Source organism: Leucopleurus acutus, assembly GCF_964270905.1.
Source record: "Leucopleurus acutus genome assembly, chromosome: 14".
Taxonomy (NCBI): Eukaryota; Metazoa; Chordata; class Mammalia; order Artiodactyla; family Delphinidae; genus Leucopleurus; species Leucopleurus acutus.
Window position 1 is genome coordinate 43966997 of NC_139156.1, and position 103752 is coordinate 44070748.

General features: G+C 37.6%; 3 protein-coding genes across 3 annotated transcripts; 2 read left to right on the forward strand and 1 right to left on the reverse strand.

The window, feature by feature from the left end:
- Positions 1–8168: 8168 nt before the first annotated feature.
- On the reverse strand, positions 8169–50103 carry IPMK (inositol polyphosphate multikinase). Its single transcript, XM_082854799.1, has 6 exons — positions 49656–50103; positions 40279–40364; positions 34869–34965; positions 26620–26792; positions 14675–14756; positions 8169–13442 (listed from the first exon to the last, which is right to left on the reverse strand). The coding sequence occupies exons 1-6, from the start codon at positions 49843–49845 to the stop codon at positions 12820–12822; spliced, it is 1251 nt and encodes a 416-aa protein (XP_082710925.1). The 5' UTR covers positions 49846–50103; the 3' UTR covers positions 8169–12819.
- LOC309971824 (small ribosomal subunit protein eS27-like) lies at positions 17575–17992 on the forward strand. The gene has a single exon (XM_082855218.1). The coding sequence runs from the start codon at positions 17737–17739 to the stop codon at positions 17989–17991; it is 255 nt and encodes an 84-aa protein (XP_082711344.1). The 5' UTR covers positions 17575–17736; the 3' UTR covers position 17992.
- A 1311-nt stretch (positions 50104–51414) lies between the features above and the next one.
- On the forward strand, positions 51415–70464 carry CISD1 (CDGSH iron sulfur domain 1). The gene is made up of 3 exons (XM_082854879.1): positions 51415–51532; positions 59237–59442; positions 69216–70464. Exons 1-3 carry the CDS (start codon positions 51508–51510, stop codon positions 69303–69305), a joined length of 321 nt encoding a protein of 106 aa, XP_082711005.1. The 5' UTR covers positions 51415–51507; the 3' UTR covers positions 69306–70464.
- Positions 70465–103752: the final 33288 nt, after the last annotated feature.

Genomic DNA, 103752 nt, shown 5'->3' on the forward strand with positions numbered 1-103752 from the left:
CTAAACCCAAGAGGAAAAGGTGTAATTTTAGTATGTTGCTCAAATTTCAGGGAAGATACTATATCATGGTGGTTATGCGCACAGGCACTAGTGCTAGACTGCCTGAATTCAAACCTCCCCTGTGGCACTCACTGTGTGACCTTAGTCAAGGTCCTTTACATATTTTTGCCTCAGTTTCCTCATCTGTCAAATTGCAATAATAATACTTTTAATACCTTAGGGTTTTTGTAATAATTAAAATGAGTCAACATATGTAAGTGCTTAGAAGAGCTGGCACATAATAACTGCTATGTAAGTCTTAGCTATGACTGCAGGCTACATTAAACTACCTTTAGAATGCAGTCCATACAGGCTCCAACCAACGATGTTCCACTGAGTGTAGCTAGGGCCTTTTCCGGCACTAAGGCTCCATCCTGATGTGTTTCACATCTCCAGCCACCACCCCCCCCACCCCGGCCTCTTCCAGCACAGTCAATCTGAACATCTTCTATGCTAAGCAGGTGCATGTGGCTAAGGAAACAAAGACAATGACAAAGTTGTATGTGCCACTACCCAGTTCATCTTATGTGATCTGTAACATGGAAAAGAATTATACAGTGAAACCAAAACACTGAGGCTCAGGTTGCAGCTTCCCTTTTATATATAACTACAGTTTCTTGAGGGCCTTCAGTACAACAGGCGCTGTGTGCTTCCCACTTTCCGGGCTGTTATGGACTGAATGTTTTTGTCCCCAAAATTCATATTTTGAAGCTCTAATCCTCAATATGATGGTGTTTGGAGATGGGGCCTTTGGGAGGTAATTAGGGTTAGATGAGGTCATAAGGGTAGGTGGGATGGGATTTGTGCCATTTTAAGAAATCTCTCTCTGTCCCTCTCTCTTTCTTTTTCTACCATATCAGGACACAGCAGGAAGGCCATCCTGCTGACACCATGATCTCACAGTTCTAGCCTCCAGAGCTGTCAGAAATAAATTCTTTTTGTTTAAGCCAGTTGGTTTACCATATTTTGTTAAGGCAGCTCGAGCTGACTAAGAAACAGGCATTATTCTTTGTCCTCACAAGGGTGCACAAGACCCAGTCCCTGCCCTCGGGGAACTTGCAGCTTAGTGATTAGATACTAATCTCAAGGTGATTAGCTACTGTGATAAGGAAATACAGCAATGAGGGAAGAAATATATAAACTTCCCCCAGATACACGCCCAAAGCTCTCTGCCAAAAGCAAGGGATTTGTTTGCTTGTTTCTGTCTTGATGATAGCAAGCAATGTAATTTGAAAACATCAAGCACTTTTTCCCACCAAACATCCTGGTAAATTCTCAGGAGCTATGCTCTGCTCTCCCTCATCCTCTCCCTCTCTCTCTCCATGTGTGTGTATGTGTACATTTCCCTTCACTTAGGAATCACCAGTATCCTAAGGTTTCACAACAATCGTGCCGTGCTGAGTGATGGTGGTTTCAGAACCAAGGACAGCACCTGAATCCTACCTTTCTATACTTTTAGTTTTCTATCTACACCTATGGGACTGCTGTGATCAGATTTCCTCTACAGTCACAGGTTAAGCCAGATCTCTCACACACCACTCTAAGAAAATAATACTAATAGTAAAATAATAGTAACAATACCTAACATTTATTGTGTTCTTAATATATGGTATACATGTATTATTTCACCTAACTAATACCTTAAGAACCCTATAAGGTAGGTTATTATCTCCAGCTTATAGATGAGAAATAAATTCAACAAAAGGAGGTCAAGTGGCTTGCCCAAGGCCACACAGATAGTAAGAATCAGAGTCAGAACTGGAATCTATATTAGGTATTCATTATTATTATTCAATTTGATGTCTCTAATTAGATAATTGAAATTATTGTTTCTCTGAATAATTTTTCTGTACTAAAGCACTGTTTTCTAGGAATGCTATCAGAATCACGTGCATTTCACCATATGAATGTTACACTGTAGATCAGCATTTAATTAACCTTGGGACATTGAGCACCAATGAAGTCAGGTAACAGGTGGAATCCCCAGCGACAGAGTCAGATTGTGAGGCTGGGGCAGGAGCCCCTTCAGTTAGCCACTGCCTTCAATCTTATGCTATGAGTGATGTACTTACTGCCACCAAGAGGGAAGAATCCAGATGGGGGATAGTCATGGAAAATTACTATCTTTCACGGATTTTGCTGAACATTTTTGCAATATTTTGAAATTCGATGTTCACCTTTAAAAATAAAGTTTTTCAATTATAAATACATACTCAAGAGAAAAATAAAACCAAAAGGAAAAATTCACTCATTTTCCAATACCCAAAGGTAAGCATTCTTTCTATTTTTTGTGTATTTCTCCAGTCTTTTCTTTATAATTTCAGCAAGTGGGGGAACAAGTGGCCCCCCATCCCTGCTTCAATCAAACTTGTTAAGCATTTATCAGCTAAACATATTGAGGCTCCAATTAAACTCTCACTTGAAGAAAGAATGTCATTAATTTTTTAAATTAAACTTTAAAAAATTTATCTAGTAAGGGTTTTAGATAATCGTAGAAATTTTTAAGGTGACTTTAAATTATAAACCATAAATATTTTTAGCTGATTTAGTGATCCCATATCTGAGGATTTCAAGAACTCGAATAACAACTTGCTATCTACTTACACACCACTAGGTGGTACTTGGTGATTTTTCTTTTCCCTTTAAGATGTGTGTGTGTGTGTGTGTGTGTGTGTGTGTGTGCGTGTGTGTGTGTGTGTGTGTGTGTTTCCTCTGTCTCATTAAGAACAGTGAAAAGAGTCCAATGAGCTTGATTAAAAAGTTCTAAAACTGGATTGTGGTGATGGCTCACAAATTTAAATCACAAATTTACTAAAACGGCTTGAATTGTACCTCAATAAAATGGTAAAAAGGGGAAAAAAGCGAAAATAAACATTTCTATACATGGCATATCTTGAGAGCATTCATATACTTTGTATATTCATAAGAAAGCTCTCTGCTTAGCTACAAGTTAACATTTTTAATTCATTTCTATAATCTGAACCAATGTAATTAAGTATATATTTAAACTCTTTTCCTGTGTTATGTAGTAGTCTCAAATAGAAATGATCCAATATTTAGTTCTGGCTTTCAACATCTTCTTTAACATGCAGAGTACCTGCATGTTGCCCATAATGGACCTTGAAGGCATTATGTTGAGTGAAATAAGTCAGACACAGAAAACAAATACCACCTGATCTTACTTATATGTGGAATTAAAAAAAAAAAAAAAGACCTCATAGACACGGAGAACAGATTGGTGATTGTCAGAGGTGGTGGGTCAGGGGCACAAAATGGCTGAAGGGGGTCAAAAAGTACAAACTTCCAGTCATAAAATAAGTCATTCATGGGGATGTAATGTACAGCATGGCAACTATAGTTGATAATACTGTATGCATTGGATATTTGAAATAAGTATTGCCTGAGAGTAGATCATAAAAAGTTCTCATCATACACAGAAAATAATTGTGTAATTATGTGTGGTGAGGGATACTAACTAAACTTACTGTGATGATCACTTCAAAATATATGCATATACAAATCATTATGCTATATACCTAAAACTAATATAATGTTGTATGTCAATCATATTTCAATTTAAAAAAAAGAGTAAGAGCCCATAAACCCACATTTTGAATTTGGATGATATTTTCAGCATTTGATTTGATTATAGATATTTTTTCCGTTTTGTTCAAGGAAAGAGGCAGAAATAACAATGATTCTGGAAATGACTACAGAACACGTAGTACCTCCTGGTCTAAACTTATTTAGATGTGGGGGAACAAAAACAGTTGCCATGTACCATCAATATCTTCTTCTGTAAATGAAAGAAACTTTACAAAGCCTTTTGGAAGAATTACTATAAATAGTTTGAGAACATTGTGATACTTGAAGTTATTTGTAGATTTGTTGTGTGGAAGCTTCTGATATGTTATCTGCTATTTATGGTGTAATATAAAAATCATATTTCAAAGAGTGATATACTTGAACCCTTTGTAAAAGCAAGGTCTCTACAAAAGCTATAAAAAATAAAAATTAAACAGCTAGGAAAAGCTACATAGCATATATTTGCACAGTTACTGAACACAAGTCTGATTAATCATCCCACTTAAGGTTATACAGAATTATCATAGACCTAGAAACTAGAAATTAGGGATAAACCCACTGACTGCTTTAGATATGTTAAGAATGACACTAATGTGTCATTCTTTTAAAAAGGCATTAATTTGATTTTCTCCAAGAAATATATTCAGAACAAATTTAAAGGGTAAGAACCATAATGGTATCTCCTCCAGGGAAAATGAATAGGAAATGCACAGGAAAGGGAAATAAGGAAGTAAACAGACATTCATTCTAAGAATTTTCACCCTTGCTGTTATATTACATAATAACAGGAAAAAAAAAACAGTAGGGAGAAAATGACAATTAATGAATTGATGTGAAATTCTGACTTAGGGAAACTAAAGTCCAGCTAAACAGACAATAAAACAGCACATTCAAGTTCAAATACTATTTTAGAATTAAACAGCCTCTGTACCTAAAAACTGAACCAAAACTACTAGTTCAATTTTAAAAAATAGTTTTAATATCAACTGGTGAACTGGTGTCTATAATATGTAATAGAAAGTACTTTTTTGCATTATTTTTGCATAGAAACAGAAGAGTTTGCACACAATTGGAAGAAAATCAACTGACATTCAAGCTATTACCAAGGAAACTCATGAATAACACAAGATTGCTGAGGATACCAAACCACTCCCCAAATTATAACAACATAGTAATATAAATTGAGGATGTCATCAGAAAATCTACAAACAACAAATGCTGGAGGGGGTGTGGAGAAAAGGGAACCCTCTTGCACTGTTGGTAGAAATGTAAATTGATACAGCCACTATGGAGAACAGTGTGGAGGTTCCTTAAAAAACTAAAAATAGAATTACCCTATGACCCAGCAATCCCACTACTGGGCATATACCCAGAGAAAACCATAATTCAAAAAGACACATGCACCCCAATGTTCATTGCAGCACTGTTTACAATAGGCAGGTCATGGAAGCAACCTAAATGCCCATCGACAGATGAATGGATAAAGAAGATGTGGTACACATATACAATGGAATAACACTCAGCCATAAAAAGGAACGAAATTGGGTCATTTGTAGAGACGTGGATGGACCTAGAGACTGTCATACAGAGTGAAGTCAGAAAGAGAAAAACAAATATCGTATATTAATGCATATATGTGAAATCTAGAAAAAGGGTACAGATGAACTAGTTTGCATGGCAGAAGTGGAGACAGATGTAGAGAACAAACGTGTGGATACCAAGGGGAGAAAGTGGTGGTGGGGGGTGAATTGGGAGATTGGGATTGACATATATACACTAATATGTATAAAATAGATAACTAATAAGAACCTGATGTATAAAAATAAATAAAATAAAATTCAAATTAAAAAATATATATATATAAATTGAGGATGGCAACACTGTGAAACTGCCCAGTGGGTTCTACCTAGGGGAGGTCATGGGTGGAAGCTTCAATGAAATCAAAAAAAAAGGAACAAGAAAAGAGATTTTAAAATTTGCATATGCTCCTTGCCCTTCTGCCCGATTTCATCACCAGAATTAAATATCCATTGTCTAACTTGATTCAATATTGCTTCCTGATGAAACCATGGACCATGATATGTTAAGACTCAGTTTCCTGGTGCCCTGTGTGAGCTGGCCTGAGATTGGAGTATGCTATTGATTGCATTGTGGCCTCCCAGCATCACGTCCTTCTGTAGTATCCTCCCACACTGACTCAGGATTTGGCAATAGTAGCAACCTTGACTCAAACAAGCTTGAAACCTGTTAGCATGTTTCAGCATCTTCTCTTGGACCCCTACTACCATTAAGAGAAAATACCTAAGCTAGCCTGACTAGACTAGCTCACAACCCATCCTCACTAGCCTCCACTCAGGTGACCTGCCAGTTGATTTTATCGATAGAAACCTAAGTCCAGCCAAGATCCCCAGAAAAACTCAACTGACTCGCAAATCCATACAAATAATAAAGAATGGTTGATTGTTTAAGCCACTTACATTTTGAGGTGTTATGCAGAAATAATTGCTGACAGAGTGGTCAGGCTACCGTAACTTAGACTGTCCTCTCTGCCTCAAGCATAACCTAGATGGATTAGGGTCAACCATACTAGGGAGTGAAAAATGGAAGTTAAGACTGATGAAAACTAAAAGTTATGATATTATGGTTTCTTTACAAATTTAAAAAAACAAGGATATTTGAATTATAAGCTGTAAGTTAAGCCTATACATTTAACTTAAGTTTATATTCTTCAAAATGTATGTGATACTCTTTATTCTTCCATAGACTAACATGTGTCCACATGGTGCTTCCACATTCATCACCTTTTTTGTGCCCATCCCAAAGTAGTTTGTCAAATTATATTAACTTAATAACAATTTAAACTAACTTCTCTTAGAAACACACAGATCTGACTTTAAAATATTTCAGAGTATCTAAACCAATCGTATCATGTCACTTATGCCTAAAGCATCTCTAGAATGTTGTTAGATGGCAAGTACAACATAATTAACAAGCATATGCAGAAATGTTTCCTTCAGTTGGCAAAGTAGTCAACATTCACATACAAGTAATAGAAAATGACAAGTCTATTATTACAGAATTCTTAACACCTGTTACCAAAGGACGGTTTAATGGTCTGTCTCGCATAGCTAATGAACTTTTCTTCCAATTGAGAATGGCCATATTACCTTGAACCATCGCTGGCTGTATTTTCGCACATTGTAAACCCACTTCTTTCTCAGCACTCTCCTGGCTTTCAAACAGCTCTGTTCCTTGGATCAAAGTAATCCAAGTTCCACTACACACTCCACCCCCAAAAAAATCTTTTAGAAAACCTTGCTATTCAAAGTGTGGTCCATGAACCACGAGCATCATAGACCCCTCACAAGCCTGCAGAATCAGAATCTGCATTTTTAACAAGATCCCCAAGTGATTACTTTCACTCTTAATTATACTATTATTTTCACTTATTATTTCATTTCAGGTTTTATTTAGTTCCTATACTTAGCCCTAACTTGTAGACTATGGCAACGGGATTCCCTGTTATTTTCAGCAGTTAGGCAGCCAGTCTTTTTTTTTTTTTTTCTTCCTTAGGCAGCCTGTCTTAAAAAGGAAGAAACTACAGTTGACCCTTGAACAACAAGGGTTTCAACTGGATGAGTCCACTTATATACAGTTATTAGATAAATATACAGTAGGCCCTCTGTATCTGCAGATTTGAAACCCATGGATATGGACTGCTGACTGTACTAGCTATTTTATATGAGGGACTTGAGCACCCATGGATTTTGGTATAGGTGGGGGCCCCTGGAACTAATCCCCTGTGGATACTGAGGGAGTGTACTTCACACAGAACTGCTCCTCCCCACAGTTCACAGCAGCAGCATAAAAGAGTAACGCCATACCACCTCTGAGAGCTCTGACTCACAACTGCTGTGAGTCTGTGAATTGTTCACCCCCTTACATGCTATTCAAAACTGATTCCCCTCTCCATCCCTGCTGGATATTGGTAAGTATACAACATAGCCCCAATAACATTTTTCCCACATTTACATGGTTTTCTTCTACCAGACAGCACATATCTCGAGGACAAGTACTAGATCCCTTATTCAACTTTTTAAAATCTCCAAAGGCCAAATACACTGCTGATAAGGCATAGGTAGGTATTGGACTGTGCTCTTTCTTTTTAATTAATGAATGGGAAAAAAAAAAAAAAACTTGGTCACTAATTAAGTAACTGATTCATGTAAAATACGAACAAAAATATCTTACCTATTCCTGGTGTTTTTAAATTACAGTATGTATTTTCACAGCCAAGTCAACTTGTTTCTCCTATAGTCTACTTCTCCTACTAGATTGATTCCAAAGATTTTAGACTATGATAGAAAAAATAAATATTCAAACAAAATAGTTTACATACTTTTTTCATTTCCAATGCATATGCTTCTTTCCATTAACATCTCGTCTTAATCATCTTTGAATCTCTAATGATCACTATAGTTTTTGGTATATAACATGTACTCAAATATTTGTTGAATGAACAAGTTATTTTCAAACTACTGTGAGTTTGTTAGCATACTACAATTAATGAAAAAAGCTCCAATGCAAAACATTTTAATAGGCTGTCAAATATACAGTAATTAGAATTATCTAAATATCACTTATATAAAAATCGGTATATCACATTAGATGATTCTATAAAATAAAAACACAAATCACACATTGACAACAACCCCTGCAGTCCAAGAACCCCCCCCATCAATAGTACAAATTACAAACACGTTTTTTAAAAAGACATTGTTTAGACATTTAAACCAAAGTAACTTTGACTAAATACATTCATTCATCAAGTACAATAAATTTAGCATAGTCACTAATAACACACAATTTTAGGTGCAATTTCACATGCTTTCATATATCTTCCAGTTCAATTCCCACAGTAAAGTGTCTTTGTGCACACCATATCCATTTATATGCAGGTGCATCATACATCATACTTAAGACTATTTCACTTCATAATTAAACGTATTAATATATATTGTAAGTGAATACCAGGCCAAAATTTAACCTCAGTGATGACAAATTTAACAATTAAAAATGTTCTTTACAGTATATTCTAATTTGTTTAATTGTATGAGTACTATTTCCTCTTACTAAACACTATCAAAATAAGTAATAAGAATTTAAATATTAACTCCAGAAACATGGAGACTCCAACCTTCTTAAAATATTAACGAGCATTTTAAGTAACAATACAATCATTCTGTAAGTCAAAAAAGTAATTTCATATTCATTGCCAAATTTAAAATACAAATGATTTGAAGATTGAGCCCTAAAATATTTGCAGTAAATTGTAAGGTACAATTTTTAAAATGTGCAGTAATTTGCTTGTGAATATGTAATGGAATGTTTTTCACAGTAATGTTATGTTAAAACACTATTCTACATGAACAGTCTAAGTAAACGTACCTTTACCAGCAAAAGTGAAAAATTAAGGCCTTCTAATGCTATCTATAATTATTACCTGAACTCAAATGTCAAATAGAGGTTACAATGCTGCAAAGTATTATTTTTAACCTCTTTAACATATTGTTAGTTGCTTCACCTCAACAATTATTACCTTATCTTTACACAAAGTTGAATGCTAGTTAACTTTATTATCTTTAAATAAGCATTTCTCCATATCTCTATTTTAATTTAGCCCCCAACCCACCCCCATCTAGAGAGAATGCTGGAAACGGTAAGGGCTTTGTCTGATTGCATCACAGCTATATATTCAGGGGTTAAAAATGTCACATTTATATTTCTGAATGAACTAAGATGCCTGGCCTCCATACACAACATGACTTGTTTTCCTAAAGCATTAATAGACAATTGCAACCTCTTTACATGACCAAATTGACTTTTTTTAATTGAAGTCTAGGCTATGAAGACATTACAGGATGTAATGGAAGGATAACCAAGGCTACAAATATATCAAATCAAGGTTAAAGGCACTGGATAAGGAAGATTATTACAAAGCACTGTAAACAATTTTTAAAGCAAATCAAGTTTTAAAGTATCAAATGCCAAACTACTAAGAGCAAATGGTACTAAACTGATGACAATGCTTTAAAATAGTGGACAAAATTTCTGTAATGTCACAAATAAAATTCTTTCATTGTTCTACCATTTTCTTTCATCCTACATAATCTTTAATATTCCAAGTCCTAGAAACAAATATGTTTCCAGTTGCATGAAACAAGAAAATGGCAACTGAGATATCTCTGAAAATTAATTCTATCTTCTCAAGTTACATTATTAATTTGATGTGTATACGGTAGAGAGATATGAAGAACATCATCTTGGAAATCATAAAATAGTAAATTATACTCAATTAAAATCATAAAAAAAGATCTTATTCAGTTGAACACAATCTAAAGCCCCACAACAGCAAATTGTAGTGTAAAGAGGCATAGTAAGTACAATTTCCAGACACATAAAACAAATAACGAATACTGAGTTGAAAATACCACATGCTCCATGTTACAGTCATTTAATACACACATTTTCACAACTGTTTCTTGAAAAACTATTCAGATAAAATATTTAGCATTTATTATCAATTTTAATTTATTTGAATCTATGTAACTTCATCCATATTAAAATATCAATTAATGTAAATACTTTATTATAAAACTATTGTACAATTTAAATTTTTATTAGAGAAATGTATTATTCACTATCCACAATTTCTTAAAGTCCTTTTCATGAGTGCATTCCATAAGAAATACACTAAAATCATTTATATTTCCTAGGGGGAAAAAACTACAGTAATCCTATTAACCCAAACTATATCCTTATTATTATTTCTTGAACATTTAAATGTTTAAATATGCTTGGTGAATAGTGATCATTCATCCCCACAGTGGTAAATTTTAGCATAATGTTAAATGACTGGACTAGACAGTAAAATAGTCACATGTAGATAACACAAATAGATGCTTGTTGTTACATGTAAGCTTACTTATAAAGTAACATAAAATGGGCATTGGATAACAGTGAAAAAAATGTAAACAAACAGAATTAAATGTGAATCTCTTCCCTGAAGAACAAAAGATAAAAGTGTTTCTTGTTTTATTAAAACAAAACATTATCTATTGTATCAAAAAGGTAAGACACTGATTATACAAAACTAAATTTCCAAATATGGATAAAGAAAATATGGAACTGATTCACACTTTATTGAGCTAAAATGCACAAAAAACCTGATAATAATTAAATTTATTAAATTCATTGTACATATAGGTTGATACCACCCCATACAAAAAAAAAAGTCTCTTGTTTTGTTAAGATTCAAAATAGTGTTTAAATTATATGAGCTTAAGATTTATTGAACCACTATCCAAATAACAACAACAACAAAAGTCTACACTGTGGGACAAAAAAGGTAAAACTAAAAAATTTCTCTTAACTATGACTTGAACTTCATCCCCACAAGAAAAGCTACGGCAATACCCATTTAGGCAGCAGAGAAAAATATGAAGTCCTTATGGAAAATACCTACACTGACTCTAAATAAAAAATTTTAAATAATCAAATTTTGCTATAACAAATGCATATGAATTTTAAAGGTATTCAGGCCTAATAAATTTACTAAGCACAGAATCCATAGGGCATCTGTTACTTTTTTTTGTGCTCAGATACTTGCAAAAGTATACTCAGAGAGGGTTGGGAAGGTGAGATAAACATAAAGTTGTGATACTTTCCTTCACACTAAAAAAAGGCCCTTGAATTTAAAAGTTTAATTTGCAATTTTGGGGGGAAAATAGTCTAACAGTTCACAAGTCTAAAACAATTTCCAGGAATATGGCAAAACTGTTAATAACTACTTAGATGTTTTATTAGTGAATCAAAGTGCAAGTAATGAAAACATAAACATTTAACATATTTGCAAATTTAATTTCAAAGTTCTGAATGTTTCCAATAACAAATAACTAGTTATTTTTTAAAAGGGGTGGATGTGAAACAGAGATAATACTTACAAATCTAATTTTTCCAAGAAAAATAGTACTGCCCCCCCTTCCATGAAGTTAAATTATAATTTCTCTCTTGAATATGATATACAACTGTTTTAAGTAAGAATGAAACAGAAGCATGAATTTAGACATGTACCAAACTCTGTATGACGTACTAATATACACACAGTATTTTTGATAACACTCACAATACTGGATGTTGTCCTTCACTGCTTATTAGAATTCTGAGAAACACTTTTTAGCAACATATATTCATACCACTGCTTAACTAAATGGGGACATATAAATACATGAATTGTAAAAGAAAAAAACTCTCAAAAGTTATTTAAAGGAGAAATAAGAAGAGCTTCAATCATCCACCTTTTTGAAGCTGCAGTAAAAGGTATTATATGGTTTATAATACTTGTCACAATGTAGTAAAATTCCAATTTTCCCATAAAGATTTTAAAAGAAAAACATTTTGTTCCTTGCAAATAACTTCTCTCTTCCCTAACCTTGGCAAGACTAATTATTAGTGCCCTTAATGTCAAGACTTTTGTTGTTGTTGTTGTCCATTTCAATGATCTTTTTCAAGAAGTATTTTGAAATATGTATATAAATGGAAATTAAAGTGAAAATCTGCTTTTGGAATACAATGATTCTAAACCATTTTACTTCTAAGAAGCACCTTTTGATATGCTGGTCTGAACTTTTAATATAAAACCGAAACAGTACTTATTTCTGTAGAATTTTCTCCAGTTTTAATAACTTCATACATAGCAATACTAAGGATATCAACCTGTGCTTTCTAGATTTTTGAAAGTGTTCTAATAATGTAATGAGTTTAGATATGGCTCATTGTTAAGGATGGGTGGACAGAGATTTCACAATAATTGGCTACAGAAAGCTAACTAAACTTGTAATGACTGAATGATGGTTTGCATTTTGCTTAAGCCAAATAGATGTTTAAGCCACGTACCACCACATTCCCTGCTTAACATTCCTAAGTTTCTTTATTCTTTATAGTTTTCTAAAGAACAAATAATTAGTTTTCCTGAGTAAGATTATAAAAAAGTTAACCCTTCTACCAAAAGTATAAAGACAAATAAAATGTAGACTCACAATACAAATTTTTTACACAGCATTACAAGTGCAGAGTTATTAACTGCTGCTCTTCATTATGATTGCCCCACCCCTTTAAAAGATTGCAGCAAAGGATTCAATTGTCTAAAATACTCTGCAGTACAGTAATTAAATGCTTTAGCCCATAAACATATCCCTCATCTACTGTGTTGCTAGGGAACACATGAGCAAAGTCTATCATTCGCACTTCTACTTCCGCAATCTCTTGACAACCAGTAGGAAGATGGTAGAAGACTTTTTCCAGTTGGGAAAGTACGTTTCCGTTTAAATGTTCCTGTGACATGCTTTTCCACCCATTGTCTTGCTCTATATTTTCAACTTTCAACGAAGTCTGACTGTGATGCTTTTTTGAATACATTTTTCTGTGGCGAGCATACATTTTGGACAAGCTTTTGCCCACTGAAGCCTCTATTTTTCCATTCGCTGTGGAACTTAACACATGAAAGTTATTATTGTACTCTAGTACATCTGTGTCTGAGAGCTGTCCTTTGGACAAAAATTTTTCTGCTAAAGTTCTGTCATTCAATTTTGCAGTAGTTGGCTGAGATGAACCTTCATAAACAAACAGTAATGAACTTGCATAAAAGTTAAGCTGCTTCTGGCTTTTAAACCACTGCAGAATATTCTCAATCTTCTGAATACTGGCAGCGATAGCATCTTTTCTTAAGCAGAATCCATTATGAAAAAAACGGGAGACTCCTATAAAAAGGAAAATACTAGCATTATATTGAAATTATGAAATAACTATCACTTAGGAAGTAATCTCATCTTAGATACAATTCTTTAATTTTCTCCCATCAGCCCCTGCAATTAAGTGAACAGATACGAATTCTAGTCAAACACAAAGTCTTGGAGCTCAACTTAATTTCTGGTGAAGATGTTCTTGCTAGAAAACATATAAATGACACATATGTAACATGAAATACCTTATTTAGACAAAAAATTTACTACAGGTAGACTGCTACTTTAGTGCTCTCTCTATACATTCTCTTAAGGAACAGGATTCCAAGATTTGCTTCATTTGCTATGAGGAATTTTACAGTAAGATTACATATTTGTTAGAATCACATTCAAGAACTAATCTAGAACCTTGAGTCAAATCATAACCATTTTTAATGATGTCAACAGCCCGTTACCAAAATACCAAACCATAACTGTACTTAATTTATGTTCTCGAAAATATTTATTAAATCAGTCTTTTCACAAAAGTTGAGCTCACTTTGGGGACTAGTACTACTCCAAGTTGAGTATGTTATTCAAAATTGAGACGTTTACATGTTTTAACCTATCAGATTAGGCCTCTTATAAAATTGTTTATGCATATTTTATCATATTGGGGAATTTATGGATACATGTAATTAAATTTTGCTGTTCCCCTACTTCGGGACAGAAACTGCTAAAAAATAGTCATATTAGCCTGAGAAATATTTTAATAAAGAGCCAATCTGGGGATTTCCCTGGCAATCCAGTGGTTAGGGCTCCATGCTTCCACTGCAGGGGACATGGGTTTGATTCCTGGTCAGGGAAATAAGATCCCACAATCTGTACAGCATGGCCAAAAACAACAGCCAATCTGAATATTAGCTTGCTATTGGTTAAGTATACCAAGGCAAATACTAATTGTTAAGGGCACACTATAGATGATTATTTTGTATACATAAAATTCTTCAAACTATTTACATCACTCTTAAGTTCTGCCCCATATTGGATACAGCTAATAATAAACTTTAAAAGAATATTATTTCTGGAAATCTGTGCTATCACTGCTTTTATAATATCTTGGCCATAAATATTTTAGAAGCATATATGTTAAGACTTTATTGTGAACTGAATCATTATACCAAAGGAGAATTAAAACTGAAATCACTTTAGAATTATTTTGATAACTGTGTAGTAATAAAAGCAGTAAAGTATGGTTTTTCAATCCTTACCATCCTTTAGAGTTTCTTTTGTTAAGCTTCTTCCATAGTGCTGGTTTTGTGTCTCATAGCTATCAGAATGAACATGATAAACCTGTCAGAAAAAAGCACTGAATATTAAACACTAATACTCCTTGACCCAGGGCTGGGAGTGAGGAGCAGTGGACGGAATCCCAGCAATGCAAGGATGGTTAAAGATGGGAAGATCTACTCATATAATTCATTCTAATGGAGTTAAGATGAAAAAAAAAAAATCATATTGTCTTATCATGCTGAAAAGGCATTTAGCAAATTTACATCCACTATCAATGAAAACTCTTTAAAAAGACAGATGAGTACTTCCAATATGAAAAGAATTATCCATCTCAATCCACCAAAAGTTAGCCTCAAGTTTAAAGTAGAAATAAGGAAGCATCTGTCCTAAAATACAAGAAACTTCCACAAAAAGTACTTTACCACAATGTGTTTTATCATCATTATTACCTAATATTGTTCTGGAGTTTCTAGCAAATGCAAATAGATAAGAGAAAGAAATAAGAGGCATAATTGAAAAGGCGGCAACAAAAATATTACTCTCTGTAGATAATGGTTATATATTGGAAAGTCAATTTAAAAACTAACAAAAACAATAAAAACTTGAAATGGTGACAGTACAAATTAGTAAACAGAAAATAAGCTTTCATATATACAAACAACTGGCTAGAAAATGTAATGAAAGACCCTACTTACAAATCAAATAAAAAAGAAATAAAACATAGGAATAAACTAAAAAAGCCTAAGATCTATATAAAGACGTCTTTAAAACACCCCTAAGATATACACATAAACACATACCCATGTTCTCAGAAAGGAAGATTCAACATCATAAAAGATATAATTAATCTAGAAGTAAAATCAGATTATAATAAAACACCAACAATTATTTTAATCATATAAGCTAATTTTAAAGTTCATATAGAAAATCAAGAATTGCTAAGGAAAATCCAAATAAGATCAGTAAGGAGGGACTAACCTTGCCATCCTACTAGATATTAAAACATATTTTATTTATACTTTTTCCAACTTTATTGAGGAATAAATTACAAGTATAATTGTATATACTTAAAGTATACAATGTGATTATTTGGTATACATATACATTGTGGAATGATTACTAAGATCAAGAAAATAAACACATGCATCATCTCATACAGTTAACTCATTTTTAGTGTATGTATGCAGTGAGAATGCTTAAAACCTACTCTCAGCCAATTTCAAGTATACAATATCATATTATTAACTATAGTCACCATGCTATACATTAGTTCCTCAGAACTTATTCATCTTATAACTGAAAGTTTGTACCCTCTGACCTACATCTCCCCATTTCCCCCTTCCCTAAATCCCTGGAAACCCCCATTCTACTCTGTTTCTATGAGATCAGCTTTGTCTTTTGGGTTTCTTTTTTTGACTCCACGTATAAGTGCTACCACACAGTATCTGTCTTTCTTTGGCTGGCTTATTGCATTTAGCACAATGCCCTCTGGTTTCATCCATATTTCCTTCTTTCTCATGGCTGAATGATATTCCATTGTTTAAAGAGGCACATCTTCTTTATCCATTTATCTGTAGACAAACACTTAGGTTGTTCCCATATCTTGGCTATCGTGAATATTGCTGCAATGAACATAGGAGTGCAGATATCTCTTTGGGATAGTAATTCCATTAAAATGTACTTTAAAATCAAAAACATGAGAAGCTTGTATGTGATAATGGTATTTTAAACCAGTAGAAAAAGATGGATTATTATTAAATGGTGTTAGTATGATTAACTAGTGATCTGGAAAAAATAGGTTATATTTATAACTTATACCAGGATAAATTCCAAACACATCAAAGATCAAAATGAGCAAAATAAAATGCCTCCCCACCCCAAGATAGAAGAATCCTTGAATAACTGATAACTAGGGAAGGCATTTCCAACTAAAACTCAAAAATTTCTACCACATACAATATGATTTTTAAAATGTTCATAGTGTTTTTGCCATTCAGAAATTGAAAGACAAACAGAGAAAAGGTATTTGAAATTTATATGATGAACAAAGGGCATGTTTACTCTTATGGGAAAATGAACAACATATCTGAGGAGTTCACTGAAATCAAACAGCTCTTAAGCATACCAGGAACATAGCCCACCCCAAAATTGTGGCAACCAAAAATGCCTCCAGAAGCTGCCAAATGACTCCCTGGGGAATAAAACTGCCCCTGGTTCAAAACCACTGCTCTAGATATCAGGCAGACTGCCAATATCTACCACAATCATAAACACATACAAGCTCAGCAATTCCCCTCTAGGAGCTTATCCCATAAATACCCTAGCACACTGGTGGAATGAGGTAGATCTCCGGTTATTCATTTGTAACATTACTTGTAAGAGCAAAAGACTGGAAACAAGTCAAAGGATCCATCAAAGTAAAATGGTTAAACTATAATACTGTGCCACTATGGAAAAATCTTCATGATATGTTAAACAAAAAAAAAAAAAAGGCAAGATACAGAACAGTGTTCAAAGTAGGTAGGTTTTGCAATAAAGGAATACATATATTGCAGCATTTACTTGTATATGTTTAAAATACTTCTGGAAGGATACACTGGAGAAAAAAAATCACTATAATATAGTATCCTGTGTGCAAAGTGACTTCTCACTGTATATATTTCTATACTTTTTGGAGTTTGAGCCATATAACAATGTAGCTCATCAAATTTTAATTAAATATTTTTAAGAAGCATTAAGAATACATTGCTTTAGGGACTTCCCTGCTGGTCCACGTACTCCCATGCAGGCGACCCGAATTTGATCCCTGGTCAGGGAATTAGATCCCACATGCCACAACTAAAGATCCCATGTGTGCCACAACTAAGACCCGGCAAAGCCAAATAAATAAATAAATATTTAAAAAAAGAATACACTGCTTTAGAAACTGATATTTTATAACTTTCAGTCTGATATGGCTAATTACCATCTATCTCAAATGCTTCACTTTATTCAAAAAGTTAAATTAGCTTTCCGACGGTGACGACCTCCCCACGAGAACATGCCTCTCGCAAAGGATCTCCTTCATCCCTCTCCAGAAAAGGAGAAGAGGAAATACAAGAAGAAGTGCCTGATGCAGAGCCCCAATTCCTATTTCATGGATGTGAAATGCCCAGGATGCTATAAAATCACCACCGTCTTTAGCCATGCACAAACAGTAGTTTTGTGTGTTGGCTGCTCTACCATCCTCTGCCAGCCTACAGGAGGAAAAGCAAGGCTTACAGAAGGGTGCTCTTTCAGATGGAAGCAGCACTAAAAGCCCCAGAATCAAGATGAATGGGAAACCATCCCAATAAACACATTTTGGATTAAAAAAAAAGTTAAATTAGAACCGTGTTCTTACACCCACTTACAGCCTATTAAAGAAAGATAATTTATCTTGAACAAAGTGTTACTATGAATAGAAGAAAGCATTTCATAAATACCAAAATTACATTTGACTACAAGAAAAACTATTTTTATAAGAACAGTTAATCATAACCAAAATGTGTTTAAAAAAATATACTCATGTTCTCTATGCACAGAAATATGTGTAAAAGAGGATTTTCAAAGTGACAGAGGTATTAACTAATGCTATGTGGCAATCATATGGCAATATACAAATGTAACAAATCAATATGTTGTACAACTCAAAGACAATGTTATATATCATTTATGTTGCAATAAAAAAGGATGAAATTGAGAAATTAATAATCTGAGGAAATATATTAAATAGACACAAAAAACAAGTGAGAAGAATTTTCAAATACCCGGTCATGTAAACTAAAAACTAGGAAATGTACCAAAAAAGAGGATTCTCAAAATTGTCACCATTCTACTATTCAGGGATGTATTTTCTGAGCTAAGTTAGATTTCACATATGAAAAATCTAAATTTCACAAATAGACTAAAGCTAATCAGTTTCAGTGGGACTCCTTTATTAATATTCTCTCTTCCTTTATTTACTTATTTTTATTTATTCATTTATTTTTTTATTGAAGTATAGTTGATTTACAATGCTGTATTAATTTCAGGCATCTCTATTTACTTCTACTTTACTAGTTAAAGCTAGAATATAAAGAGGTCTGAGAATTTCTTCAGTCTCTACCAGTCCAGTCTTGGTCAATCACAAAGATATCTGTAAATCAAAAGTTACAGGGCTTCCCTGGTGGCGCAGTGGTTGAGAGTCTGCCTGCGATGCGGGTTCGTGCCCCGGTCTGGGAAGATCCCACCTGCCGCGGAGCGGCTGGGCCCGTGAGCCATGACCACTGGGCCTGCGCGTCCGGAGCCTGTGCTCCACAACGGGAGAGGCCACAGCAGTGAGAGGCCCACGTACCTCAAAAAAAAAAAAAAAAAAAGTTACAGTACCACCTTGAAAATATTTTTAACGGAATGGTAAGCTGGAAGACATGAGTAGGACAGAATAACAAGCAAAAAAAGGCTCCAGCACTTCCTGGATCATATGAGTTGCTTATTTTACAGGAACTCATGTCAGGAGCAAACCAATTCAAATATCTTTAGCAAAACACATTTCCTATTAACTCAAATCCTATTAATGGAAAAAAGGAATTTGAAGGGTTACTGTTATCCACTATTATAGAAGAAAAAAAGGTATACAAAAAAAGAGTCCGATTTTTAGACAATGTGATAACTAAAGATAAAAAGAGAAGAATCTTTTCCCCCAGTAATTAGGAATCAGTGATTAAGAAACGTGACTTCTCTCTTAAGTGCAAATATTTGTCAAAAATTTAAGTTATTGCCAAAAATATACTGGAACATCCAAAATTAAATCATCTAAAATCTTGAATCACAAGTTTTAAAGAACTTTCAGGTAAATTTCTACAAACTGTATCTCAATTACCTGTGGTTAATAAATATAATAAACCCCTACAGTTATATAGCATGTGTTTTCCGAGTCAATACAAAACTGGAAAATTAAACAACCATTCAAATAGTTAACCCAAAAGGATGCTATGTCAAAAAGCCAGGAAGTCCCAAAGCAAGCTGCTGATATATTAACTTCTCTCAGTTTGATACTCTAAGCTAAAATACACCCCACCTTCCTACATATAGTATGCTCTAGTCACCTTACATAAACTCCTATTTCACAATATGCTCTGCTTCTTGGTTTTCTACCTATTATTTTCCCCATTGCCAGTTCAAAATACCACCTTTTCCAAAGGCACTCTATACTCCTCTTTTTGTGACTCCCTTGTTCTTATAGTTCCTATTCAGTTTCTATCTCTTTTCTTACACATATCTTAATAAATCTTGTTATTAAATCAAAGTGAGTCTTATCATCTACACCATCTTGGGATCAAGGAAATAACAGTATAATTGCTGACAGTCATTTAAAAATAAGGAATTCCTAAACTGGCATGTTCTTCTACCCACCAAACCTCTTCCTACTACTGGTTAAACATAACAGAAAAGTATGTTAAAACTGATATATTTGATAAATTTCAGTCTATTCAGTTATATTAAGGGTTGTTTTTGGTTTGGTTTTTTTTTTTTTTTAATTTAAAGGCAGGACTGTCTTGAAGGAGAATTTTTTAAATTTGGAACATTCATTCTAAAATTATTCAAGTCTATCTTTATTATTAGTCTACAAACCCACTGTGATTAAAAAGTTTAATGAATTTACCACCTACTAAAGAAATGACTATTTGAAAAAAATCCTAACATAACTCATACTAAATTCAAGGTATGTCTCCCAATTTTAACATTCTAGAATAACATAATTAAATTTATATTCACATTCTCATTTATTATTTCACACTTCAATCATATCCTTTCTCAGATAAGTAAACAATATGTGATTATAAACTGCTAACTACTATATAAAGGAAGCCATGAAAACAAATAGGGGAACCCAAATTGACCTACAGATCCAAAACTATTCCTTACACCAAAATCCCAGCCGACACTTCTTTGCAGAAATGACGAGTTGATTCTAAAATTCGCGTGGAAGTTGAAGGGACCCAGAACAGCCAAAACAATCTTGGAAAAGAAGAACAAAGTTGGAAGTCTAACAATTCCTGGTTTCAAAACTTACTCCAAAGCTACACTAATCAAGACAGTGTAATTCTTGGGAGTTCCTTGGCGGTCCAGTGGTTAGGACTAAGTGCTTTCACTGCTGTGGGCCTGGGTTCAACACCTGGTCAGGGAACTAAGATCCCGCAAGCTGCACGGCACAGCCAATTAAAAAAAAAAAAAGACAGTGTGGTTCTGAGAAAATAACTGCAAATCATATATCTGATAAGGCGTTAATATTCCAAATATATAAAGAAGTCAGACAATTTGATGGGACAATTTTTTGATTCAAAAATGGACAGAGGAACTGAATAGATATTTTGCCAAAGACAACATTCAAATGGCCAGCAGGAACATCAGAAGGTGCTCAACATCACTAATCATCAGGGAAATGCAAATCAAAATCACAAGATACACTTCACACCTGTTAGAATGGTTATCATCAAAAAGACAACAAATAACAAGTGTTGGTGAGAATATAGAGAAAAGGCAACACTTGAGTACTATTGGTAGGAATGTAAACTGGTGCAGCCACTATGGAAAACAGTATGAAAGCTCCTCAAAAACTTAAAAATAGAACTACCATTATGATCCAGCAATTCTACTTCTGGGTATACACCCAAGAAAAAGAAAATAGGATATCATGGTGCTAGATGCACTCCCTGTTCATTGCAGCATTATTCACAATAGCCAAGATATGGAAACAACCTAAGTGTACATCAATGAATGAATGGATAAAGACGTGGTGTGTACACACATACCTCGTTTTACTGCACTTCAGATACTGTGTTTTTCACAAATTGAAGGTTTATGGCAAGCCTCCATTGAACAAGTCTATCAGCACCATTTTTCCAACAGCATTTGCTCAGTTCATGTCTCTGTGTCACATCTGGTAATTCTCGCAATATTTCAAACTTTTTCATTATTATTATATTGTTATGTTATGTGATCAGTGAATTTTGATGTTACCATTATAATTGTTTTGGCACTTTTTTAGCAATAAAGTATTTTTAAATTAAGGTATGCCCATTGTTTGTTTAGACATAATGCTATTGCATACTTAACAGATTACAGTATAGTGTAAACATAACTTTTATATGCATTGGGAAACCAAAAAATTCTTGTGACTTGTTTTATTGTGATATCTGCTTTATTGCAGTGGTCTGGAGCTGAACCCACAATACCTCCAAGGTACGCCTGTAAATAAACAATGTAATACTATTCAGTCATGAAAAAGAAGGCAATCTGCCATTTGCAACAACATAGATGGACCTTAAGGGCATTACGCTAAGTGAAATAAGCCAGATAGAGAAAGACAAATACTGCACAGCATCACTTATACATGGAATCCAAAAAAACAAACCAAACTTATAGAAAGAGAGAGTAGAAAGTGGTTACTAAGGTCTGGGAGGAGGTGGGGGAAATAGGAAGAGGCTGGTATTCATCACTCAGTTATAAGATGAATAAAGTCTGAGGATCTAATGTAAAACATGGTGACTAAATTGATAACACTGTATTGCATAACTGAAATTTGCTAAGAGGGTAGAACTTAAATGTTCTCACACACACAAATAAAAGATAAATATGTGAGGTGATGGATATGTTAATTAATTAGATGAGTGAATCCTTTCACAATGTGTATGCATATCAAGTCACCACAATGTTTACTTTAAATATCTTTATGTCAATTATACCTCAATAAAGCTGGGGAAAAAAAGACAGTGTGGTTCTGGCATAAAGATAGACAATATGGATCAACAAAAGAGAACTGAGAGTCCAGAAATAAACTCTTACATTTATGGTCAGTTTACTTTCAACAAGGGTGTCAAAAGCATCCAGTGGGGGAAAGAATGGTCTTTTCAATAAATGGTGCTAGGACAACTGAATATCCATATGCAAAAGAAGAAGTCTGACCCCTTCCTCAAACCACACCCAAAAAACTAACTTAAAATGTACACACATCTCAATGTAAGAGTTAAAACTATAGAAGAAAAATAGGAGTAAATCTTCATGACTTTAGTTTAGGCAATGGTTTCTTAACTATGACACCAAAAGCACAAGTAACAAAAGACAAAAAAAAAAATTAGACTTCAAAATTTAAAACTTTTGTACTCCAAAGCCATTATAAAGAAAGTGGATAAACAATCCACAGAAAAAACCCAAATTAAAAATGGGCACAGGATTGGAATAGACATTTCTCCAAAGAAGATATACACATGGTCAACAGCACATGAAACGAGTCTCAATACCATGAGCCATTAGGGAAATGCAAATAAAAACCACAACGAGGGCTTCCCTGGTGGCGCAGTGGTTGGGGGTCCGCCTGCCGGTGCGGGGGACGCGGGTTCGTGCCCCGGTCCGGGAGGATCCCACGTGCCGCGGGGCCGCTGGGCCTGCGCGTCCGGAGCCTGTGCTCCGTGGCGGGGGAGGCCACAGCGGTGAGAGGCCGCGTACCGCAGGAAAAAAAAAAACCACAATGAGATACCACTTCACATCCACTAGGATGGCTTATAGTTAAAAAAAGAAAAAGACAGAGAGAGAGACAATAACAAGGTTTGGGTTTTGGGTGAGGATGTGGAGAAACTGGAACTCCTATATATCACTGGTAGAAATGTAAAATGGTGCAGGAACTTTGGAAAAACACTTTGGCAGTTTCTGAAAAAGTTAAACTTAATCATAGCACCCACCAATTTCAAATTCAGGAACTACCCCCCCAAATAAAAACATAACGACTTGTATATGAATGTTCATGATAGCATTATTAATAATAGCCCCAAAGTGGAAACAACCCAAAGTTGACCAACGAACAAATGGATAAACAAAATGTGGTATATCCATACAACAATAAAAAGGAATAAAATACTGATTTATGCTAACATAGACAAACTCTGAAAACATTATTGAAAGAAGCCAGTCACAAAAGACCACCTATTGTATTACATGATTCCATTTATATGAAACGTCCAGAAGAGGCAAAGCTATAGAGTCAGAAAGTAGATTAGAATTGTCTATGGCTAGGGGGGTTGGAAGTTGGAAGGAAATGAGGAGTGACTGCTAATAGGTATGGCCTTTCTTTTGGGGTGATAAAAACGTTCTACAATTGAATATGATGGCTGCCCAACTCTATGAATATACTAAAACCAATCAACTGTATACCTTAAATGAGTGAATTGAATGGTATATAAATTATATCTCAATAAAAATGTTATTAAAAAATATAAACAGAGGAACCTCATTTGTCTGGGGAAATAACACAACACGGGAGAGCAAAATCATATCTTAAAGTCAATGGAAATCCACTGAAGAGTTTTTAAGCTGGAGAATGTCACAATTAGATATACATTTTACAATGTTTGGAGAACAGACTGGAAGAGAGCAAAACTGACATTGAGAGTTCAGTAAAGATACTAGTCTAGAGAGGAATAATTTTGACAATGGGACTCAGGTGCTTGGGAATTAACATCAACAGGATCGATGGATGGCTCTGAGAGGTGATGGTACTGTGAGGTTTCTCACTCGTAAAACTGGACGTATGGTGATGCCACTTACTGAGACAGAGAATAACAGGTTTGCTGCTACTGTTGTGGCTGTTATTTTGCAAGACAGATCTATGTCAGTTTTTTACATATTAGTCCTAGATGTCTTTAAGTTATCCAAGTAAAATGTCTAATAGGCTGTTAGCTATATAGATTAGGAGATCAAAGAAAAACCAGAAGCTGAAAATATATGTTTGGGAGTTATCAGTGTAAGTGAAACTGAACCAATGAGAACAAAGGACGCTACCTAGGAAGAAATAAAAAAGAGAGGGAGGCAGTAAAATGGAACTAAGCGGAATCCCGCAATATTTAAAGAACAAACAGAAAGAAATGAGCTGGCAAAGAAGACTGCAAAGTGGTCTTAGGAAAAAAACAAGAGAGGGTGTAGTGTTATGGACACAAAAAGGAATGTTTCAAGGAGGACCTAGTCAGTGTTGAAGGCTGCTTTTCAAAGTGAAGTAAGGTGAGTAATGAAAAATGTCATTTGGATTTAGTGACATGGAGACGTCATTAGGGAACTTCATGAGACGCCAATCTAGTGGCATGATGAAGCCGAAGCCAGACTGGAATGGGTTGAAGAATACTGAGTGGGAAGTAAGGCAAGAGAAACAAATGTAACTAGTTTGGGTGCAAAGGCCAAACAATTTAAATCCATTGCTGGAGAGCAGAACAGGATAAAGATGGGTTTTGATTTTTTTTTTGAGAGTGATTTGAACATATTTAAAACAAAAGGAAAAAAGAGTAAAGGAAGACAGAAGTTGAAGATATAAAAAGGACAAGAGAGAATCAACAGTATTAGGCTCCTGAAGAGGTGGGAGACAATGAGATCCAGAGGACGTAGGGAAGGGCTGTCCTTAGGAAGATGGAAAATTCTTCAACGTAACAGGAAGGAATAAGGAGGAAATGAAAGCACTTGCTGGTTAGGTATGTACATCTGTTACCAGGAAATTAAAGGAAATCCTGTGTGATGGCTTATTTTTTCTGAAACAGAAGGCAAAGTTATCTGCTAAAAGAGAAGGAAAGCAGGAGGGTGAGAGATTTGAAAACAGTAAAGGTTTAAATAACTACCCAGTCAGATTCCTTTGAGACGTTTATTCCATGTTTGTTTTACCATTATTCCACTACCCTTTTCCCCTTTACTATATACCCACATTTAATTAGAGTTTTCTAAAATGAAATAACTGTGTCAATAATTTCTTTGGTTTTATTTACAGACTACCAAATTCAACTGTGCTGTTTTAACTATCACAGTAACAATTCATTTATAATGCTTCTTATTAACTCTCCTGTTTAAAACTCAAAAGGAAGACTGTATATCATCTTACATGATGAATTTCAAAATGACCCATTACGTTTTTATAGAAGCAATAATTTATCATATATACAAATTTTACCTCCAGACATCTAGGCATACCATTTATTTAGAGGATTTTATTCCACATTCTTAACTGTGGAATATTGTTTGTGAAGATGGCCTCAACATCCTTGTGCACACTGCCATTTGTATTTTGACTTCCCTATTCCCACCATCAGAAGTGGGGTCTTCTTCTCCCTATCAATATGGACTGGACCTATGATGTACTTTGACCTATAAAACTCCATAGAAATGACAGAAAGTGACTTCCTAACCTAGATTTTAACAGCTCTTGTAGCTCTCACTCTTGCCTTCCTGGAATGTAGCACACGAAGAAGCTCCACTTAGCCTTCTGGAAGATGAGGAACCTCACGGGAAAAGGCTCAGCCAACAGTTAGTATCAACTTGTAGACATAAGAGTGAGGTTATTTAGACCACCAAGCCCCAGCTGAGCCATCAGATGAGTGCAGCCACAACAGGGAACCTGGATGAGATCAGAAGAACTGACCACCTGAGCCCAACTCAAATTGCCAATCCAGAGAAACATGAGCAAAGAAAATAACAGCTTTAAATCACAGTCTGAAACAATAAGCTAATGTTTAATTTCACTTTTCTGTTTTAAATATACAGAAAAATTACTGAATATATAAACTTAGCACTTTTCTCGTGGGAAAATCATAAATAATATCACATTCACTTATCGTGTTACTTATTTTGCACCTAAACTTAAGACTTCTTTAATACAAAATTATCAGAGTCAGAGCCTTGAGGTTAAGCTATTCATTTACTTATTAATCATGTTCTGTATATCAGAATAATTCCTGACACTGCCCACATACCAGTGAACAGAAGAGGTAAAAATCTCTGCCCCACACTGGGGAGTTATGGATAACCTAATACCAAAATATATGTGACATCTATAATTTTCAAGGGAAGAACATGTAACAAGAAACGTGTGTATTAAACTAAAAATCACTCTTACCCTCATGCCAAGCACCAAGAACCCAATCTCTTCCATTAATGGGTACTTGCTGACCTGTTGCTGAATCTTCTCAGATGAAGCAAAAGGATCATAGCTTTTCCGCCCTATCTTTACATCCATTATACAGGGCTTATTAAATTTATGGGTCACATCTTCCAGTTTTAGGTATAAATCTGTTATTAAAGAAAAACTCTAATTAGTAATAGGAAAATATATTACTACTCAAGGAAAAACAAAAATGAGGAAATCTTAAAACTGAGAAAAAAGTTAAAACAAGTCCAGAGTCAACAATTATTATTACTCCACCTGAAAAGAGAGAGAGAAAAAAAAAAAAAAAGACTGACCAACAAATTTATAACAGGTATAAATGTCCCAGAGAAACTCTTGCAGGAGATGCAATAAATAATATTCAACCATAAACAAAAGCTATGAATTAGATATAAGGCTTCCAAGGACATTAAAAAGGCAATGAGATTATTTTAAAGCTGTCCCAGAATACATTCTCCTTTTGAATATAGTTTATATCATATATGCCTCAGCAGATATCAATATTTTAATAATTTTAAGTCTTCATTTAAAATTAGTAATAGGAATAAATCCTTTCCACAGAGGACACAACAGGTATAGGTTAAGAAAGGTAAATCAATCCAAATGATGGTCACTGCCAAATATACGTTCTAGTCTTACTAGTCCCAAAGGAAAAACAAATATCCTGCTTTTTAGAACACAAGAAATCCTCAAAAGTTCATTTGTAAATAACTTTGGCATCCTGTATACATCTTCCCTCAGAAAACTATTATAAATGGAGATTCGAGTAAAAAAATAAACATCCCAGTTATCACACACAGTAGCTGACCTTATAGTTTTAGCTTGAATAAGAGTCCAGGTGCACTGAGGGACAGAAGTAAGGAAAGAAATTCTTCCCCCACTTCCTGGGTGAATGAGTCTTCCCAAATAAAGTTCTGAATGAGATTATAATTTTCAGTTACAAATGTAATACGAAGCACTTCTCGTAAAAACTTTTCCTCAAAGACAGAAGAGATTATATTTTCTTTTTATCAAAGTAACAAGGTTTTACTTCTTTAAAGTAAATAAAATTTAAGTAAATAAATTTATTTTTAAAAATTTTATCTCTTAGTGAAAGGAAAATGGCGAGTGGGAGGATTATAACCTTGTAGAACTAGGTGAAGTCAAGTGACAAAAAAGGAACTGCAGCCTAAGAGACCAGCACTGGCAGAAACAAGAAGGAGCATGTCACATTTTAAGAAAGTTTCTAACAAATGGACATCTTCAACAGGATAAGAGAAAGTAAAAGGTCTGGACACACACATGAACCTGCCGACAGTGAAGGTAATGAGACAAGTAGGAATATGCTGATCAAGAAACTGGAACCCACCCATTTCTGTGCTTTAAAAGATAACCACAGGAGGGGATGAGAAGAAGAGAAAGGAGGTAGCGCAGGACAGGCCCCTTCAGATTCTCTCTTCCCAATTTCAGCTACCTTGAGCAAAACAGAAGGAAACCAATCCATCCTCTCCCTAAAGTTATATAAAAATTTCAGTAACTAGGCTTATATTTCAAGTATCAGAAAAGACTAATTAGATCCTAATATAGTAAATCATTAGCATTCACAAATTTATCATCATTAATTTCCATAACTCAAGAAACCCTAAAAGCCTTACTGAGGTGAGACTATGTATGGGAGTATGAAGATAGTGTGTAAACCTAGCTATCACAGCATCTATAGTTCAGCGTAGGGTTATCATTTTCTACTTGCCAATTTGGTAGTGATTAAAAACAAAAAATAACCTGTTTGTTGTAATAAGATAGAAACGTCAGAAGCTAGAGTAGAGACTTTGCAAACTGCATATAAAATCCCTATTTTTTCCTTCCCTTGCGAAGGAGAAAAATACAAATGCAAACTTTCTTTATAGTGGGAATACAATAAATGTTTGCTGAAAGAATCAATGTTTGCCCTTCTCATTCTTACTGCCCAGGGGAACTTTGGGTTTGGCCTTTCTGATCCTGTAATAAATTGAGCCATTCCTTCAGTAAACAGGCTTAAGTATCATCGATTTTATTTGACATTTATTTTGACTAGGCAAATGTTTGTCACTATCTTACTTTCAGGTTCTTGATATGTTTTATATGATTGGAATTACCAAATAACTGCTAAATTATTGATTATTAGCGTTAAGTTAATAATCATTAAATTAAGGCCTACTGAGAGTTAGTTTAGTGTATTCTTTTAGTTCTCTGGCCTTGATTTTTTTTAAGTGAAAAGATTTTGAGATTCTCGTTTCTCTTTCCCTCTATTAAAAAAAAAAATCAAAACCTGCTTTAGAGATGCAGAGTTTTAAAAACAGAATATGATGTTATATATCTAGCAGCTTGCCACAACTGCTTTTGAATAAAATAGGTAAATAGGAAAATGAGGCATGATCTGAGCACTGAGATCTAAGCTGATTTTTTTTTTTACAGGTTATTATCACTAGAAATTAATCTGAATACTAATTCCCTCTGAAAAAATGCTATTAGCAAATTATTTCAGTAGAAGACAGTTCAACTCAAAGTAGGTCAATCTCAAGACTTAATAGCTTAAATGACCAAAGGCATTTTACAACAGGGGAGGCTCATTTATAAGGCAATGCTACAGACTGGATAACAAAGGACACTTTTTCAGCTAAGCCCCTCTGGGTATAGTGGAACAATATTTTTCAATCTTTAGGTATGCAGAAAATATGTTCTAAAACTCCGTCGCCCAAATCTGATGGACTAAGCATAAGATAATGTTCTATCTGGAAGAGTTTAGGTTCATTGTAACCAAGGTCAAAGAAATAAATTAAACTATATTAATATGATGTTTGGAAAATAATTATGACTATTTGATATGATGTAACTTGTAAGTAAAGACAGATTTTTGAATATTAAAAAATGAAGAGGGCTTCCCTGGTGGTGCAGTGGTTGAGAGTCCGCCTGCCGATGCAGGGGACACGGGTTCGTGCCCCGGTCCGCGAAGATCCCACATGCCGCGGGGCGGCTAGGCCCGTGAACCATGGCCGCTGAGCCTGCGCGTCCAGAGCCTGTGTTCCGCAACGGGAGAGGCCATAACAGTAAAAGGCCCGCGTACAGCAAAATAAATAAATAAATAAAAATCTAACATTTATTAAAAAAAAAAAAAATGAAGAGAGCTGATTTTTTCATATATACACATATATATGCATGTGTGTATAAATCATAAAGATAGCAAAATAATTACACTTGCTTTTTTAAATTCTTAAAAGCTCTATTTAGGACAACAGATTCTGATGAAGCCAGTCTGTCAGAGGTCTAAGGACTGGCATTTGTGAACCTCGGAGCTAAAAGATATTCTATTAAGCTTAGTGTTGGTATTTGTATAATAAATAATAGGACATCTATTTTTCATAAATACATGGATCTCATTACAAGAGGTCACACTGACTAGAAGTATAGTTTAGTTTAACGGGCTGTGGCCATAAGGGATATATCTGTTATTTACATATTAATTTATGGAAAATATATATAGAATTTCCATAGTTCCTTAATTTTTTGAGGTAAAAATCATGAAAATAACTACCAGGTATTCTAAAATACGCCACTTCATGCTGTTATAAGCAGACTATTAAGTAAGACTTCTCAGTGGCTATACCAATGGCATAGTTAACATGCTCAAAATATTTATATATTTCATGCTGTTGATGATAGTATGTATAAGATTACACAAGGTTACTATGAATGCAAAAGCTTTTCTATTTTAAATATACTTTCTATTTAAATATATACGATTAAATATAATTATCTTAAATATTAATATAAATTAAATACTTACGTTATTTTCTAATACATTAAGCATAAAAAAATTCTACTGATGAAATATAGTGCGACACTCTAAGAAAAAAAAAGGCAGAATATTCCCCAGTATCAAAGGAGAAAAAAATAAAAATATCTGAAATACTGTGGAAAAACTGAAAGACCTACAAAAAACTAAATAGTCAAGATGAGATAACCAGTTCTTTTAAAGGAAAGACAACGGTGAAGACATTTAGAGAGTTCAAGAAAGACTTATTCAGATCCCCTTAATGAATATTATTGATTGTATAAATCATTAGAATATGGGTTCCAAGTTTCATCACATTCTTCCCCACCATATCTAGGTACTGGCTACCATCTTCATTTCTGAACCCCCCAAAAAGGAGAAAAGGCCTGGTGGTGAATCCCTGCCCATCTATGAAGCCAAATTTCTGTTTTTCACATCAATCTTCAGCTATTTCTAAGAGTAACAGAAGCTGAAAGTAAAAGGAATTATAAATAGAAGAGACCTTGAGCCTCCAAATGTGGGATAAAGGGAACAGCTAATTTCAGTCCATGCTTCCTGAAACTTGACTAGTAACTAGATCCAGAAACCTACCAATCAATGAGACTGGAGATTACATTTCGGAACTCTCAATTTGCTCAAACCTACTTGAAGATACACTTTTCCATTCCTCCAAATAACTATCAATAAAAGGCTTTTGATAGTACATGTACTAGGCATCTATGTACTTACACACAAGTAAAATGAGATTTAATATGTATAAATAGCTCCAAATCTTCAAATGTAATTACTAACAAATGTTTTACCTTAAAAAACAAAAACAAAACCCACTGGTCATGTTCTAAGGTTTGCTAATGGTGATGACTATATAACTCTATAACAAAAAACTACTGAATTGTATACTTTAAATGGGTGAGTTTTATGGTACATAAATTATATCTCAATAAAACTGCCATAAAAAATTTAAAAGAAAAAAACCCTATTGGTCAGCACATCCTTACGCTTCTCTTAAGTGACAATAATTTGCTGAGCAAACTGGCAGTACTTTCTACATCTTACAACTTTGGATTATAAGAATTATACAAAGCTGTATAAAACTCTACTCTGAGCACATAAGAAAAGATGCTCAAATAAAAAGAGGAAAAAACAAGTCAAGAAATAAATTATGTCATTAATTTAATACTATGTAAAGTTCAGTAATACAAACCAGTTTTCTACTAAAATTTAAGAAAATATTTGTTTTCATGATCCCGTGGGCTAAAGATGTCAAAGAGTTTCCTATCTTATATTTATTTCATTTACAATCAAAATGATAAAAACAGAAAGATGATTCCATGAACTCTCTAGCAAAATCAAAGCTGAACAATCTGTATGGTGCAACAGTTTTATCTAACTCCTTCCATAGCTAAAAAACTGGAAACGGGACTTCCCTGGTGGTGCAGTGGTTAAGAATTCACCTGCCAATGTAGGGAACCCTACATGGGTTCGAGCCCTGAGCTGGGAAGATCCCACAGGCCGCGGAGCAACTAAGCCCATATGCCACAACTACTGAGCCTGCGCTCTAGAGCCCTCAAGCCACAATTACTGAAGCCTGCACGCCTAGAGCCTGTGCTCTGCAACAAGAGAAGCCCCCACAATGAGAAGCCCGCGCGCCACAACAAAGAGTAGCCCCCACTCGCCGCAACTAGAGAAAGACTGCTCACAGCAATGAAGACCCAATGCAGCTAAAAGTAACTAAATTTAAAAAAAAGAAAAAAAATTGGAAAGGAAGGGAGTTCCCTGGTGGTCCAGTGGTTAGAACTCGGCACTTTCGCTGCTATGGCCCAGTTCAATCTCTGGTCGGGGAACTCCCCCAAGCCACGAGGCGCAGCCAAAAAAAATTGTTTGTTTTTATTTTTTAAAATAAATTAAAATGGGCTTCCCTGGTGGCGCAGTGGTTGAGAGTCCGCCTGCCAATGCAGAGGATATGGGTTCGTGCCCCGGTCCGGGAGAATCCCACATGCCACGGAGTGGCTGGGCCCGTGAGCCATGGCCGCTGAGCCTGCGTGTCTGGAGCCTGTGCTCCACAACGGGAGAGGCCACAGCAGTGAGAGGCCCGTGTACAGCAAAAAATTAATTAATTAATTAAAATATTTTTTTTTTAATTGGAAAGGCATAGGAAATTCCCTGAGACAATTGGTGGTATTACAGGAGTACTCTAAATATGTATACTTCTATTGACATTTTCTCCTCTCTTTTCTCATTTTCCTCACTTCATCTTTTCATCTCAGTAGCACCAATATCTCCATTTATATTAAAATAAGAGTATTAGAGTTTACAAAGCATTCTCACATAACGTGATCTTCACAACTCTATGTGATATTATTTTCCATTTATAGAAGAAAAGTGGAGCTCAAAAGGTTAATGAGTTAGCAAAGTTCACAAAATTTGGAAATAACCAATGTAGAAGCCAAGTCTTCTGACTTCAAAGTTACTGCTCTACAATACATTAGCAGAGATGTCCCTCAAGATTATTTGGTATTGAAGACCAAAAAGGCTGTTGATTGCTAGTAAGTCTTTGATTTTTAAATCATGTGCCAGTAATCCTAAACTATAAAATGTTACTTTCAATTAAAATATTTCTTCTCTTACCCAGATTCTTTCAGTATACTCTATTTTTCAAAATAATGATGCTGTTTGCTTAGTTATTCTACCCCTTATTTTTTATTTTTTTTATTTTTTGGTTTGGCTGCACTGCACAGCATGTGGCATCTTAGCTCCCCAACCAGAGATTGAACCCATGCCTCCTGCAGTGGAAGCGGGGAATCCTAACCACTGGACAGCTAGGGAATTCCCTCTACCCCTTCTAAATAATTTTTTAAACTGAGCATTTAATTATCCCGAGGCTAGATTAGATAAGGGAAAGGAAGGGAAGGGGAAAGAAAGAGGCAGGGAGGGAGAAAAGAAAAAAGAAAAGGAAAGGAAAGGGAAAGAAGGGGAGAGGGGCGGGGAGAGGGGTGGGGAGAGGAGGGGAGAGGAGAAGAGGGAAGGAGAGCAAAGCAAAGCTCACCGCCCCCCCATACAACTGAAATACAGAAGAATCCTAAATACCCTGGGGAACCACTGATTTACTATTATCTGAGGATACTCACAGGGAGATACCATGATTCCCTATTAATGAAACTTCGCAAAAGTAGTGAATGAGTAGAAGGGAGACAAAGAACCGAGGAAAAGAACAAGCTGAAACTGTTCAGAGGAGAAAAGGAGCCCCCTTCTCTTCCTGTTCTCAAAATGTGGTTCAAGCACTATCTATATCAAAAAAAACTTGAAGCTTTTATTTAACAAGCATATCACTAAACTCCAACACAGATCTGCATAATCAAAATGTCTGGGAATTGAGCCTATTAATTTGCATTTTAACAAGCCTATGGGTTATTCTTAAACTCAGTCAAGTTTGAAACTCTTCCCTCATTCATGAATCTTCTTCAATCGTTAGCAGTCACGCTACCAGTTTAACTGAATTCTGTCTGCTGTCAAAGGCCTTGATGTGGCAAATACTGCTTCAAGTATTAACTGATACTAAGAAAGAAATGCTATACCCTTACATAGATCATTTTGTCCTCTAACTATGAAACTTACCAGTATTTTTTAAAAGACTGCTATTTAAAGCATGCAGGTGGGGGATGAAGGAGTGATACAGACGATAGGGAGGAAGGTACACAAAGAAAATATTTTTCTTGATTTTCTTTTTTCAAAATGGGAAAAGAAATTGCTCAATATGTTCAGAAGGGGCTTCCCTGGTGGCGCAGCCGTTAAGAATCCGCCTGCCAATGCAGGGGACACGGGTTCGAGCCCTGGTACGGGAAGATCCCACATGCCACGGAACAACTAAGCCCGTGCACAACTACTGACCCTGCGCTCTACAGCCCGCGAGCCACAACTACTGAGCCTGCGTGCCACAACTAGTGAAGCCCGTGCGCCTAGAGCCAGTGCTCCGCAACAAGAGAAGCCACCGCAATGAGAAACCCGTGCGCTGCAACGAAAAGTAGCCCCTGCTCGCCGCAACTAGAGAAAGCCCGCGTGCAGCAACAAAGACCCAATGCAGCCAAAAATAAAATAAATAAATAAATAAATAAATTTATTAAAAAAAAGAAAAAGTTCGGAAAAAAGATATCTGTAAATTAATACAGTATTAAATACTAGTATATATATTTTCATTCAATTATAAGAGATTGGTCATTAATTTGTTTATGCTATCTAAGAAACTGGTTATGAACAGCAAAAATATTAATAAGTTTTCTTTCATGAAGAGAAAAAGTAGTAAGAAAAATGGATATATTGTTTTTATATACACTAGGCTTAATCTTATTTAAGCCTTTTAAAAAGCAACTCTCATGAATTAAGACTAAAAGATGGATTTTAAAGAAAAGATTACCATTTGGTGCAGTGGGAGGTGACCAGATACCGTAATATTTTGGCAAATATTTTCGTAGCTCTAAAAGAACACCATCAGTACAATCAGCAGCATAAACCTGAAACAAACAGAAATATTATATTTGCATGTTAGTTTCTTATAATGCTCTATTTATAATTGCCCCACACATTTCTCAAGTAACACACTACTGTTGAATCATAATTTATCTGGTATGAGTTTTAACTGGAAGTAAATCTGGGAAAAAAAAAAGATTATTATGTGTCTTCAGTGAAAAACCATGTACCGTTTAGAGCACATTCTTCTTGGTTATGTAATTCTAGCCTTTCACTGTCCTTGAACTATTTTACAACAAAGTAAGTTATAGATAATTCTTAGCAAATGCAAAAGAATTCTTGCCCACAGACATGAAAATAAATTCTGGCCTAGAGGAGGGTCAAATGACTTCCCTCCAACCCCGCTAAAAGGGGAGAGTTTACAGTGTTCTTATGTACACTCATTCCACCTTCCCTTTAAGCCATATAAATTTGTGCTTCTTTGACTTCTCTTTTGAACCAGTTTTAAATCTGCCTAGTTCCCTCATTGAATGATGAGTTTGGCAAAATCTTTACCATGTATTTGTTTTATATCTGTAAGGAAATTGTGATTTTACCTCAAAAAAAAAAATATCGGTTAACTCAATGCAAGTCTAACTATTATTTTGTGGTTTTTTGTGTGTTTTTTTGCAGTACGCGGGCCTCTCACTGTTGTGGCCTCTCCCGCTGCGGAGCAAAGGCTCCGGATGCATAGGCTCAGTGGCCATGGCTCACGGGCCCAACCACTCCGTGGCATGTGGGATCTTCCCAGACCAGGGCACGAACCCGTGTCCCCCTGCATTGGCAGGCAGACTCTCAACCACTGCGCCATCAGGGAAGCCCAAGTCTAACCATTATTGCTCATTTAATTCTTTGATTTATAACCAGTAATAATTCTAGAAAAGACTAGAAATATCCAGATATTCTGGAACTAGATTCTTAACTTTTTTCCTAGAAAAGGAGAGAAAATATTTTTGTTTTAAAAACAACTTGTAAGACATCTTATCCCATTAACTCTTGTCAAATAAGGTCTACCTAATTATCCAAAACCACTTAAGTTTACTCATGTAAAATGCTCATGAAATCTCAGTATCAGAATTCTACGTGTCACACCACATTTATGTCAAGTAGTTACATACAACATAATTCTACAGAATAAACTCAAGTATGGCAGAAACTCACCAAATATCCACATGATACATTGTATTTCCCAGGTTCCCCTATTGAAATATGAGCATAAGTGATATTAGTCACTTATGGGCCAAGGTAATTAAGAGCAGGGTGTACCTTATCATCCCTCTGTTCCTGGCACAATGAGAGTGAGGGCACAGAGTGTTCATGATGACCTAACAACAAGATGGAGGAACCAAGTATATCTCTATGTACTTACCTAAAGAAGTCTATGATATATTTATAAGTGAAAAGATAAAAACTGGAAGAGTAGAAAGGTAAACTTTCTCTTCTTACTTTAAATATTTTTTTAAAGTAGTAAGACTGGTATTTACTGCAATATGCCAAGCAAGATAACCTAAAAAGCTTTCTACCTAGAAATGTAGGATAAAATATAACAAATATTTTCTTAAACGCATAACTGAGCTCCCAAGGTTAAAAAGGAAATTCATAGGGATCTAAAATAAAGAGGAAACCCAAAGTGCTAAGCTGAGCAGTGATGCTGGGCTCATAGAGGTCCACTCTGAAGCCTTGAACCAAAGGATATCTGAACTTAAGGACTTGTCATAGATGAGGATAGAGCTACTATACTGAAACAAGGAGAGTAAATAAAGAACATTTTGGTCAAGCTGATAGAGAAAAAGAGAAAAACAGCAAATAAACAATATCAGGAATTAAAAGGGAGTCATAACTAAACTAGCACAGCATTTTAAAAAATACTATGAAGAACTCTGCCGGGTGGGTAATTATATAAAACAAACTACAATCTGTATTTTACTATCACATTAACAAAGAAAAAATCAAGACATTTAAGAAACTGAATCATTAGTTTAAAAATACATCCCTTGGGGAAGGGTAAGCTGGGACTAAGTGAGAGAGTAGCACTGACATATATGCACTACCAAACGTAAAGTAGATCGAAGCAGCAGCATCGCACAGGGAGATCAGCTCGGTGCTTTGTGACCACCTACAGGGGTGGGATAGGAAGGGTGGGAGGGAGATGCTAGAGGGAGGGGATATGGGGATATATGTATACATATAGCTGATTCACTTTGTTATACAGCAGAAACTAACACAATATTGTAAAGCAATTATACTCCAATAAAGATGGTTTATATATATATATATACATATATACATACATGCACACATACATCCCTTCCAAGGAAAGAATGAGAGAAAAAAAGATGGATGGAAAGGAGGAAAGGAAGAAAAAGACAACAGGCCACTCAGATGAATTCATAGGTTAAGTTTTATCAAGTCTTTAAGGAACAAAATCCTTATCTGATACAAATTCTTCCACAAAATAGAGAAAGAAATGCTTCTCAACTCATTTTATGACGCTAAAAGAAACCTGATATCAAAACCAGACAAGGACAATATGTGAAGAAATAATAGTCCAATCTCACTTATCTTAAATAAAACACTAGCAAACAAAATCCAGTAATGCATATTATTAAAAAACAAATTTAAAAAGACATGTCCAAGTAGGTTTTATTTCAAAAATGGAAGGTAGTGTAATGTTAGAAATCTATTATGGCATTTACCATGTTAACAGATTAAAAGAGGAAACTCATATGATCTTTTCAACAGATACAGAAAGGCAGCTGAAAAATATTCAATACCCATTCGTATTTTGAATTGTTTCTTGAAATAAAAATAGGAAGGATGTTACGTATCTTCTTCTCCTTCCCCAAGAAGCTCATTTGAATCGACTGCATCAAGGGGGGTTCCTTGCCCTCTTGCCATTGTCTCTTCCTGGTACAAGAGACTGGAGGGTAGGAGAAGACTTGAGGTCAGCTTATTTACTTCTCTAGTTCCCTCCTTATCAGTTCAAGTCTTCTCATAAAGTTACCCTCCCAGAGTTCCAACAACCACTCCCTCTCCTTGCCGATTAGGCCCAGGGATGGTATGGCATTATCTCTTGCAGGTGGCCTTAAACTCTGACTACAGTTCTTTTATTAAACTGACAGAGTGCACCATTTGTTCCTTGACAGAATCTTGACTCACAAAGAAAGCAATTTCCTTAACCTGGGGAGAAGTACCTCTCAAAAACTTAGATTGAAAGTCATACTTTAAAGGGGAAATGTTAGAAGCACTTCTACTAAATGAGAGGAAGATGCCCCCACCATTGCTTCAATTAAGCACTGAACTAAAGTCCCTGACTGCAAGTGATGCCTGCGGGTTTGATCCCTGGTCGGGGAACTAAGATCCCACATGCCTCGCGGTGCGGGCAAAAAACAAAAAGATTTCAGCAAGATTACTATATATAAGAACACTATACAAATATCTATTTCATTCTTGTGTATTAGCAATCATTGGAAAACTTAATTCAAAAAAATACTATTTACAATAGAAACAAAAATAAGGTACCTAGAATAAATCCAACAAATTATGTGCAAGACTTTTGCAGAGTAAATATAAAATACTTTCCTCAAAAAAGAAGCAGTGTTAGCAGTTAAAAGCATATTCTAGAGATAAGACTGCCTATGTTCAAATCCAGGGGCCATCATTAACTGTTTGAATGATCTTGGTCAAATTATTTAAACTAATTATGCCTTAGTAAAAAATGAGGATAAAAATAGTACCTAACTCACAGGTTGTTGTTAAATGAGCTAATGGTGGTAAAGCATTATAGCAGTACTTGTTTTTTGTTTTGGTTTGCATCGTTTTTTTACTTGCACTAAATTTAAGAGCTATAGTTATAAAATTCTTAGAAGAAAATATAAGCATAAACCTTCATGACCTTAAATATGACACAAAGTCTATGCTTCGAAGGACACTAATGAGAAAGTGAAAAGACAACCCAAAGAACAGGAGAAAATATTTACAAATCACGTATCTGATACAGAATTTGTATCTAAAACATGGAAAAAAGGTAAATACAACCCAATGAAAAAATGAGCAAAAGATCTAACTAGAGGTTACTCCAGAGAAGAAACACACATGGCCAATAAGTACATGAAAAGATGTTCAACATCATTAGCCATTAGGGAAATGAAAATCAAAACAAACCACAGTAAGATTAACACTTCACACTCACTTGAGTGCCCATTAAAAAAATAATAATAATAACTAACATGTGTTGGTGAGGATATGGAGTAACTGGAACCCTCATACATTAGTGGTGAAAATGTAAAATAGTGCAGCCACTTTGGGAAACACTTCTGACAGTTCCTCAAGTAGTTAAGTGTAGAATTATTGTAGGACCCAGCAATTCCACTCCTGGGTATATATCTAAAATAACTGGAAACAGGTACTCGAACCAATACTTATACATAAATGTTCATAAAAGCACTATCTACAAAAGCCAAAAGATGGAAACAATCCAAATGTTCTTCAATGGGTGAATGGATAAACAAAATGTGGTATCTAAGTATAATGGAGTATTACTCAGCCATAAAAAGGAACAGAGTACTAATGCATACCACAAACCTTAAAAACATGCTCAACAAAAGAGGCTAGACACAAAAAGTCACATATTGTGAAACTCTAATTATACGAAATACCCTGAATAGTTAAGTCCATAGGAAGCAGATTGGTGGTTGGCAGGGATTGGGGGGAGGGAGGAATAGGGCATCATGGCTTAATGGGTACAGGGTTTTCTTTCATGTGATAAAAATGTTCTGTAACTAGACAGAAGTGGCAGTTGCAAAACACTGTGAATGTTCTGAAAAATACTCCTAGCACACCACTGTAAAGCAATTATACTCCAATAAAGATGGTAACTAAATAAATAAGTTTAAAAAAAAGTACTCCTAGTAATATGGTTAATTAGATGTTAAGTGCCCCCCTTCACCCTTACCCTCCTTTGGAGTTGCACAGTACACATTAGCACATTCAAGGCTCTAAGAAATCCTGTAGTAAAAAAACACCTATTTAAACTCAGCACTTCTGAGAAATACACTCTCAGCTAAGCGTTTTTCAAAATGTAGGTCACAACCCATCAATTGAAATCAATTTAGTAGATCAAATCTTTAAAAAATGAAGTAGAATAGAAAATACCAGAATGCATCGGTAAAGATAAGCATTGTATTTCTTGAAGCTTTTGTTTCAGTCACATACACAGTATACTAAGACATGCTGTCAAATGTATTTTTTACTGAGTCATCACCAGAAGGCTATGAAAAACACTTTGAATACAACGAAACAAATCTTACCTCACTTACCATATTATAGAATTCCAGCTCTCTTGGACCCCTTGGAGGTGGCTGCAACTGTTTCAAAACTGTGCCATCTGGATGTTGCAGTATACCTACAGAACAAGTCACATATTTTAAAATGGTTTAAATAATAGCGTATCTTGCATCGTAGATTTGTTCCTAAAGTTACAGATAAACCACTTTCATAAATTTAAGGGATTCCTTACACTTATTTCAGAAATTTTAACATTTCAGTGCTTGTTATATGCAAAGCACCAGAACACAAATTCTAAACAGCTTGGTTTTATTGTCTCCAACCACTGTTTCCCTTGTAGCCCCCTCAGACTTTCTAATAAATAGAACACATGTAAATTTTTACAGAAATTCTTCAGTGATAGACTTTCCAGGAGATGTTAATTTATAGTTAAATAAGAAGCAAGTTAAAAGCAGTAGCATAAATTGATCCCACTTTTATTAAGCAAACAAAAATATGTTAACAATGGTTCTATATGAATTTCCTACTTTGTAATTTTTTTGTTTCTCTCATCTGTTATAAGAAAGCAACTAAAATTTTTTCCTGATTCAGATGCACTGTGTACAGCTATACAGATAGCATGAGGGCACCTAGGCAATGGGAAAAGTGGGGGCTGAAATCAGGGGCCAAGCCTGGAGCAGGAAGAGGTACCTTTTTATAATATGTCCACTCAAAGGGAAAAACTTTTTCTAAAGTCATCACATATATATACTAGCACTGCCCCTGTCACTATGCCAAGAAGATTCATTCCCAAGTTTATATGTTAAAATCTTAAATTTTCATATATTGAAATTTCATAAAATCACACTAGTTAGAACACAACATAGCTCAAATAAATCTATTTACAATTTTGGTAAAATACGCCACTTAAGTTTCTATTTCTTTTGGCAATGCCAGGAATTTTTAATCATGACAAAAATGCAGAGTTTAGTCAACAGAGGCAGAAAGTACCAACTTAAGAGAAACAGTAATCAAGTTTATTTGTTTTAAGTCCTAGTTATAGACTAGAAGGAAGCTAAACATTAATTCATATGGATAAGATTGGTTGGTAGAGGTTTTTGGGACTTCAAGGAGCAGTCTAATACAGCTAAAAGTTACTAAAGAGAAATTCTATTCCCAAAGGCTGGGATGTAGAACAGGAAAGGTCTTCACTCCCATGGAAATAGACATTTTCAATAGGCTAATGAAGAATGGTAGATGTAAAAACTCCTTGATGAACTGAACTGTGGTTGTGGGGGGGCGGAATGGAGCATTCATAAGTGAGAAGAGAACCATGAAGCTTCCCTATCTTGGGTTAGACACCTCATCTAGAGACAGGTAAACCTGCCATTAGACAAATATTTTAGCAGGCAAGCAGAAATCAGCCAGACTGTAGACAACAGTGGGGGGTAGCAGGATGGATTAGAGACAATAGTCCTAACACAAAAATAGATTGCTTGGTCCAGCAATTCTCCCACACTACTCACTCTGCAAAACACCCACTCCAAGTTTTCAGAGAAAGCAGACATGGAGTAGAAGATAGTAATACCAGGCATTCTCCCAGTGAATGAATTCCAGGATCTAAAAGTAAACCAATAGTACCTTATACTGCAGCCAAATACCTCACAGCCAAAAGACAGTCATGATAAGAAAGGAAGCATCTTGGAAGGCTGAACCAATACCAGGTGAACTGAATCTAAGACTGCAGCCCACACCAGCTCAATTAAATTCAAGGGGGAATATGATTTATCAGCCCCTCACCCTAAACAGAGGGAAGGGCTTATACTCTATGTGGAGCAAAACAAAACAAAACAAAACAAAACAAAAAATAGCACACTTCAGGGGACTTCGGTGGTCCAGTGGTAAAGAATCCGCCTTCCAATGCAGGGGATGCGGGTTCGATCCCTGGTCGGGGAACTAAGATCCCACATGCCATGTGGCAACTAAGCCCTCGAGCCACAACTACAGAGCCCCCGTGCTCTGGAGCCCGCGTGCCACAACCAGAGAGAGAAAACCCGCACGCCACAACTAGAAAGAAGCCCTCCTGCCACAGCCAAAAATAAAGATAAATAATAATAACCTTTAAAAAATAATAATAAATAAATATTCCAAAATGAGTAAATATACTGATGTCTGGGGAGACAGAGTTCTCTGTGAGAAAAAAGGGAGATATGAATACAGAACAGGGGGAGGTAAAGAACACTGTGATATTAAATTTTAATTACAGGTATGAATATGAACTCTTTTTTTTTTTTTTGCAGTACGCGGGCCTCTCACTGTTATGGCCTCTCCCATTGTGGAGCACAGGCTCCGGACGCGCAGGCTCAGCGGCCATGGTTCACAGGCCCAGCCGCTCCGCAGCATGTGGGATCTTCCCGGACCGGGTCACGAACCCGTGTCCCCTGCATCAGCAGGCGGACTCTCAACCACTGTGCCACCAGGGAAGCCCTGAACTCTAATTTTTAAGAATATGAAATTATTTATTTCTTAATCTAGTCTCCTGAAAGGACAAACAGCAACCACACTAAAGGAGCAAAGAATACACCTGTTGCCCAGATCTTGGTTTTTAAATACCATTTACCCCCAAAGGAACTAGGTTCTTGAAGAAAATAGTGGTTCATTCTAGGACTGGGATAGGGCAAGTACAAGATGAACATGGGACATCTTTTTATGCCACAACATGAGAAAATGCTTTAAAAGAAAATATGGAAATGTTAAAAAGGCACAGGAGGGACTTTCCTGGTGATTCAGTCGATAAGACAGCCAAAATAAATAAATATTAAAAAAAAGAAAAAAGGCACAGGAGCCAGCTTGAAGAAGCTCCCACTGCCGAAATCTGGGACAACTGAGCATCAAAATAAGTAGCAACAATAATGGATTAAGACCCATTCACTGAAGTTTGAAAAATCCATTACTCCATCCTACTAATTAAAGAAAGAGAGACAGAGGAGGGAAATCTACATTCCTTATAGAAGAATACCAAAAAACAAAATAGCGACTTCCCTGGCAGCCCAGTGGTTAAGACTCTGCGCTTCCAATGCAGGGGGCACAGGTTTGATCCCTGTCCTGGAACTAAGATCCTGCCTGCCATGCTGTGTGGCCAAAAAAAAAAAAAAAGAAGAATGACAACTAACATGTAGCAGGAATAAGAGAGTTAGAACATTACCATTTTCCAACTAACAGTAATTAGTGAGTTGGTCAAATATCATCAATGGGTGCTTACAACATTTGATGAAAACTTTGACGAGAAACGTGATATTTTAAGTCTAAAAATATTCCTCTCAAATTATTTACTTACAATAGGAAAAATAAAACTTCACGGTGGAAAAATCTGGCAATATCATTTAATCAGGTGATCAGTTATTGGGTTGGCCAAAAGATTCGTTCGGTTTTTTCTGTAAGCTGACTCTAGTAGCGCTTAGTTGTCTTTAACTTTTTCGAAACAATTTTGTTAGATTATATTGTGACAGCTGTCATATCAGCATGGATTAAAAAAACTTATCAAAATTGGTGAATTTTTGTGTAGCCATTTTAATATTGAAGATGGAAGAAAAAAAGCAACATTTTTGGCATATTATGCTTTATTATTCCAAGAAAGGTAAAAACGCAACTGAAATGCAAAAAAAGATTTGTGCAGTGTATGGAGAAGGTTCTGTCACTGATCAAACGTGCCAAAAGTGGTTTACAAAGTTTCACGATGGCGATTTCTCGCTGGACAATGCTCCACGGTCGGGTAGACCAGTTGAAATTGATGGTGATTAATCAAATCGAGACATTAATTGAGAACAATCGACGTTATACCACGTGGTAGACAGCCGACATACTCAAAATATACAAATCAAGGGTTGAAAATCATTTGCGCCAGCTTGGTTATGTTAATCGCTTTGATGTTTGGATTCCACATAAATTAAGCGAAAAAAACCTTCTTTCCACATGTGATTCTCTACTTAAACATAACGAAAACGTTCTGCTTTTAAAACAAATTGTTACGGGTGATGAAACATGGATACTGTACAATAATGTGTAACTAAAGAGACTGTGGGGCAAGCAAAATGAAGCACCACCAACCACACCAAAGGCTGGTCTTCATCCAAAGAAGGTGATGTTGTGTATATGGTGGGATTGGAAGGGAGTCCTCATTATTATGAGCTCCTTCCGGAAAACCAAACGATTAATCACAAGAAGTACTGCTCCCAATTAGACCAACTGAAAGCAGCACTTGATGAAAAGCATCTGGAATTAGTCAACAGAAAACACATAATCTTCCATCAGGATAATGCAAAACCGCATGTTTCTTTGATGACCAGGCAAAAACTGTTACAGCTTGGCTGGGAAGTTCTGATTCATCCACCGTATTCACCAGACATTGCATCTTTGGATGTCCATTTATTTCGTTCTTTACAAAATTCTCTTAATAGGAAAAATTTCAATTCCCTGGAAGGCTGTAAAAGGCACCTGGAACAGTTCTTTGCTCAAAAAGATAAAAAGTCTTGGGAAGATGGAATTATGAAGCCTGAAAAATGGCGGAAGGTTATTAGAAGAATATGGTGAATACAAGGCTCAATGAAGTTCTTGGTGAAGATGAAAAACGTGTCTTTTATTTTTCCTTAAAAACCAAAGGAACTTTTTGGCCATCCCAATATATCACCAGCAATGCAACTGACATCCTGTGCTTTATGATATGATGCTTCAAGAAAACAACATAATTCATAAGTATTCTTACCAAAAATACATTCATCTGATTCTAAGTGTGAGGAAATAATTAGACAAACTTAAAGAATATTCTAAAAAGCCATATGCCTATACTCTTCAAATATTTCATAGTTATGAAACATAAAGAAAAATTTAAAAACTGCTCCATATGACAGGCAACTAAAGGCTCATAACAACTAAATGTAATGTATATAGCCTTAAAAGGGGAAAAACTGTTATAAAGAATATTAGGGGGAAATTGCTATAAAGAATACTATAGGAATAATGGCAAAAGCCAAATGGAAATATTCTGGAATTGATAATTTTACCATGGTTAGGTAAGAAAATATTCTTATTTTTAGAAGATACACAATTATTTAGAGGAAAGGGGTCATGATGCCTGCAATTTTTTTAAAATGGTTCTGCAAAATCATTACCATATGCAGACAGTAATAAAGCAAATGTGGCAAAACATTAATAATAGGTAAATCTAGATGAATGGTAATATATTCATTCATTCATTCAGTTCATTGTACTATACTTGCAACTTTTCTAAGTTTGAAATGTTCCCACACACACAAATTCTTTAAAAAAGAAGGATGATTTACAGTAGCATCAAATACCTAGGGAAAATCTAGTGTAAGACCTTTACACTGAAAACTATGTCTAAGAGAATTAAAGAAGGCCTAAATAAATGGAGAGATAGACCATATTCAAATACTGGAAGACTCAGGATTATAAAGAAATCAAATCTCATCAAAGCAATCTATAGATTCAAAGCAGACACAAAATCTTATCAGGTTTCTTGGGGAAAATGACTAGTTGATTTAAAATCTATACAGAAATGCAAAGGGCCAGAAATAGTCAAGATAATCTTGAAAAAGAAAGTGGGATGTTTATTCTACCATACATCAAGACTTATTATACAGCAGCTTAAATTAAGACAATGAAGTATTATTGCTAGGATAAACAAATCAGTGAAACAAAAGTCCAAAAGGAAATTCAAGAAATTGAAATAACTGGGGTATATGCACAATACGTTACAAATGAGCTGTAAAAAAACAATGAGGAAGCACTCTATGAACTGATAATACTGATTTCTAGGAGATATTGTTAAGTTTAAAAAGCAACGTCCAAAACAGTATATACAGCATATCACTTTTTGTGTCAGAAAGAAGGGAAAATGAGAAAACTTACAGAGATCTGCTTATTTCTGCAACAAGAAACTCAGAAAGAATAAATCAGAAAACAATGAAATTGGTTAACTACAAGGGATGCTGAGAAATGGGATGGAGTGATAAGGAATAGAGTGACACTTCTGATATACCTTTTTGTAAAGTTCTGACTTTTGGAAGCATAGTAATTTTATAACCATTCAAAAATATTGATATATCACTGAAGGAAGGGAACTGAATTTAAACAGAAACAAATGAATCCAACTGTATTTCGAATGAATAATATTACCATTGAGAAGAGGGGGGGTAAAAATAACCACACACACAAAAAAAATCCTAATCCAAATAACTTTTGAAGAGTTTCCAACCACATACCTTCAGTAAAAGGGAATCTCATCTTGCACTCTTTATTCTAGGTTTGTTTTCTAGAGTAGTATAGGTATAGAAATCCTGAAGATTATAGGATTAAGAAAAAAAAAATTAATATTGCTGGGAGCCAGGTTCTCACTGAGGCAAACAGGAAACAAATTTAGAATCAGGAAAAGGAAAAAAACTCTATGGAGTTGGAATGAAACTGGAAGTATCAGTATGTACTTATGATTTCTAAAATATTTATGCATACTTTTTAGTTACGTGTATTGAAAAGACCTGGAAGCAATGACACCCTAGTGGCAATGAGCAAACCTGCACCCAGATCTTGGTTTCTAAATACCATTTCCCACTAAAAATGAACGAGCGCTCCTTAGAGAAAATGGCTGGTTCCAGAGCTGGGAAGGGAAGGCACGAGATAAGGCAAAAATAACTTGTGACAGAAAAGAAGGAGGTGCTCCCAATTGGCCAAATCTAGGACAATTTGGACAACAAAATAAACAAGTTCTATAATGGGTTATGACACTTTATAAAATAAGAATCCACGACTCCAAAGTGATCATAAAAAAGAACACATGGGCTTCCCTGGTGGAGCAGTGGTTGAGAGTCCGCCTGCCGATGCAGGGGACACGGTTTCGTGCCCCGGTCCGGGAAGATCCCACATGTCGTGGAGCACCTGGGCCCGTGAGCCATGGCCGCTGAGCCTGCGCGTCCGGAGCCTGTGCTCCACAACGAGAGAGGCCACAACAGTGAGAGGTCTGCGTACCAAAAAAAAAAAAAAAAAAAAAAAAAAAAGAACACATATGCATAGTAGTAATGGAGGGCTATCTCTTTTTTTTTCCTTTTCTTACGAAGTCAACTATACTTCAATAAATAAAATATTGACTATATTCCCTGTGTTGTACATTACATCCTTGTAACTTATTTTATACCTCATAGTTTGTACCTCTTAATCCCCTTTACCTATTTTGCTCCTCCCACTGCCCCTCCCCTCTAGTAACCATTAGTTTGTTCTCTGTATCTGTGAGTGGAAGGCTCTTTTTTTTTCTTCCTATCTGAGGGCTATTTCTTACAACAGAATGCTGACTGTTAAAATAAAGGGAGTGGTAGAATTGGAAAAATCACAATTTTTCAACTATCAGAGTAAAGGCTGCTTCAGGCAAGAATCATCAATAGATGTCTAATCTAGGGGTAAAATATGAGGACCCCAATATCTGCATGATCTTAAAGCATCTCTCCATAGACAGCTTATTATTGCAAGGTGGAAAATATTAACTATGTACTAGAGAAGCCAGACCACACTTGGACCAGATGATCAAGTTAATATCACTAATAATGGGCAGATAGGCATTGTGGACTTTAGACGTGATACCCTAAGAAGGACAGACTTTTATAATGTTCCAGCCAGAAATGTATCACCTGAATCTCATTATAAGAACCCATCAGAAGTCCAAATTAAACAATATTTTATAAAATAACTAGCCTGTAGTCTTCAAAATTGATAATATCATTAAAAAAAAGAAAGGCTGAGAAACTTACAAATTAAAGAATTCCAAGAGACATGACAACTAAATGCAACAAATGGTCCTGGATTAGTTCCTATGCCGAAAAAAACAAATACGATAAAAGACATTATTGGAAGAGTTGACAAAAGCAGAATATGGACTACAGATTAAAGCATTGTATCATGGTTAAACTTTCCATATTTGATAAATGTGCTGTGGTTACAGAAATACACACTAAAGTACATTCTTAGGAGATACTGAGGTATTACTTGTGTAAAGGGGCATGATATATACAACCTACTCTCAAATAGTTCAGAAAAAGACAAATTATGTATCAATATATAGACAGAGCTAACTTCAAGGAACAAGTTAACTAACAATTTAATGGGGGAAAAGGCACGCAACTGACACATCATTAACCCCTAATTTTGAAAAAGAGAAAAGGAGTAGGTAAAGATCAAAGTAGTGGGAAATGTTCTTTGGGAAATAACATACATTCAATCTCATCCATTTTCAGAAATCCTTGTTTGAGTGGTTTTCTACAAGCACAATACACGGTGGGAAAAAAAGTGCTCTGAAGCAGGACCCTTGGTTTCCAGATTCTACACACAGTAGCTTTGTGACTTTAGGCTTGTCACTTAACCAGCCTTGGCTTCAGTTACCTCGCCTAAAAATGTCAGTATTATCTTACCAGCCTAAACCGGAATCATCTTACCAGCACAAACCAAATTGTCAGGTCTAAGATCTGCATTACTCACATACGCCTCCATCTGATTCTCCAAGTAATCATGGCCTAGGAACCAGTGTAAGCTAGGTGAATTCCAGTTTCTAAACCGAACTTTTACATCACCAAGAGAATAAAAAGGCCCTGGATTGTGCTTTAAACGCCGTGACTCAAAACATGTACTACACAGGCCATGACACAATCTTATAAAGATGATCAAGAATAACTGATTGTCTTATCTGTGTACCACCCTAATACAATAGTAGGGTGTATTTCCTACCGTGAATCCGAGTTTCAGCATTCCTGAAACCACGCCTCCCGGAGAAATCCAGGAGATATCAGAAAAACCTCTCAAGGGGGCGCGGAAAGAGATCCCGGATAAACCAGGACAAGCTTCCAAAACCAAAACCAAAACCCAAACAAACAAACATTCTAAAACAAAAAACAAAAAACACTTGTTTCGTCCCCTCCAGCTATGCAGCTGCACCCAAAAGAGAAGCACTAGATTAGCATCATATGCATTTCATTCCTTTTCTTTTGCAATACTAGCTGCCCGCCTATAATAAACAGACCTTGTGCTCAGGGGAGAATTTACTTCCCCGTCCAGTAAAAACGAAGTTCCTTATTTTCACTAACAACGAAAGCCGTCTTCAATCAATACCCACCCTCCCTGGGGAGACCAGACACTCCTCTCCCCGCCACCTCCTGCTGCCCGCCTGACGCCCCACACCCCAGAAATCGTCCCACTTTTCGAGCCCCTGCTGCACGGGTCGCGAGGCTCTGGGGGAAAGCGGAAGAGACCGGGGGTGCGGCGTACACACCCGGAGGGGCGTCCGGCACGGCCAGCGAGCCCCAGGCTACCTCGGCCGGCCCGGGGCTCGCGAAGGCGGAAGGGGTGCGGTGAGCTCCGCGCCACCCCCACTTACCCACTTTGTCTTTCCCGTACATGTGCCCGGCCACCTGATGCGAGAGGGGCACGCAGCCGTTGAGGAAGCGGAGCCTGCCGCCCGCCGGCTTCAGGGTGCCCTCGCGGGAGGTCTCGCCCGCCGGTGGGGTTCGCATTTCTGGGGGGCCGGGCGCCTCAAGCCGGAGAGGGGATGGCGGCTCCGTTGCCATAACGGAGAGCTGAAGCGGCAGCAGCAGCGAGAGCAGGGAAGAAAATAAGGCGGAGGGAGGGGACGCCGGAGAACCCGGGGGTCGCTCAGGCTCGGCCGCGAGGAGGCCCGGGGGTTCCTGCGGCTGGTGCCCTCTGTGGCCCAAGGAGGGGGCCCATGACGCCGCGAAGGCGCGGGCTCGCCCTGCCCAACTCTCGGCGGAGCGCGCCTCTCGGCTCCCGTTGCTCAGCCGCCGCAGCCGCCGACCCGGGGGCAGCCCAGGAGACTGACCCCAGCGGATGAGCGGCGTCGGCGGTGGCGCCCCGCGCTCCCTGGGGCCTTGACGGCGACGGCGGCCCCACCTCCCGTGCACCCGCCCCCTCCCGCCGTCCTCCAGTCCCCTTAGCTGCCGCGCGCGCGTCAGCGCCGCCGGCACCGCCGCCTCAGCCGCGAGCTTCCTACTGCGCGACCCGCGGCTGCCGCCGCTACTGAGCATGCCCAGAGGCCGCCAGACGGGACCCCCGCAGCAGGTCGCGCGCTCAGCGCTGCCGGGGCGAGCGGAAGGCGACCTGGATGAGGCGACCAAGCTCGCGACTCTTCTCATTCCCACCCGGTTGGCCTTACGGTTCTGCCAGGGCTGGTGTGCCTTCGTTCATTCAGTGCGCGCTTCAGCGCTTCCCGGAGTTAAGCTCAAAGACATCAGGGGCTCCCGGTTGTGAGGGGCAGTCAGTCACGCGTTAGGAGAGTTGGGAGGCAGTAGCGGTGCCCAGGGAGGCTTGGAAGACCACCCTTTAACTGCAATCACCTCCCTCCTCCAACTCCCACCCTGCACAGATACAACAGGAGTAAAAACAGGCAGCTTCTTAGAAGACGCACCTCCAAAACATCCCTCAAGTAATACTATCCTCCCTCCCCAAATTGCTGCCCCTAAACAGCTAATTAAAAAAATTTGAAACCGACACTGATTTCAGACTGTAGAAGATAGGGAATAATCTTAATTTTTTTTTAAGTGAGCACATTTTTTTTTAAGAAATGAGCCGTTTTTATCTCTCTCCCACTCGACCCTTAGCGCAAGTTCCAAGGTGACCAAGGAGAATTGGGTGGAAGGCAGAGAAAAGGGATGCACGCTGGGAGCGAGGGGGAGATTCTGGGATGGGACACCACAGTTGGTTCCTGTGTCCGGCATTTCAAGTGAAAACTGAACCTGGCCTTGCAGGTACCAGACTAAGCAAGAAAATTTTGGGTAAAACCTTAGATATCTGATTATGGCAAGTGTTATATCAGCAAACACCCCCTGCCCCCACAAATCCGCACACCTGGGAGAGACGTAAAACCTGGTCCGGATTCCTTATTCCAAAGGCCCGTCCGCTGGGCTCCAGGACCGAGCCTCTCAGGATTGCGCAAACTCAGTTGCTACCTCTCTTAGTCTTTTCCTCCTCCCACCTCTTACGGCTGTCAAAATCCGGACTCAGGACTTCCTAAAGGCCCGGAACGCAGCTTCGCGCATGCTCAGCATCAGCCCGGCTGCTTAATACACACGTGCTTACGGCCTATCGCGGCGCCTGCGCAGTCGCAGCCTGCAGTTCGCCCTTAGGACAGACGTCTGTTTTACCTTGACTCCAGCTGTCCGCTCGAGCCGGTCTGTGCTCAGTGTCTTGTGTACATTCTTGCAAGCGACGGCGCCATGAGTATGACTTCCAGCGTACGAGGTGAAGTGGGGCATGGGAGCGGGTGAGGTTGGCGGCCTGCGCACCGGTTGCAGCTCCCTCGGCACCTCTTCGGGCTATTACGGCTGCCCTGCGTTCCCGCCAGTCTCGTAACCTTGAGATGGAGAAGGGCAAGCGCTCCGCGGACCTGCGGACACCTCGGGCCACACGGGGCAAAGGGGCCAGGTCAGGGTATGATCCCGGGGCAAAAGTGGCGTGGGGGCCATGCAGGCATCTACCCAGGTCTGGGTAGTCCCCTAACTATACCGCTGCGCTGCTAACTTTTCTTGTTCTTCCCTGAGACTCCTTTCTGTTGTGTCACAGGGCCTGGAAAAAAAAGGAAAGGTGAAAACAAAAAACAAAAACCCTCTTCCCCCTTCTCCACATTTAAATTACCGTGGAGTGAGAACGTAGATTTCCTGCAGCCCTCAAGCGATGCATGACTAATCACAGCTTAGTTTTGCACATTTTTTAAAGGGAAGGCACCCAATCCGAGGTCTTCAGTTTTCCCAGGGTTTTTTGTTGTTGTTTTTTGTTTTTAATGCCTCTGGCATCTGGACCTCGGTGGCAGTAGTCCAGGAGAGAGGATTGAAAACTGAGCTCATTGAGCCTTCACCTTTCTCAGCCTTGCTTCCCTTGTGCTAGTACCTAGCGTTTGGAAATGTTACTTCACAGAAGGTCCGATTAAAATTAAGAGACTTTCTAGAGCTTCACTTTATAACAATTCTTGGTGGTAGTATAATTGTTAATATAATAGTTTGTACCGCTACGGGATACCTGTGATCTTTGCCCAGGTATAAAATACCATCCTCAAGGTTTGGTTACCTGTAACAGTAGTTAGGTAAAGGTAGATTGTCCAGAAATTAATTTGAAATAGTCTACTTGATTCATTTAGTAAATATTGAGCATCTGGAGTACCAGGTTCTGTAAAAGGTCCCTACTAACTTGGCCCTAATTTTGTAATAGATTCTATAAATTGGAGAATTCCACTTGTTGGGAAAAGTTATCTGTCAGAGTGGGGGTGATAACCCATGACATTTTTAAGTTACTAATGCCGTATATAGGAGGTGATTATTTGCAAAACGTATTTCAAAGGATACTCATCTTTAGACTCCTTTAAATAGAGGCACCTTCGTACATTTAAAATAGGGAGTGATTTTTATCGTAAAAAAAAAATTTTCCGAGGAATAAGACAATTGTGTAAAATAAGATATTCATGTGACTTGAGCCACTGATAATCTTATAGGAAGACAGTTTGCACTTGTGCGATATGGGACAAAAGATTCCAAAGTGTGTTTTTTTAATGTGGAGTCATTTTGTATAATTGGGCACTAAACTCTATTTAGGTAGCATACTATTGAAATGTGATATAGGTGAACCCTAAGACTCTTAAGACTATAAGCTAATCTTTCTTGTAATCAAGACAAGTTTGTTATTTTTTTGACCTAATTATATGGGAATCCAAAGGTGACTTTCCCATTATTTTGCCATTTTCTAAGGGATAGGAAATTGCTTCGTCAATTGGGTTATTAGCTTAAACTTTAGGTACTCAACTTTGTTATGAGAACTACTTTTTTCCGGCTGTGTTGGGTCTTTGTTGCTGCATGCGGGCTTTCTTCTAGTTGCAGCGAGCAGGGGCTATTCTTTCACTGCCATGTGTGGGCTTCTCATTGCAGTGGCTTCTCTTGTTGCAGAGCACGGGCTTTAGGTGTGCGGGCTTCAGTAGTTGTAGCATGCGGGCTCAGTAGTTGTGGCTCACGGGCTCTGGCTCGCAGCCTCGGTAGTTGTGGCACATGGTCTTAATTGCACCACAGCATGTGGGATCTTCCCAGACCAGGGCTCGAACCCGTGTCCCCTGCATTGTCAGGCGGATTCTTAACCACTGCGCCACCAGGGAAGCCAAAGAAGTAACTACTTTTTATTTCACCTAAAAGCATAAGGACTGTTGTGAGGACAATGGGCAGGGACCCCAAAGCCTTTGTAAATCACTTCTACCAGTGCTTTCTTCCTCAGATATAGTGGTGTGGCAAGGTAGGGACGGAATATCTGTTTTGTAATGTTTAGATCTCAAATTGTTTAATTCTCAGTGTTTAAACCAAACCTGTTCATTCCTATAGATTGAAAATCAATTTAGATCTTTTGATTTGGGGGAAGATGACCATGACTTTTCTCAGTTAAGTAAGTGAATTATATATTTTTTTAATAATTTGTGTGTATATTATATAATGGTATTTGGCAATGGTAAGCACTATATAAGTATATGTTAAATAAAAAATAAAAGGGTGTGTATGTGCATGCAGAATTCTTGTTTATGTTCAGGAAAAAAAATAATGGGTGGGTTAGAAATAAAATGAATGGAGATCAGGTCAGGACATGAATCTGGGAAAGGCAATGAGGATGAATGATTGGAATGGTAATCCGAAGATCCAGTCAGTGAGATGGCTTTTGATGCCCAATTGGTCGATATTACCAAACTTCCTTTTTCCTTATTGAGGTATAATTGACATACTTATACCAAACTTATTTTTTATGTGATACCAAATATTGATTACAGTTTTAGAAACTGTAATAAACATTAAGAAACATTAAGTGCCTTTCATTGCTACAGAGTCCCCGTTCTCTAATGACCCCTCCTCATACCCAATAGATGACCTCTAGGAAGTTTACTAAACATCTTGCTCCTTAATACCTCCAAGACTCATTGACTCTGCTCTCATCCTTAATCCCTTCCCTTCTATTTGCAAGGAAGAGATTATCTGAGGCTGTTCTCTCTATATCATCCAGATGCCATTTTCTCCTGCTTCCTTAAGCTCTTGCCTCAGTAATGATACCAATTGCTCTTAATTCTTCTGTCCTCTCACTCACAGGGATTTTCTTCTCTTCAGCCCAAAGTCACTCATAATTCACCCTCATTTAAAAAAAAAAGCCAACTAAACCAAATATTTTTAAAGGCCTTCCTTCTTCCTGCTGTCCCCTCAAGTCACTTTTTTCTTCATATTTTGCTTTACCCTCCAGTTACAAAATAGGCATTAGTCTATCTGCCTGTGCTTTATTGTACTTCCCAAACCCTGAGCACTACAATGCTTGTAACCAAAACTAAATTTCATAAGTTCTTATTCTCTGACTGTTATATCGTTGTCTCTTTTGTTGAAACTAACGCATAATTTTCCAATCCATTTAACTTCAACATATAAAAATACTGTTTGGGTTCAATAAATTTATTGAGTCATTTAAAGTAACTATTCAAGGGTTTGTTTTTATCTGAGAAGGAATGTGCAGATCATACTGTGAATAAAGGAGTTAGTTCCTATGGGTTATGAACAAAAAATAATAGGGGCTGTAGATGAAACAAGATTGGCAGTGAGTTGATACTTGTTGGAGCTGGGTGAGGGTAAATGGGAGGTCATTACAGTATTTTCCGTGTATGTCTGAAGGGCTCCATAATGAAGTTTTATTTTTAATCGCAGGAAGTATTGAAATTCCACAGTTTGATACAGTAGGTTAAGATGAGGCCAAAGAGAAGTCATTTGGTGTAAGAGCAATGTGATAGTAGGATGGACAGAGGGAGTTGCAAATTCAGATTAGGAATCTTATTTCTTTTTACTTAACTAACATTGAACACTGCCTGTGCACCAGGCCTTGAGAGAAAAACGTTACCAGGCACAGCCTACCAATCTGAGGGGGACCTAAGGGAGGCAAAGATTTAAACACAGCTCCCCTCCCCCCCTCCTGAGGTGGAAGGAACATTCTGATTCTATGGCAGTTGACACTGGGTAGGAGAGGACAGTTTGGGGCTACCAAAGGGGCTAAAGGAAAAGAAGCAGGGTGGGATTTCTGTCTTAGGTTAAAGCAAAATGATTTCCCACAGTAAAGAAATGAGTTATAAATATGGGTATGGGATTTGGGAACAAGTTGATGTTTTCTCTATCTCTGAATAATCCTAAGAGAGAAAACCAAAGATTATAAAAAGATTGCCAGGGGAAGAGTAAGAAAGGGAGGGATTATTTAGAAATGTATTTTTTGTATTTTCTTTATATTGATGTATTTATGGTATTTGTATAGATAGAGAGCATTGTTAAGCAAGGTAGGGGCTTGATCTAACTATAGGAACACTATACCTTGAGAGAGGTGTACAGAAAAGGGAAGTAACGATAAAGTAGAAGAGGCAAAAATAAGGCTTAGGATATTTCTGGACACCAGTTTTGAAAGAATGTCTGAAAGGTGCCAACTGAAATATCTTTAGAAATTGGGTCTTGATATAGTCCCTTGTTCAACCTGAGATGGTGTCTGTTCTTAATAGGCATGTACACTATCAAGAACTAAATGTTACTTGGGTTTTATTGTTTGTTTACTGTCTTGGGTTTTCAATTCTTTCTCTATTGTAATTGTTGACTTTTGAATCCATCATCATTCTTGTCTATCTCCATATAGTTTCCTTTTCTTTCTTTTCCCTAGAGTTGCCAGTGGCATCCATAGCTTTTTGCCAGAAAAGACTGATTCAGGCTACAGTAATGAAATGATAAAACAGCAACATTTTTCTTACTCTGGGAACTTTTACATTTGTCTCTAATGAGGTTAGAGAATTAGAATTTGGGAATGGGGGAGGGATGGAAATTGTTTTCTTAAGACCTTATCTGGCTCTGTGAGTCTAAAAAACTCATTGGAGCAAATGCAAAGCCATTTCCTAGCACACATATGGTGCTATGACATTTATAAAGGTTCATCAGTGACCCTCCTTAGGGGGTAGGGTCACAGAGTGCATGTTTTGATTCCCCACAGGGCAGCCACTCTTGGGTAATATCTAGAGTTAGTTCCCTCTGTGTCAGTTATTCTGTCATTTCTTCCACCATCAAAAAAATCCAAGGGAAGTAAAGGTTTTTAAAAAGTCACCATATGGATTCAGTTGGTAGTAATGAGAAAGGAGAATATAAGGATGTTTTGATGGCTGAGAAAGATTCTTCTGGCCTATCATAAGTTTCAGGTAGAAATTCCTATAGGATTTTTTTTTTATATCATGAGACCAATTAATCCTAACCAATTGTAGTTGTTCTTTGGATCTCAGGCCTTTATGTAATATGTAGGCATCATTAAAACAAATCTGATAGAGATTACTTCAAACTTCACCTCAAATGTAAGGTGTAGGGCTTCCCTGGTGGCGCAGTGGTTGAGAGTCCGCCTGCCGATGCAGGGGACACGGGTTCGTGCCCCGGTCCGGGAAGATCCCACATGCCACGGAGCGGCTGGGCCCGTGAGCCATGGCCACTGAGCCTGCGCGTCCGGAGCCTGTGCTCTGCAACGGGAGAGGCCACAACAGTGAGAGGCCCGCGTACTGCAAAAAAAAAAAAAAAAGGTAAGGTGTAACTAAGATCAACAGCATTTAGGGAATTGTATTATTTCAGTCTTTTGGGATATTTCCCTCTTTTAAGTTTATACTAAGGATTTAACATTCAGCAAACATAATTGAATATATATATGCAAAGCAGTATTTTAGCCCATTTTGTGATAGGTACATTAACTATTCAGAGTGGCTTTCCATTAGCTAAGAAGTAGATTGCTATAACTCCTGACATTTTCTCAAGGGACTTCCATGGTAAAAAATGCATCAGAAAGGAAGATCATGAATCAAGCTAGAAATCAGTAAAGTTTCAGCCCTGCTTGGAGTTGCCACAGAATGATACCATGAAGCAGCACTAAAATTCAAGGCAGGGAATTCTCTGGTGGTCCAGTGGTTAGGACTCCAGCTCCAGGACTGGAGCTTTCACTGCTGTGGGCTCCTGTTGAATCCCTAGTTGAGGGAATAAGATCCTACAAGCTGTGCAGCACAGCCAAAAAAAAAAAAAAAAAAAAGAAAGAAAGTATCCTTTACCAATGAGAAAAAATGATGACATTCATAATAAAACAAATTTTAAAAAATAATAAATAAAAATTTAAAAATTCAGGGCAAATCTACACAAGGTGTGTAGTTTAAAGTATCTTTCAATGAAGCCAAAGGTTTGAAGCTATCAAATGACTTATTAACTTTTCTCAGTCATACAGTATCTGGGAAGGGCATAAAGTTAATGTTTATTTTATATAGCAGGGAGGAATAGAACTGTTGTGTGGGCAGGAAAACAAACTAAATTTTTTCGTAGAGAAAAATAACTGTGGTTGAAAATAGAATCCAAGGAACATGCTAATTAGGAACACTTGATGAAAACTAAATTATTAAATAAGCTAGAAGAGAAGACCGAGATAAAAGGAACTAAGTGTGAGAGTGGTTGTTCCTTTCCATTAGTTTTGTAAGAATGAACTCCAATTTTATGTAAGGAACTATTAGGTTCAATGATTAATCACATTAGTACAATAAGAAATTTGACTCTGTAGTGCAAGTAAGCCATACAGTTAATTATTCATTATATGTTTTTATTTGGTCTTGGAATGTGTTTTTTGTACTTGTCTCTCTAGGGCTTTATTTGATAGTCTGGGAACTTATTTCAAACACTGTGAAGATCTGACTTAGGAAATGCTGGGACGCAGTCCAGTGTGTTTATCCTGACCCCTGTTCAACTTCTTCCTGCAGTCCACTCCATGCTGGGAATAGAAAACTCTCCTCTGAGGCTGAGGCTAACCAGACTATGCAGAACTCTCTCCTCTCCAGAATTCTCTGGAACTGGGGTAGTTGTTAAGTGCTTGGATTTCTAAGGGATCCTTGAAAAGCTACGTGAACAGAATAAATAGATGGCCTATTAGTCAAGCAAATAATTGCACAGAAAAACGTCATTAAATTTAAAATGAACTTTGTACGGAATTCAGATCATCCACTGGTGGATAATGGAAATTTAGAATTTATTAAAGGAGAATCTAACTAATTATATTATGTTTTCTATAAAATTAGTACCTTCTGAGTTTTATTTTAATGAGACACTTTGAAATTAAAAAACAAAAACAAAGCTTTTGAATGACTTGAAGCCCAGAATGCTGGTGGATATATTCCTCTGAATGTTTAATATTAAGGGTTGGTTTTGTTTTATTTGTCCTTTCTTTTTCTTTGGATACCAGTTCTGTTTGTGGTTATGCATTTTTAAATGACTAAAGGACCTACTATTTAAATGAACTCTGGGACTTCCCTGGCGGTCCAGTGGTTAAGACCCCACTCTTCCACTGCAGAGGCTACAGGTTCAATCCCTTGTCAGGTAACTAAGATCATGCATGCTTCAGGTGTGGCCAAAAAGAAAAAAAAAAGAACTCTGATGAGTCATTTTGTTAACATAATCACCTCCTGATTTTTAGAGGGATGAGGAGGATCTTGTCTGTAATCTGAATTTTTATGGTCTTATTAGTAATCTGAATTTTTATATGTATCTTTTTTTTAAAGCAATAGGAATCTGCAGGCTCACAGGTTATTTTAAATCTATTTATGAACACTTTAAAAAGATTACTAAACTTTGTTTCTTCTCCAATTATAAAATAATTTTTAAGTTTCCCTCTTCTATCTTAACTTAGCTAACAATACTGAATAGAAAATACACAATTGCCTCAGTAAGGGCTGGGGAAGGTTTTAACGAGGGACTACTTCACCAGTGTGTTCTGATCATTTTTTTAATGTTAAACACCTTTGACTGTTGGGATGCTTAGTACTCAAAAACTGGATTTCCTGAACGTTCGTGTTAGATTATTGGTATAGATTTTGGTTTTGATAATCATTCCTGTTTTCCTTCCCTGCTCTAGTTGAATGGATTGCAGCGGTTACCATTGCTGCTGGGACAGCTGCAGTTGGTTATCTAGCTTACAAAAGATTTTATGTCAAAGATCATCGCAACAAATCTATGGTAAACCCTAACATCCAGAAAGACAACCCCAAGGTAGTACATGCTTTTGACATGGAGGATTTGGGAGATAAAGCTGTGTACTGCCGTTGTTGGAGGTCCAAGAAGGTAAGAGAAGCAAGTCCTTTATGCCAGTGCCGTCTTTAATGCAACATTTCGTTTAAACTATCTGCCACACTGGTACCATCAAATATCAAGATATCCCTTCTCCTTTGCTTCCTTTTTTCTATGGATTCTGTTTTTCTCTGTTTTCTGTGTACTCTTCAGGAATATATTTACTAAAATGTATAACTACCATGCAGTGAAATTGCATCGTACCCTCGTCGAGTTAGGCAAATATAACCACATTCTTGGCCAAAGAAGAGAGAAAAATCCCTTTATTTATGCTTAGAATTTCCTCCCCAAGTGGGTGTTAGCATTCAGTATCCCAGGAAAAGGAGTATGCAGCCTAAATACAACGAGAAACAGAAGAGGTCATTTTTTTTTTCCCTTGAGATTTCAAGCTCCTAGAGTCTAGCACAAGTTTTAGAAATATCAAGAGAAACTTTTGGAAAATTACCCCTGAAAATTTTTTACCTGGTACATATGTATTGACCCTGTATCCTAAGCTTTTTTTAAGCTACAGCTCCTATATTTAAATATCCAACACAGGATTTTTTTGTATCTTTATTTTCTTTTGTGAGAATTGCATTTTATCAAGTTCCGTCTGGAATTATCTCTATGATACCTGCAGCTTTTAGATAGCGATGACAGCTGGTGATCTGAAGATGGTAAAATGCTCTCCTAAGGTCATCTTGAAAAGCTTCATACATTGAATAACTTCAGAATTTCTGGTATATTTAGAGAAATATGGTGAAATACTGTGTAAACTGCCACTATTAACATTTAAATAAAATGGATTTTACTAAAGATGACACTATAAGGCCTAAGAAAATAGACAATAAAAATGATGTATCTATTTCTGAAAGCATGTTATGTCAGGGACCTCTTCCCACAGTGGAAAGCCATTATCACAAATCACATATCACAGATAAGGAAGAAGTCACATACCAGGTAACGGAAAGCATATTACTCTAACCCCCTTCTCCAGATACAATTGATACTGTATAATCCAGTGGTGATAGAGTGCTTAGATTATGTCATTGTGTCTGAAAACTGCTTGATGAACATATGGAATATGAACCAAAAATTAATAGTCCCATTACAGAAATTGTTCCTTAAGAAGAGCACTGTGCATTTGGAGTGTGGGATTGTTTATAAGTACTAGTGGAGTTGCTAGAAAATAATCCTCAATAATATTCTGTAGACTAGATCTGGTTTGTTTTTTAAAAATTAACACCTATAATAGGTTTCATTCTCTTGTTGCTCACCAAAATATAAAAAGTAATACCTTTAGGAGCTTCCCTGGTGGCACAGTGGTTGAGAGTCCGCCTGCCGATGCAGGGGACACCGGTTCGTGCCCCGGTCCGGGAAGATCCCACATGCCGCAGAGCGGCTGGGCCCGTGAGCCATGGCCGCTGCTGAGCCTGCGCGTCCGGAGCCTGTGCTCCGCAACCGGAGAGGCCACAACATTGAGAGGCCCGCGTACCGCAAAAAAAAAAAAAAAAAAAAAAAAAGTAATACCTTTAGAAATAAAGGCATTTCTAAGTCCGGAGTTGTAATAGTTCTTCAGTCAGTGATCTTAAGTAGTTCATTTAATTTCTATTACTTATATACATGCTTGAGAACAGTTAAATAGTAAAACAGCAGGTATCATAGATGTGTGTAGTAGATGCAGTATGAATGCTTTAAATAAAAGGAAGAGCTTGTTGCACTGTGGGCTAGAATTTTCTGGGAAGGCATAGTGATATATACATGGGAGTTAAACTGCCCCTGCAAAGATTGGTGGCATTGGAATACACTAGCAAGTATTGGGGACTCTTTCTCAGAATCTGTGGGAAAGGACTCATGAGTGAAAGTGGGATCGATGAGGAATCTAGTCTGGTCCTTGCACCTCCCTTCCCGCAGGAATAAGTCCAAATTGAGGAGAGTCTTGAGTACCAGCGTGAGGAATTTGTGCCTCCCAACATGGGGGAGCTTCTTGTCAGGGATTTCAGGCATAAAGTTATACTTACACCAGAGTGCTGGCCGTGGGAATGGCGAAGCATGAACAGATACATGAACCATTTAGAGGCAAGGATCAGCCAAATGCAATGACTGATTTGTGCGAAAGATTGTGGGAGGAAGACTAAAGCTCGTGGAAGTATCTTGCTTAAGATAGGATCGTAGGGTTAGAAGAGGTGGTGCCGTCAACGGAAATAAGGAATTCGGGGTGAATGGCTCATTTTCCAGGACACCAATGAGGAGTTCAATTTCAGAGAGTGACACTGAGGTGACATTTGAATGGAAATGTACAGCAGACAGCCTGAAATGTGGGACTAAAGCTGAGACATCAGGGTTGGAGATAGCTATCAGCAAAACTGATGAGTCAAGGGTAGGAATGCAGCAGATCCTTGGTGCAGATAAAAATCGAGGGCTAAGTATGAAATCTTGGAGAATTTTCTGCATTTTGTAAAGAGAAGAGCCAAAAAAGGAGATGAAATGGGTCCCAGAGTTAGAAGAAAACTAAGAATATCGTGGCTTCACGGTGGAAAAGGGAAAAGTTTCAAAGAAGGTTTGATTGTGAACATCGGCTTGTGCAAAAGACCAGGAGGTGAATAGACTATTATACTAAGGCTGTGGGGTTAAACAATTAGGCAACTGACCTTTTGGTGTCATTTTCACAGAATAATTAGAATAGAAGCTGTGTCCAAATGGATTACAGTATGAATTACTACTAAAGAAATACCTAAATATATGGTATTTCTAAATATATGGCAAAATTTTGGTAAATATGACAGTGAATGGAAAGAAAAAAATATGATGACTGCTTGAGTGAACGCTGAAGCTTACCTTTGAAGCCAAGTAAAGGGCGTTTGCTTTGGTTGGGTGTTTCCAGAGGGTAAAGGCTCAATAAAGCGAATGTGGACTTTTATGGACTAAGATCTCAAGTATTTCAGGAAGAATCACAAATGGACACAGGCCAAGCTAGTGGTTTAAAAGTTTATTAGACTTTATAAGTCAACAGAACGTTCCAGGATTATTCTTTCATCATACTATTTAGAGTTTCCCTTAGGTAGACTTTAAGGAAAGGAATACGAGACCAGTCATTTTATTTTCAATTTTCTCAATGTCTTCTTTCTTTTTAAGCTTATCTTTCATACCATATTAATCCTCTTTGCATCTTTGATTTGTCAGTTCTGAATTTTCCCTGAATCTTGGGCACTTTTTATTACCACATGAGGCGATTCAAAGTTCACTTTGAATATCATTCAAATTATTCTCCAGGCATCTTTGGAATCCGCACATTCCTGAGGTTCCTAAGGTTGTCACGCAGGTGCCAAGTCACACACTTACATGCCTGTCCACAGAAGACTTGATACCTTTGATTAGATGGCTATATGGAGTTTATGTTCAGTAGTTTTCTCCTCATACACCAGTTGTGTTTCTAATACAACAAAATTTAAACTCCTTTCTAAAAAAAAAAATTTATATATTATATAAACTAATTCAGTTTTAATTCATTATTTTTTTTAATTGAAGTATTGTTGATTTACAGTACTGTGTAAGTTTCAGGTGTACAGCATAGTGATTCAGTTTTGGAGGGGGTTTTTTGCCGATTATATTCCAATATAGGTTATTAAGAGCTATTGGATATAATACTCTGTGCTATACAGTAAATCCTGTTGTTTATCTATTTTATGTGTAGTCGTTTGTATCTGATGATCCCATACTCTTCATTTTGTCCCTCCCCCCTGTAATTCATTCTTAAGGTACAGTCACGAGTAACCTGTTGTGTGTTTCTAACATTTTGAGCAGTTTTCTCAGACCTAATGAATCAGATCTCTTAGTCAAGTGCAGAAATTACATGTTTTTAACACACTTCGTTCCTCCTCTCTTCCCCCCGATTGGTGTGCCCTCTGCTGTTTCAGAAACTGGACTGTTTCATAGTATTTCACAAAAGGGTTGTCCCTAAGTGAAGTTAGAAGGAAAGGAACCAATACAAAGGAAATGATTAAAGCAACTACAGGGAAAGATACTATTTGAGACAGTGGTATGTTGAGAGGGGTGGAAGGAAAGGAGAGTACGAGCACAGATTTCGGACTCAGCCTTAGAAAGAAAGAGATAGTCTTACTTTCGAAACAAGGTGAGGGAACATTGATGTCAGAGGGAAGAGTGTGCAACATGGTCTTACTAGATTCCCACCCCCCACTCACCTTGGGTAGATTATGGCGTTTGCTGAGTTGTATGGTGGCCATTGGGGAGGCAGGAGAGATTTGAACAAGGACAGCAGGAGAAGGCAGACTAAGAGATAATCAAGAAAGAGAGGAAAGGTGAGCCAGTTCATGCCAGGAGCTCAACTGAAATTGAAATGAAATGTAACTGTGTAGAATAATTTTCTTTCCTTAACAACTTCCAGATTTGAGTTGGGTTTTTTTATTAGTGATGGGTTTGTTTTTGGTGGGTGTGTGTGGGAGTGTGGGTGTGTGTGTATGAGTTATGGAAAGTCTCCACCCTATTAATGGTTAGAAATGGGACTTCCCTGGCTGTCCAGTGGTTAAGACTTCACGCTTCCAATGCAGGGGGCGTGGGTTCAATCCCTGGTTGGGGAACTAAGATCCCATAAGCGGCGCAGCGGGGCCAAAAAAAAAAGAGTGGCACTGTAGGGCTTCCTTGGTGGCGCAGTGGTTAAGAATCTGCCTGCCAATGCAGGGGACACGGGTTCGAGCCCTGGGCCGGGAAGATCCCACATGCTGCGGAGCCACTGAGCCCGTGCGCCACAACTACTGAGTCTGTGCTCCAGAGCCCCCAAGCCACAACTACTGAAGCCCGTGTGCCTAGAGCCCGTGCTCCACAACAAGAGAAGCCACTGCAATGAGAAGCCCGCGCACCACAATGAAGAGCAGCACGGGCTCGCTGTGACTAGAGAAAGCCCACGCGCAACAGCGAAGACCCAACGCAGCCAAAAAAATAAAATTTAAATTAAAAAAAAAAAAAAAGACAGTCTTGTAAAATCTTAATTTTTCTTACATATTTTCCTACTATATCTGCTATCATAGGTCTTACTAAAGTAAGTATATAAGAATGGTATAAAATGTCATATTCTCTTGTTTAGTCTCAAAGATCTCATTGCTTTTATTTTCTTTCTCAACCAAAGCAAGCTTGTTTCTCAGAGCAGTTTATAGTAATGAGCCAAATGGCCCCAGGCAACTTCCTTGGAAAATATAATCCAAACTCTAATTAAAAATACAAAGTTTGGCAAAGGAAGCTTCAAAAAAATTTTTTTAAATTTTTGCAAGTAGAAGAGGTAAGTCAAGGATGAACAGTTATTTATTTCCATCTTGAATCACCCTAAAAACAGAAACATCGTAACTTGAGATGTGGGACCATTAAAAAGAAACAAGTTTTGTGCTTTTTATGAAGACCCTGTCCAAGTAGAGAGCAAGGATCTCTAGTGTTTTTTACCCCTAAACATTTATTTCCACCTCTTCTCCACACCCTCTCTTCTCTAGTTTTAAAGGTATTTGGGATTCGTAGTTTTCTAATTGGATTAACAAATATGATAGTATATTTTCTGGACATACAGGAAATTCAACCAATTTAATTCACAAACTTTTCTCCAGGATTTGTTAATAAACAAAGGTTAACATCTTAGAACAAATGTTAGAATCATCTGAGCTAAACTTTTTTCTCATCAATTTTCTGATTCTTTTATTTTTAAGTATTGATACATGAGCTGAATTAAATATACCCTTTGTGTTTTTTGTAATTTCAGCTCTTGACATTTTTAACACATTTAAAATTTTTAGTGAGTTAATAAAATTCACATTTTCATTATATTGTTATTTAATACAAAAACTGCTATACTTCCTAGATTATGTTTGAAAGTATATCTCCACCACATGTTTTTTTTCTCCTGTATAGAAAGGTCAAAAATGAAACAAGGCACTTTCTGGAAAAACACAAATATTGTTATGTAATTTACCATTTGAATTTTAATGCCAAGTAATTACCATTCATTCATTTATACTGTATATCAGAATCATGAATTAATTTTAATAAATACATTCTACTAACACATACAATGTATTAAGAAATTGCTAATCCTATCTTGAAATAACTCATTTTGGCTCTTGGTTGAAAAAAATGTTTAGTCTTTTCATTAACTTAAAATGAGACATATCTAATGGATAAATATGAGAATGCCTAATCTTCACATGAAGTTTGGGAGATTATTCTGACTAGTGTTAAGTGATATAGGAAGTACTATTAAAAGATATCTGTGCCTCTGAGCAGAATGATTTTGAATACGGAGTTTACATTTTAAAGGCATACAAAGCTTTATGTACTTTAAAGAAGCATGAAAGTTTATTAACAAATAGCCAGGATCTCCTTATTCACTACTTTTTTTTTAACTTTTATTGGAGTATAGTTGATTTACAATGTTGTGTTAGTTTCAGGTGTATAGCAAGTGAGTCAGTTATACATATACCCACTCTTTTTTAGATTCTTTTCCCATATAGGTCATTACAGAGTACTGAGTAGAGTTCCCTGTGCTATACTAGTAGGTCCTTACTAGTTATCTATTTTATATACAGTAGTGTGTATATGTCAATCCCAATATCCCAATGTATCCCTCCCCCCACTCACTACTTTTTAAAGAAATATTTTTAGATTGTTTTTTTCTTTTAATCCTTTTTTAAAATTAATTTATTTTATTTATTTGTTTTTGGCTGCATTGGGTCTTTGTTGCTGCGCGTGGGCTCTCTCTAGTTGCGGCGAGCGGGAGCCACTCTTCATTGTGGTGCACTGGCTTCTCTTTGCGGTGGCTTCTCTAGTTGCGGAGCACGGGTTCTAGGCGCACAGGCTTCAGTAGTTGTGGCACATGGGCTCAGTAGCTGTGGCTCGTGGGCTCTAGAACACAGGCTCAGTAGTTGTGGCGCACAGGCTTAGTTGCACCGCGGCATGTGGGATCTTCCCAGACCAGGGCTCAAACCCGTGTCCCCTGTAATGGCAGGCGGATTCTTAACCACTGTGCCCCCAGGGAAGCCCTAAAGAAGTATTTATTTTTTACTTGTTTACTTTTAAGACCATGATGAAACATGTGAATTTCCATTTTTAGGCAGAACCAGATTATTACAAAATTATATCCTCATTTTAGATGTATGGCTTTCTTATCTTTTGTATATTTCTCTATAGATTTCTCTCCTGTTCTTTATATATGGAGAAAAATAATTTGAGAAAATATATTAGTTTTCTAGTATTTTCAATGTGAGACTAAAATAAAAATAAAAGGGACTTCTCTGGTGGTCCAGTGGTTAAGCCTTCCAATGCAGGGGGTGCGGGTTCGATCCCTGGCCAGCAAGCTAAGATCCCACGTGCCTTGTGGCCAAAAAAACCAAAAAAAAAAACCCAAAACAGAAGCAATATGGTAAAAAATTCAATGAAGACTTTAAAAATGGTGCATATGAAAAAAAATCTTGAAAAAAAATAAAAGTTAAATATGCTATTTTAGTAAATTATTTGAGACTTTTTACTTTATGAATATTTCATTTTTCAGAAATGTATTTTATAACCTGTGGGCATAAAACCATACAGTGACGTGTTTTGTGTGTGCTATTTATAAAAATGGAGTTTTTTTACAATGTAAACTTTTATTCTCACTGTAAAATCATCTGTGTTTGTTTATTAAACATACGTCACTTTGAAATGCTGTTCTTTGCTGTGGGATACATTTCAGTTTGATATTTTATGGGCTGTTTCCTCATCCATGCCAAGAAAACACTGAAAGCTTGGGGTCATGTTTTTGTTGCACGGACTTGTTTATAATATGAATATACTGTACCATATTTTATTGACAGAAATAATGTAACTTTTATATACATTGAATTTATATTGGCACCCCAAGATAGAATTTATACTTGGAAATATAAGATATGACGATACCTTGAGTTTTTCTGTAGTTTTTAACTAATTTACCACCTCCCAGAATTATATGCAGATCGTAAAATTAAAATTGAATTTCTTTAACATCAACCCAGTATTATTTTAATCTTAGAATAGACAAGTCTCATCAAAGTTTAATATTATATACCATCATTGTCTAGTTTCGGGTATTGAAAATTATACTTCCTTAATGGAGTAATGGGTGATTTTGCTCTTCAGGCCAGGACTCCTGTTACTTTACTCTTCTAAATAGGCTCAGTTCGTGCAACAGTGTACCTTATACTAAACAGTGAAGCTAGATTCTAAAGTGCAGGTACATTCCAGATATCAAGAATAAAACAAAGATGCTTGCTATCATCATTTGACATGAAATAAAAAATGAAAGGTATAATATAGAAGGAAAAAACAAAATAATATACTGATAATTGTAAAATCCTGAGGAGACACCTAAAACATTGTTGCATTCTTATTTTTATCATTTAACAGTAGGAAGGACATACTTGCAAAAAACAGTGGTATATACACACACACAGACACACACATATATTTATATATATAATATATATCAAGAGTAGTCAGGTATGAAAACATATACCTAATTATAATAACCATAAAACATATAAGGCAGAAATGATCTTATTAGAAAATGCATGAGACCTGAGGATGAAAAACACAAGAGGAATAAAATAGGACGTGGCCAAAAAATTCTCAAGTTTATCTGGAGGAATAAATAGGTAACGTTTAATAAAGTTAGGTAAAGAATAAATAGGAAAGTTTTAACAAAGAAGAGTAATGTGAAGGAAAACCAGCCCTACCAAATATTGAAGCCAATTTTAAACACAGTCATTATCCCATTATGAATATGATAATATGAATGATGAATATGATAATGTAGAACCTATAAATAAGCATTTTTATATGTAGAATTAATTTTGATAAATTTATGAATAAAGGTATAACAATTTGGGAAGCAATCACCTCTAATAATATTGAAGCAACAGGATCTTAGAACAGAATTTTGCAAATTGCGCTCTGTAGAACACCGTGATAATGGGTATCAAAGTGAAAGTGTCCATAGTCCGATCAGCTTGGGAAATTTGGGGTTAAAATAGTGTTTTTTATAGCAGAACCTCTTTAAAATAATAATATATGTTGTGACTTAACTGTATATGTTTTTTAAACACAGAATGAAGTTAAATCAGAATATTTTGCAGGACTTCTTAATTTGCAGAGCTCACTCTGGGAAACACTGTGTTAAATATTTAGTTTTTGTCCCTTTTCCTTCAACTGGACACCAAAATGTCTGTGTTTTCTAAAATGTGAAATCTTGGAAAGGAATGGAAATTTATCGCATCTCCAGGAGAAAGAAGTCTCCATGAAGGATGATAAAAAGGGAAATACTTATTTGTATGAAAGAAGAGAAATTAAGGATATGAACAAATAAGCAAAATAAAAAGGGTTGGGTAAAAAATTGCTGCAAAGATGATCAGCAAAAGGATAATGAACAGATTGATTTTAAACAAATGAACTTAGGCTCTTACCAATAGATAGGCCATGGATGTAGTTCACTAGAAAGGAAATATAACTAGTACATAAACATGGAAAAGGTTTTCCACATCCACAATCAAACGTCACAAATGGAAATTCAATTAATGATCTGTGTATTATCCACAAGTCAATTTCTTCCTCCTCCTTAGTGTGTACACTTTACATATGCTCATTAAGAAAACCTGTAAAAGGTAGCCAAGAAAAATCTATTGAGTTATCATGTCATATGTGAATTAAGCATCACCCCCACTCTGCCAAACGTAATACTGATTTTGCAATTAGACATTTCACATTCTTTCTCTTCCTAGTTCCCACTCTGTGATGGCTCTCACACAAAACACAATGAAGAAACTGGAGACAACGTGGGACCTCTGATCATTAAGAAAAAAGACACTTAAATGGACACTTTTGATGCTGCAGACCAACTTGTCATGATGTTTCCTGATCATTTAATTAGAATGAGTACCACTTGTGTCTAATTCACCTCCCCTGGGTTCTAGATGTGGTATATTGCAAACTACAGCTTTCATATTCACGGCATTTGCCTTACTTGTTGAACCATCGTGGTGCACATTTGTTGAAACAAAAAAAAAAGGAAAATCCAGTCTCATGGACTGTGGGTTACTTTGGTCTTGTAAGGATCCGTTTCTTTACATTTAAATATGACATTACAATATAGTTGTATGGCGAAGTTAACGTATTAAATTATTCTCAAAATCATGTCTGTGCAGATTGTACTTGTAAATTTCAAAGAAAAATTATCACCATTTAATATTACTTAGTTAACCTAGAAAGTAAATTGGGTGTGATTAAACTACGTTAATCTCTTAATAACAATCTAGGAAAAATCTTTTATGACCTTAGTTTTCTTCTTGAACGTGGTAATGACACTGAGAAAATACAGCTTCTGTGTTTTCAATCAAAATGAACTTTGAATGTTAATTCTGCTTAATTATAAGTGGGCCAGGTCAATAATAAAGGGACAGTAACTTCTTTGTATTCATCTTCATGGATATTTAATTGATCCATTAAAAAAACCAGTAGTGGAAATTTAGATCAAAATGATATGAGATTTAAAGTTGTCATGAAGGATGTCTTAAAATGTAATAATGTTCCAGAATTCTAGCCAAGGAGTGGCAAACACTTGAATTGGGGACACTGAAGGAATTGGAACACATAATATCAAGTCTCCTGTATGCAGAGCCACACATCCTTGACACAAATAGTAGTCATGAGAGTAGATCAGAGGCATGGGAAGATTTTTATTTCCTCATTCTTGATAATCAGGCACATCATTAATTCTAGTAAAGAAACTGTTTGGGGGAGAAAAGTAAGAATTACATCCTCTTTTAAACTGTATAATCTTAAAAGCAAAAATTTGAAGACAAGTTTTTATGTCATATTCTTCAAAGAAACTTTCTTCAGACCAGAAACATTGCATTTCATTGCTGATTCAGAAAAAAATATGAAAACTGAAAATAATTAGGAGCAATAAAAGAGTTAAGACAGGAGTAGTTTATATATATATATATATATATATATATATATTTTTTTTTTTTTCTTGCGGTACGGGGGCCCCTCACCGCTGTGGCCTCTCCTGACGCAGAGCACAGGCTCTGGACGCGCAGGCCCAGTGGCCATGGCCCACGGGCCCAGCCGCTCCGCGGCATGTGGGATTCCCCCCGGACCGGGGCATGAACCCGTGTCCCCCGCATCGGCAGGCGGACCCTCAACCACTGCGCCACCAGGGAAGCCCAGGAGTAGTTAATATATTTTTTAAGAGAAATTCGGTTTTTGGATTTCATGGGTTAGAAGGAAAAATATATACGTAATGTAGCAGACGTAATTTGAAATTGACAAAGGTAACAGGTAAACATTCTCATCATTTCTTTGCAGGCACTTGAATTCTCAGTAGTAGTGCATCATGTTTCTACTTGGTAGGATCCAGAATTACTTTGGAAGTAACAGGAATCAGTGCAACTAAAACATCAGTGTTCCTATATTAAGTATGATCATTGATATTTTTTTAATGTATGGTTTTGTGTATTATAGTAGATAAAGTTGATCCCAAAATTGTGTGTACCAGTTTTTAAGTAGTCCACATGACTTAGTTGAACTTGTCTTTAAGGCACATCCTAAGCACAAAATCTCAAGTACTACAAACCCTGATTCTACCTATAAGATTCTCAGGATGAATTTTTTCATGCCTCTTCCTCCTTTTTCAAATAAGTATGATTGGGTCAGCAATAGAGAGCATCATGCTTTTAAAGGTTAATTGTTTTAAAGAAAAATACATCTATGAACTCCCAAAGTTACAGATAAAAGGACATCCTTTGAGGGAATTGCCCAGTTATCCAGTGGTTGGGACTCCACACTCAATGCCAGGGTCCCAGGTTCGCTCCCTGGTGGGGGAACTAGGATCCCATGAGCCACGTGGTGCAGCCAAAAAAAAAAAAGGGAGGGGGGACATCCTTTGAACACACTAAGCTGTATTCTTAATTTTGAATTTGAAATTATTATGAGTCATGCATTTTTATTGCTAGTGGGAGAAGAAAACAAACAAACTAGTGCCAATTCTCAAAAGTACTTTCAATGGTGTAAGTGGGTGACTATGATTATGGTAAAATTGGAAATGGTCACCTTATTGTGAAATGCAGATCTAGTGTAGCATTTTGATAGTCCAGAATAATTAGATAAATGTAGTCCCATGGTCATGTTAAAATTCTATTACATGCTTTTGAACTAGAATTCCTTTAGGATATGAAAACCTTTTCATGTTATTAGTTAACCTAAAAAGTAAAGTAGGTGTGGTTAAGTTAATGTGAGCTGTTTTTACACAAAAATCATTGTGTACAATTACTGTTCTCCCTTAAATACCCTAAATCTTCTAATTGCTTTTTCATTTGATAGAGAGATCAGGCAAGTGGGGCTCCCCAACACCATCACCATCTTTTTTTTCTCTGTATCATTTATGTTTCAGTGATTTCTTCAGTAAGATTTTGTGCCAGGTTGAGAAGTTTCTAATGTCATGAAGAAACTTGTTTTGCAGTGACAAGTTTAGAGTGACATACTCCTGTTCATGCAGACATTTATTAAGCATTTATTATAGACGATGTAATTGAGAACACAACATTTTGGAGAATTCAAAGCTCACAGTTTGGATTATATCATTTATGACATGGGTTATATTATAGTTTATGACTTGGGGTTGTTTTCCTTGACAAATTGTAACAGGTGCAATCATGTATACCAAGTCTTTCTACAGAGTAGGTGGGTTTATTTGATTTTGTATTAGTTATGAATGATTTTGTTTTAAGATAAACGTTGGTTAAGATTCCTAATTAGCCACATGTTCAATACTTGGGTATCTGTGACAGTGTTTTATTCTACTAGTTGTCAGAAGCTCTGCTTTTCCTCCCTGATTTTAACACTAACTGATGTCAGGCAAACACACTCACCTCTTAGCCTTTTAATTGAAATGGTTGGACAAAATGGCATTTTAGGCATTGTTCCCCAATTCTAAGCCAAGACTAAAATTTCAGCATCCCTAAAGGAAAAAAAAAAAAAAAAGGTTGACAGAAGGTCATCAACTTGAATTTAATTTTTATTACATGATTATACCAACTTTTGTGGTATTGAGGTATCCTTTTATGAAATGGCGTTGATAGTAGTATTAGTTACTTTCAATATTCTTGGCAAAATAAAAAGTTGGCAGCCCTATATTGGCCCCCACTTTTTTTTTTTTTAACTGCTCCATGAAATCTAAAAATCTGGAACCACGTTTTTATCTAAAGCCAAGGTTTTAATCTAAAGTTCTGGGACTTAGTAATTATTTTATAAAGGTGTTAAAACAGTACAGTTTTATTGATTTTGATATTTAGTTTGTATATTTTAAATTTTTCATATATGACTGTTAACACAATGCATTGAGGCTTCATGCAAAGTTATTAATGTAAAAGAGTGGTTTTACTTTCATTCAATTTACCGTCATGATCCAAACTAAGAATACTGCCAATCCATCCCAATCCCTTCATAACTCATGATTTTAAAGGATTAAATAAAATACACAACACTGAGATTTGCACAAGATGATTGTTAACTGCACATCTGCGTTTTCTGAGAAAAGTATTTTTTATGGACCTAAGAAGTATTTCATAAACAAAAAAATTGCATATATGAGCTGAAGTTACCAGGAATCATGCCCAAGGGGAAAGACTAGAAATAAAATTTTAATCAGTAAATGGGTGAATATCATTCGGATTATAAATTAAGGGTATTGATATGGTGTTACCCCAAGGTCTCTGAACAACAAAAAAGGCAGTGCGGGGCTTCCCTGGTGGCGCAGTGGTTGAGAGTCCGCCTGCCGATGCAGGGGACAAGGGTTCGTGCCCCGGTCCTGGAAGATCCACATGCCGCGGAGCGGCTGGGCCCGTGAGTCACGGCCGCTGAGCCTGCGCGTCCGGAGCCTGTGCTCCGCAACGGGAGAGGCCACAACAGTGAGAGGCCCACGTACCGCAAGAAAAAAAAAAAAAAAAAAAAGTGCGACCTCAAGCATGGCACTGAAGAGTGCCAAGCTGAGAATGTTGTCAGCTAGGCATTGTGTAAACTGGATGTTCTTCACTTGCAGTAGTACCTGTGTCTCTGAGGATAGTCTATTTCTTTCTAGTTCTTCCAACCTGTCACTTACAGATGAGCAGAAGTCAATTTCTGTCAAGACCTGCTTCAAGTGCTATTTCAAAAGTTGTTTTCATTTGTAAGTATCAGAGTTTTATAGATTTCCAGCTTTATTTTACATTTAAAATAATTTTGAACATTGCCCACATGCTCTTTACTATAGGATAAATTGTTTTTCTGCTGGTAATACTGCCTATCAACATTTTCATTACTGGGTTAGGCAGTGGCTCATCTCACACCATATACAAGATAGACATGAGAGATGATGTTTCTTATGGCTGTATCAACAATTAAACTTAGTTAAATCTGTTAAATTTATTTCAAAATCTCCCAACTATGAAAGGTAGGGTTCCATTTATGTACTCTATCACTGCACAGCAATCCTTTATCCTAAACTTTCTTGATATGGACTACCACTCCTTGATCTAGACAGTAAGGCTGTGTTCCCCTTAATATCACGATTTTACACTTTTAGAATTGGTCAGCCTTTATCTTTCCAACTTGCAGTCTGCTCTGTAGCCATCACATGAACCTTTTCTTTATCTCTTCACCTCTGCGGCCCTTCCGGGGAAGAGCATTGTAATCATCACTTAAAGCAACCTCACCCCTTTCTCATTTAATACTGTTTCTCAGGACCCACCAGGAAGCTGCTTCTAGCACAGACACTGAAACAATATTGACTTTCCATTGCTGGTTACTGCTTCTATCCTGACCCTGAACGCCACCTAGCGTAGACTCTCTGGTAATGAGAATATTAAATCATAAATTACATTTCTTAATTTAACAGTGCCATCCAGTGTATGCACTAAAGTCCCTGACCCTAAGGAACCTTTATTTATACCCCAGAAGTTTGGTCACTGGCAAGTTTCGTTTTTAGTTCTGTGACTCTCTTGTGTTTTGGGCATCTGATTTGCCAAGACATTGGTAATGCTACATGACTTGCTTTTTTTTAGCTCTGAGAAAGAAAGTGTTTCAAATTTTGATCATTACAATATGCCCAGTACCCCAAACAGTTACAAGTACATAGCAGGTACTCAATAAATACTTGTTTCAATTAATAAGTTTTTTATGTAATTTTAAAAGCATACAAAAGTAATTGTCAAAAAGTCAATATTTCTGTCTTGTTCTGCTTCCAAATCCTGATTATCTTTTTTAAAATTTGCTCCTCTATATCCAGTATTACAGACTTTTGATCATGCCTATTAGGAAAATTTACTGAATTACTTATCCTGACCAGATTGGCTATTATTTAATCAACTTCTGTGCCTAAACTTCTAGTATAAAAACCAACGAGCAAATACTGCTATCCAGATCAGTTTGTTTGAAGCCGGTATGCACGTGATGTTTCATAACTGGGGGGAGATGTGGCATTTGGGATATTTAAAATCTGTGGACATTGCTTTGGGAAAAGAGAAAGCTGTTATGAAAAAGACCAAAGGTTTATCAACCTGGAAGTGCTTCTAACTGCATTTATTACCTCTCTGGTGGCAATGTGTGGACTGGGGCAACAATCAGGGGCTTGTAAATCAGACTTAGGTTTAAATTCCTGCTTTGCCACTTAAAGAAGTAATTTTCTGTGGATATCTGTGGTGGTTAATTTTATGAGTCAACTTGACTGGTCCACAGAGTGCCCAGATTTTGGTCAAACATGATTCTGGGTGTTTTTGGATGAGAGTAACATTTATATTGATAAACTAAGTAAAACATTGTTTTTCCTAATGTGGGTGGGCCTCATCCAATCAGGTGAAGGCCTGAATAGAATAAAAAGGCTGACCCTTTCAAGAGGAAAAGAGAATTCTCTCTGCCTAACTGCCTTTAAAGTGAAGCATCTGGTTTTCCTGGGTCTCAAGCCTGCCAGCCTTTGGACTGGAACTATACCATCAGATCTCCTAGATCATCTCCAACTTGCTGACTCACCCTGTACATCTATATACATATATAGATATAGGTCTATCACTCTGGAAATCCCTGACTAATACAGCCCCTTTTATTATTTTTTTAAACATGTAAAAGGGGCTTATACCTACCTGAGAGGGTTAGAGATAATGGATTTAAGCATCTATTGTGGGACTTCCCTGGTGGCACAGTGGTTAAGAATCCGCCTGCCAATGCAGGGGACACGGGTTCGAGCCCTGGTCGGGGAAGATCCCACATGCCATGGAGCAACTAAGTCCGTGCACCACAACTACTGAGCCTGCACTCTAGAGCCTGCAAACCACAACTACTGAGCCCGCGTGCTGCAACTACTGAAGCCTGCGCACCTAGAGCCCGTGCTCCACAAGAGAAGCCACCGCAGTGAGAACGAAGCCCGTGCACTGCAATGAAGAATAGCCCCCCACTCAACTCAACTAGAGAAAGCCTGCGCAAACAGCAACGAAGACCCAACGCAGCCAAAAAAAAAAATCTATTGTGGTATCATCTCACACATGACTTCCTTACCCTAAAATTATGTCCACTGCTGAAAGTAGTATAGGAAGGTATTCAGAATTATCTTCTACATAAATAACACAGAGAAATGGCTCAACATTGGCAAACTTACTTTGTTAACATCCCCAAGACAATTTTCTAAAACGCTCTCCTATTTTTCTGCATGAGGGGAAAAAAAAAGCAGTTTTAAAATTGCAACATCTTTCTACAGCAATTTCTACAAATAATTATTAAGCACCTACGGTTTGCCAGGCTGTTAGTAAGAAACTGAAACAATTCCTGCCCTTATGGAGTTTGTCGACCCCTCAACTCTTAGTATGGAGGAAGGTTGGTGTTACAGACAAGTAATCAGGCCATTATTAACATGACTAGAGATATGAGGGAGATAAGTGTAACAGCACAAGCGGCAAAACTCCAGAACCAGAGGTCAGGACAAGAGCTGAAGGATGAGTAAATGTTTGAAGGGGAAGAAGGGCCAGCAAGGTTCAAGGCTGGGAGTGATCCACCTTGTGATCGTCTCTGAGATGGCCCTGACTGGTTCTACTGCTTGTTATATCTGCAGTGTACCTTCCTGTGGCACGATCTCATTAATAGTATTTTTTTTTTCTGACTTTTAATGAGCAATATGAAATCCAGTTGTCATCCCTGACTCATCAGGTGAAAGGACAAAGTCAGGATTAAACCCTAGTAAAAGAGGCCGGCCCTATTGCTTGAGCCAAAATTTAAAAGATCTTGTATTCAACCTTAATCACTTCACCAGCAAAGCCAAGAAGTCAAATCAATGGTGTTATGTATTGTCACTGCCTAATGAAGAAACACCTGATCTGTACAGAAATGTTTCATGATCTCAGTAGAAATAGTGATGTATTAAATTAAGCTACACTACAAAGTAATTTTGAAGAGGAAGGTTAAGTGGGCATTTATGCCAAAATCATTCTCAGTATTCACTGCCCATCAATGAGCGTGCTGGAAGGTCCCTAACAAAGCAAAGAGCTAAGTGTTACCAAAGCTCAGCTTCTCTGTACTACTGTGCTGAAAACCCCAGAGGGTTTGATGTGGGTTTTTAACAGTCATTCAAGGGTGGGGTCTCTGACAAGATTAGGGTGTGAGCAGGGCCTTCACTCCTTAAATCTCTTCTCGGGTGGTCATTCTCCTAATCCTGATGAGTTTCTCTGGTCCCTTTAATCTTGCCTTATTTGATCTCTTGTCTGCTCCTCCCTTGATTAGCAACTCTTGAATCCACCCTTTGGAACTCAGGGAAAGTCATGGAGGCTGGAGTCTTGCCCCACAGGGCCTCGCTCCTTTCATAAGCCCTCTGCCTTTTCTACTGTGTGAACTTGATCAGACCCCTTAACCTATTTGATCCTCTATGAAACAGGGATAATAGGACTGACTATCTCACAGGGCCTTTGTGAAGATGAAATGCATGTGAAGCACTTTACACCATGCCCAACAGCTGGTAGGTATACTCAATTACTCATTATTATACATTATTGTCCAGCTGTTTAACAGTGTATCAGAATGCTGTAGGAATCATTACTATTGCATCTACCATGACCATTTCAATTCAAAGAAACCTTTTCTTGATCAAAAATTATTGTTTGGTCAGAACTATAGTCAACCAACCATAGTTCGTTTTTTTGTTTTGTCTTGTTTTTTATTTTTATGTTATTTATTTTGGCTGTGTTGGGTCTTCGTTACTACACACGGGCTTTCTCTAGTTGAGGCTACTAGCCTCAAAGCGGGGGCTCGTCTTCGTTGCAGTGCACAGACTTCTCATTGCGGTGGCTTCTCTTGTTGCGGAGCACAGGCCCTAGAGCACGCAGGCTTCAGTAGTTGCAATGCACAGGCTCTAGGGCACTCGGACTTCAGTAGTTGTGGAGCACGGGCTTCAGTAGTTGTGGCTTGCGGGCTCTAGAGCACAGGCTCAGTAGTTGTGGCAGATTCTTAACCACTGTGCCACCAGGGAAGTTGCATAGTTAGTTCTGAGTGTAAGGCTGCTTGGATTGTTACACACTTTGATCAACATCCAGAACAAGAAACTAGAAAAAAAAAACAGAAATAATAAACACACCACACAAAGATAATGAGATTGGAAATTTAAGCTGAGAGAAGTAAGCCAAACATTCCTACATTTTTCTCCTTCCCCTTTTGTCCTTTAGCCTCTTCTATTAATATCTGCTCCAAAGGATGAAAAAGCCTAGGGAGAAATGCAAAGTTCTGAAGATTCCCATGTACTTGTTACTATGACCACCTGGGGGCATCCTGGCCACACATTTCTATGGCAAGGTACTAGGTATAGTGGAGCAAAGTCTCTTTTGCAAAAGTTTCTCATTAACATTTAATCAAGATTAGAAAAACTGCAGTACGGTTGACTAATGGGAGTGTACCACTGGATATCAAAGAAGCCGTTTCATCCAGCTAAGTTCTTATTAGTGTCCTAAGAAAAAAAGAGGAGAATGTAAACCCTAAGGGCAGAATCAAACTCCAAATAATAAGCAGATCAAAGCAAGTGGATCTGAGACTGTTCTTTATCAGTAGGCACAGAAAAATGCACACTTGCAGAGGAAGGTCTTCATGAAAGTCCATGTGTAATATCAAAAAAATTTTCTAATCTCCTATTGCCTTCAAACACATCTCAAATGATAGGAAACATTTAAAATAATACAATTCTCAAGTGAAGGACATTTCTCTAGCCTTAATCTTCTAATGTTCCAAAGAGTAATGAGATTTTTTTTCCTTCTTGGTAAGAAGGATTCAATATACTCATCATTCTCTGGGAGGGTAAAATGAAGAGTCAGCTCTCTCTGTCTGTATTTATATATGTGGTAAATATTTTATGTTTTATATGTATCAGCTGCAAGTCAAAAAGTCACTTTACAGATAAAAATCAAAATATAAGGTGTGCAATTGCAAAAGAAATAATCATGCCTTTGTGGAAGATGTACCAGCAAAAAGTCCAGAGGAATTCAGAAAGGATGAAGGAACACTTTGGGTTTCAGTAGTTGGAAAAGACTGTGTGAGAAAGCCAAACATGAACTGAGTCTTAAAATACACACAACAAGGGCTTCACTGGTGGCACAGTGGTTGAGCGTCCGCCTGCCAATGCAGGGGACACGGGTTCGTGCCCCGGTCCGGGAAAATCCCACATGCAGCAGAGCGGCTGGGCCCGTGAGCCATGGCTGCTGAGCCTGCGTGTCCGGAGCCTGTGCCCCGCAATGGGAGAGGCCACAGCAGTGAGAGGCCCGCGTACCGAAAAAAAAAAAAAAAATACATACACTAAGGGATAAAAGACCTGTCATGGTCATCTGTTCAACAGCACTAACACAAATAAACAAATAGCCTCACCACCTCAAAAATGTCTGGACACAGGTAAAGCAATAGAAGAAAAGTTCAGTGTGAAATGGAATTTTATTACAACCTTCCTCCTATGCAAATGTCATCAAATTTTCTTTATCCCCACTAATCACTTGGGCAATCATTTTAACCCAAATGATTTAATAAGAAATCACATCTTCGCTACTGCTATTCCACTTGCATGATATGCCCTCCCTCACTCTTTTTTGTGTATAACATTACTTATACTCAACGTCCAACAAATACTATTTCCTCTGAGAAGTCAAGGACAATCTCCTTTTTCTTTTGCACTCCCAAAACACTAATATGCAGATATTTAGTCATTCAAGGAACAAATATGAAATATCTTAACAGATGCTTTGAATACAAACATGTACTTAAAAAAGGCCCTTGACTTTAAAACGATTCCAGCCTAGTTGGAAAACTAATAACAATACCTATAAAACAAAATAAGTACAACTAAAATAAAGGTATATGCAGAGTACAGTAGTTCAGTCAATTCAAATTCCATTCTTAAGGGTTACAGAGAGGTTGAGATCATCTTTCCGGAAAAACTGGCATTTGAACTGGTACATGAAGGATAAATGAGATGTTGCCAGTCAGGAAATAAGAAGTAAGAAATTAAACACAACATTGTAAATCAACTATACTTCAATAAAATTTTTTTTAAAAAAAGATAAACTGAGTCATACTAAAATGCTTAAGAGTTTGTTTTTAAAAAGAAAAGGGAAGAAGAAGAAGTAAGAAATTATAGACTGCTGTTGGGGGAAACCCACTGAAAAAAAAGTGAAGAGGTGTTAGGGTGTGTAGTGTGCCAGTGTAGGAAGTTAAGGATTCAATGTAGTTCTTCGTGACCAAGCCTGACTACCCTCCCGCACCATCATTCAACATTCCCAACTCATGCTCTAGAAATCAGCTATTCCAATCTAATTTAGATCCCATACCAAGCTGGTTTCTCTTCTTGGAATGCCTCCCCACACTGTTTTTTTTTTTATATATAAATACAACTTCTCCAAGAATCAAAGAATCAATTCAGACAGATATTGCATCCTCTGGGAGCCGTCCCTACTCCCTCAGTTAGGATTAGTTGCCCCTTCTTTGCAGCCCACAGAACTCTGCATATTTTCTGTCTGAGTCCTTACTACACTTATTATAAGCCTTTTCACTTATGCTATGAAGTCTTTTCTGTTTCCCTGCTACCTAACATTTGTTGAATGAGTGAACAAACAAATAAATGCATGGACCCCTGGTAAGTACCAGAAACTCTGGTAGGTGAGGGGAAGGAGAGAGAGATGCTAGGACATAATCTTTGCACTTAAGGAGTTTACAGTCCAGATAAGTCATAAGTGGTGTTATCAGTGGCTGAGGATAAAGGGAGAAGAGGGAGAGGGCACTGAGTTGTAGGAACCATTGTTTGATATTGGAGGGAGGAGTCCGGGAGGAGGATTCCTTTTGTGTGTCCCCAGCACCTATTAACACAAAGAACTGGTAGACCCACAGCCAAAAGAGTCACAGGCATGTTTCGTTTGTCCCTTTAAGCTAACATTGAAAAATCAGATTTTATATAATAAGGTAGATTTTTTGGCTTCATTTAAATAATTTGGTAAAATAGAAATACATTCTCAGAGCTGAGGAATAGCTTCCTGTTTTATAAGACATTCACATTTACCATTTTTTATATTGTAAAAATGTTTTTAAAATATAAAAAAAGTTTACCATTATAAACTTATTTCAGTTAAGGAATGTGTCACTTTAAAGAAAAACATAAGGTAAGTAACTACAGGCAGTATTTGGATATGTCCTAAAAAGTGAAGGTGGTACTTAAACGATGATTCAAGGCCATAGAGAGCAATACAGGGGCCTCTGGATTCTCTGCCACTGGTACCACCCCCCACCCTCACCAGCAATTTCCAACAATTTTGGTCAAATTTTGCATATAAGTTGGGCATAACTATCTGTAAGAACGTAATTGTATATTGCACACCCTATAAAGTGTCATCTTTGTAATTGTTTTCCAGAATTTAATCTCATCTGATATTAATATCAGAACCCCTACTTTATTTTATTTGTATTTTCCTAGAATATCTCTGTTCATTTTCTTTACAAAGTTTCTGAGTAATTTTAATTTAGTACTTTCTCTATGGGCAGAATATACGCAGAGAAGTACAGAATGTTCTTTCTTTTATAATTCAACTGGAATCTTTTTTTTTCTGTATTTTATTTTTACAAGAGATAAATAAACTGACACCAAACATTGTAAATGGATGACCACAACAAAAGCAACAGTGACTGCAATTAACAAACATGAAACACCCTCACACTATGTCATAATATTGACATTCAGTCCAGTAAGCCTCCTCTGTAACACCTCCTTTACTTTGCAGTGAATATTGGTTTGTATATTTTTTGCCTCCGAGTCCTTGTGTGATTTTTTCTTTTATTCAAACAGAAAGTCACAAAAATTATAATCATCCTCATCAGTTCACTCAGTCCCATGTAATTAATTCTTTTTTCATCTTGATCTTTTGTTAACACTTTTATGAATTCATCAGTTTTCCATTAGAGAGTCCTGAAAATGCTTACTCATTCAGTTCAGCAGTATAGTCAGTTACCAGAAACCTGTACTTGTCAGAGTCTTTTCCATGAATTCCTTGAAGATGAAACCCTTTTATAGGAACATTTTTGCAAAAGCATCAGAGTACACCCAGAACTGTCTGTAAATGACAAAAGACTTAAAAATGACCATGGTTAAAGATTTGATGAAAGTTCATAATAATGCAATTGACAAGGAAATTTAGTTATTTCTGAGATATACATTTTAAAGTAATAACTAGAATTATGACTTATAACATTATACCAGAACATATAAGATTTTTAGAAATTTCATGTAATGTCTGACACATTTATATTAACATATTTCCATACAAATAACCCAAAGAAGGTTTACTATTAGTTGGGTTTTTTTGGTTTGTTTGTTTGTTTTTATACTGCAGGTTCTTATTAGTCATCAGTTTTATACACATCAGTGTATACATGTCAATAATAGATAATCGATAGGTCTTAACATATTTCCATCTATGGATACAATAGTTAGATGAGTCTTAGTTCTATCATTTTTAAATGATTTCTTTCTTATTTTTAGTTTTTTTTTTTTTTTTTTTGTGTTACGCGGGCCTCTCACTGTTGTGGCCTCTCCCGTTGCGGCTCCGGACGCGCAGGCTCAGCGGCCATGGCTCACGGGGCCCAGCCGCTCCGCGGCATGTGGGATCTTCCCGGACCGGGGCACGAACCTGTGTCCCCTGCATCGGCAGGCGGACTCTCAACCACTGCGCCACCAGGGAAGCCCTATTTTTAGTTTTTTTAAAAAAATAGATTGTCACTACATGCTCTACACTTGTTTTGTGTTGGTATGTGTTTTTCATCTGACAATTTTGGGAAGTTCATATTTTTATTTTAGTTGTTACATTTATTATGAAATAGACTTTCTCCTCTATTTCTTTAGATAGTGTCTAACTACTACCTATTCAAGAATTATGACACAAGCATATTTGCACTTCTTTCTCCCTTTCTTCTCTCTCTGCCGCCAACATAAACGGACATCTGAGGGAAGTAAGTTACGGGTGGTGGAACAGCAATTGTAAAGACCTGAAGTAAATTATGCTAAGTGTTTTTTGTTTATGTGTTTGGAGAATAGCAAGGAGGCCCCTGGGGCTAGAGCTGAGAGGGAGTGGGAGGTGATGAGGTCAGAGCTTTGTGAGTATTTGTCTTTACTCTGAGTAAGATCAGATGGTACTGCAGGTTTTTGAATAGGAGGCTGACATCTGATTTACATATAACACAGGCTTCTGTATGGAGACTAACTGCAGGGACACCAAGCACAGAAACATGGAAACCATTTGGGAGGCTACTGCAAGAACCCAGATGAGAGAAATGATGGCGGCTTCATGTAGGACAGAATGGTAGTGAATTGGTCAGATTCAGGATATATTTTGAAGATAGAATACATCAGATTTGCTGATGGACTGAATATAGCATGGAAGAAAAAGAGAAAGGATTACTGCAGGGCTTTTGACCTGAGCATTTACTGAGACATTCTCAAGATTGCTGTAGGAGGATTGCAAAACCTATTATTAAACCCCAAATTAGCAACCTCAGATAGTTAAACCTATTATTAAACTACAGTAATAACTGAAATGGTGTGATAATGGAGCATGCATTTACACACACACACACACACAAAATCTATGAAAAGAATAGAAGCTTAGAAATGACATTAAGTCAAATAAGAATTTAAAGTAAAAATTCTATTTCTAATCATCATCAAAAGGATAAGTAATTCAAAGGATTACGCTGAAACAACTAAATAGCCAGCTGGGAAGAAAGAATCATTTTGGATACTTGCCACTATCTGAAATCTTACATTAATTGCTAATCCTCGTCCAAAATGTAAAGATGGTGAGAGACTACAAAGTTCTGGAATAAAAGACAGGACAATATTTTTTTCATTCATGAAGTGGGAAAGACTTTTGTAACACAAAACACAGAGCCATCATTTTTTACTTCATTTTAAAAAACAAAAAAACTTTGCATGACAAACACCCAATAAATAAGATCAAAAGACAAACAAGAAACTGGGAGTAGGGGTAATGTTTGAACAGACATGTATGATGTTATTTGTCAATTTTTGTATTAACAAAAAAAAATGCTTTTTAATCTCACAGTAAAAATATTGAGAAGAAAATAGAATTCTACAGAGATTCAGGAATTGGGGTGACTGTGAACAGGTGGGAAGGGGTATGACACTAAAAACAAGAGGATATATTAAACATCTGACTAGGAAGCTATAGACACCCCTCACCAAATTCCCTGCAAGGCTCTTATGGGCAGGTGACTGTTCCTCTTCCCCTCCCCCAACTCTCTGAAAGATGACTTGAGATTTACTCTGAGAGGTTGTCATGAGTGGCACTGGACTCCAGGATCCTAGACTTGGCAAGGGGCTGGGTTAAAAACAGAAGAGTTAAGTTGAAATCTGTATATTAATGGGGAGACCTGCAACCCCTTTTCCTGATGGGTTGCTTATAACTCCTTTACATATCCCCTCCCCACCTTATTCAGCTTGGGGTGCTATAACAAGAATAACCATAGACTGGGTGGCTTAAATAGCAATCATTTATTTTCCACAGTACTGGAGGCTAAGATCAAGGTGCTCAGCAGATCTGGTGAGAACCCATTTCCTGGTTTGCAGATAAACATCTCCTTGTTGTATCTACATATGGTAGAGAGCCAAAAGACAGGACTCTCCTTCTTATAAGGACACTCATCCCGTTATGTCTCCATCCTCATGAATAAATTACCTCCCAAAGGCCCCATCTCCAAATGCCATCGCGTTAGGGCTCCAGCATATGAATTGGGGGGTAGGGGTGGACACAAACATCTGTTTCATAGCACCACCCCAGCTCAGTAGAATGATTGAGAGAAAATACTGACAATTGTAACTAAATAAATAATCTTAAAGTAATACCCATGGGTCAACAAACCCTGCTTATACACTCAGAGGCTGAAGCCAGCCTTTCAGTACCTCCTCTTAAATATGAACCGATAGCCAATGATCACCAGGCCAAACCAACAACACAGAAATCATTCGGGAGTTAACAGATGCATTATAAACTCTGAGACAAGTACGTGTGATACAAGAAGAGAAAAAGTTATGTGTGGCTCTGCTGTGAATAATATTTATCTGGTTATAATGATTAAACCATTAATTTTGATTTTACCAAAACTGGTGGGAAAGGACAACCGTTTTCTCTTCTGAACCTTGTTTAAGTCTAGTTCAGACTCAGTCAAGTCGTACAACAACAACCTTGTGGTTGTACGACTTGACTGAGTCTGAACTAGACTTAAAACTACGTTCAGACAAGTCACTGGAAGTCCAAGTCAGTGTGAGAGGAGAGGGGGAAGAGACTAACATACTTAAAAAAGAGACAAAAGGACTGAAAAGGACAAACACAATTCTAGATGTCACTTTGTAACTTTCGGTCTCAACTGTGACTCTATAATTAGTCTTGACTTTGGAGTACTCATGGTGCCCTAAAGATTGTGGACATGAAAATCTTGTTACAGTTAGCACATTTAAGATCATGTAATGTTGCTGAATACAAGATCTGGATACCAAAATCGATTATATTTTTATAAACTAGCAACAAATAATTACAAAAATGCCAAGAAATAAATTTCACGAAAGATGCAAAGATCTTTATGGGAAAAAAGTAAACCAATTTCAGTAAAGAACACAAGACCTAAGTAAACTGGGACTACAGCATGATCAAGAATGGTAAGAATTGCCATCTCAACAATATCAATTTCTCCCTCAAACTAATCTTTACATTTAATGCAATTACAGTTGAAATCCCTACGGGGTTTTTCATGGACTTTGATAGGCTGATCCAAAAATTCATATGAAAAAGTAAAGAAGAGGCAACATAGTTTTCAAGGCAAATAAGAAAGGGGCAGGAAAGCAAAATTCATGAAGCTAGAGTAATCAAAACAGCATGGTTGGGCTTCCCTGGTGGCGCAGTGGTTGAGAGTCCGCCTGCCGATGCAGGGGACATGGGTTCGTGCCCCGGTCCGGGAAGACCCCACGTGCCGCGGAGCGGCTGGGCCCGTGAGCCATGGCCGCTGGGCCTGCGCGTCTGGAGCCTGTGCTCCGCAACGGGAGAGGCCACAGCAGTGAGAGGCCCGCGTACCGCAAAAAAAAAAAAAAAAAAAAAAAAAAAAAAAAAAAAGCATGGTTTAGTGTGAGACAAGAATACCAGAAAAAGAATAGATAACCCACACCAGAGCCGCATATAGATGGACAGGTGACAGAACCTGCCTAACCACATGGAGAAAGATAAGACTGGATTTCAGTATCATTCTGTACAAAAAGTCCAGGTAAATTAAAAACTAAATATAAAACGCAAACTTTAAAATGTTTAGAAAAAAATACAGCAGCCTATTTGAGTGATGTTGAGATAGAGATTTCTGAAACAAGACCCCAAGAGCACAAACTCTGAAGGGGAAGATCTGATTACATAGACCACACAGATATTTGATTACACAGATATTTTAAAATTTCTGTTTCACAGAAGACAACCCACGTAGTATCCAGAATATATAAAGAATTTCTACAAATTCATAAAGAAAGAAAAGATTGAAAAATTGGCAAAAGATGTGAAAAGTCAATTCACAGACAAGGACACCCATATGATCAATAATTAGGTAAAAGATGTTCAATCTCTTGAGTAATTAGGGTAGTGCAGAGTTTAAAATAAGTTGACATTTATCAGATTATCAGAAAAGACTGATAATACTAAATGTTGGGAGAGAATGAGGGAGTGTATGTTGGCGCCACCAGCTTGGAGATCAGTCAATTTGGAAATATTGAGTCAAGTTGAAGATGCATATACCATTATCCAGCAATTTCACTTTTGGAATTTAACCCAGAAAAACTTTTACTCAATTGTAAGATCCATAGAGCAAAAACTCTCAGTGACACATGATTAGTAATAGTAAAACATTGAAACAATCTAACTGTCCACTGACATGAACTAATGGATAAATTGTAATATATTTATTTCTAAAATACAGCAATTAAAATTACTTAAGCTCTATATGTAAGAAAATTAATAAAACTTAAAAATATTTTTGTTGAGCAAAGAAAAGAAGTGACATAGTGTGATACCATTAATGTACAACTTGAAGACCCAAACCAATATAGCTAATATTTTAATATCTATAGACACATGAATTGTATACCTAATATTATATAACCAATATTATACATAGCTATGTGTTCATAAATGTCTAATACAGTTATAAAAGCATGCACTGGGGTCACACAAAACTTCAGCAGAGGAGCTACCTCTTCAGAAAGAAGTAGGGGAATGAAATGTCTTTAACTTTACCTGTAATTTAAACACCACAAAATATAAACATTCAGTATATTTCAGTGGTGGGAATAGGACTGTGGATCTTTTATATAATTTTGGTATTTTCTGTATGCTTAAAATATGTCATAATTTGGGACTTCCCTGGTGGTCCAGTGGTTAAGAATTTGCATTTCCAATGCAGGGGGAGTGGGTTCGATCCCTAGTCGGGGAACTAAGACCCCACATGCCATGTGGTGCAGCCAAAAAGAAAAAAAAAGTCATAATTTAAAGAGAGAAGCAGACAAGCTTAACTAAAGCCTTAGTCATCACTAGGAAGGAAAGATTTTAAGTAACACATGATGCTTCTACTCACATTCTTCATTGAGCCAAGTCTCCACTCTCCGCATGGGCTCATGACCAAGGGTTGCTGGGGAAAACTGGTGGTGAAGAGAGGGAAAGAGAGAGGGAGTGAAATTCTGTAAATATAAACAGAAAGTACAGTTTCTTTAAAATTCTAGGAGACAAAAAAAAAAAAATCTAGGAGACATAGTGGTGCAGGGCATGGGTGGGCTAATTTTTTTTAATATACTCTTTCTTTTAAATATTTTATTTTTAATTTTTTAATTTTTATTTTTATTTTGGCTGCACTGGGCCTTCGTTGCTGCACACAGGCTTTCTCTAACTGTGGTGAGCAAGAGCTACTCTTCATGGCGATGCATGGGCTTCTCATTGTGGTGCCTTCTTTTTGTTGTGGAGCACGGGCTCTAGGCGTGCGGGCTTCAGTAGTTGCAGTGCACAGGCTTCAGTAGTTGTGGCATGGGGCGCTCAGTAGTTGTGGCATACGGGCTTAGTTGCTCCGCAGCATGTGGGATCTTCCCAGACCAGGGATCAAACCATGTCCCCTGCATTGGCAGGCAGATTCTTAACCACTGTGCCACCAGGGAATTCCCATGGATGGGCAAATTTTTTTCTCATATTTCTTTTATGATTCCTGGTATGTACTAAGGTTGTGAAAACAGATAGGAGCCTTGGTAATGCAACTCAAGGCCAAGAAGGAGACAGACATCCTTTCAGCACATTGGAGCTACGTTGGCAGGAGGCTAGTTTTAACCACGCAAAAGGCTAGCTTTTTTTTTATTTGGCTTGCAGGATCTTGGTTCCCCACCAGGGATTGAACCCTGGGCCCTGGCAGTGAGTCCTAACCACTGGACCGCCAGGGACTTCCCAAGGCTAGCCTTCTTTTAGGTACTCCATCCATCTTCCAGAGCCCAGAGTCAGCCAAGGGAGAGAGGTTTTTGGACAATATGGAGAGATTGGTCATGCAGAATGTTCCTAGAGCTGGGAACTGAGACCATGTCTGATCACTTTGGACAAGACAGATAGGGATATTTCATACTCTCTTGCACAACACACAGTGCAGCATTAGGCCACTGAGGGCTGCAGAGAACACAGTGCCTCTTAAGTGCTGTAGGCATCCAAGATATCGGTGGTTCCTTTTGGGAGGTCTAGTGAAAGCAGAAGTAGCAGGGCTCACTGCATATGACAAGTACCCAGTGGAAGCAACTCTCCTGCGGGCACTGAAGGTAACAGCAGGATGGCACCAAGCCCAGTGACAATACTGGAGTCAGGGATACACAAATTATACATAGTGATAGAGGGTTTCAAATGGAGGACTGTGGAGGATATTTTGGGAGGTGGTGGAGGGATTCTGTTCCATGGAGTTGGGTGACGTCCATGTTCTTGTCTATGTTGAGTCTGTGCTCCTAAAGGAGCACTGGTTGTTTTCCTTTCTTATGCATGGTATGTCTTTGCTTCTGGAGTTTCTAACTTTGGGATGGTCCTTGTGAAATTTTCTTTTATCACTTTATGTTTTATTTCTTCCTTGTGAAACTTTTTTATGGGATGAGCAAACTGTCAAACTGTGGATCAAGATTTATCATACAGTGGATTTCCTTTAAAACCTGTGTGTGTTGTTGTTGTTGTTCTTTGGAAGGAAAAGTAATATAGCGTTTCAGTACTTCTTTTCAGGCAGCTCAAAACAAGAGAAGAAAACTGAAGAGGGGCATTTGGCCCAATGGCTGAGCTACTGGCCCCACTGATCCCGGGAAACTATAGTAAGAACCTGAGGGGGCTCCTGGGCGGGAACACTGGCAGGGCTGATGTTCAGGTCAGGAAGCACCAGGATGGGCATTCCAGATGTTAAAATATTGAAATTCCTCTGAATCAGTTGGCAAATGGCCAGTGCCCAGAGGAGACCCCCAAGTGCTGCCCCAGCTTTCCTATATGTTCTCCCAAACTCCTCTTCCACCCAGTTCCCTATGACCCAGCAATGAAATGGCCTCCACAATCCTGTTCCAACATTACAGTCCAAAGGAATTAATGACCAGAAAAAAGTCTCTACTATTTCTACTTTCGCATTTGCATCCTTTCCTAAACTTTGTTACACCCTCTCCTATTGGATAAACTTCTTTTTTCCCCTCCCTTTTGTACTTACTATGTAGAAGTAGCTATTACTTACTTTTTCCCTACACTTACCTCCACCGAGCCTGTCTTCTCAAGATAAACTTCATTAGACTAACAAACACCCTAGGAACTGCTGACACCAGCCCTGGGACCTTTTTTTTTTTTTTTATAAGTAGAAGAATCCTTTCAAAATCTGTTTTAAAGGGCAGTTATTTCCTTCTGCCTCATTTATTTATTTTTTATTTTTGCTGTGTTGGGTCTTTGTTTCTGTGCGAGGGCTTTCTCTAGTTGCGGCGAGCGGGGGCCACTCACTATCGCGGCCTCTCTTGTTGCGGAGCACAGGCTCCAGACGCGCAGGCTCAGTAGTTGTGGCTTACGGGCCTAGTTGCTCTGCGGCGTGTGGGATCCTCCCAGCCCAGGGCTCGAACCCGTGTCCCCTGCATTAGCAGGCAGATTCTCAACCACTGCGCCACCAGGGAAGCCCCCACCCTGGGATCTTTTATTTGAGAAATGCTCAGCATGTAGGCTTCATCCTGTTTCTTAGAGGCCTTGGATCAGCTTGTGCAGCTCTTGAGAAGAGTTGAATAAAAAAAGGAGGGTGAAGTTTCTCGAAAAAAGTGTTCCTCCCAGTCCCTTTCCTTCCTGTCCTCTCATTTCTGCCTTATTCTCTTCACGAGGCCTTTTATTCTTCAGTTTCTCTCCACTAGGCAGAAGTTGTAAATACAAGGACTGCCAAGCCCTGGGGTGCAGACTTGAACATGATGGACACCTGACCTTTAAAGTGTCTTTTCAAATGACCCAATTTCATTCCTTTTTATGGCTGAGTAATATTCCATTAGATCTAGAGACTGTCATACAGAGTGAAGTAAGTCAGAAAGAGAAAAACAAATATCGTATATTAATGCATATATGTGGAACCTAGAAAAATGGTACAGATGAACTGTTTTGCAGGGCAGAAATAGAGACACAGATGTAGAGAGAAAATGTATGGACACCAAGGGGGGAAAGTGGTGGGGGGTGGTGGTATGATGAATTGGGAGATTGGGATTGACATATATACACTAATATGTATAAAATGGATAACTAATAAGAGCCAGCTGTATAAAAAATAAAATAAAATTCAAAAATTCAAAAAAATAAAGTGTCCTTACATCTCCTGTATCTGTTGGGAGTAGCCTACTTCTGTTTTCTCTTCTCTTTTTAAACAATATAAGGAATGGTTTCTTTTTCCCTAATTTATTTAGCTACTTTCCGCTATAAAATATTTTCTATTTCTAGGACAGGTGAATTTTATAAAATGCATTTTGCCCAAAATAGACACTAGGAATACTTTTTAAATGAATGGTGTGTGTTCTATCAGAGCCTGCTAAAATGGGGTCAAGTCTCTATTTAAAGAATTATAAACGTGAAATAAAAGCAAAATTGAAATCTCCCTTTATTTTAATAGATTAAATGAAATATGTAAAGTTTTCCCCATCCCCAAATAAATAAGTAGATTTTCTTATAAGACCTAACCAGGACTTTAAATTTAATATCTAATGGTATTTTTCCCAGATGATATGAGAATGAAGGACTCCTTTACAATCAGGACTCCTTTCATATTTGACGCTAGTTAACGCTAGCTGGCATTGCTAGAGAGAACCATTAGCTACTGATGCTGCCACTGCTCAGCTGAGTACACAGTATTTAGAGGTGCCCTTAGAAGAAGCAGCTTGGCTACAAGGAAATTCCTAAAATTAAAATCTTCCACCCTGGTTCATTATTTTTATACCCATTTTACTGTAAGTGAAGCTCAGAGAGGTTAAATAATATGCCTCAATTCACGTAGCTGTTAAGTAGAGAGGTCAGGATTCAAACCCAAGTCTCTCTGACTCCACAAATCCAAGTGTTCCCACACAATTCCATTTTTCACTCAATCCTAGACAAAGATGCATGCTAAAGTTATTACTCGCTGTATTTAAAGAAGAGAGAGAGCATTCTGGACTAAGACTGGCAGAAAAGTCAGCTTAGTTCTCTAAAACAGAGAGAAGAGAGTGAAGAAAGGAGGTACTTTATTTTTGTTTTTTTTTTTGCGGTACATGGGTCTCTCACGGTTGTGGCCTCTTCCGCTGCGGAGCACAGGCTCCAGACGCGCAGGCCAGCGGCCATGGCTCACGGGCCCAACCGCCCCACGGCATGTGGGATCTTCGCGGAACGGGGCACGAACCCGCGTCCCCCGCATCGGCAGGCGGACTCCCAACCACTGCGCCACCAGGGGAGCCCGAAAAGAGCTATTTTAGAACAAAGAAGATAATGAAGAGGAAAAAAAGGAACAGCAAGAGAAAATGCATAAGGTTATCTCTTATCTATTGCTGCATAACAGTATTATCAGAAATTTAGCAGCTTAAAACAACACACATTTATTATCTCACAGCTTCTGTGGGTCAGGACTCTTTATTTCAGGGTCCCATGAGGCCGAAATCAAGGTATTGGCCTGGCTTTGGTCTCATCTCAAGGTTTGACTGGGCAAGGATCTGCTTCAAACGCAGATGGTCGTTAGCAGAAATCAGTTCCTTGTGGCCTGTTGGACTGAAATCTTCAGGTTTTGCTGTTGCAGTTGCTGTCTTCAGTCCCTGGCTGATTGCTGGCCAAAGGTCACTCTCAGTTCCTTGCTACGTAGGCCTCCTCAACACGGCCTTTGCTTCATCATGCTATCGAGATGGGCGTTATACCTCATATAACTGCAGAAGTGACATGCTGTCACCTTTGCAGTATTCTATTGGTTAGAAGCAAGTCACAGGCCCCACCCGCAATAAAGGGGCAGGGATTACACAAATGCATCAATACCAGGAGTTAGGGATCATTGCAGACCATCTTAAGGTCTGTGCACCGCAGGGAGAAAGGAATTTTCAGTCTCTAGACTCTAATTTGCTCTCTATAAGCCCAAAAGAGGGAATTCCCTGGCGGTCCAGTGGTTAGGACTTTGCGCTTTCACTTCCGAGGGCATGCAATTCCTGGTCGGGGAACTAAGATCTTGCAAGCCAGGTGGTGCAGCCAAAAAAAAAAGCCCAAAAGAAATCCCTGAAACCAACACCTCCTAAAATTATTTCCCCATATCTTCACCTGCCAAATGCATAATCATCCTTCAAAACCTAGATCAAATATTTATTTAATGATGAACTTGGTTGTTTTTTCATGGTACCCCATCCATATGTTCTATTATTCCCTCCTTTGTGGTTCCATAGTGTTTTGTTCAAACCTTTAATAGAGATAGCACTTAACAATTATTTATTATTATCTGTTTATATGTCTCTTATATATGTCTCTTCCAGATTCGTCCTATTCTTGAAATAATACCAGAATGTAGGCAAGTGCCTGTTACATTGTAGAGCAGCAGTTGGTGTTCACTGATTAATTACTATATTAAATATCTTAAATTATAATAAGTCCTAGAGAAACAACATAGACAATAAGTACCATAAACATTCAGAGGAGTGAGAAGTTAAATTTATTTCGTATAACTATGGATATTACAGTTGGATCAGTGGGTGAATAGTACAAGGAAAACAAGTTTAAGCTCACTATAAAGAGAAGTGCTGGACTTCCCTGGTGGTGCAGTGGTTAAGAATTCGCCTGCCAATGCAGGAGACACGGGTTCAACCCCTTCTCCGGGAAGATCCCATATGCCGCAGAGCAGCTAAGCCCATGCGCCACAACTACTGAGCCTGCGCTCTGTAGCCCACGAGCCACAACTCCTGAAGCCCGCACCCCTAGAACCTGTGCTCCGCAACAAGAGAAGCCACCGCAATGAGAAGCCCGCGCACCACAACGAAGAGTGGCCCCCGCTCACGGCAACTAGAGGAAGCTGACGTGCAGCAACAAAGACCCAACACAGCCAAAAATAAATAAATAAATTTCTAATAAAAAAAAAAGACATCACATAGTTTTTAAAAAAAGGGAGAAGTGTTACTGATAAAACGACCTCAGGAGCTGATCTTTTTCCAAACTTACTAGAGTTTCTTGTCATTACAGATCATTGGTCTGGGAATTCCTGTAGTTGTTGAAGTATGGGACCAAGTGACCCTTTAACATCTTTTCCAAACTTCCAGTCCATAACTTTATAAAGTTACGGGCTTTTGCTTCCAACTAGCATGTCATCTGTATTTTCTTCTTGGGTTTGATATATAAAGCGATCTTTTTTTGCAGGACATGATGAAGGAGCTGGAAGTAGAAAGATCTCAGAGTTTTTTCAGCAAAGCAAACTCTAGCCTGCATTCAGATGATAGATTCATAAATCAACTATACTCCAACAAAATTTTTTTTAAAAAATGATCGATTCCCACTACCTTATGTATCCTGTCTGTTGGGGAGGGTCATGGGTTCAGGAATAAGAATTCCCATTTACAAATGAGGTAACTATCTGGCTAGGTTTGCACTAACCATTTGGTGCAGAGAAGGAAAGAGGCCAGAAGAGGAAGACAAGACACCAGATGCTTTGACCTGTGTCTCAATGGAAGGAAAACAGAGAGGTCTTGAGTCCAGGTTGGTAGGGACCCACTGAAGTGGTTTTCAACAGACAAAACTTGAGAGATAATGACAGGAAAGAGATTATAATGAACCTTTTCAACAAACCCTGTCCCCCTATGTTTTCCTGTATAACCTGCTTCCCCTTTCCTGGCCCCTAAACTGCCCTTCTCCCCACGAGCTTTCCTCTCTGCCCCCCAAGAAGCCCTTCTTCCTCACTGGTTCTCCTCCAAAATCCTCTCTCTCCTCTCCGTTGCCAGCCACCAAACTTTTTCTTAGCTGATCACCTTGATTGTGTTCATTTTCTCAGTGTACTTACCCAAGCTTGACCTCTGTTGCTGGAGTCACCTGCCTGTCTGAAGACTGGGACAGCCAAGACCGCAACCTTGCCTGTCCCAGATTTCTCACGGCTTTGAGAGGGGCCTTGGAAAAAACACAAAAGGCCTCTTCTTTCAAGATTTCTCTGTACTTTCCACCTGTGTGAAAGTGGGTGTTTTGGTGCAGGAGCATTGTTTTTCTTCTCTAGTATTTGCAATATGTCCCCATTTCTCCCCCTCAGTCCTTTCTCTTGCTCATTGTTTTAAGTTATGCATTGCACACAGCACAGGCTCCAGCGATATGGGCTGAAATGAACTGAATGCACTTTCATGGTAGGCTGCTTTGGTGGACCCAGCAGACAGCACAAAGCATTAATGGATCAATCTTTTGTTTCTACAAGAAAATAATTTGGTTGCAGGTAAGTTAAAAACTATTAATGCCAACCTCTATGAAGGAGACTTTGTCACTATTTTTAAAAATTAAAAATTCATATACAATTTGATCCAGAAACTCTACTTCTAGGAATTTATCCTAGATTTACTTACACATAAGCAAAGGATATAGTTTTAAAGTTGTTATATGATGCACTGTTTGTAATGGCAAACCAAAAGAAACAACCTAGGTTAAAGACGATAGGATTCAGACAATGAAAGAAAGTGCTGCCATTAAAAGAAATAAGGCAGGGCTTCCCTGGTGGCGCAGTGGTTGAGAGTCCGCCTGCCGATGCAGGGCACACGGGTTCGTGCCCCGGTCCGGGAAGATCCCACATGCCGCGGAGCGGCTAGGCCTGTGAGCCATGGCCGCTGAGCCTGCGCGTCCGGAGCCTGTGCTCCGCAACAGGAGAGGCCACAACAGTGAGAGGCCCGCGTACCGCAAAAAAAAAAAAAAAAAAAGAAATAAGGCAGATCTTTATGTACTGATATGAAACGCTACAATATATGATAAGTTAAAAAAAAAAAGGGTGCAGAAGAGTATGTATATGCTTTATCCATAACTATCTTTTGTGTGAAAATGTATATTTGTGTGAGTGTATATCTGTGTGGATATGCATATACATATAACTAAAAATCATAAAGTTACAAGAAAAATCAGTGCAAAGCTTTATCCATGGCTACTATGCTTGAAATATTTGTTACATTGAATGTAGTGGCATGAGCTTCTGAAATCCAAGCCCAAACCTGAGGATGACTGGAAATGGTTGGTAGGATTTTGCCTCAGTTATACAGGTAGACTAAAAGGATGTGAACTTTCTTTCTTCTGTAAGCAGGTCCCTCTAAATCAATTAAAGTCGTCGCTTAGAATCCTGACAGGCAAGGAACAGACCCAGCTTTTCAGCTTTTCACATTTCCTCATGCAGATTCCTCTTTCTTTTATAGTTCTGTATATAAATACTCCCTTCCAGGCCCTGCTCAATCTTTTCCCCATAAAGCCTTCTCAACTGCGAGACCCCCTAATGACGGCTCCATGTTTTGACCCAATAAAGGTCTTAGTCAGGTCTTTATGGGCACTTGGCATAGATTATTTATATTATTTTATCTTTTTATGTTCATTTATGGGTTCTGAATTCCCAGTTAGGCTGTAAACATCTGCAGCACAATGCCTCTCATTTGAGGTAGACCTGGATTCAAATCCACTAGTTAGAAACCACATGTTACTATGTAACTTTGTTTACCTTGCTAAACCTCTCTAAACCTCACCTGTAAAATGAAAATAATAAAACCTACCACAGGGAGTTGGGCTGATTGATTCAAGCAACACATGCGAAACCGGCTGTCCTAGCATCTGACACATCTGAGGACCAGATGTGAGTCATGCCCCGCCAGGTTCTAACCGAGTAGTTTCCAGGAAGTCATTAGTATATCTTTATTTATGATAGCATAGGTTTAAAAAAAAAAAGAAACCAGGGCCTTCCCTGGTGGCGCAGTGATTGAGAGTCCGCCTGCCGATGCAGGGGACACGGGTTCGTGCCCCGGTCCGGGAAGATCCCACATGCCGCGGAGCGGCTGGGCCCGTGAGCCATGGCCGGTGAGCCTGCGCGTCCGGAGCCTGTGCTCCGCAACAGGAGAGGCCACAACAGTGAGAGGCCCGCGTGCCGCAAAAAAAAAAAAAAAAAAAAAAAAAGAATCCGCCTGCCAATGCAGGGGACACAGGTTCGAGCCCTGGTCCGGGAAGATCCCACATGTGGTGGAGCAACTAAACCTGTGTGCCACAACTACTGAGCCTGTGCTCTAGAGCCCGGAAGCCACAACTACTGAGCCTGCATGCTGCAACTACTGAAGCCCATGCACCTAGAGCCCGTGCTCCTCAACAAGAGAAGCCACTGCAATAAGAAGCCTGCGCACCGCAACAAAGAGTAGCCCCCGCTCACCGCAACTAGAGAAAGCCTGCGCGCAGCAACGAAGACCAAACGCACCCAAAAATTAAATAAAATAAATAAATTTTTTTAACAAAAGTAGTTTTCAAAGATGATCAATGTAGTGATCAAATATGTTGCTTATCTGACATCCAGAGCAAATCATTTTATTATTGTTGCTTTTAAACACCTTCTATGTTACACGACAAAATTAGCTTCAGTAGTATTGTAAAAGGGAATAAATAATAATAATGGCCAGAAAAGAATGCAGAGGGGAGAAAATTTTCCTTTATTTAACTTCATATGTATAAGCATGCTGGTAAAAATTAAAATTTAAATATTTCAATAAAATAAAGAAAAAAAGCATCTAGCTTTTCAATTACTTTAATGTATTTCTTGAAAGAAAGGAAACATACCTACATATTTGTCTGTGACAGAAATGAATAACATTACATCTTCTGTTTTGGGGCGCTGGCTTAGAAAAATTTGTCAGTGACTTCATCAAATTGGACCTCCTTCGTATCTTCACATTCAATAGATTTGTGGATCTATCTTCAGAGCAAACAACATGTTTTAATAATTTTAACTTGGAAAAGTTTCTTTCACACAAAGAAACAGACACACAAAGAGTTAGGGAAAGTCTTAAACATGAGGATAAATTTGGAAGAGTCATAAAAATCAGATTTAATAAGAAATTCCAGAAATTGCAATATGCTTCAAGTCTTTGTCTTCAGGAATGATTCTAGAGGCTTTCAAATGTCTCCACAATCAAAAATTTTCTATTAAAATGTAATCTTTACCAGAGATTACTTTTTCTGTATTTTAGTAAAAACTTCCAAAGTTTTGCATCTTATAAAAAAAAAAAATCTGAGGAAATGACAGAATAATAGTAAATATTGGCATTTTTTTGATCCATTACTTTAAAATGGGTGTCCAGTGCTTGACATTGAAACATTGACTTCTGATTTTTTTCTAGCAATGTAAGAACAGAATCTTTCATTGTTTCTCTTGGCATTCTTTGAACTTTTATTCTTTTTTTAATGTAAATGTCCCATTTCTTTACATTTTGTTGTTGTATAGCCTTCTCAATTTCTACGCACAGATCTTCAGGGAGCAATTTCAAAGCTTAGTGTTTTTTCATCAGATATTCAAGTCTGATTCTTGCTGTTTACAAATATTTTCATATCTGATTAACTTCATCTAAGAATTTCATACCAGAAAAAAGATAACAAGAAACCTACTTACATCCACCATTGTTCATTTTGAACCTACAGTTTAAATGTAAGAATATGTAAATTACAAGCGTTGGAGACAAAAACTGCCCAATGACCTAAAACAATTCTTGATCATTATGAACTTATTTTCAAAATGAATCCATGTAGCTAAATTCCACTGGGTCAGAAGCCAACAGTATAATTGGAAATTCTCCAAATTAACTTCCATGTAGTATGCAAAGCTATTAAAGAATTAGTAATAAAAATGTGCTAATCAGAATCTTATATACGCATTACTAAAACCCAACAAGTGATGAAAATGTTCTAAACTCAGATTGTGGTGATGGCTGCACAATTCTGTGAATATACTAAAAATTACTGAATTATATAAATAGGTGAATTTTATGGTAGGTGGATTATATCACCATAAAGATGTTTTTAAAAACTCAAGAGGAACTGCAGCGATAGTTTAGAACTTACATCAGTGAATGATTTTTGAGGGTAGGAGAATTTTATCAATGACATTGTTTAGAATTGCTGGCAGTTTTGTATTATTCTTAAATTCTCTACAATGAGCCCCATATAGTCTGTGCCCAGGGTGAACAGCTCCCTTGGCATGCCACTGGATCAATTAATTCATGTGTTTATAATTTATGTAATGTAATTGTCATTAAATTTTACTCCTTTAGGCTCTAAACTCGGGGCAGCTGTACTATGGCTGCCCAAATGCTAAACCACACAGTAATCCCGGGGATTGTGGAATCTAGCATGAAATGACATTCAGGGATGACTTTGCAGTTTCTCTGACTCTGATAATGAATTTTCTGTCATGTAGTTCCTCTGTCTCTCTCTCCCACACACTCTCTCTCCCTCCTTTTCCCCCTCCCCAGCATTCCGTGTTAAGAAATATCTGAAAATTATTCCAAGAGGCTTAATGTTCTTAAACCTGTCAGTTTTCTGAGACTTTTTAACACCAGCAGAATAAGGTGATTTTCTTTTTTAAGGTATGAAGGCTGCAGCATCTGTGTAGCTACAACACCTACATTCACACTAATTCCACCTCCTTTTCTTGCAAAGGCAAAAGAAACTTCAATCCAGACACCAAACGTTTGTTTTGTTTTGAGGTGGGTGGGATGTTAATGTTAAGATGTGACTCAGTTTTTCCCTATCCCCCACTAGAGTGGTGGGCTGGGGAGACTTAAGAAATTAACCAAATAGCAGACACTTAAGTAAGTGCACCTTTATGGGATGTTTTTGTCAAAACCCAGACACTGTGGCTCTCTTTCCCGTTTCTACACAATAGCCCTCTCCCATTTCCCAACAGGCAAGCATCAAAACAGCACAGTTATCTCCTAGCAAACAAAGGGCCTCTGCCCAAAGTCTCACACTTTTTCTCCTGGTCAAATGTGTTTTGTCTTCACTATTTCCCAGGCAGCTGAACTCCTTTTACTTTTAAGTCTTACAAGGTGGATTGCTCCCTCATTTTCAATCTCTCCTCATTTCTTGCATTTCCTGATCATCTAACGATAGAGTGTGTCCCTTTTCTTCAGGACAACAGTGGATGGAGTTCTCTCACAAATAAAAGCCAGAGAGACAAGTGTGCAAAAGGGACTGGCTCCCAGAGGTGAGTCACCCACCTGCTCTGTCTGTAATAGAAGGGTTGGCAGAGTGAATGCCAAATCCCATCCTCTGAGAGATCAACTGTTCTCAAGACAGGGTGGTTATTTGTTGGGGGAACATGTACATTTAGAAAAAGCATATTATAGTGCAGTGGAAGGCAGTGAAGGGCCACGGCTAACAGCATGGCTATTTGCTCTATTACTTACAGGTTATGCAACCTCATGAAATAATTTTTTCTCTTTAAATCTCAGTTTCTATATATGTAAAATGGGGCTAATAAGTATTTCCTTAACTGAGAGGCAGACTTTTTTGTATTTTAATGTTTATGATTGGGATATCTGACAATCTTTTTTGTTTTATATTCTGTGTATACTAGTCTCTCTCCTAGGGTTGTTAGGAGGCTTAAAGGTGATTGTGTGTAAAGTGCAGTTCACTGGTGGGAATTCTTCCATGACAGACTTTTTATTTTTTAATATTTATTTATTTGCCTGTGCCAGGTCTTAGTTGTGGCACGTGGGATCCATTTCCCTGACCAGGGATCGAACCCAGATCCCCTGCGTTGGGAGCACAGAGTCTTAGCCACTGGACCACCAGGGAAGTCCCCATGATAGACTTCTTTCCTTCAAGAAAGTAGGCAGGTTAGAATCTGTGGGAAGATGAAATATTATTTTTATTGTTGTGACATGGGTTTGTGTATGTGTAGGGCTTTATCTTGCTCACAGACCTTCATGTTGGGCAGAGCTCACTGAGACAGGTCATCTCTGCTCCAGGAAACACTTGCCCTGCAGCTTGAATCTACATCCAAGATGGCTCCCCAGATGCAGGGCATGCTGTTGTTTATAATTTTTATCTTTAATATTTATCTTATTGAGGTATACTTTATATACTATATAATTCACCAATTTAAAATGTACATTTCAGGGACTTCCCTGGTGGCGCAGTGGATAAGACTCCTTGCTCCCAATGCAAGGGGGCCTGGTTCAATCCCTGGTCAGGGAACTAGTTCCCACATGCATGCCGCAACTAAGAGTTCACATGTCACAACCAAGGAGCTCTCGAGCTGCAACTAAGGAGCCTGCCTGCCACAACTAAGACCCGGTGCAGCCAAATAAATAAATAAATACCTTTAAAAATTAAAAAATAAAATAAAATGTACATCTCAGTGATTTTTACTGAATTTACTGAGTACAACCATCACCACCACCCAGTTTTAGAACATTACTTTCACCCCCAAAATTTCCTTTGTGCTTATTGACAGTTCATCTCCACTTGCACTCCACAGCCTAGGCAACCACTGATCTGCTTTATTTGGTCTTTATAAATTTACCTTCGTTGGAAATTTCATATGAATGGAATCATGCAATATGTAGATCTTTTGCATATGGCTTTTTTCACTTCACATAATGTTTCTGACGTTTAGCCATTTTGTAGCATGTGTCAGTAGTTTGTTCCTTTTTATTGCCTAATAATATTCCATTGTATGAATCTACCACACTTAGTTTATCTATTCACTAGTTGATAGACATTTGAACTGTGTCCATTTTTTTGGCCATTATGAATAATGCTTTTATGTACATGCCTTTTTGGACATATGTTTTATTTCTCCTGGGTAGATTCCTAAGTATGAAATTGCTGGGTCATATGGTAAAATTTATGCCTTTGTTAAGAAACTGCCAATATATTTTTCCAAAGTGGCTGTACCATTTTACGTTCCCACCAGCACTGTATAAGAGTTCCAGTTTGTCCCCACCATCTCCAACACCTGTCTTTTTAATAAGACTTTTTTAAAAATTGTGGTTAAAAAAACACATAAAACTTATCATCTTAACTATTTCTAAGAGTACAGTTCAGTAGTGTTAAGTATATTCACATCATTGTGCTCTATACTCATTAAACCAGGTGTCCCCAACCTAGTCCTCGGCCAGTTAGGAACTGGGCGAACAGCAGGAGGTGAGCGGCGGGCAAGGGAGCGAAGCTTCATCTGCCGCTCCCCATCGCTCGCATTACATCCTGAACCATCCCCCGTCCCCTGCCACCGTCTGTGGAAAACTTGTTTCCACAAAACCAGTCCCTGGTGCCAAAAAGGTTGGGGACTGCTGCGTTAAACAACAACTCCCCATTCCCCCCGCCTCTTAGGCTCCCTATCCCCTGGAAACCACTATTCTACTTTCTGTTTCTATGAAATTGATACCTCATATAAGTGGAATCACGTAGTATTTCTCTTTTTGTGACTGGCTTATTTCACTTAGCATAATGTCCTCAAGATTCTTCCATGTGTCAGGATTTCCTTCTTTTTTAAGGTTGAAGGCATGGATTTTTTTTTTTTAACACCTTTATTGGAGTATAATTGCTTTACAATGGTGTGTTAGTTTCTGCTGTATAACAAAGTGAATCAGCTATACATATACATATATCCCCATATCTCCTCCCTCTTGCGTCTCCCTCCCACCTTCCCTATCCCACCCCTCTACGTGGTCACAAAGCACCGAGCTGATCTCCCTGTGCTATGCGGCTGCTTCCCATTAGCTATCTATTTTACATTTGGCAGTCTGTATATGTCCAGAAGGCATGGATTTTTAAAGGCTAAGCAGTGCTACATTTATCAACCTTAGGGTTAAGCAAAGTCTCTCTTGCAGTCCTAGGTGCAGGGGAGGGAAGGAAAAAGAGAAGGAAAGAGGAAGGAAGATAGGAGAAGTATATTGTGGAGGAAAGTTTCTGAAAAGGAGAAAGAAGTACAGAAAGGAATTAGGAACACACACTTTATACCTTTTTGCCCAGGGTGAGCCCAACCACCAAACTCCCCTTGGCAGTCAGAAGTAATCTCCTTTCTGCCTTTCACAGGGCAGAAGTATATATATATATATATACACACACACACATATATACATATAAATATATACATACACATATATATATACATATATATAGGTATATATATGGTCTTCTTGGACAGATTGATTTTTGGAGTCCTTGCAGCTTTAAATTGATTATGCAGTTGGCTCTGCATTTACTGCCCATAATTAGATCCTGCTAGGCTTTGCAGAAAAGCACATCTAGCCATGATTCATGGCACTTGGGAATGAGTTTGTTTGCTGAAAGGCTGTATCATGTAGACTTGTTCAACAACTTTTAAAGCATTAACATGCTTAATATTGTTTAAACTGGGGAGCAAAATTACTAACATTCCTCTTTCTCAGTAAATTGTCATATACTGTCCTGGATTACTTAGAGAATTTACAGAGCAGGGTAGTCGTTTATTGCCTCTAAAGAATAGTCTTTACTATTATATGGTAATATCAAATGGAAAATGTGCAACTGTTGTAAAATAGAGCAAAAATTCTCAGAGCAATGAAGCATGGGGGTGGAGTTGAAAGGCTCCATCCAGAATATTTATATCATAGCCTAATATGACAAGTCATATCAAAGAATGAAGGAACTAAGTTTCTGAACATACTTGTGGAGAAGCAAGAGATTTCCTGGCATAGGAGAAAACTGTTAAATGGAATTGAGAAGAAAAAAAAAAAGAGAGAGAGATCTGAGAAGGAAGAACTCTGCAAAAGTATAGAACACATCTAATCAGGGAGTAAAATTCTCTCTACATATAGCTTTCTGCTCTAGGACTATCACTGCCTTAATCTTTTTCTTTTTTAATATTTATTTATTTACTTACTTACTTGGCTGCACCAGCTCTTAGTTGTGGCACCCGGGATCTTTTTAGTTGCAGCATGTGGGATCTAGTTCCCTGACCAGGGATCGAACCGGGGCCCCCTGCATTGGGAGTTAGCCGCTGGACCACCAGGGAAGTCCCTGATGTAATCTTTTTTACATTAAAAGTTTGAACCGAGTTGATTAGTGACATTTTCTTACAGAAATTTTTTTTTTTCATTTTAGAGAAGAAAACATGAGGGGAGACTGCTGTATTGTCATTGTTACTTCTTTAAAAAAAATTTATACAAACGAATTCATGTATATTTGTATAACTTATCAAAACATTTTCTAAATGAGGGCC

Coding starts and splice junctions, on each gene's coding strand:
- IPMK (XM_082854799.1), bottom strand. CDS start 49,845: ATGGCAACGGAGCCGCCATCCCCTCTCCGGCTTGAGGCGCCCGGCCCC. Junction 40,365..49,655: donor GTACGGGAAAGACAAAGTGG/GTAAGTGGGGGT, acceptor CTTGTTCTGTAG/GTATACTGCAACATCCAGAT. Junction 26,793..34,868: donor ACCTCCCACTGCACCAAATG/GTAATCTTTTCT, acceptor CTTTAATAACAG/ATTTATACCTAAAACTGGAA.
- CISD1 (XM_082854879.1), top strand. CDS start 51,508: ATGAGTATGACTTCCAGCGTACGAG. Junction 51,533..59,236: donor TATGACTTCCAGCGTACGAG/GTGAAGTGGGGC, acceptor TCCCTGCTCTAG/TTGAATGGATTGCAGCGGTT. Junction 59,443..69,215: donor GTTGTTGGAGGTCCAAGAAG/GTAAGAGAAGCA, acceptor TTCTCTTCCTAG/TTCCCACTCTGTGATGGCTC.
- LOC309971824 (XM_082855218.1), top strand. CDS start 17,737: ATGCCTCTCGCAAAGGATCTCCTTCATCCCTCTCCAGAAAAGGAGAAG.